Source organism: Equus asinus, chromosome 3 (genome assembly GCF_041296235.1).
Source record: "Equus asinus isolate D_3611 breed Donkey chromosome 3, EquAss-T2T_v2, whole genome shotgun sequence".
Lineage (NCBI taxonomy): Eukaryota > Metazoa > Chordata > Mammalia > Perissodactyla > Equidae > Equus > Equus asinus.
This window is the reverse complement of record NC_091792.1, coordinates 29,062,476-29,175,693: the sequence shown is the minus strand read 5'-3', so window position 1 is coordinate 29,175,693 and position 113,218 is coordinate 29,062,476. Positions and strand designations below refer to the sequence as shown.

Here is a 113,218-nt window from a genome sequence, read left to right as displayed (position 1 = left end):
TTACAATCACTAAGACTTACAATGCTTTCTGAAGCCCTTAAACTTTTATTGTGATTGAAAATCAAGCTGTTATTTTTCAACAAAGCACATACATAAAAAGATTGTGTGTGTGCTGTTTGTAAATGAGAAGTTATGGATCTGGCTGCCTGTCTGTAAACACACTTACTTTATCCCCTGAGCTTGTGAAAACGCTGACAGCTACACTGTCTTCCGATTTTTATTCTGTGTGAGTTGCAATGCCAGACTGTTCCACATGGTAACTGCGTGTATGAGTATGTTGAGCTTCACGTCAAAGATGTTTCCAAAGTGTCATTTAAGATGATTTGACAGGAGGGAGTAAAGAAATTTTCTTTTCTCACTAATTGCATAATCATTTTGGTGATAATTGACCACCATTTCTGATTGATCTTCAAAGGATCACATTACCCTGCTAACATTTTAGTTTGAGGCTTTTCTGATCTCAAACATTTATTCAAATAAACAAGCACTCATATGCACTAGGGAGCCACTATTTATAGGACTGGTTTCCCTTTTAAATTAAAGAATCCTTTTATAATGTAAACAACTACCCTCTGATTTTGTTTGATTTGTATATTCCTAGTTTCGCTTTATTTGCTCAAAGCCCTGTACCTCTGTATATACCCACGAGACACTGACATCCCCAATTTGCTTCTTACAAAGAGTCAGAACTAAACCTTATGATGCAACTGCTTTCTGGAAGATGCAACTGTTTGCAAGATGATTCTGCAGTTGGTGAGATTTTACAGTTTGTCCTTCCTAGAAAGAAATGGGTTCAGAAAAAAGAAATGGGTTCAAAAAAAAAAAAAGAGAGGTGAGGTAGTTGTTTTAAAGACTTGGGAGGCAATAGATTATAATAATTGAGTATAATTTCTAAAATCAGACTACCTCCATTTGAAAACAAGCATTGCCATTGACTAGTTCTGCACCCTTGGGAAAGTCATTTTATCTCCTGTGCCTCATATTACTTATTTGTAAAATGGTGGTAAAGATAGAAACTATGTTTTACAGTTTTTATGAACCCCAAATAGCAAAAACAATCTTGAAAAAGAAGAACAAAGCTGGAGGCATCATACTTCCTGATTTCAAAATATATTACAAAGCTACAATAATTGTTACAGTATGGTACTGGCAAAAAGACAAATATATAGATTAATGCAACAGAATAGAGAACCCTGAAGTAAATCCATGCTTATATGTTCAACTGATCTTCAACAAGGGAGCCAAGAACACACAATGCGGAAAGGATAGTCTCTTCAACAAATGTTTTTGGAAAAACAGGCTATCCACATGCAAAAGAAGGAAATTGGACCCATATCTTACATCCTACATAAAAACCAACTCAAAAGGAATTAAACACTTAAACATAAGACCTAAAATTATAAAACTCCCAGAAGAAAACATAGGAGAAGATCTTCACAACATGGGTCTTGGCAATGATTCCACGGATCTGACACCAAAAGTACAGTCAATAAAAGCAAAGTTAGAAAGTGAGACTACATCATAGTAAAGAGCTTCCGTACAGCAAAGGAAGCCATTAACAGAGTGAAAAGTCAACCTGTGGAATGGGAGAAAATATTTGCAAACCATATATCTGATAAGAGCTTAATTTCCAAAATATATAAGGGACTCCTACAACTCAACAGCAAAACAACTAATAACTTGAATTAAAAATGGGCCAAAGGCTTCAATAGACATTTCCCCAAAGACTACATACAAATGGCAAACAGGTACATGAAACAGTGTTCAACATCACTAATCATCAGGGTAATGCAAATCAAAACCACAATGAGATACCACCTCACATCTATTAGGATGGCTATTTTCTTAAAAAAAAAAAAAAAAAAAAGATGAGTGTTGGCAAGAATGTGGAGAAATTGGAACCTTTGTATACTGTTGGTGGCAATGCAAAATGGTGCAACTGCTGTGGAAGACATAACGGAGGTTCCTCAAAAATTTAAAAATAGAATTACCATATGAGCCAGCAATCCCACTTCTGGCTACTGAGCCAAAAGAATTGAAATCAAGATCTTGAAGAGCTATGTGCACTCCCACATTTATTGCAGCATTATTCATAACAGCCGAGATATGGAAATAACCTAAGCGCCCATCAACAGATGAATCCATAAAGAAGATATGGAATATTATTCAGCCTTAAAAAAGAAAGAATTCCTGCAATGTTCAACAACACAGATTGAGGACATTAGGTTAAGTAGAATATGTCAGTCATGGATGGAAAAATACTGCATGATTCCACTTATATGTGGACTCTAAAATAGTCAAACCTATAGAAGCAGAGAATAGAATGGTGGTTGCCAGTGGCCGGGGTGAGAGGGAAGTGGGGAGCAGCTAATCAATGTATAAAATTTCGGTTACGAAAGAGGAATAAATTCTAGATATCTGAGGTACAACCTCATGCCTATAGATGACAATACTGTACTATTCACTTAAAATTCTGTTAAGAGGATTTCATGCTAAGTGTTCTTACATACATACATTCATACACAAAGTGAGGTTGTTAAGAGAATTAAATGAGTCAATGTTGTGAAGCCCTTAGAACAGCATCTGGCACACAGAAAACATATACAGATATTTCTTTTCTAGTTATTGCTGGACAGCCTTCTCTGGACCTGACTGCCAGCAACAAGGATTGCCGTCTTTGCCCCATTTCGCCCTGCCTGTCTAAGCCAAAAGGGTGATTTCTCCCAGTGAGAGAAATTCAGTGTGAAAGGCCTGTTTAATTCCAGTCTGGCAGACTGTCTGAGTTAATTCTCAGGGTTTATAGAGATTATTTCATGGGATGATGAGTTGACTTGCACCCACTAAAATGGGGGCAAAGCCCCCTAAAAAGATCACGTGGAGATGGATATGTGAGCACTAGACAGGATACTGTGGCTGGGAAAGTGATTTCTCCTGCCTGAAAACCTGTGACGTTCCCTCTGCAGTGGGCCCAGCAAAGCTGTTTGACACCATGGGAAACAGAATTTGCGGGAAATCCTGTGGCAGGTGGTTTCCAATCTCGTGGCTTCACCTGGAGTCAAGTTTCACTGCTTGTCCTAAGCTAGACAGGCAGCGAACATGGTGAGGGGCCAGGATCACTCCAGGGGAGCCCAAGTGGAACAACAGGCGTTACTGGAAAGTAAAGCTTTTCAACTTAAAAGGAAGAAAATTCTGACACATGCTACAACTGGATGAACCTTGAGGATGTAATGCTAAGTGAAATAAGCCAGTCACAAAAACACAAATATTGTATGATTCCACTCACACGAGGCACCTAGAGGAGTCAAAATCATAAGGACACAGAGTAGAACGGTGGTTGTCGGGGGTGGGGGGAGGGGAATGGAGAGTTCTTGATTAATGCATACAGAGTTTCAGTTTTGCAAGATGAACAAAGTTCTGGAGGTGGATGGTGGTGATGGTTGTACCATAACGTGAATGTACTTAACGCCACTGAACTGTACCCTTAAAAATGGTTAAGAGGGTAAGTTGTGTATTTTGCCACAGTTAAATACATTTCTTAAAATGTATTTTAACAGTTAAATGCATTTAACTGTTAAATGCACAGTTAAATACATTTCTCATGCTTTTGATAGCATAGAATTCTCTCCCCCTTCTTAGTCTCCAGAAGATGAGAGGGGACATGAGATAGCAAGGATGGGCCACCTGGTTGCATTTATTCCTGTAGACCAATGCAGTGAGGCTGTCTGATTTTCAATTATTCATTAAACAAATATTTATTGAGCATTTACTCTGTACGAGGCTTTGTTCTAGAAGCTGGAGTTACAGCAGTGAACAAATAAGATCCCCAAAATTCTCTATCCTTAGGGATCTCACCTTCCAGCAGGTGGAGAAAAACAATAAATAAAATAAATAAGACATAATAGTGTTTAGATGGCAATAAGGGCTATGAGAAGGCGGATGGAGTGTGTATAAGGGTTGTAATTTTAAATAGGGTTGTCAGAGAAGACCTACCTGGGAAGATGACATATGAGTAAGACTTGAATGAGACAAGGGAGTTAGTCATGAAGGTATCTGGGAGAAGAGTGTTTCAAACAAAAGAGAAAGTCAATGCAAATGCCCTGAGGCAGAAGAATGACTGTTACATAAAAGGAAGAGCAAACGGGCCATAGTGGCTGGAGCAGAGTAAACAAGGTGGAAGTAGTGTAAGATCAGGTGAGAGACATAAAAGAGGGCAGCCCAGATGGTGAAGGCCATGGCAGCTCATTGTCGGTAAGACTTTGGCTCATACTCTGAGATGGTAGCTAGAGGAATGACGTGATCTGACTTCCATGTTTAAAGGATCACCGAGGAAGGTCAAGGGCAGAACCAGGAGGACTGGTAGGATTCCAATATCCTAGGTAAGAGTTGCTGAGAGCTCAAACCAAGTAGCTAGCAACAGGGTTGTTAAGAAGAGATCAGATTTTGGGTGTATTTTGGAGATAGGGTGTTTCATGTGCCAGTCTCAGCCTATCAATAACCAAGGTGGTTGGACAGGCCCTTGTGGTTCCTATTATGATTGCAAGATGCCCTTCAGCAATAACCATCAGGAAACTTTGAAAAAATAAAGGTTTATTACAGGACCTGGAAATACATAGCACACCTGGGGCTGCACAGCAAGGTCACAGGTGGAAAGAGAGAGTGCAGCCCTGCTTTTACTGGGATTGAGAGGGTTGGGGCGTAGGGTTTCAATGGGCTCACTCTTTATTGGTGAATTTAAAATATAAGAAGGGGAATTTAAAGCCTGGGAAGAGAAGAAAACACTTGGCCGAAATGGTTAGTTATTGAAATCAACAGAGTTCTCTAAAACAAGGGGGCCTCAGCAGGCGAAGAACCCCCTGCTCTTTATCTAGTGTGTGGCTGGCAGCATGTCTATTTGAGATAGCCGTCTTTGAAGTGGATGCCTCTTTGAAGTGGATGTCTCAGCAATCAAAGCTTGTCAGCCACTTGTATTCCAAAAAAAAAGGAAAAAATCAACCGTCAGGGTTTATACTACATAGCAGCCAACAAGATTTGTTGAGAAGCTGGAGGTAAGGCTCTAGAGAAAAAGAAGAGGAAGGTTAAAGATGATCATGCTAGTTTCCTGTGGCTGCTATAACAGAGCACCGCAAGTTTGGCAGCTTAAGCAACAGAAATTTATTCTCTCACAGTTCTGGAGGCCAGAGGTCTGACAGAAAGGTGTTGGCAGGGCTGTCCTTTCTCCGGAAGCTCTAGGGGATAGTCTGTTCCCTGCCTCTTCCAGCTTCTGGGGGACCCAGCCATTCCTTGGCTCGTGGTTGCAGGACTCCAATCTCTGCCTCCATCCTCACATGGCCTTCTCCTCTGTATCTACCTCATCTCCTCTTTTGTGTCTTATAATGATACTTGTCATTGGATTTAGGGCCCCCCCAGATAATTCAGCATGATCTCATCTCAAGATCCTTAACTGAATTACATCTGCAAAGACCATTTTCCCAAATAGGGTCACATTCAAAGGTACTGGGGGTTAGGACATGGACATATCTTTTTGGGAGCCACCATTCAACTCACTGCAATGACTAAGTTACTTTAGCCTGAGCAACGGCGTGGATGAACTCGCCATTAACTGAGATGGGGAAGAATGTGGGATGAATAGGTTTGGGAGAGGAGTCCAGGACCTCAGGGTTGGATGTGTCAGGCTTGAGATGCCTATTTGACATTCAGCAGAGATGTTGAGCAGGCAGTTGGGAGAATAAGCCTGAAGCTCAGAGCAGTGTATGTATTAAGATACAAATACAGTGGTACCAGGATGTGGATAGCACTGAAAGCCACGAGACCCGTGCTGTCAATCGGGAGGGGTACAGCTAGGAGAGGAAAACGGTGCCAGCATGCAGAGACCCAGATAAGAGACTGAGAGGAGAGCTGGGGAGGTAGGAGGAGACGCAGGAGAGTGTGAGGTCCTAGAAACCAAACGGAGAAGCTGCTTCAAGGAAGATGGAGCGATCAACTCCTTATTCTGACCATGGCGTCATAGTTGCAAATTCTCAGACCTGGGTTTTCAGGTAAAAGTTGAAATTTCCTCTGTGGTTTCTTGTAATAAGACTTTGGGATTTTCATGTAACTCCTCTTTTGTGATGTGGGAAAGCTAGTGATATCTACAGGAAGTCACCAGAATGCCCTTAAGTTAGCTTATAATGAAATATATTTTCAGAGTGTTTTGTTATTGTTTTCATCAGCAAAGCCTTTTCATTAGGTCAGTGTTTAGGGCATTTGACCCAGAAGGGAAAGAAAGCCGCCTGACTCAGCCACCTGCAGGGTCAGGAGAAAGCGGCAAGACTGAGGCCTGAGCCATCACTGCTGGAATCACACCGTTTTCCTAATTTTAAGTTCCTGAGGTAAAGGCCTTGCTGTCCTTAACAGCACTGGTGGCTGTGTGAGGAAAATCACTCAGAGAAACTGCTTTAAAAGATTCTAAACTATTGCTAGAGAATAGTGCAGTCACTTCAGGAACCAAGACAACAATTAGACAAGTGAAAAATGCCCTAAATTCCACCCTCTTGACTGAAAGTCTGCTACGCACTGCCAAACATCTGGTCAAATCAATCAACGTCGCTAAATATCCCAACCAAGTCGTTTGCCATTCGGTGGGGGAAAGCATGAGGTGGTTGATTGGATTTTCCAATGAATGGGCATCCAGAAGATACAGCTTAAATCTTGAGCAGTTTTTGTTTTGTTTAGTGACTCATAATGAATGATTAAATTAAAGAATTGAGTGCTAAATCCTGAAGAATACATCTTGTGGAAATTGTTTCTGTGTCTCTGTAGCCAAAACATCTCAGGCTTCACTAGTCTGTGACCACAAATGGGATTTTGTCAGTATTAATATCCAAATCTCCATGACTCACAGCCTCCACCAGCTTAACATCAAAATTCCCCTCACTTGAGTATATTTCGGAATCCCCAGGGTGTGTATTTATAAGTTGCAAGCTTGGCTGAAAGGGGACCTCAACCCTGACCCCAGAGAAGCTCCTCTGAGCTGGTGGTGGCCTGGCCCGCCTGGAGCCACGGCTCCGCCTGGGTGCCCCTGGGGCTGGATGACAGCCTCATCTCTCTGGAGAAGTGAGAACATTCCCTGGTTACACTCAGTTAGAGAGTTGACAACACAAGGGTTCTCAGCCTCAGAATGTCACAAGCCTTAGTCACAAGCCCTTTCAATTCAGGCACAAAGACCTTTTCTCCTGGGGGCATGAAGTCGTGCTGCCTGGGCGGGAGGCCGTTCTGGAAACAGCCCTCTTGCAGGCTCCCATTTTCCCAGGAGGCCACTCACCCCTCCGGACATGAGTAGTTGTGAACAGATTGATGCAAGAAGAGGTTATGGCCTAACTTAACTTACCAGAACCATCCCTGAGTCTCCACTCTGCCTCCAGTCGAGACACTTCTTTAGAAACATTTTTTTCAAGGAATGGAAATGTTCTGTGTTCTAAAATGATAGCCCAGCAGACTTTTTCCAATTTCAGCAAAAGACAGATACTGTAGGGGAAATAGGAGCAGGATTAGAACCCTTTGGAAGAGAGATCCATCCCGGTGCTTCTCTGCAGGCCTGTGTATCCTTATACCTGACAGAAAACCCTGGCTGCTTATGATGCAGCTGGGGACACCAGTGGCATTGTTCTAGCCTCGACCCCGCCTCCCAGAACCCAAGTAAAGAGAGGGACTCCTTAAGTGGAGACCGAAAGTCTGTCTTTCTCCACCCAAAATTCTCTCAGATTCACACTGTTGGGTTATCTTGCAGAGAGAAAAGGATTCAGCAATCTAGAACTTTTCAACAATGGATCAAATTTCTAACAGTAGTGTTAAGAGGAAGAAATTCAACTTCTTTAAGTGTTTCCTATGTCCTAGGCCCTGTGGTAAGCATTTTATACATACATACATATATGTATGTATGATCTTATTTAATCCATACACCAAGCTTATGACATGGATGTAGTATCCCAGTTTTACAGAAAAGTAAACTGAGGCTCAGAAAGTTTCCATTAACAAGGCCACACAGCTAGTAAGTGCTGGATGAATTGAGGAGCTGGCCCACTATAACGCCAACACCTGAGGTTTGAACCACAACACCATATTGGCTCTTAACACTCAGATGTAAAAACATCACCTCAAACCCTCTCTGAAAACAGAAAAGCTCTTCACAAAATACAGTTTCGTTGAAGGGTTCCTTTGGACATCATTGCAGTGAATTTGGTCTGTGTTCCAGAAAGACTAGTGTGCATGAGAGGGAAAAAAACACACCCTGGGGCAGATCCTTCTGAGTTGTGTGATGCTAAGAGGCCTCCAGAGACCTGCTTCCCCTGCAGCCTCTCCATCTCCGAGGACTGGCCCCATGACGCTGCTGGCTGTGTAACTCTGGGAGAGCCACAGGTGGGAAGGCTCCTCCCAGGAGACCCCAGGCCCTGGTTTCAATTGATTCAGGGACTGTGCAGCCTCAGAAAAGCTGTGGCACCTCCCAGGGCTTCCTCAACCTCACCTCCGCAAGGCATAGACAAAGACAGCAGGTGTGGTAATGCTCCCATCACCATCCCCAAGGGAATGTGCAGGGCACCAGGCGAGGCTGCTTAGTGGGAACCGCGAGTTCCCGAGAAAGATTCTAAATCACCAGAGGATGCTACTTTTTATTATTTCAGAAAGCAAAGAATTTTGTCTTCCAGGCCATCACTCTGGTTCTATTCACCTGGTAATTCCACTAAAGATGAGCTCAGAAATGAAAAATAAAGTAGTCATTAAAAGTTTTATTACAGTACATGCCCAGTAGCTATTTTAAAATAAAATCCCTTTGAAATTTTATTCTTTACATTTTTTTTCATCAAATGATTGGGACTGTTTGATGGATTAAGTGAAATTTCACTTTAGAATTATATTGCTTTCTAACTGCCCCAAAAAGTGAGGTATTCATTTTAACTCTTCTTCTCCTCCAAAAGAAACATGAAATTCAAGTCTGGAGAAAAGAAATTGTGACAATTTCCTCCTTTTCTTCAACATAATTGTATAAGATTTAAAAAAAAAAAATCCGTTCAATTATTAACCTCCGAGAAATGAGACGGGTAATGAAAACTGAGATGGCACCTGAAGCTCGAAGCACTCGGACAGCAATCCTTGCAGGAACTGTAAATTGAAGCCTTGTGATAAAATGCACCGACAGAACCAATTCATTTGCATCCCGTTTTATAGGACACTAAATAGAAGAGCTAGTGTCACAATTTCATTATCCCTGTCCCTCATGCATATTGTATTATGAATTAATGTAGTGATGCAAAATCGAAAGCAATCTTAAAGGGGAAAGCATGAGGCTCAGAGCAGCTTACTCTGAAGTGCATAATTCTGTCAACCAAAATTTACCATCACTGCATTATCTAACTCTCTTGCTGTAAACTCATGACATCAGAGGCATTGAATCTGGAAACTGAAGTGACAGGACAGGCCTCTTTGCTGCATGTAATACTTAGGAGAACTAAGCAACTGGAAAGAGGACCCTCCCCTTGGGGAATGGGCAGCCAATGAGAGATTGCTTTGATGATGTAATGCTTTCCCTCCCTGGCGAGTCCTTGGTTAAATAGAAACAAAGATAACAATAATGTGCTCCAGGAGTTTGTGAATTCCTTCTGCCTGAGCAACTCCTGGCGTTTTGCAGACATCTCATTGATCTCAGGAGCTGGGCTTGATCTCTACTTAGGGAATGGCAAAGAATTCAAACGTGGCACTAGGCTAGAGCCCAAGGCAACAGATGGACCATAGCTGCCTCAAAACAGCAACAAGACTCAGTCCCTGGGGTTTGCCAGTCTTCCTGGGTTGGGTGGGCATTGTTCTGGATTGGGTGGTCTGGAATGTTCTCCAACACCACCAAGCAATTCTACAAATCTCAGCAGACACTACTGACAGTCCAACAAATTTAACTCAATTTCGACACTACCTGGAGATAGCCTTGGATGTCATAGGTTAAGGGCTAAATTCCCACAGTCCCCATTTCAGACACCAGTCGCAAGTCCAGGTTATTACTTGTGCTTCTGAGCAACTAGCTCAGAGGTTCCCACAACCCCCTCCTCAGGTTCGATTAATTTGATGGAGCAGCTTACAGAACTCAGAGAAACATTTACTTACATTTGCCAGTTTATTGTAAAGGATATAGACGAACAACCAAATGAAGAGGTATTTAGGACGAGGTCCAGGAGGGTTCCAAGAGTAGGAACTTCTGTCCCCGTGGACTGGGGTGCACCCCCTTCCAGCATATGGATGCCTTCACCAAGCCAGAACTCATCAAATCTCATTCCTCAAGAGTTTTTATAGGACTTATCTGCAGCTCCTTCCTTTTCCCCTTCCTGGAGGTCGGTGCATGGGGCTGAAAGTTCAGAGCTCCTAACCACTTCGTCTTTTTGGTGACCAGCCCCATCCTGAGGCTATGGAGCCGCCCCACACTAGGTCACCTCATTAGCATAAACTCAGGTGTGCTCAAAATGGGCACCTTATGAATACTGACATGCCTATCACTCAGGAAATTCCAAGGGTTTCAGGAGCTCTGTGCCAGCAACTGGGCACAAAGACCAAATGTAGCTCTTATTAGACCCCTCGTGGGCATCACCCGCACTTTTCAGGGATGACAGGGGCCATTCCAGCTAAGAGAGGGTGGTGACCCACCTGCGGCGATGACAGGCTCCTGGGTGCCCCTCAGGATCTGGTCTCCCTGCCTCCGGTCTCTCCCACCTGATCTATGCCAGACTCACTCCAACAAAGCACATCTCTGACCACATCTCTCTCCTGCTCAAAATAAAATCCTGGCATGGCTGCAATCTTGTCTTTCCGGATTTATTTCCAACTACTCCCTCCGCACACTCTGTGCTCCAGCCTCGCCCAAGGCTTCCCTCCCTCACACCTGTGCTCTCCCACTTCCAAGCCTTTTCCACACTGTCCTCTCTACCTGCCATCCTCTTCTCTCACGTGAATGTCAAATCCTATCCAGTTTCTAGGTGAAACCATCCTCAATGCTTGTCCCAGTCCCGTACTCCCTCCACAGGAGAAAATTATTTTTCATTTAAAGATATAAAGAGGCAATGGTCCTCAAACATTTTTGTTTGTGGACACCTCAAATAATTTTTTGTAAGACCATATGTCCCTTCACACGTTTTAAATGGACATAAAAAGATTTTCATTGGGGCCGACCCGTGGCCGAGTGGTTGGGTTCGCGTGGTCTGCGTCCGGGCAGCCCAGGGTTTTGGTTCGGATCCTGGGCGCGGACATGGCACAGCTCATGAGGCCATGCTGAGGCAGCGTCCCACATGCCACAACTGGAGGGACCCACAACTAAAAATATACAACTATGTACCGGGGGGATTTGGGGGAGAAGAAGCAGGAAAAAAAAGAAAAAGATGATTGGCAACAGTTATTAGCTCAGGTGCCAATCTTTAAAAAAAAATTTTTAGAAGATTTTCATTATAAGTTTAAGTAACTACAAAGGCAGCAATTTTGATACAGTGGTTCTCAAACTTGAGCATGCATCCGCTCACCTGGAGGGCAGGTTAAAACACAGATTGCTGGGGCCCGTCCTCAGATCTCCTATTCTGTGGTTGGGGGGGTGGGGCCTGAGAATTTGCCTTTCTGGGAAGTTCCCAGGTGATCCCAGTGCTGAGGGGTCAGGAACCACACCTGAGAGCTGCTGTTCTGGTTTATTGCAAATATTGACATTTTAAAATAAAACCATCGTATCGCTCTTTTAAATGCATCCAGGAGAATCTAAAAGCCACAGCAATTTGAAAGCCACCATCATCCATTTTAAAAAATACAAGAATAGGGGCTGGCCCCGTGGCCGAGTGGTTAAATCCACGCGCTCCGCTGCAGGCAGCCCAGTGTTTCGTTAGTTCGAATCCTGGGCGCGGACATGGCACTGCTCATCAGACCACGCTGAGGCAGCGTCCCACATGCCACAACTAGAAGAACCCACAACGAAGAATACACAACTATGTACCTGGGGGCTTTGGGGAGAAAAAGGAAAAAAAATAAAATCTTAAAAAAAAAATACAAGAATAAGCTCTGCTTGACAATTGGAAATTTTATATTGCTCCTTTTCCTCCATGAGCTTTTATTTCCATTCTATTTCCTCCATTGAATTTTATGCTAAAGTAATATATTTTATTCTTAAATGTATTTTATTGATCACTCTTTCATATATCTCTGCCATAAATATATGAATAGAAGTTGAAATTGAAAATTATTTAAATTTCCTGTAACGATTAGGCTCTGAGTATTTAAAAATTTTACTTTGAATTAAGTCATTATTATAATTATCAGTAGTATACAGTTGAACAAACAACATATATGTATTTGTTAAAGATAAAAAGTAAAATTTTATTAGAAATGTATCTCTTAAGATGGGACTTTTTCTTTTCCACAAGTGCTTGTATTTTTTTTTATTAATATTACTTATTGCTAGAAGGATAGAAACTTCTATATGAATTCTATTCCTATTTTTATTTCTTATAGACACAGCACCAAAGAATATTGTTGACATGAACAAACAGGTGACAATGGAATGAAGTTTGTAGCTGCAATTTTGCTTAATTCTCTGAATGCCTTCCAAGTTATGGGCCAACAATCACATAGTGATCCAGCATCTAAAATTATTTTTTATGATCTACCAGCTAAAAATTTAATTAAATTCTCCTCCAATACAGTTGAAAGCAAAGAATTAGAAACCACTTGGCTTGCAAAAAGATTTGTTACCCAAATATTTGAGTCCTTCTCTTTTTCAGTATTGACACCATTATTTCACATTCTCCCTTTCTTTGCTGCACTGGAGGTTTTGTTTTATTTGTTTGCTTTTTTTTTTTTTTTTTTTTTGCTGAGGAAGATTCACCCTGAGCTAACACCTGTGCCAATCTTCCTCTATTTTGTATGTGGATCACTGCCATGGCATGGCCACCAGCAAGTGGCATAGAGACGTGCTGGGGAACCAAACCCAGGCCACCAAAGCAGAGCACGCTGAACTTAACCACAAGGCCACAGGGCCTGATTTTTGTTTTTTTAACTATCTAGGACAGGGGTTGGCCAACTAAAGCCAGCTGGTGCTGGCCAAATCCTGCCCAGCCTGTTTTTGCACTGTCCTCAAGCCAAAAATGGTTTTTATGTTTTTAAAGGATTGTAAAACACACACAAAGAAGAACCTGCAAAGAAACAGTATGTGGCCCACAGGTTCTGAAATATTTACTATCTAGCCCTTTACAGGTAAAGCGTTCTGACGACAATCTGGGAAAAAGCATCTTGGTAAGGTCAGGAGGGTTGTTATATACCTTAAGTCGTAAAGTTAAAGAATGCCCTTTGTGAAGGGGTCTATCTTGCCCTTAGGTTCTCAAGGTGATCAATTTTAGAAGAGTGCATATGGAAGATTAGAATCTGGAAAATTATTCCCTATCTCCTGTTGCTTAACAAACTACCCCAAACTTGGTAGCTTAAAACAAGAACACTCGTTTCCTTTGCTCACAGATCTGTAACTTGGGCAGGGCTTGGTGGGGGCAAAGCTTGTTTCTGCTCCACCTGGCATCAGCAGGGGTAGCTTGACTAAGGGTGGGGGAATGTGTTTCCAAGATGACTCCCTACACGGAGGTCGAGTTGTGGATGGCTGTCCCTGGGAGCTCAGTCAGGGCAGAGGTCAGGGTCTTTAGGTCCTGTGCAGGAAAGAGCTGACACAGCGGGCCTGACTGCTCTTCTTAGAAGGGCCTACTTGCAGGCTGGTCCTTGATGGTATTTGGGAATTTGGATGTGGGAGGGTTCCTACCATCCTAACTGGTAAGGGTGGCTGCCTGTGCTTACATTGTCTGTACAACGTGGCTTATGCTGAGCACCTGCTTTCCTTCCGGAGGAGTGGAACCTTGGAACATACTAGGCAGAGGGTGCCTAGATGACTAGCCCACTGTAAAAGGCTTGGGCACTGTAGACCATGTTTCTCACGTGTTGTCTCAGCTCGTTGCTGGAGGAGTTAAGTGTGTTCTGTGTGACTCCCCTGGGAGAGGACCACCGAGGCTTGCACCTGTTTCCTCCTGACTTTGCTCCAAGCACCTTTTCTCTTTGCTGATTTTGCACTGAATCCTTTCACTACAGTAAATCTTAGCCATGAGTACAGCCATATGCTGAGTCCTCTGTGACCTCGTAGTAAATCATCAAACCTGGGGGTGGTCTTGGGGCCCCTGACACAACTCCTTTTCATGTGGCCTCTCCATGAGGTCTGGGCATTCTCATAGCTTGGTGGCTGGGTTCCAAAAGTAAGCATCCTGAGAGAGAGGCAGGGGGACCCAGCCTCAGAAGTCGTGGAGCATCACTTCTGCCAACTCTGTTAGTTGAGATATTCACAAAGGTCCACCCAGGTTCAAGGGGAAGATACACACTCTCCTCCTTCTGAGGAGGGTGTGGCAAGGTTCCAGAAGAGCATGTGGATGGGAAATATTGTTTCAGCTATTTTTGGAAAATAAAAATGAACCATATCCTTAAAACCACCTTCACCCACATACCCTTTGAAATATCTGCAAATACCTCCAGGTTAGGTTCCCCACGTTGAGACGACTGGTATGGTGAATAAAGCATTGGCTTTTGAGTCAGAAAGTCTAGATTTGAAGCCTGGCTCTTGTCACTTTTTGCCTGTGTGATCTGGGGAGGGATGTCACTTGCTGTCTCTAGACTTCAGTGATCCCTCTTATAAGATCCATCTCAAAGTTGTTTGGAAAATTGCATGAAGTTATTTTTGTAAAACTGCCAACCACAGGGCTAAGATCAGCGCAGATGAAGTTCCCTTCCTAGTGGCCCTGCTCCCAACAGTCTATCTGTGCCTCCACCGTGGCACCTACGACTTTGAGCACCGTTCTGTAGCTATGGACATACAAGGTAACCTCCCCTACCAGAGCAACCCTCCTTGAGGTCCACCATGTTCAGTCTCACCACCTGCTGCCCCCCAACACACACACACACACACACAACTCCTAGGCCAAAACCTTAAACACAGCAATCATTCGGCAAATCTACGAGGAGGGATAATTTATGAACATTTTCCACTGAGCTTGGTTCAGTGTGATCACAAAGATTGGCCAGTCCATGCTTGTTGACTGGCTCATTGCCACATGTCTACATGCCAGTTAGCACCCTGAATTGCACCCAGGAGAATGCTACAGATGTGTGCTCCACCCGAGTGCATGGGCATGTGCCGCACAAGCACCTCTCCAGGGAGTCATGGTAGAAGGTCCTCACGGTCCACAGTTGCGCCTTTGAGGAAGAGGAGGTGGAGTGAGGCGGTACCCCTTTGGCTTGTGGAAGGCTGTGTACCTGATGGTAAAGCACTGGCTTTGGAGTCAGATGGTACTTCTATGATCACCCACCATTTCTTTTCCTTTTTTAAACTGTGATAAAATAGACATAACATAAAACTTACCGTCTTAACCATTTTTAGGTGTACAGTTCAGTGGCATTAAGTACATCCACCTCGTTGTGTAACCATCACCACTATCCATCTCCAGAACTCTTTTTATCTTGCAACACTCTATGCCCATTTAACAGCAACTCCCCATTCCCCCTCCCCCTAGGCAACTACCATTCTACTTTCTGTCTTTATGAATTTGACCACTCTATGTACGTCGCATAAGTGGAACCATTCAGTATTTGTCTTTTACTGATTGGCTTATTTCACTTAGCATAATGTCCTCAAGCTTCATCCATGTTGTAGTATATGTCACAATTTCCTTCCTTTTTAAGGCTGAATAAGATTCCATTGTGTGTGTGTGTGTGTGTGTATGTATATGTATATATATATATATATATATTCCACATTCATTTGGTTTATCCATTCATCCATTAATGGACACTCAGGTTTCTTCCACCTTTTGGCTATTGTGAATAATGCTGCTATGGGTATGGGTATGCCATTTTTTTTGTGTGCCTACCTCTTTATCTAAATATTCTCTTCTCCCCAATTTCAGTCTACCTCTAATTCTCTTAATTTCCAACATAAAATCCTTCAACTTCTCAAATATAGCAAGAACACAAAGTTATCTCTTGCTAGACCTGATATACAGATAAACTGTAGCTACTTTATTTTGTCTATAATTATTTTGATCTTCTTCCTTAGATCTGAAACTGTGGATGTGTTGGAAGAAAATTAACTTAGGTCCTACCATGTTTAGGTTTGTTTCATTCTGAGCATTTGTGTGGTTCATTTTAGGATTCAATCTTTTGGGATAAAAACACTCATTCCTTCAGGACTGACTGAAATTTTGCAGTGATAAAAATATGTCACATTTGTCAAAATTCAAACCATGTACTAAAAATCTATGATTTTATTATATGTAAATAATATCTCAGTAAAGTTAATTATAAAAACTTTTAAAATCTCTCTGTTTCAGGTAACCTTTCCTTCCTCTTGCTTCTCTCCTAAAATGGCTCCTCAGTATATGAGAGAAGAGAACTTTGTGTCCCTGGCTTGTCCTGGAATGGAGAGTCCAGCCAGTTCTCCAACAGAAGAGGAATGTAGGATATGACAAGACGAGGACATGGTGAGATCGGCCTTTGCCACCCCAAGAAGGGAGAGGTAGGGTTTTCTGGCTTGGTGTAACCCAAATAGCAAAATCTGCTACTTTCCCCCTGGATTGTCCCAAGGTAGCCGCGGTCCAGAGTCTCCCCTTGTCGTCATTCATCCCCTTACTGACAGACATTTTCACCTGCACTACGGCAGGATAACCAGCCAGTTTAGAGACTTGTTTGGCATCTTTCTAAAGTGCTTCATTAGTACATGTGTTTGACTGTCCCCATGGTGCTGGGCGGAGGGTGAGACCCTGGCTGGGTGCTTGTGTCTGGGTGTCTGCTGGCTGCAATCTGCTGATCTCTTCCCTCTGGCGCTACTGGCCTCAAATGCAGAAGTTGGCAACTGCTGGTTCAGCAACTCCAGGGCAGGCAAGGCAGGGACACAGCAGGGGTGGGGTGGCCGACTCCTCCCTTATTAACCCAGCCTCATCTCAGCTCTTGCTGCAGAATCCTGGGCTTCTCACCACTTTCTCCACACGGCTAGCTGGTCTACCCAAGCCCTACCGTGGGGTCGCTCATCCAGTGCTCACAGAGAGCCCCATGGTAAGACCACCAACTCTCAACTCGGCCTCTGCACCAAGTAGGAGCTGAGGGCGGCTCAGGAAAGCTGAACTCAGGGCCTCCCTTTTCCTGATGAGACCACATTACTTTTCTAGGGTTGTGTCAAAGACTGGGTGGGGAAGAGATCATGTCCCACGAGAGCAGTGCCTACTAGTAATTTCCAAGCGTGCATAATTGTTGCAGTTCTGAGCACTTAGGATCAGTTGCTTAAGGCCCAGAGTCCAGTTAGGAAGCTTTGAGAATGTACTAATTTACTCATTCCTCAAATATTTATTGAATGCCTTCTACAAGTTGGCGCTGTGTGAGTGCTAGATGCACGATGGTTAGCAAAACTGACGCAGTCCTCATGGGTCTTACAGAAGAGGAGGAAACTGACAATCAAATGATCACGCAAATGGGTAAGTACAACTGTGTGCAGCCTCAGGAAAGGGGAAGCCAAGGCACTAACTCCACTAGAATAGAAGGCCACGAGGGTTTTGTGTGTTTTGTTCACTGATGTATCCCTCCCACCTAGAATGGAGCCTGGTACACATTAGGTGCTAAATAAATACTTGTTGAATGACTAAGTAAACGAATGAATGAGTGAGTGAGTGAAAGCTATGAGATTACTTCTGAGAGGTTAGGGTGAATTCCCTGAGAAAGCACTAAATTTTGGCTGATGTTAAAAAAAAGAAATTCAATTTTCTTAGCTCAAATTCTACTGAATGAATTTGTATTAAACAAACTCTCAGGAGACTAATTTATACACCAGATACATGGATTATTTTGCAGTGAGAGATATACCTGCTTCAATATTTCCCTAGGAAGCACCCCAAAAAACTCCAAGGGGAACTACCTTTGGTATTGCTAAAATTCTGTCGATTGAGCAGAGGTTAGAGACCTCTCAGGGAGCCAAGTTAATTTTCGGAAAGCTAATACAGAAGAACTTGGAATCAGCCAAATGATAAATACATGGATTTAAAGGACATTAGTATAAGAGGTAACATTCATAAAATTTGCATAAAACTTTCCTACTGGGGACGTTCCAGTGTAGCTCAAAGTGCTCCCCTCTCTTGGTAGTGCTGAGGAATCAAAGGAAATCCCATTATTGGAATTATTCCTTTTCCTAGATTCTAAGCTAGGAACTACATTTATACGAAATTCCAGGGCCCCGTTATTTTGCTTTTGGCTGGCTGTGAACATATTCTCATCAAGGCAGTTATCTTTTTTATCTTGTGCCAATTTTACCTTTTTCTTAGTTTTGGGATCCTTTTAACTCAGGAGCCTATGAAGGCTTTTGTTTGCCTCTTACAGGACGGCCTCCGTGCATCCATCTGCTCTCTCTGGATGCTGTGTCTATTTCTGTATGGATATGTGCGTGTGTTTCTGTGTGCCTCTGTGCCTCAGTATGAACAGGCACGCTGGTGTATGGGTTTATAGTGTGACAGTGAAGCCTTGCGCTTTACTTTACAAGTGCACGTGAACATTCATCTCACTATGCACATCACCCAGCCAGGGACGCATACATATGCACATCTGCGTGTTGAAAGCGTATACATATCACAGGTCCTCCGGGGACACTTTGAGGACTGCTGGCTGCCCTGAAGGCATAATTTGTTTATACCTTGATAAAACTTGAGTCAAGGGAGAATCTAGAAGGCTGGGCCCTACTTGGACCCCAGAGAATCTGTCATTTGCTGAGCCATGGGAAAAAGAAGGGAATGAGTTAATATGAATGCTGGCAGTTCTCAGAAGAGTATTTTGCTCACAAAAACTGAAAATAGCATATGGAAGTAGGACATTTGAGCCTTATGGAAAAGAATTAAGGGATATTTTGTAACAAAATGCTGTTAGAAAGGTAAGGGATTTCTACAGCCCCGTGTGGATCTAAAGCACTATAGATCCAAGGGGTCACTTTCAGCTCATGAAACATAATAAAGTTAATTTCTTAAAAATGAAGATTTTTCCCCCATCTGCTTGTATAAAACAGATGTTCCTAGTCACAGACTTCCATACCAACAATAGGACAACGAATTATTTCCTACAAGCAGCAATGCAGTGGAACTCTCACAGACATTCTAGTTCCCGATAATTTTCCTATGAGATCTGGGAAATAAGTGTCAACAGAGCAGTAAGGAAAGAGTGAGAAGCCCCAGGGACCTTGAATGCTCTGGCCTTGGGACCTGTGAGGTCAATGTATTGGGCTCTCTGAACATCCTCCTCTGTCCTTGTCCCACTGCCTCCTTCCCTCCTGAGACTGGGCTTTCTGTTTTTATGAGTGCCGAATGTGTCTTGAATTAAACATTTCTTTAAAAAAAAAAAAAGAAATACAATTTGTTTTCCAAGATTGGCCCTGAGCTAACATCTGTTGCCAACCTTCCTCTTTTTTGTTTTTTTTCCCCAAAGCACCATATAAGTCATTCTAGTTCTGTTATGTAGGATGCCACCACAACATGGCTTGATGAGCTGCATCCAGGATCCGAACCCACCAACCTGAGGCCGCCAAAGCAGCGTGCGTGAACTTAACCACTCCGCCACAGGGTCGGCCCCAAAGAAATATATTTTCATCACCGTGTGTTAACTGCCTCCTACTAATAGTCCTAATAGTCATATTACCTCAGGGCTGCTGCTTGTCCATACAGTGCTTTTCACAAATTAGAAAAGATGTCCCCTACACTTTACCTTCATCTATTAAAAAATTGTCATAGTAAACTGATTTTGTTTGAATAAGACCCGTTAGCACCATCTGCGGGAAAATTGTCTGTGATGCCTAGGATGTGAATGGGGCTCTGTTAGAGTCAAAAGTATGGGCCCTAAAACCTGACAATTTGACTTCAAACTCCAGCTTTACCTCTTCCAGCAGTATAACCTTGGACAAGTTGCTTCACTTTTCTGAGCACTAGGTTTCCCCCATTTGTAAAATGGGGATAATGTAAGCTTGTTATGGGGATTAAATGAGACGATATAGTAAAGCCCTTAGCATTGTGCTCATCAAATAGCATGGGCTGTGCGAAAAGGACAGGAACACACCACGGAAAGATCCCAGGAGAGGGGCTCTGTACCTTTAGTGCTCTACACGCCTTTGGAGAAAGAAGCATGAGAACTTCTGGATAACTCGAGTGATGGAGCTTCCTGGGCCCTGAAACAGCCTGTTGGAAAGGGAGGCTCCGGGACTCAGCCTCTGGGATCAGCTTCTTCCTCCCTCAGCTAATTCTGACCAACTGAACTGGCTTCTTGCTACAAAAGGGGAGGAAATGGATCTCCAGGGCCATATGATTTTCTCTCCTCTGAGACTGTCACCCAAGAAGACATAAGAGGAAACAGAGAAATTTGCTCGCCTGTGGCAAGGGCTGAAGTCAGCTTTTCCAGTTCCTAAGGCCAGAGATCTTTCTTCTCAGCCATGCTGCCCCAACTAACAAGTCAGCCTAGAAATCATTAAATCAGTTTAGTTGAAACTAACTCCACCTCTCTTGGAGTCATAAATTGAAAAGGATATTAGAGATAATGTAATTCAATCCTACATTTGTGGACAAAAGTGAGACTCCAAGTGGGTAACTGATTTAGTTACCAGTAAGAAGTAGCAAAGTCAGGAACTGAGCCTTCAGCTTCCAAACTCCATTTCCTCCTAAATTGCAGTGATGTGCAACTTAATGTTGTTTAGCACACAAGTCACAGAGATCCTGTTAAAAGGGCTTCATAGCTTTAATCTACAAGGGTCCAAGGGAAAGACAGTAGCTTCCAGAGTAAACCAAGAAAGCAAGGAGACCCAAAGATGATTGACTAATTTTGTTCAAAACTTTGATTTCTGTAAATAAGGAAAATAAAAACCTAGGTAATTTTAGCAAATAATGATCAATACAACACAACTTATTAAAAGCTATGATATGTAGTCAAAGCTTTGTTCAGAGGAAGCGTTATAATCTTAAAACCTTTTTAGTTTAAGAATAAGTGTGAAGGAAGTGATTATTCAACTCAAGACAGAAAAAGAATAATTTTTAAAATCTAAGGAAAGTAGAAGGAAGAAATTAAAAATGAAAGCAGAATATAACAAGGTTGATGGCAGGCCCAGTGGCATAGTGGTTAAGTTCGCATGCTCCACTTCAGTGGCCCAGGGTTCATGGGTTCAGATCCCGGGCACAGACCTAGCACCACTCGGCAAGCCACACTCTGGTAGAATCTCACATAAAATAGAGGAAGACTGGCACAGATGTTAGCTCAGGAATAATCCTCCTCAAGAAAAAGAGGAAGATTGGCAACAGATGTTAGTTCAGGGCCATTCTTCGTCACAAAAAAAAAAGAAAAAGAAGAAGAATATAGTGAGGTTGAAAATGAAATCAGTGGAATTGATTGTTGGGAGACAATTCTCCACACGTCTCTTGCTTTTCTGCACATCCCAGAAGCAGAAGCACTGGCTGCTTTTGTTCTGCACTATTTTTTTTCTTTTTTGAGAAGATTAGCCCTGAGCTAACATCTGCCACCAATACTCTTTCTTGCTGAGGAAGACTGGCCCTGAGCTAACATCCATGCCCATCTTCCTCTACTTTATATGTGGGACGCCTGCCACAGCACGGCCTGATAAGCAGTACGTAGGTCCGCACCCGGGATCTGAACCAGTGAACCCTGGGCTGCCAAAGCAGAACATGTGAACTTAACCACTGTGCCAGCAGGCTGGCCCCTGGACTATCTTTTCAAGGAAGTTTGTGTAGCAAACCAACTTTGCAAGTTAAAGTTCCTCTACCCAGAGCCAAGGGCAGGCATTCTTACTGTCTGCTATAACAGATTCAAGTTCCCTAAGCGTGGGATTCAGATTCCTCTCCTGTGACACAACTCACTGTGTGTGTGAGCAGACATCACCTTGTGGCCTTCGCTGTGTCGACCACTGGGGACCAGGCTTGAGGGAACTGGCACAAATGCTGACCTTCCAGCTCTCTCAGACCTTGGAGGCTCCTGTGTTCTGGCAGCAGACTAACCTGTTAGCATGCAAGTAGGATAAAAATCTCAGACCCTTTGCAAGTCTTCATATTGATAAAGAAATCTAGAGCTGGTTCATTGGAAAAAAAAAAAGAAACACCAACAAGAAATAATCCATTATCTAGCCTAATAGAGAAAAAAAGGAGGAAAGACAAACTTAGGAATCAGAAAGTAGATTAACACACATAGATAGGAAACTATTATTCTTATAAAGGAAACATTTGTACAAATATGTGCTAATACTTTGAAAATCCAAGCAAAATGGATAATTTTTTAGGAAAATGTGAAATATGAAAGGTCATTCAAAAAAAAGCAGAAAACCTAACAGGCCAATCTCATGCGAGAAATTGAGAGACCAAAACCAGGGTCTTGGTCTACTCAGCAGATCAGCCACATTTTTCCAGTGCATGCCAGCGTGCTTGTCCCTGACCCTTGATCAAAGACGGATGCCTCATCAGCCAACAGGGCCCGTGTTTGGTTTGCCTTGGAGATGACAGTGGAGGTCAAATCTGGTAGCCTTGACTCCATACACAATGATGTGATAAAATGACCAGATTAATTGCATTTTTTTCCCTGGAGAAAGGAGAGAGAGAAGAAAAATAAGTTTTACTGAAGAGTCTACATATGCATTTCTTATGATCTCTATCCTTTAAATTTTATGCAATTTTCTTTATTTATAAAATAATACCTTTGCTCTGGAAATGCTGGCTCAGAAGTGACTGATCTTGATTTGACAAGGACAGTCAGATCACCTGAAAGAGTCTTGGGTGCACGTCAGTGCACTCCTTTGGCTCAGTCTGCTGCCATGGATGATGGTCCTGCCCTGTACACTCCACCCATTATAATAGAGAAGTGGTTCTCCAACCAGCAGCAGCAGCATTACCTGAGAACTTGTTAGAAATGCACATTCTTGAGCCCCACCCCAGATCTACCAAATCAGGAACTCTGGGGGTGGCGCCCAGCAATCCGTGCTTTAACAAGCCCCTCTGGGTGATTCTGATGCACACTCGAGTTTGAGAAGTACTGTGATAGACTTCATTCACGTAATAGAATTGAGCATCTATCAGAGCCCACTTGCTGTTGGTTGCATCAAAACTACACGGAAGGAAAAAAATTCCATCCCTTGGCAGGCTCCCTCTCGCTATAAATAGTGAACACTTGCTCACGAGCAGCTGGAGTTCCGGCCCGTCCTTGCTGGAGCTCTCCAGGCTCCCTCAGACAGCTGCTGCAGGATACCAAGAGCTGGAGGAACAAGAACGTTCATGCCTGCTGAAGGGGAAACTTGAGGACCTTTTGCACCTTGGTCAGTAAAGTCAAAAAACAGCTTTGCCAAGGAAGACTAGGAAAGTGGAGGTGACCCCGCTTTTTTTTTTTTAATGATGAAAGTTAAGATGGAACAAATCCACAGCTACGGCCCCTAATCCTAACCTAACGTGAGATGTAAAGAGCCAGCGAGTTCTAGTGCTGTGACAACAAAGCGGCAAGAACCGGAACCTGAATCCCTTACTTGTCTCTGTTACTAATTCATCCTATGACCTTGGGAACATTACTTAAGCTTTTAATTCTTTAATATTCCTGTGTGTGAAATATGAGAGATGATAACCCCTCCTTCCTTCTTCACAGACTGGTGGGTGGATTCACGACATGATCTAGAAAAGAGGTTTTAAAAGAAAAGAGCTGCAGGCAGAGCTGGCCCTAAGGTATCACGGCCCAGCGTCTATCCACCTCCTCCCAAACTCAGGGAGAGATTGGGGAAGGCTAGTATTTTAAAGACACCCGAGTTCATACACATGCATAACAGCTGCTAACCCAGCACAACACCACCATTAAGGCAAATTGGGCCCCTTCAGTCCCCGGCTTGTGCCCCTGACTTTGCAGGGTGAGGAGAGGTCAAGGGTGCTTTTTCATGATTCTCTCTGACCCCATCGCTACCCCAAACAAATGTTTTGAGCCCCAAATAGGGAACATGGAGAAATTAGGCAGGATTTTTTAAATCAAAGGGCATAGGGGCCAGCCCTGGTGGCCTAGTCATTAAGTTTGGCACACCAGTTTGGTGGTCTGGGTTCAGTTCCCAGCTGTGGACCTACACCACTCTGGCCATGCTGTGGTGGTGGCTCACATATAAAAAGAGGAGGGCTGGCAACAGATGTTAGCTCAGGGGCAAATCTTTCTCAGGGAAAAAAAAAAAGGCATGGGTTGCATTCTCTGTCACCTCCTGGACAGTCTCATCTCTGTCCCCACCCCCCATCCCCTCACCTCACCTCACCGCCTCCCACACAAGCCCTTCCAAGAGGTCTGTGGTCTGCCCCCACCTCCCTCCATTGGCAGCTCCTTGAGAACCATGTCTTTTCTTTACTATTCCTTCATGCATTCTGAGTGCTCAAGACATGTTCGTTGAATGAAAGATAAAAGAAAGAGTGAATGGATTAATTCTTCCCCTTTGAGAGAGCGTTTGACACTCATTTTATCCTACTTTCACCTGCTTGTTACAGCTGACAACACTGCTCTGCATTATCTCCACCGTGGACTGCCCGGGGCCAGTGCTTCTTGAGATGTAGGATTTTATCACAACGAGCCTTAGCTGTTGCTCAAACAACGTTCTTTTACACAGCAAACCAAACCTAGGCTCAGAGAGAAGAAAGGACCTGGATCTGTGTTTTGTCTAGAAACTTCATTGTTAATATAGTAAGTGATTGAGTGATAATCACTATATCAAAGGACTTAGAAACCTTCAGAAGCAAAGAATGAATTTGGGCTATAAATAACATCTGGGCGTTGTCTGTGAGGCATGAAGAGTGTAATCACACACAATTCAGCACTTACTCCTATGTTAATACAACTCGACTAATTTAGCAGCAATCACAGAGAGCGAAAGATAAAGCTTTTGAAAATCGGGTGGATGCAGTTGGGCTCCCACAGACCTGCCTGAGTCCTGTCCAGAGCTACAGACTGCCCCTTCCAATGCTTCAGGAGAGAGGGAAGGTGCCCTCCAGGGTCTCTTAATGTACCCCTCGAGGAACGCAGTCAAGACTTTCACAGCTGTTCGTGATCTATTGCTTACTTGTTCTAATCAGTTTATGAATGAGGCCTTTGGTTTTGCCCATCTTAGAGATGAAAAAGCTGAAGCTTGGCAGGAGCATCCTGCCCAGGTGGACCAGTCATAATCAGGAAAGGAATTCAAAGCTTAAAATCAAGTCCACCCAGCAGGGTGGGCCTGGGCGGAATTGTCAGATGTACAGGCTGTCTTCTCTTTGCTGTCTCCCCTCTTCTGCTCCTACTTGCCCTGCTTCCTTTGCAGAGGTTGGCTCCTCAACTGCATGCTGCCCCAACATCCCAGTGTCTGGGCTTACCCTCTCTAGCCTGGAACTAGGTCTTTTCCAGAGCCAACTATGCTTTTCTACCCAAGCCTCCCACTCTATCTCCTCTCCCAAACATAACTTGCTTCTCCTGCATTGACCTCATTTGTGCAAAGTAAAGGGTTGCTATTTCAGATCCACCAGTGGTAGACCAGAATGGGTTGGATGGCCAGAGACACTGCCTCCTCCCTCAGATAGCAAAGTGGGCCCACATTCAAATCATACCACTCACTCTGCTAAAGAGGGGTGCAAGCCCAAGTTCTGCCTTGGAAGGATATGTGCAGAAGACCTCAAGCAAGTGACAGAAAAAGGTCCCCACAAGTCCCCAAACATAATTCTTTCATGATAATAGCACCACCATTTGTATATTGTCGACCATAGGTGGGGCACTCCACAGCTCACCACCACCCTATGAGGTGTCACTCCCCCATTTCACAGATGAGCAAACTGAGGCTCTGAGACATTAGTAACTGGCTCACTGGTGATAGACCTTGAATCTGAACTCGGGTCTGCTTGACTTCAACACCCACGTTCCTGACTTGTACATTCTTCCACGTTCAGCCTAACTCTGAGACAGCTGATCTGCCTCTGGCTGCACTGATAGCCAGACAGCGTCTTAATGTAAGGGACTGGATAATGCTCCAGGGATGGCCTCTTCCTCTTCTTCCACACCCCAAACTCTCACCTCCGTGGGAAGCCGATTTCCTGCAACTTTTCTGTCTGGCCTGCCCCCACTCCCTTCAATCTCTCCCTTTCATGGGTGGTTTCTGATAGAAAGGTGTTGATGGCCCTTTGAAGGATAGTTCAGTTTTAAAAAACTGAAGGGAAAAAACAAGTTTATATTTTAAAATGTGGAAGTATGATTCAGTGAAGTAAAAAATTATGTCAGAACAAAGAACATAGAAGACAAAACTCTTAGAAAGAGATACACCAAACCTGTACAACCCATCGCGAAGCTATTTGGCACAGTGATGAAATCACAAACGCCTCCACCTGCTGGGCCCTTGGAAGGCTCTCTGAACTACCACAGGCAGGAGAGAAGCCTTGTGCTCCCCTTGCAAATATCACCAGGATTAAAGCCCTGGCAGCATCGGAGGAGAAAGCTGGAGCAGTGGAACCAGCCCTTAACTAGGAGTCAGTCAGCTACTTAACCACTGACCAACCATGGGCAGTCAGGCAGCCTCTCCAGGCCTCAGCTCTGCATCTGCCAGTGACTTCCAAAGGCTGATGCCAGGTTGACCCAAACTAAATCACCTGGAGAGTTGTTTAATAATCCGGCTCTACTTTGCAACTCTGACTGAATATCTCTCAGATGAAGCCTAGGAATCGATATGTTTTAAAAGTTCCCTTGTGATCCCTACCCACAGCCAGATTTGGGAACCTTAGAACTAGATGATCTCTAAGACAGCTTCCACCTCTAAGTGGGTAACAATAAATTTTCCCTTACTCCACTAAGGCCAGCCTGATAGTACCTCCCCAATCCCCCAGCCCCATTCCTGTATTGCCAAGTACATCCCAAATGTCGGTAAAATAAGGACATTTGTCTCTATTGCAAACCAGAGACCACGAGGATGGATTTGGAAGACCATTTGAAATTAAGACCCAGTGAGAGGCTTGGCTGCCACCCAAGACAGAAGAAGGTTTGGCTTTTGCCTGTCTGCACGCGAGGCAGTGAATAGTTCACTGGAAACAGACGATTTTGTGACATGTTCTTGACAGAGCCCTGCTGGAAAGAATGCCTCTGTCTTTAAACAAAGCAAATTCCTTGCTTTCAAATTTATTGACAAACAGAATCAACCTAAGAGTTTATGTTTTTGCATCTGAACATTCTGATGAGCAAAATTTCTGTAATCATATCTTGCAGGGAAGAGATTTTAGATAGCAAAATGCAAGACACTAGCTCTCACTTGAACATTTTTGAAAGAACTTCTATGACAGTTATGGGTTCAGTTGTGGCCACCCCCCGACACCCTCCAAAAGGATGTTGGTCTGAATCCCAGTCCCTCAGAATGTGACCTCATTTGGAAACAGGATCTTTGCAGAAGTAATCAAGTTAAAATGAGCGCATTAGTGTGGGCCCTAATCCAATATGACTGGATTCTTATAAAAGGGGGACATTTAGACACAGAGACAGACACGCACACTGGGAAGACCATGTGAAGACGCACATGGAGAAGATGCCATGTGACTGGAGCGAGGCATCTACAATGCCAGAAAGCGAGGAGGAGGTGAGAAGGAGTTCTCTACATGTTTCAGAGGAAGCGTAGGTCCTGCCGACACCTTGATTCGGGACCTCTAGCCTCTAGAAGCGTGAGACAATACATGTCTGTTGTTTTAAGTGGCTCAGTTTGTGGTTCTTTGTTACAGCAACTCTAAGAAACAGATACAGTTACCAACTCAGATTTTAAAATAATAACAACAAAATTAATGGCCACCATCTGTTCCTGGGTTTTACACGCACGATCTCATTTAATCCTCTCGATAACCCAAGGAAGTGGGTTCATCATCCCCACTTTTATTTCACTGCCATCCCCATTTTAGAAAAGAGGCAGGCATGGCTGAGTACAATCAAGAAATTTGCTGAAGGTCGGACATCCAGAAAGGGATGGGACTTGGGTTTGATCTCGGGCTATCTGACCCCAAAGCCTTCCATATTATATTGCTACTGACACCATAGAGCAGGCTCCATGGAAGAACTAAAACTAGAAAAGAAACCTAAGCAGTTCTCAACCACTGGAGCCAATACTTGTGGCCTAGTCTCATTATTCTCATTATTCTGTTTAAAGTAAAATTGCAGGTCAGATACAGCAGGTGGATACCAAAACACATTATTAAGTAAAATGTAAAATGGTTTTAAATTAAGTCATCTGAGATGATCTAAACTCACTTTCTAACTATTAGTATAAATGAATCCATAATTGAGTCTATGTATTTATAATAAAGATGATAAAAACAGTGACGTAAGAAGTGTGACGGTTCCCATTTTACAGCTGATGACACTGAGCTACTGCAGAGAGAGAAGAGACTCGCCCAGTGGACACGGCTGTAACCAGGGCCTGGATGGTCTCACCTTACTGTTAGACCAGTATGCTCTGCCTCCTTTAGAAGCAAACATGTCTGTGATGGATTCCACATATGCCTATCTATAAAGAGATCATATAAATAATGTGATCCTTATTTTTCCACTATTTTTTCCCCTGAATTAGTCCAGTTAAATATATAAACTATTAAGGCTGTAGATGAAAGAGGCAGATGTCTGTAATACTTAACATATTAATTTGGCTTCATAGATCCTTAAATCACACATTGTATAAAATAATGTCTTAAGGAATATTGCTGTTTTCAAGCTCACGTTTCATGAAACAATTTTATCCACACTCTTCACAAACATATTCTTACCTTAGCGTCTTCATCAGCACTAGGGCCCTTTTTGGAATCTTCAAACACAGTTTTCCAGAGCACATTCTCCTCCTGCCTAAGCGCTTAAAATTCCATATAAGACACCGAATTGGAGATGTTACCTCATTTTGTATTTGTCCTCTAAATATAGATTCATCGCTGCTACAAGTACAACCATTTACCGCTATTGCCGTTAAGGGATCTTTCAGAGTTCATTTACAATGATATACGGCACTTAACAACCGTGAGGTCCCCTTTCGAAGAATAGGAACTAAAGTAACAAAGCAACTGTGTGTTAAATTTCTTTGCCTCCTTCTTTACCAATTCTACCAGGAGACCGACTCTACAAGCTTCCAAAATTAGGGTTAATTTGAGTTGTTTCAGGTGAATGGGTCTTTCCCAAATACAATACTTTCTTATTCAAAATAACACAAGAAATTTTAAAAGATCACCCATATAAGGAGATCCCTCTGCTTTGTGAGGCCTCACTTTTAGGCACTAAAAGCTTTAGCCTCAAAGTAGTGGCACAAAGATCAGATACACGGGGGGAAATGCCTGAAAGTACCTAGGGGTAGTTTCCATGATGAAATGGTGGTTTTCAGTGATGAAACCAAAACTGAACCTATTATTTTTCTAGTTGTATTATGTTTATACTTAGACAACTCAAGCAGAAATTTCCTGGGAAAGCTCATGAGACACTAATTACTACATACTCGGATCTTGGTTTCATGGAAGAATGTTCTCATGTTGATTCTAGCCTCTAGAATTCAATGGATGGAAGCATTGGCGTCGGCCCTCATCTGCCCTCTTTTGCTTGTAGATCTGCAGGAATACCCCCTCAGACAGGCTTGGAGCTGCCCGCGCCCGAGCTGTCCTGACAAGGCAGCTCTGCTTCTGTCCACAGCCTCAACTCATCAGATACAGGATTCCGGTGTGGCCGTGACAGCCGGCTTCCACCCTGCTGTCTGAATCTTCCACACCTCTGGCCCTATGGCCTCATCCTCCTTGGTTGGAAGCTGCTTTTCCTCAAGCACTAGTGTTCAAGATCAACATTTAAACTGTATTTCTTATTCATTTTCCCTGTTTTGTTTCCTAGAATTTCATCATCTTTTTTTCCTACTGAGCATGGTGGGTTAAATAGGCTTTTGTGGGCTAGTCTGGGAACATTGTTTCCAGTGAAAAATGCATTCTGTGTTGGAAACAAACAACATACACAAAGAAACGTTGGGAACACGACCTCATTGTAGAGTGGGGCCTCTCTGTCCAGCCTCCTGTATCAGACTTAAAGCCTGCAAGCTTTCTCTTTTCGAATTTGAGCAGCCTATTCCTTTTTTTAAAAAGTCTCAATCTGGGATGGAAAGCTATGAATCTGGTCACATTGGGGGATCCTGAGAAACAGACTGTTTTGATATTTTTTTTATCTTCCCCTTTCTAGTTGGGGGAGTGGCTGTAGAAATAAAGTGGTATAATTGCCTTCTTCTTCTTTAGGAAAACACCGGCCCTCTGAGGAGAAGGTGGTGGGAGGTGATGAAACTGTTCATTCACTTGACAAAGATAATCTACTTAATTAATTAAATCATCCAACAACCATAGATTGAGTACCTACGATATGCTGGACACTGTTCTAGGTGTTCCAGAGAAAACTCTGACACAACAAACAAGGTCTACAGAAAGTGACATTAGGTAATAGAATAAAACAAATAAAGAACGTGTAAAGTCTTGACAAGTGCTGTGACAAAAATTAAGCAGGGGAAATATTAAACAGAAGCATGTCTGGGCAGCTACTTTTGGTTGGATGGCCAGGGAAGGCCTCCCTGAAGAGGGACTTTTACACTGAGACTCAAACCCAGCTATAAGAAGATATAGGGAAAAGAATTCCAGCGACAGGGTACAGTGAGTGCAAAGGCCCTGAGGTAGGACAGAACTTGATTTTATTCCAGGAACAAAAGGGTCAGTGTAGCCGGAGTGTAGCAACTGAGAAGGAGGGAGGGTAATGTGAGAGTTGCTTTCAGAGGTGGCAAGGGACCAGATCCTGCAGCAGGGCCATGCAGCCAGGGTGACCTGTTTAGATCTGTTCCTAGGGCCAAGGACAACATTGGATGGCTTTAAGCCAGGCAATGGCTTATGAGCTCTGACTTGAAAGGCCGCTTGCCTATTCCATGAGAAGTCAAGAACAGAAGCAGAAGCATTAATGAAGACGCTGGCGGTTGGGATGGTAGTGGCCATCAGGCGCTGTGCACTCACCCACATGCGGAACTCTTTAAAGTGCTTTACTGCGTTCCATTGACCAGTCCTCATGACCTAGAAATTACTAGAATTTCCATATTACACATAAAGAAAATAAAGCCTAGAGAAGTAAAGAAACTTACTTCCTGCTGGTAGCTTTTTAAAAAATAACCTCCTTTTGGGGCTGGCTCCGTGGCTGAGTGGTTAAGTTCGCGCTCCGCTGCAGGCAGCCCAGTATTTCGTCGGTTCGATTCCTGGGCGTGGGTGGACGTGGCACTGCTCGCCAAACCACGCTGAGGCAGTGTCCCACATACCACAACTAGAAGGACCCACAACGAAGAATATACAACTATGTACCGGGGGGCTTTGAGGAGAAAAAGGAAAAAAAAAATAAAATCTTTAAAAAAAAACTAACCTCCTTTTATAATTATTTAAGTTAATAATAGTCATTATAAGCAAACCGTTTTAATGGGCAAAAAGAAAAAATTAAATCACCTGAGATCACATGAGCCTCAGATATCCACTCCTAACATTTTGGTTTATATTTTTCCAGATGTTGTGCTATGCAAATATATTATCTACTGTTCTCAAAAGCATATGACTCCTCATTCCTATGCATAATTCCTAGATTACAGGTTTTTTACATCTTTATTATCAATTTTAAGAATACCGTCCACAAATCCATCTTGTATGACAATGTGAGAAAGTCTTGAATTGTAATATAGAATCAAGTATACTATTGGAAAGTTAATTAAAATGAAATATGAAATATTAATTAAGAATGGAGTTAATTGAGGGGCTGGCCCCGTGGCCGAGTGGTTAAGTTCCCGCGCTCCGCTGCAGGCGGCCCAGTGTTTTGTTGGTTCGAATCCTGGGCGCGGACATGGCACTGCTCATCAGACCACGCTGAGGCAGCGTCCCACATGCCACAACTGGAAGAACTCACAACGAAGAATACACAACTATGTACCGGGGGGGCTTTGGGGAGAAAAAGGAAAAAATAAAATCTTTAAAAAAAAAAAAAAAAAAAGAATGGAGTTAATTGAAAAACTACAGAATATTACGTACCCTATAAGCCCATTTTGCCTATGTTTATACATTTTTAGAAAGTGTCTGAAAGCATATATACCACACTGTTTACAGAGGTTACTGTTGTTTGTTAAGATTTCAAGTGAGTTTTACTTTCTTCTTCTTGATATTCTATCTTTCTAATATCTCTACAATGAGTGTTTTTATTCCAAAAGTAATAAAGTAAATGGTGGCTCAAAATTATAGATTAAGATTGGATTTTTTAAAAATTTAATGAAGTTCTCCAAAAAGCATTTTTCTGTCTTCCATGCTTAGAGCCCAAAAGTCATCTGTCAGAGACAAATTGCTTCCAAGATGATCATACTCAGCAACCTGCTCTGGTGAGCTTGTCTGATGGCCCCTCAATGGCAGGGAACATCTCCTGGACACCTACCCATCCAGCACGATGGTGGGCACCATGAGCGTGAACCCAGCACTAGCAAACAAGATTTCTGCCCTCCACCTCAGCCATGATAACCAGAAAAACAAACTGAGCAACGTGGGCTCAAGTAGCACGTCATCTCAAATAAGGGAGGGTCACTGAGGACTCCCCCATAAAAGCGTACCTCCAGAGATAAATTCAGAGCTCTTCTCTGCTATCTGAGGCCAGCCATGTATATGTTCTTGTGGTTCTGTCCCCCATAAGTCTTGGGGTGCTTGTACGGCACCATGAAATTTCATGTAGAGCTTCCTCCAGAAGTTTTCCTTTACTCAGCCACTTCTAGAATTGCTTCTCCACCCTGTCTTCTTATTTCCCTTTCCTCTGTATGTGCTTCTTCATGGTTTGAACAGCTATGGCTAACCACTACCACTTGTTATGTGACCTCAGACAAGTTATTTAAACTCAGAGTCTCAGCTTTCTTCATGCATAAATGGAGCTAATACTCCAGAAGGTCGTTTTCAGGATTAAATAAAATCCCATGGCTCAAGCTCCTGGGATACAGTAGACTGTCTCTAAATGCCATTCTCTTCTTATTTCTCTCCTGCCCTCCTTTCCCCAACTCTGAGGGATTTCATTTCTCTGATGAGATGTGTGGTATGGTTGATGGTCCAATGGGCCTTGATCTGAGCCCTATCCGGCCACCATTGTTGTTGTGGGATCCTGGTGTCTTTAAACCATCCTATGAGATACAAATGAGATCATAGATGCCAAATTACTGTTTTTCAAGACGAAACTCTCCAAATACTAGAAAGAAGTATGTCAGCAAGAGAAATAGTCCTCTGGATGAAAATGAACCTAAAAATAAGATAAATCTGCTGTACAACCCAAAAATTTTCAATAAGCATTTTCAAAGGGACTATTTTGAAATAGGAAAGTTAATTGCAGAATACCCCAATCTTACACAGGATTGGTGGGAGAGAAAACAAAGTTGATTTGCCCCTCTCTCTTATCTCCTATACAACTGAGAATGAACCTAACCTGCTTCAAATCACAGCCTGTTCTTCACCTGCATGAGTAGAGCTTCGCAAGGGAGGCCAGCCCAGAATGGGGTGGGGGGGTGGGAGGGTAGGAAATGTGGACAAGGTGCCCCACCTTCCCAGCTGAGCAATAACTCGATGCCCATTCTGATGGGAAACCCATGCTCAGCCCAGGCTTGAGGCGTTGCCCAAATGCCAGGTTGGGAAGAGTTGCTTAGGGCTTACAGAATACCTGCTCCCACAGCAGGGCTGCTCAACTAGCATCGTTCTCCAAAAAGACAGGGCAAGGCCTGCCACAGGCTGCTTCTTTGTGTTCCTCTGTCTTGAGCACAGGAGCATTTGAGCTCAGCTCTTTAAATTTGGCTGAAAGATATTCCAAAAAGTTGGCCACAGCATCTTTTCCTGAGAATTGATCTATGGACTCAGCAAAAAGGATTAATAGGACCTTAAATGACCTGAAAGGACACCCTACACTCAAAAGGACTGCAAGGCAGTTCTCAGCAAAGCACATCCCAGGAAGGGATGGCTTAGCTTCAAGATCCTCTGGATGTGGGCTGCCTAAGGCTCAAGGGTGTCACTTCAATGCCAGGGGCCCCAGAGACACTTCATCAACCTGTCCTTGTTTGTGACTTGAGTTAACAGGGCCATGTGAATATATATATATATATATTTTTTTTATTCTTCTTCTTCTCCCCAAAGCGCCCCCAGTACATAGTTGTACATTCTAGTTGTAGGTCCTTCTGGTTGTGCTATGTGGGACGCTGCCTCAGCATGGCCTGATGAGTGGTGCCATGTCCGTGCCCAGGATCTGAACCAGCGAAACCCTGGGCCACTGAAGCAGAACACGCAAACTTAACCACTCGGCCATGGGGCCGGACCCAATGTGACTATTCTCACTTCCGGATATTGAGTTCAAAATCAGAGTCCTGTTAGGACAATGAGGAGGCCACTATGCTCTCCATCTATGTTACTGTAGATGGCAGCTATACCCTCAAGGTGAAATTTCACAGCCTAAGTCATCATTGCAAAAGGCTAACCTCTCTACTCCCACAAAGAAGAGGAAAAATATTCTTGAGCTGGGTACCGATGAAAACATGGACAATTCTATCACAGCACAGGACATATGGACCTTAACAAGCCTGATTCCTTTATCCCAAGTTCATGGTAGCCTAAGGAAGATTAGGCCGCTGTTGGTGACCCACGAAGCAAAAATGATGTGCTTCTCCAAGAACTTGGGCACCAGGTTGTCCTCAGACAGTTAGACTAGCAAAACCTGCACACACAATGGGTTTGACTAGAATTCAGCAGGAGTAAACCAAGACAGTGACTGGAGAATTTGGAGATACCCTGAATCTTCCCATCAAAGTGATTCAACTGTAATATCAGGGAGGTAGAAATAGAGTGTGACCATGACTTTAAAAGTATAAATCTGTCTAGTTGGCTGCATAGGATGCTGGGTGGAGAAACCGGTTTGAAGAGACCACCACACGCAAAAAAAAAAGCCCAAAGTCTCAGAAGCTGGCAGGGCCAACTAAGCAGGGAAGGGTGGGGTAGGTGGTAGCCTTACTCTTTCAGGACATTGGTGTCAGGAATATTTCTCTTGTAGACCACACGACTAACTCCATTTATTCTAACTCCAGGCTAACTGAGCAAACATCTGGATGGAATTTGTCTTCTCATGTACATTGATCTACAAAGAGAGACTGTGCTTGCCATAACATGAGTATTCCAGTCTGCCAGTCATCATTCAGGTATGTACATCAGTCTCTGGAGTCTGGTTAATGTGAGTCCACTTGAGGAAGATCAGGATCCGGGCCTTGATGAATATTGTGACATTTGTGGTAAACAAGTCAGCTGGAGATACCCTTCCACTCACTCTGTGCACAGTAATGTCAAAGGGGTACACAACGTGCCCACCCTCTGCACTGTTAGCATTTGTATATGACCAACTGTAGGTCTCAACAGTCTCAATGATAGCCTAGTAAAATAATTTTTTAAAGCAATGAAATAAAGTAATACTTAAGAAAACACATTGGGTTTTGATGAGAATTGTATTTTTGAAATTTCAGCATCCTATTGATTTTTCTGAAGTAATTTCTAAAGCAGGGCCTCTTTGAAAATTGTTTGCAATTTTTCATTTTCTTTTCAAATTATGTCACTCAGCAGCTTCACCGGACCCAAACCTGACAAGGGTTTTCATATCCCATAGTAAGAAGACCAAAAGAACCAGGCACACCGCGAAGGAAGAATGCTTGCCCAGAGTGGACCCAAACAAGGAGATCTAGGCTGCATCTTCCCTTCCTCCAGGCCCCAAAGGATCTAAATTTAGTTTACTGGGTATACTGCAATGACATTAACATGTTGCAAGAACAAGAATGAAGCAAAAGAGAAAAAAAGAAGCTTAATGTGGTGCGAGGTATTTTAATGCCATGGCAACTATGATGTCTTCCCTATTATTTAATTCACTTCCTCAGGTCAGGTTATTCTGCCCTCTCTCTCCTGCACTTCCTGTTGCCGTAATCAAATCAGGTCGCCCTGAATTCGTGAGTCCTCTTCATGGCTGCAGTCATGTCTATTTCCAGCAGAATGAATTTTCTCCGTCTCTTCCTTTGCTCCCAGACCTTTATTTGGTGCCCTTGATGTTCCCGGTTGCTCTTCGCTGTGCTCCACACGCTGTAAATGCTTCCCTTTCATCCATATCTCCTCCCCCACACCCTTCTCCTTCTTGCTGCTCCTCTCTCTGCCCCTCCCTCCAGCTTCTGCAGTTGTCACTAACACAGTTAGCCACTTGATTAGTGACTCAGAGATTCAGAAGCCAAGGACCTTGGTTCTCCCGAAAGGCCCGTGCCTCTCCTCCTAGAGTAAGATAAAGTCCCTCCCTCACCCCAGATCTCAGTGCTATTGGGTAGAGATGACTCTGGGACTTGAATATTCCATCTGCTAGAGTTGCCCCGGCTTCCTCCCCTTTCCTTTTTCTGTGCATATCCTGGGGCTCTTCATGCTCTGTTTAACTTTTCCCAGGAAAGGTGGGCAGAGAAGGTTTGGGCTCAGAATTTTTGTAGCCCTACCTCCTCATTTACAAGTGGGGAGACTAAGGTACAGAGAGCTTAACCGACTAGCTGCATGGCTAGTTCTTGGAGCAACCAAAACAAATAGGGTGAAAACTCAATCACACTGGTGAATTTGGTAGGAAAAAAATCTTGTTAAGGGGTGAGCAGTGCCAAAATAAGACTTGAAGGTTATTGACGAGTTCCTTCACTCCTTCCGTCCTTGTCTCCCTGCTGGCAGTGTAAGGAGACCATCAAAGCAGAGTCTGGACACCAGCCACAGATCCACTGGGACACCTAGAGAGGCGCCTGTCTCCCCTCGGAAAGCCGCCTGGGCTCCTCCAGCCCCTATCAGCAGGGCAGGATGAGGGGTCAGTGACAGCCAGCACTAGTGGATTCCACGAGTGCCACATCCACTAGGTTTTTCGCAACTTGCCAGTGCATATAGTGGTGAGTTGACAGAATTGTTTCCCCTAAATGTAGGAAGGTGCATAAAATACAAGATGCCTATATAAATATATTTATTGCAAAAGTTATATCAGTCTCATAAGTAAGCACCAGCCTTCTCTGGGGAAAGACATGGGTGGTAAAAATGAATAAAATAACTCAGTATTTTGACTGCTTGCTGCAGTGGAAGAGGGACTTATGTTTCCCAAGATAAGTGTGAAGAGAGGGATATATCTTTGGATGCAAAGGAAGCAAGTCAGAGCTTCTTAGAAAAGCCACTTCTGGGTGTGCATGTGGAAGCGAGTCCCACCCCCGGCAGGGCCTGGCTGTTGGATGTCCTGCAGCCTCTTTCCTCCCTGGGAGGGCTTGTTCTGGCGCGCTGGGATCTGCTGAGTTAGGAGCTGAGCTGTGCTGCTGCTGCTGCACAGTGTGATTAAGAGCTTTATTGATTTTTCGAGCCCATGACCACACTGGTGGGGACAGAGTACGACAGAGGAGAATGGCAGGAAGCCAAGTGGAAAGAGGGTTTATGAAATGAGCTCTCAATGAAGAAAACTGTGGGAAAGAATGCGATGGAAGCAGATTTGGGGCCAGTAGATGTGGGAAAGCAGAGCAACTCAAAAACGCTCTTCAGACTTGCGCTGAAACAAAGCACTTTGCCAAAACACAGGAAGAGGATCCCGTCTGTGAGAAAGACTCAGCTCTGTTTATATAAAACAGAACATTCCTCTCTGCAAAAGCATCCTTGACAATGATTACCCTTCATTCGGTACCAGGCACTGTGTTGGGTCCTGGGGCAAGAAATAAGAATCAGTCTAGAGAGGCGGACTGAAAAATACGCACAGTCATTTGTAAAAATGTAAATATATCTGAAGGGAGCCATAAAAACATTTTGCCTAAACTTTGGGCCCAGAGCCAGACGGAATCAATAGAGGCAGAAGGGGGACAGGACTGTGTCCCAGCTGCTGCCTGCCTCATGTGCAAATCTGATGGACGTTCTCAGGGAGCTTTCCTTCCCATCACTGTCCATTCTGGCAGGAAGACCCTGGTCACTTCCCATCCCACCCATTACGGGTCCAGAGGAGGCCTGCTTCAGTGATGGCAGCTGCATGCAGGGATCCAGGTGTTCTCACAGTAGCAGGTGGAAAGGGGGCACTTGACGGTTTCGGTGTGCAGCGCAGGCTGGGAAAACCTCAGAGCACCAAGGGGATGGTTGGACATTCTCCTCTGATCCTAAAGTTAGGGGCAGGACACTTGTGACATGACTCCTCCTCCTGCCCCCACATACCCACTCACCATGAATTTATGTCTCTGTGGTTCCAACTGTGTGTTTTGAGGGGAGAATTCTTCCAACCTACCTTCTCCCTGCCTCAGCTCCCTTTGAATAAAGGAATAAATTCTTTTTTCTTCCTTTAGCTTTCAGCATCTTTTTTCCCCCTGAAAATAAACTGGAAACTGAGGAAGAAGGTGGGTATCTGGTGTGTTTTGGGCATCAGTGTAATATGTAAAGGAAGAGATGATATGTTAAAAAAGGAGCAAATAAGAATATCATGTAACTCAAAACCAGCGAGTGATCAAGCTCAGTACATGACGGCACATTTTGTTTTAATCAGAAATAAAATCCTGTTTCTGTGGTGCACGTTTGAAAATGATGCAACCTGAAGTGGCTCCTTCACCTTCCACTGTGGGAACACCTTGTCCGTGTAGCTTTGGAGGACTGCAGCTGGAGGATTTTAAGGAGGTTAAACTTAAGCCAGAAGGCTTCAGAGGGGTGTAGACTAAGCTGGGCGGGGGGGGGGGGGGGGGGGGGGGGGGGGGGGTGCCTCAGAGTGGTCTCGCCTAAGCTGGAGGGACCTTATCCCAGTATAGCCTAAGCCTCTTATCTCCGAGAGGAGGAATTCAGGCTGGCAGGTGAGCAGTAGGAGAACGCAAGTCTTCTAACTCCTGGTCCAGGGCCCTTCTCTGTCTTTCCAAAACAGTCACAAGGGGTTGAAATTCCCGGCAGGATATGGCACAAATGTCTGTAACATTGTTCTCTTTTTCACAGAGGAAAACTGAATTTAAGAAGAAACTCATAATACTCGATAAAAAAATACCTGGCATTTGAGCGCAGAGCCAAAAGCAGGGCGTGGTCTCTGGGGGGCTAGAAGTACTTTGAAATCCCCAAAGTCCCATTTCAGTTCAGTTCAGAAAACAAAATGGAACAACTTTCTTTTTCTCCCTCCCGTCCCCTCCCCCGTGCAGTAGCTGTTCTTGGCAGATGCCCAGAGCAGCACCGGGTAATTCCACGGTACATTGTGTACATTTGCATCCATTTAACAGGCTATTTACAGTCGCCCTTTACCGCCACCTGTAAGAGGCAACACCATAATGACACTAAGTGGCTAGGCTGGGAACGGGCGCCTCGTGATTTTCTCCACTTGAAGAGCCCGATTCCGTGGAGTGGTTGGCACTTGGAGAAACAGGGAGACAGCTGGGGACATCACACGTACAGGGCGGGAGGCGCGAGGAGGCGCGCCAGACGGAGGGTCCTTCCTCGTTAGCTCCACTCGGTGGCTCCTTTTCCATTACCACCACCGCGAGGAGGAACCTGCCGGGCCTTCCGCGCGGCTTGTTTCCTGCCTGAGAAAGAGCCCGCTGCCATTTGGATTTGCTGAATTTCTGAATCACCCGAGACGCCCGGCGGTCCCGAGGAGGGTGGGACGCGGCGCGCTGGGGTGGGAGCCGCACGCCGGCGGAATCGGGGCTGGAGGACACCCCCTTGAGTCTGGGATACCTGCTCGCGGATGTGATGCGGCGACGCGGGGACACCTGCGCTCCGGTGCGTGCCGCACTCGTGCAGCTCCGGGTGGCAAACGGGGTGAAGTGGAGGCGAGGGCAAGAGGAAGTTGAGGCGCCGGGGCGTCGGAGACGCTTCCTTACATTCCCTTTGCTCTTTGGAGGCTGTCCCGAGGGGGGCCGGCGGGCACTGCACGGCGGGCTTCCAAGTCGCCCCTGGCACAGTTGGAGGTCGGGAGTCCTAGGACCCCGGAGGACGGGTACCCCTTTGTCCCAAGTGCCCGCGGGAAGCCCGCGGCGCCCAGAACCGCGTGGCGCGCTCGGAGCGCACCGAGCGACGAAGAAGCAAAAGATAAAGCCTGATGGGCCGGGGGCTGGTTGGCTGGCGCGCAGAGTCAGCGCGGGCCGGGAGCGCCTTTCGTTTTAAGGAGCCTTACTTCTGGGAAGGGACAGGGAACTGTCAATCAGCGAGGGAGGGAGCGCACCGGCGCTGGGTGATGTCAGCGGATCAGCTGCTCGATAACAAAGAGGGGGTATTACAGAGAAAGTTGCAGCGGCGGCGGCGGCCACGGCGGCACCCCGGAGCCTCGGCGGCGAGGGGCAAGTGGGCGAAAGGAGGGAGGACGCTGCTGCCGCAGCAGCTGAAGGCCAAGGAATTGAAAGGGCTGTAGGGGGAGGCAGTGCGAGCCAGCCCCGACTGCTCCTCCTCTTCCTCCTCCTCCTCCAAACTCGCAGGGTTCAGCCCCAGCGCTCGCTCAGCCGCCGGGAGCACCCAGAGGGACGGGAGGCAGCGGCGCGGCCCCGAGCTGGGCAGGGACCCCAGCCGCCATGGATAGCGACGACGAAATGGTGGAGGAGGCGGTGGAAGGTACAAGCATTTCTCTGGGGCTGGGGAGGAGGCGCCGAGGGCTCGGAAGGCGGAAGGAGTGGCGGGCTGCGACCCGCGCAGCGCCGGGCCCCGCGGCCGCCACTGTTCCCTACGCGGGTGGCCCGTTGCCCGGCTCCGGCAGGGGCCAGTCCGCCGCGGCCACGCCGCCGGGAGCGCGCACTGCGCGGCGAGGCGCAGGCCGGGAACGGGGCTTCTCCGGGCTGGGGGGCCCCGGGAGGGCACGGCTGCTCCATCCCGCCTGGCCACCGCCTCCATCTGCTCTCGGAGTTGCGAAACCTGCCCCGCACTCTGGCCTTCCCCCTTTTGGGCATGGAAGGAGGGGGCTGCGCAGGAGGACATCCTCCTGAGACCCGCGGTCTCCGCGGAGCAACCCCCCCACCTGCTTTTGGCAACCCCGAGCCCCTGTCCGGCAGCCAGCCCTTTCCTTCCGCTCACCGCTGCGACCTGCGGTGACCGCGGCCGCGTCCGGTTCGGTCTCCCGGCGCAGAGCACGGGGCCGAACCTGGCACGTGGCAGCAGCGGCCCGGGTGGCCGCTCCTCCGAAAAGATGAAATCATTGCAAGGCAATGGACGACGCTCCCGACCCGGGGCTTGAACGCGCGCCAACCGAGAGACGGGTGGCCCTCTCCTCTGCTGCCCCCGAGCGAACTCAGTCACACCGCCCCCTCCCCCTTCCTGCTTCCGAGCCGCCACGCGGTGCAGGCGCGCCGCAAGCCCGGGCCGAAATTGCTGGGTGACACTTAACTTTCTGAATTCCGTGCAGTTGGCTGCGGGTGATATCACCGCCTTGGTGTCGTGTTTCTCCGCCCCTTCTCTTCTAGCGCCCCTCCCCCGACTTTTCTCGCCACTTTGTTTTGCTGAGTTTCTCCACCTCTTTTTTTTTTTTGCTAGTTCTAAAAAGCGAGGTGGAGACGTTATACAATCTCGTTGTTTGTATCATGGGATGTTATGATTTTGTAATAGTGAATCCTGGAAGATACTCTTTAGCGTGTTTATTTATTTGATTCTACCTCAGACAGTACGTCGTGATGTTTTGCAATGTTGTGTGGTATTGTTCCAGAATATTTTAAACTAAGCATCTAAGTAAATAATATTTAGCTTTTGGTTGAATCTGGTTTCTGTTTAATTTGTAGAAACAAATTCTCATGAATGGTAAAGAAAAACAAAGTGGCAACACTGTGCAAATGCATAAAGATACATAGTTATTGCTACTGTGGGAGAAGAAATCAATTTTTATATTTTCATAAAACATAATTGACTCCTTTTGTGGTACTCCTGGGGTCTTAGGATGAGATTAAGTGGAGGAATATTTCTGAATTCTCCAAAAGGTATCCTAATGTAAAGGTATATCTAATGTAACTATTAAAACATTTCTTTATCCAGCTTCAAAAAGTGTTTATTGTTCTTCTAATTTCACAGTGTTGTGAACTCATGGAACTATTTATTTATATTTAATAAGTATTTACTATTTACTTACTATTTAACAAGTAAAGCCAATGTTGGGGTTTACTGAGACCCAAGACCATTATTTGAGTTGATCCATTGGAAGCCTTCTTAGTATTTAAGTTATTGACTTCTTGTGTCTTCATGTTATGAAAGATAAATGAAAAATGCTCTTCTCAAACTGTCAGGGCTTGCTTTCATTCTTCAAAGTTTACTTTTGCTTGTGAAAGTGTAATGCAAACCCTTGATCCTGGTCAGCGCTCCCCAGGTTAAACCATCTTCCCCTTTGAAGCTATCTAGAAACACAAGGCCGAGTTGTCCTTGGTCCCCAGGCTCGTTGCAGAATGTGAACAAGCAACTTTAGAAAAATATCAATGTTGTTTTTGAGCTTGTTCAATGGATAGAAACAGAGACACCTTTTATGTAAACAAGGAAGGTTCTGTTGTATAGGGTGACCATATGCATTATTGCCCCAAATCAGAACATGCCAGAGAGTGAGAGGAGTCCCTATTAATACTTATGCTGGGACAACTGGCTTAAGCCTGAATGTTTGGGGCAGTCCGGGACACATGGTCACTCAGTTGTACCTAACAGTCAACAGTTATAGTAACACAGAATCTTTAAGTCCTCAGAGGCAGCTAAGGCTCAGACTTGCACAGTGTCTGGAGTATGCATGAGTGCTCGTAATAAACTGCACCAGTGGGCTTTTCTCCCGCCTTTCTTGGCCTTTTTAGTGCCATCTGTAATAGTCTTTAGTTAACATCCAACACATGCATGGGGACTGGTTTAAAACTAGCCTGAATATCTTGGTGTTTCAGTATCCACTAACCTACCTCTCTCCATAAACAAAGCCTCTGTTCTCAGTGGTTTCGTTGTCTTAGCTATTATTATCATTGCTGTAATTGTTTAGTTCTTATTTTGTACCGACTCTGTGCTAAATGTTTCACACATTTATTAGCCATTCAGTCTTATGAGGTGAGTACTAATATTATCCTGATTTTACAGAGGAGGGAACTGAGGCATAGAGAAGTTAAGAACTAATTTAAGGATACTCAGTGGGGTGGGAGATAGGCTTGGACCTCCAGAACTCCACTCCACCAAACCCAACTGTCTTCCTACATTTTTCTTATTTTTTATTTTTAATGAGTCAGTCAAATATATGAAATACTTGGTACCGGAATTTGAAAGCAACAGTTAAATATTATGTCAGTATCACTCTTTTTCAGTGGCAATTCTTTAGAGAGTTGGTTCTGATAGAGTTCAGTGACTTTCAGAAAAATGTATCTGGGGAAAGAATTTCACTCACAGCCTCTGCCACAGACATTCTTTTTCTTCCTCCTTAGAAATTTACTCTGGGGAAGAAATTGGTCTCTTTAGGACCTGGGTTTGAATGTCTTTTGTCACATCTTGTACGTTTTGGTTCTCTGTCAGGGTGGAACTGTAGCTTGAGTGAAGTTGGAAACTCAGAGTAGATGAATCCCCGAGGGGAGCTGGTGGTGGAGGGAGCGCTGTGTACGTGTGTTGGCTGCGCTCCTTTGGGAAGGCAGCAAGCCCTGGGCCTCAGAGGGCCTGGAAATTCCACCTGAGCTCCTGCTGCAGATTTTTAAAAGCTCTTTGAGGCTCATTGGTTCAGTGGGGAGTGGAGTTGAACTTTCGGAACAGAAATATTTATTACTATATCTATTTCTTTGTCTACCCATAGGTACAAAGATGAATACAATGTGGTTCCTCATATAATTTCAAATAAATATAGCCTATCTAAACAGATGAATTATGGTGGTTGAGAGGAAGTAAAAATTACTTCCAGCTTGGGGCAGGAGACAGGGAAAGATTTCCCAGAAGAGGTGGTTTGGAGCTGAGTTGGGAGGGGAGCTTCGTAAGTAATGAGGTAGAGATATGGAATTATGCTGGCACATTCAGAGACGAATCACTCGGTTCTCCTGTAACAGAGGGCCAGAAGGAAAAAAGGGGAGCGTCAGACAGGGAAAGGAGTGTGTGTCACAGGCCAAGAGTGTGGACTTCGTGCTGGGAGCCACGGGAGGCCATGGGGCTCTTTAGAGCTGGGAATGGCAGCATTCGAGCTCTGCTCTGGGAAGATGAAGGTGGAAGTGAGCAGGTGAGGCCATCACCTAGGAGGCTCTTTGCAATAGTTCAAATGTGTGGTTATGAGAACAGAAAAACCTGGAAAAGCCTGGGAACATACAGGAGACACTCAGGAAGAATACTCAAAAGGGGAAATATCAGAATCCCCAGAACTAAGGAGCCAGGATAAAAACAAGAATTTCAGTGTTTCACTGCCTCAACTCTCTCAGAATATCAAGGATATTTTTAATAGTCCCCCTGACATCTTATCCTGCCCCTCTCTAATAAGACCGCTCATGCTCTGTGCTTAGGAAAAACGCATGCTAAGTGTCCTGGTAGCACCCTCGCTGTGTGGGCCACACGTGAAAATTATGACCCTCACAAGTAATAATTGAGCTCTTGCAAAGAATTACTCTCAAAAGTCAAACTGTGTTTTTAACAACCAGTGTAAACGCATCATCATGAGGACATGTTCTTTGCACTAAACAAAATAAGCTTCCCTTTTATTATTATTTTTTTAAGCAGTTCTGTTCTGCAAAAGCAAGAATGCATGTAAGGATCTCTTGTTCTGAGGGAAACACACACAGACACACACACACACACCCCCCACTCACCCCACTCACCCCATTCTCAGATCTCCTGTGAGAAAGCCTGAGGCAGTAAGCAGCCGGGTGTCTGATCCAGAGGGAATTTCCTTTGCCAAGATGGGCCGTCACTGCCCAGAATACAGGCCTGGCTCTCATCAGGTTAAGGAAAAAGCTCAGAGGTAACTCGAGGGGAAAAATATAACTTTCTATCTATTCAGTAGGTAATGATTTTTAGAACAAAGTGAAAAAGTAGACTTGTGAGACCGTTACATTTTTTTCCTTTCTCTGACTTCTATAAATACTTGAAATCATGCTGCAGACAGATAAACGGCACATGAGCTGGGACAGCATTATCAACACAGAGCAGTCATTCAAGTGACTTGTCCTTTGGGCCTGGTGTCCAACCTCTGTTTAGTGGGAACTGGCCTGGAAGGCTGTTGGCTGACTTGGCACATTTTGCAGATTGGCCCCAGTCAGAGCAAGGAGGACTAGTGTTTCTCTTTGAGTTAGGTAACACTTGGAAAGCATAGGAATTTGCAACCAGGATATGCTGTTGAAAGTCCTGGTGGTTCTATGAGAATTATTTTAACTACGAAGTTTCTTCCACTTCTCTCCCTGGGACCTGGGCACACCTACCTCCTTAGGGGCACCTTCTTCCACCATCAGCAGGGAACAATGGGAGTCCTGCCAGTTCACCCTTATCTAGAGAGAAATGGAATTGGAAGATTTGAGGAAGGAGCTTTCACCATTTGTTAGCACATTCAGAGTGGTTAATGTGTTTCTTGGAGAAGTCGCAAAGTATTGGCTTCCTCTTCTGTAAGATTGCAACTTGGGAGATTGTTGTGATGTTTAATTTAGACAACAGGAGAGCACAGAACCCAGCGCCAGATGCATAGTAGGTGTGCAAACTTTTTTCTTCTCTGTATATCAGTATCAACCTCCATCGAATTGACTGTTACTGACAAGACAAATATTACATAATCTTATTGTCCAAACCGCATTTGATCAAGAGTTGTCCCAGAAGCTCTTCCAGCACTAATGTTGAAAAGAGATGTGAGAGCATGGCAACTCAATCTCTTCTCTTCCCTATAGTTCTTTCTTTGGGAAGTCTCTTTGTTATTGTTATTGTTTTGGTTGTGGCTACTATTTTAGATATAAAGTTCTACTGCTGGGACAGCCTCTCCAGGCTATTAAATATTCAGGGTGGAAATCTTGAATGATCACACCCTTAATATCTAGCTCCAGTTAATTGAGCCTGTTAATTGATCCCATCCTGTTAATTGATCACATAGTCCTCCTTTTGGAAGAAAAGAAAACAAACAAGCCAACAAGGGGGTCCTGCTGTGGTCTGAGAGAAGGAGATTTTAGTGTTTTCTCACCACAAGCAACCTAACACCTTTGAAATGGCTGGGAAATGTCATATGTCAAAGCAGCTCCTGCACACACGATGTCACCAGAGAAACAGCCATCATTCAGCAGCTCCTCTGTTCCTCTGTCTCCCTACAGACTAAGAAAGTGATGGGACCGCTCTTCACCGGCCTGTTGAGAGAGGCATTGAAACAAGAATCCTTCATGGGGTGGGGTTCATATTTTTGCTTTCATCTCAGTTGGGATCAGCACTGTCCCTCAAGTGCTTTTAGTGTGTTAGAGGACACTTCCCACTTTCTCTAATATCTAAATTCCATTGCTGAGGGTGTACTTGCAGTGTTTTATTCAGAAAAAGGAGAGGACTATTGTGACTTAGGGAAGGTGGAAATGAATTGGCATTGGGTTTTTTTCCCTTAGTGTTCATGTTAGTCGTAATATTTCTCTTGATCTAAAATAGAATAACAAGTTTTATCAAACACTAACTTTTTAAAGTCTGAAATATGTGAACTCATTCCTGAGGGAAAGTATTTTCAACACATTAGTAAATACTTCAATATAAGGCTAAAAGGATTATTCTGATATTTATACCTAAATCAAAAGTAGAATGCTAAGTTCATAGGAATGTTAATAGCTAAATGTAATTTGATCCCAACGATATTTCCTAAAAGCTTTTAGCTATACACTGAGTGGTTTTTTTTTTTTTTTATGAAGAGAAAAAAAGTAGGTTTAACTTATTTCATTGAGAGAAATGTCATCAGTAGATATTTGGAAAATAATTGTCCAAATTATTTCATTTGACTCAAGTGTCATTGAATTGTGTCAGGTACAGTTGATTTTTGAGGGAGAAGAAAGCAATTATGGCCTAGTTCTCTCCTAACCATTAATTCCCTGGCCCTTGGTAGAAAAAATTTGTATTAAGAGGAAAGGAATTTTACTGATTGTGATTTATTTAAGTAGCCACAATTTATTGTAATATTTTCTAGGTAACTCATTCTACACAGAGTTAGATGTAGCAATGAAACAGTGTTTTTGTTCATTGTTGTTTTATGTTCATGTAATCCATAATACAAATAGAGAGCTTTTTTGTTCTTTATAGGAGTGCTTACTTGCCATCTCTTCCAGGGAATGGTATTTTATCACTTTAAAAGAAATCATTTTAGGAGACTAAAGCATTCATTGTGGTGATATGGTCTGTGTTTTCTTTTATGTCTGTGAGCCATCTGGAAGCCACATTGAAGTGTTTAATGTCCCTGCATTGCACACAGTGTTTAATGCTTTTATACCTTTTCATCCATGACCCAGGTCGTTAACCCAGGAAAAAGCCAGTAGATTATCTACTGCCTTCCTTTTCACCCACCTGTGCAGAATCAGCTCACCAGATTGATCAGGGAGACACCAGTGAGGTGATTTCTGGGTTTTGTGAAATATGCAGACAGTAATAAAAAGCCTAAACATTGACTGTAAACATAAATATTAGAAGATACCAGTCTGTGACCCAGGAAGAGCCAGCAATTTAAAGATCACAGAATAATACCTGCTGCTGGTGTTCAAAGTCGCTGCTTAAATGGCCATGTGGATACTTCCAGCTACATTTAAAACACCAGCCCTCTGAACACGGTGGTAGAGGGTATATGACAAGGTTATCACTAAACATTCAAAGCTGAAAGATTTTGTAAAATAAAGTTCACGGCTAAGCTCAAGTTCAAGCTTAGAAGGACTCTGAGTCCATATATTAGTACGATGAGGCATATGAATATTAGGGCAATTTTAGAGACCTGCCTACGTCCCTTATTGTTTGAGTGTAACAGATAGCAGTGGGGTTTTCAGAAGTTACCTTGCTGGCAGTCCTCCACATCACACTACAGAGTGATATTGTATCATATTATCTTGTATACTTAGTTCTAGAATTAGGTAAGTTATTGCAAAAACAATGTATCTGGCAATAGACTATAAAACGGTGCTATCTCCACCAGATTTCTGTTAAGCATGAGAGTTTGGGGGCCTTAATTCCAAATATGAGAGGTACCATTTGGGAAAGTACTTGGTAAATTGAAATATGCACTGCAGATGTTATTACTGATAATAACTCTCAGTGCCCAGTTAAATGCAAGCTTATTTTTGGTTCATATTCTGAAATGTCTCTAAGTGCCTCTGTTGTGGACCTGTCCATTCACAAAGTGTGAGTAACAGTGAGGTTGATACTGCTGATGCAGGCAAGGCGAGGTGAGAAACCTTTGCATTCACTCTCTGCTCTGGCAGGGAAGGGTGCGTTGGCTGCTCAGGGGAATTACTGGCAGCATCTGAGCGCTGACGCATCAGTGGGGGAGCGTTGAAGATGTTAAAATTTGCCTTGGGTTCCCTTTCTCCAGGGCACCTGGATGATGATGGATTACCTCACGGGTTCTGCACAGTCACCTACTCCTCCACGGACAGATTCGAGGGGAACTTTGTTCACGGAGAAAAGAACGGACGGGGGAAGTTCTTCTTCTTTGATGGCAGGTAGCACTCACAGTTTTGTTTTGTTTTATTTGGGGGTTGGGGGGAGATTACCAAATTACTTTATTTGAAGAAATGATACAAATGAAAGAATATAAGTGGATGTTTTAGTACAACTTATAGAAAAGGTCAAAGTAACCCCAAAGTGCATGCACTGCTTTGGGGACAAGGGAAGTCACCCCTGTGGTTATGGGGAAGCCAGCCGAAGGCTTAGCTCCATCATGATTGCCTCTTAAGGTGGGCTTGTCAAAGAGCACTCTGCCATGCCAGATTCGGGGCCCCTCGTCTTGTACAATTTGGTTAGGTGGTCGCCCAGCCCTTTGATGGAGTTCACCTGCTCATTCAGGTAATGCATCTCATTGCATTGCAATGTGAATCACACAAGGGGAATTTTTTTTTATCAGGGGCCAGTTTGTGCAGTTCCAGGAGTAAATGATTAACGCTTTTTTTCCACCGTAACGCACACTTCATTGCATTTAGCCCGTTCGCCCAGTCGTCACGGTCTGGCTTCTTGATATCCTGAAGGAAGATTCGGCCACCTCGTTGGTTCTGCAGCTTCATAATTTTCTCAGCATGTTGTTCTTTCCTCATGAGATTGGTTAAGAAAATATTTAGCAAAGTTGTTCAAAGTCACATTATCACAGTCCAAGCGCTAAGACATGGACTGGTAGACGGAAGAGGTGTACAGCTCCAGACTCACGGCGTTCTAAATGCTTGTCTTTGGGATAACTGGTCTGTGTGTGAGATACCTTAATGCTGATGTCAAAACTAGTGTTTTCTATCTTCTATCTCTAGTTAAAATATTTTTCACAGCAGCGTTCTTTTTACTTTGCTTTCACCTCCTGTGTGAGGAGGCTATACAGCAGAAGCTCCTTACTCTCTTGAGATAGCTGGAAATGACTATAGGACCTTTCTCTTTCAAGAAGAGATGGGGTTGCATGGGCCCGGCTTTTCCACAATGACTTTACACCATGCCCACTTCAGGAATGAGAGTGGCCATGTGAATTTTTCAACCATCTACAGGAATTCAGAGCCGTGGAAGGGTCAGCTCTTTTCAGACCACTTCACTGGGTAATACAGAAGTGGATTTAGCTAAAGCAGGTTATAGGATTCTATGGAATGTAGCACCACTTACGAAGCTTGCGACATTGGTAGCAAGCTGAAGCTTCCTAAACCTTGGAATTCCTTTGGGAAGGAAAATGTCTAAGCTGGCAGTTGAAGGGTGATCACAGGGATTGGCTTGTGACACAGAATCCCTTTTCTGTAGGTGGAGTGAGTTGTTTTTAAAGATATTAACTGTTCCCCAGGCCCTCAATGATCTGACATAATGAGGGGCGAGGAAAGCAATAAAAACACATCACAGAACTTTTGTAAAGTTTCCTTTTAGTTATGGATTCCAACCTTCTCTTTCCCATTGCCCCCAGCCCCATACCCCACCTTTTTCAGCAGAGATTTGCTTGCAAAATGTACATTTTAAGTGGTCAGATATTTTACTTCCTTTCTTTTGCTCTGCTGGGAATACCCGGTGAATGCCTGAGTCCCGTGGTGGCCTCTTTCAAGATTTGGTGTCAGTGCTTTCTTCTCTCCTGAACCTTTTAACCTGTCCAGAGGGACACTTCCTGCCTCATTCCCAATGCAGTTCACTCAGAGCTCTTTTCTGGAAGGTGTTACTTTTTACCTTATGCTGCAATTATTCTTTTATTCATTCAACAAATGTAAATGTCTTGTTTCCCCTACAGGACAGAGGTTTCCTTGAGGGCACAGTCTATGCCTATTTCATCTTCTATGCTTCATAGCACTTTCTCTTAATTTGGTACTAAAAAAAGAAAAAGGAAAAAAAACTCTTGCTGAATGAATATGGGAGCTGAAAGAGACAGTAGAATTCACCCAGAATACCCGCGCACCCACACCCCCCACACACTCATGCTTTAAATCTGGTAGTTTGATGATCACACCCAGTAAGTGATTGACTATGGGAAAACAGTCCAACAGGTTTGATTGAACTTAGTGTTGGTTACTTTCTTGCTTCACAGACCTGATACCCAGAGCTTCTGAACCAGTGTGCCAAGAATGAGCTGCATGTTAACTCTGAGACACTGACACCCTCAGCCCTAGGGTGCTGAGTGGGGCCTGACACTTGCTGAGCACCTCCCTCCTTCTGTCAAACTGGTCAATCCTGGCTCCAAGCAGCTTCATCCAGTTACCCCAGTGTGTCATACAAATGCAGTAATTTGCACGTGTTCATGACATGAGAAAGCCGAAGCTCTAGGTCAGGCTGAAGCACTAAGCCAATAGCTATCTATGGGATAGAAATAAATTGATAGACTTTTTAAAAAATCTTTTCGAGGCTCCAATTCACTAGGATTTATACCTACCTTTCAAACACCTATAGAGACTTGGGTCAAATAGTAGACCCAAAAAATGATGGTATTAGTGAGGACCTTGAGAGGTTACCTTTGTTCAACTTCTTCAGATGACCTTGAGGGTAGAAGGTCAGTATCACAGCTTTTATGACATGTGATGAAGCCATGTGGCGACAAGTTCTTGTCACCATCTATCTTAACCCTAATACTGATCATGTTATGAGACATCTGCTAAAAGAATTTGCTGTAAAAATTAGTGAGATAGTCTTAGGACTGAAAAAAAGGCCACGGAATCTCTTAGCTCTTTCTAAGGGGGATGCAAGATTTGGTCATGAAGAAGTCAGTTGTTTCCACATGAAGAATACACCTTAATTTGCATTTAAATTAGTTTAAATTACATTTAAATTAATTTGTATTTAAATTAAGAATGCCTTAATTTGCATTTACCTATTAATTTTTCTCTCTATTACCACTCCCAATTTTTAGGGTCTCATGTGTTAGGTAAAATAAAGTGGGAACTCTATGCCTTTACTGACAGTCAGGAGGCTTCAGTCTGGAAAAATTTCCCCAAAAAAGGGTGAAATCAAGGTTTTGAAATAACAGGTGAGGAAACAAAAAGTTTCTGTTCGAGTTTAAGAAAGTTGTTCAAACCTGTAGTGCTGGCTTGTGCTCCCATCAGAGGGTTTGTTTGCAATTGTGGGAACCTGTGTTTGGAAAATCATAAAGTGTATTGACAGAAAATTTGGCCTGATACCTTCTAATGTTATGTAAAACCTGAACCCAAGTGTGTGTGTGTTTTTTTAAAACTACTTTATTGAGGTATGATTCACACACAAACAGCTGAAGTATTTAGTGTATACAATCTGGTGAGTTTGGAATTAAGGATATGTCCATCACCATAATCTATGCCATTAACTGGGTGTGTGATTTATGGTAAGGTTTCAAACAAATATGAATTTATATCAAGAAAATTCTAGGGGCTGGCCCCGTGGCATAGTGGTTAAGTTCAGCACATTCACCTTTGGTGGCCCAGGTTTGCAGGTTTGGATCCCAAGCATGGACCTACACCACTTGTCAGCCATGCTGTGGTGGTGACCCACATGCAAAGTGGAGGAAGATTGGCATGGATGTTATTAGCTCAGGGCTAATATTCCTCAACAACAACAAAAAGAAGATAATACAAATGGCCAATAAGCATGAGAAAAGATGCTCGACATCACTGATCATTAGGGAAACTCAAATCAAAACTACAATGAGATACCACCTCACACTCATTAGGAAGGCTACTGTAAAAAAAGAAAAATCTAGAATCAATTTTTCCCTTATCACAGAACATGATAAACCTGAATACAAATTTTAAATGTTCAGATCACCAGGAAAAATGGCCCTGTTAAATTTTTTAACCAAGTTCCTGGATAAAAGCAGAATATTTTATTTTATTTTTAAATTTCATATGTGGCAAATGCTTGGTAGAATAAAAAACTTCAAGAAATACAGAAATGTGAAAAGTGAATGTGCTCTATTTTTTTTTACTGTTAACCCCATGTCACGGAGGTAACCACTGTTGACAGAGAATTTAAGCATCTTAATTAAGAATATTCAAGGTAAAATAAGGAAATTGCTATCTATTTCTAAATCTCTGGATTCAGTTTCAACAGCCAATATGTACATTGTTCACCTTTTTACTAGTGTCTCAACTTCAGAATATTTGCTAGTTTTTAGACCTTAACAGTTAGTCTTTCCTTCTTTATACGACAAAATGTAGAATAGAAGAGCTAAGCTACTACAACCAGCTTGTTAAGTCGGAAACCTAAAGTCAGACCACTCACTCTTTACCAGATAGTTTTATCTCACAAATGAAGAATGAATGCAAAAATTGACCTTATTTTGAAAATTGTTGTTTCAAGCAGCTATTGTTTTCCATTTTCCTCCCTTTTTTAAAGGAAAGAAGAAAATTGTCTTAAGATTAGAGAATTGGGACTTCTTAACACCTGCTCTAGTCCTGAGATAAAGGCATTTGTGTATTAAGGAAAAAGGCATCTTGATGCTTTGTTGGTGTGGCTCTGCAGTCGATCGGCATCAGTGGATTCACTGGAATACTGTGGGGTATTATGAAAACTTTTAGTATGCAAAAATACTTTGATACACACGACTCTAATTTTTATACTAATCCCCAATTATGGATATTTATTTTAATGTATCTTTTCCTTAATTGTTCTCATTTCAACCAAGATTTATGGATGTAAAGACAATTTAGCAGGACTTCTTGAAATCCTAGAATGGTAGCAAGAAAGAGGTGTTTCAATGCAGATTTTCTTTGGGCTCTGTAATATTAAGGAATCACGTGGTTTTTAGCCTGATTATGAGATAGAGATGAGTTACTTCATTCAGTTTTCTTTTTTTATACTATTGTTCCTTCTCCTTGACATGCCAATTAGATTGCAAAGTGTTATTTACTACTACGTGACTTCATTCTCCTGTGCCCAAGTCGTTTTCTGAGGTTGATTTGCTATATTAATATGTCCGGCTTAGAGAGCTCCTTGTAAGTTCTCACTGGCCAAATAACCTAAGTGAGGCTGCCCGTGGAGAAGCTCCTGAGAAAGGCTGACATTTCCCAGGTGACAGGTCCATGCAGAATCTCTTGTGTTTGGGTTTTTTTTTCTTTTTTGAGGAAGATTAGCCCTGAGCTAACTGCTGCGAATCCTCCTCTTTTCGCTGAGGAAGCCTGGCCCTGAGCTAACATCCGTGCCCATCTTCCTCTGCTTTACATGTGGGATGCCTACCATAGCATGGCTTTTGCCAAGTGGTGCCATGTCTGCACCCAGGATCCAAACTGGCGAACCCTGGGATCCGAACTGCCAAACCCAGGGCCGCCAAGAAGCAGAACATGCAAGCCTAACTGCTGCACCACAAGGCTGGCCCCTTGTGTTTGGTTTTTAGAAAGTGCTTGGTCACATTTCAGAGAAATTGGAGTTGGAATGGACTTCTGAAGTCATATATTCCAACCTCCCACACAACGCAAAAGTCCCTTCTATGTTCCTGACAGTCATCCAGCTTTCATTGGAACCAGGCTCAACAAATATATTCATCTGTATTCTAATGAACGGTTCTGATTAAGGCAAAAATTTTTGTGGCATATAAGAACAAAGGGAGTGGAAAAGAAATGGATAACTTTGGATACTTATCATTTGTTCAACACTGGACACGTTGCCTTCATAGCAATCTGTGAAGTAGCTTTTATCTTTTTCTTCTTCTTCTCTCTTTCTCTCTTTTTTTTTTTTTTTTTTTTTAAAGCAGAAGCCTGATCAGCTAGGGCCAGAAGGATAAAGTTTTTTGCTTTGTTTTTTTGTTAGGAAAGCCCTGAGCCAGTCTGTTGCCAGTCTTCTTTTTTTTTTTTTTTCCCCTCCCTAAAGCCCCAGTACATAGTTGTATATTCTAGTTGTAGGTCCTTCTAGTTCTTCTATGTGAGCCACCACCACAGCATGGCTACTGACAGATGAGTGGTGTGGTTCCGTGCCCGAGAACCAAACCCTGGCTGCTGAAACAGAGTGCACCAAACTTTAACCACTAAGTCATCAGGGCGGGCTCTGAAGTAGGTTTATAATTCTATTTTACATAGGAAGAAACTAAGGCAAAGAGTGGTTAAATAACTTGCCCAAGGTCACCTAGTTAGTAAGGGTTGGAGCTGACAGTCAAGCCAAGGTGAGTTCAATTAGAGCCACCTCTCTTTTTACCACATCTACTACCCTCCTCTAACTAGAAACAAAGAAATACCTGTGGTCTTGACTGCCTTTCTTCCATGCTTTAATTTTACTTGAAGTCACTCATTGGCTGTAATTGTGAAAAGTTCAAAGAGGTCTTGGGGTGAGTTCAGTTACTTTCTTGTAGGAGCTTGAACAACTTGGTAGGAGCTTGGCAGATTGATGGGAGTTTTTGCTAAGGAATCAACTCAGAGGACCCTGTTCTAGAGAGTTGCCCTCTTCCTCTTTTGTAAAATGGAGATAATTATACCTGCTTCTCTGAGTTGTGAAGACTGAATGAGAAAACCTGTAAAGACCTTGTAGAGTGGAGGGTACCAAGTAGGCGCTCATGGGGAAGCATGGATTTTTTTTCTATTGCTCTGTATATGCGGTTTTTTCCCAGCTTTATTGAGATATTATTGACATAGAACATATGTAAGTTTAAGGTGTACAATGCAATGATTTGATATATGTATATATTGAGAAATGATTACCACAATAAAGTTAGTTAACACCTCCATCCCCTCACATAATTACAATCTTTGTGTATGTGCTGATAACATCTAAGATCTCCTCTCTTAATAATTTTCAAGTATAGAATACAGTATTATCAATTGTAGTCACCATACTGTACATTAGATGCCCAGAACTTACTCATCTTACAGCTGGAAGTTTGTACCCTTTGACTAGTATCTCTCCATTTCCCCCACACCCTAGCCCCTGGAAACCACTCTACCTTCTATTCTACTCTTTCTTTCTCTGAGTTGGGCTTTTTTAAATTCCACATATAAGTGAAGACATACTGTACTTGTCTTCCTCGGTCTGACTTATTTCACTTAGCATAATGCCCTCAGTATCAAGGATGGATGATGATGATGATGATCTTTTATCATTATTATTGTTACTATTATTATTAAATGGCTAGCAGAGTTTTCTTAGGTTTCTTTTTAGAGAGCAAAACTAAATTTCATTAATTGCTCCTCAAATATTTTACTGTTTTGAGCCTTTATAATAATAAGATCCTACAGACTTATAGACCTTCTATCAAAGGGTAAAAAACTTTGAAGATACACAGCACAATATCTTACATGGAAGCATTATAGTGCTCCATCCAGCTTGCCTATCACACCTTGGAAGAAGTAGAAGCTTCTGGTTGGAAATAAATAGCCCTAGCAGACAGTTTGGCTTTGTTGTTAATGTTCTTCTTCTTCTTTTCTTAGTTTTCAATATTTTAAGAGATAATATATATTGTCATATAAAATAATTTCTGAAACAATGTTTTAATGCTGAGTCACAATTTAATTTGGTTAGAAATGGGAATTTAAAGTAGAATTACGACTTATTTTAAATATCCCTCTTGGTTCTTGTTTTACTATACCTGGCGAAAGGAAGGGAACAGAGTTTATGCCTCATGAGGTAGAAAGCTCCAAAGCTTGTAGACCCCAAGGAAAAGCCAAAGCTGGCAATCTCCTAAGAACACGCTTGTGTGTTCAGATATTAAAGAGATTTTTTTAATGAAAATACACTAGTATTTGAATAGAATGCAGATGTATCAGTCTTGGTAAACAATTATAAAAATTCTCTCTTTCTTTGTAAGTTAGATTTCCTCATTTAATTTATTACTGGAAGTTAAAGTATAAGAGCTTTGATAAAACAGATAAAAATGGTCCATGTGTATATGCAGAGAAAGAAATTTAATTAAAATTGATGTTTTAGTTTCCTCTACATTTTCCAGTTATTTGATTCAGATACTGTTGCCAGAAAAATCAAACAATTGAAATACCTTTTTTCATTTTTCATTTCTTAACATACTAAAGAATCTGCCAAGATGTTGAAAAGGACTTTAAAAAAGTATGAGTCCAGAACATTGTGTATAGTGTGATCCTATTTTTGTTAAAACAACAACAAAAGGTGAGAAAATGCATAATATAAATGGAAAAAAGTCTTAAATGATGGGTGCCAAATTGGATAGGAGTACTAGGAATTTCCACTTTCTACATCTTCATAGTGCTTGATTTGGTTTTTGTTTGTTTGTTTGTTTTACAATGAATGCATATTACTTTTTTCATTTAAAGAGGCATTTATTCTATCCTCCCCTCATTTAATAGATCACTTATAAATTATTCCAGACAGAGAGGAATCTTTCTTGCTTGTTTGTTCCAGTAGATTTAAGGCAGTTTTGTAAATTTCTTTAACTGTGTATTGCAGTGTCTCATAGCTGTTTCTCTGATGCTGCTGTTTTGAACCCAGTTTCTCAGTAGAAAGCTCACCATCATATGCGTCAATACACATGCTTAATAATAATGGCAATTATTTATTCAAGCCATCACTATATGCCAGACCATCTTCTAAACATTTGATGTATATTAACCCGTTTAATCCTTGCAGAAACCCTATTGGGAGTCCACTTTACAAATGAAGAAAGAAGGTAGGGAGAGTTTCAGAAACTTTGCTAACGTGCAGACTGTATGCACATTTACCTCAGGGGCAGAGCACTCCCTGCACTGGAGCAACGTTGTTAACACTATTTCCCTCTCCATCTTCTCTTCTCAAAGCAAAATTATCCCAGTTCCCATTTCCATTCTTTCATTTAGGAAATGCCACTTGAAGATATCCTACGTTTGTATGTCAGAGGAGGGATACATTGATGGGTAATGCCTAATTTGTTCCCATAAAGGGCTTATAATCCCATTAGAGAAACAGGACACATAGGTTGACCATCGATAAAGACCTGGAAAGTCCAATAATAGCCCATGACTAGGCTCCTATGAGGGTAGATTTTGTGGGAAGTAGGGCTCCACATGCGGAGGATGCGTAGGCTCTGGTTAGGCCAGTGATGAGCAGATTTGCTCTATGGCACAACTCTCAGTCCAGTTTCAGCAAGAAAGATTGGGCAGCCGCTTCTATGTAGCTACTTCCCAAATATGACCAGATATTAACCCTTTAGTGGCTACAAAATAGTGCCATCTTCTCATAATTTATTTCTTTTTTGAATAGAAAAATGCCAGAGGTTTGAGAATATTCATTACTATCGCAAGGTTATTTTTGTTTTGAATGAAAAAGAAAGAAAATGTGACACACAACTTTTTCCCCTGAATTTGTCCTCAGGGATTTAAAAAGTTTGATTACATATGCTTTAAGGGAAAAAGCAAGGAAAATATAGCATGAAAGCTAAGATAGATGGAGGTGTGCTTGGGGCCAGTGAATAAACTAATGTGAGCAGAGGATTCTAGAGTAGGAGTCAGCGAACTTTTTCTGTATAGAGTGAGATAGTAAATATTTTAGGCTTTTGGGGCCGCATACGGTCTCTGTCGCAAGTATGTCACTCTGCTGTTGTAATTTGAAAGCAGCCATAGAGGATACGGAAAGGAATGTGCGTGGCTATGTTCCAGTAAAACTGTATTTACAGAAACAGGCAGGAGGCCACAGTTTACCAGCCTCCCCTAGAGGAGGAAAAAGAAAGAAGGGTAACACCTTTAACACCAGACCGGAAAGCTTTTATCTTCTTTCCTCAGTGCCAGAGGTTTTCAAAGTCTGTCATTTTTATTGCCCTGGAAAACCCAGTTCGTGTGATAACATGCCCCTTTTGTCAGCAGATTCCAGCGAGGCTACCATAAAAATCTGCCGAGAGAGCTAAGCTGTTTCGTCAGGCAGGTGCTGAAAAATAACGCAGCACGTTTTGCTCCCCAGTGCCTTAAGAATTTGCTTTGATGTATCTTAGATCAGTTGGGCTAAGGGGAAATAGTTTGTTCTTAGTATTATGATACTAACAAGGATGGGCTCCATTGTAAGGGAGAGTGGGACAAGCTACTGGATATGCTTAGCAGGGAATAGGTACAATTCTATATTATTGTTTAACTGGTTCACAAGTCCCGTGTCTTGTAAATTTGATCATAAACCTGAGAAATATTGGCAAATTCAACTGTCAGGGGATAATTCTACCCAAACACACACAGTCACCCTTTGCAAACTCTCGAGAATCCAAAGTCATTATGTTGCCAGGTTCAGCAAATAAAAATTCGGGGCACCCAGTTAAAATGGCATTTCAGATGAACAACGAAAAAATATTTTAGTATAACTGTGTCCCATTCAATATTTGGGACACAGTTATACTAAAAATTTGTTGTTTATCTGAAATTCAAAGTTAACCAAGCATCCTGTATTTTATCTGGCAATCCTAAAAATGAAGATCGAAGATTAAATAGTTTTTTGCACTATATTGCATCATGATCTCAGTTGATTAGTTATCCTTCATCAAGGTTGTTCTTTTTTTTTTTATTGTGCATCTAATGTGAGTCTAATGACAGTTGAATCTCATTAATTCCAACCTCGCAGATTTAGAGTTTTGATTATTTATGCAAGGGCTATGCTAAAGTGCACTTTATTCTCTTCATGAATTTACTAAACCTATTTGTCACTGATAGTACAAACAAAACTGAAAGAGAACTATTTATCTCCTTGGGAGACTACAAATAGTGTAATTACAATGTAATCAAAGGCTATCGTTATTTAGACTGTACTTTTCATTTAATAATTGCAGATCATTCTGTCATTCATTAAAGAAAGACAAGACTTGACCAGGCAGCGTCAGGTGCAGCCGTCTCAGTCCCCATGGTGCCATTTGTGTTCCACCTGTCCCCAGTCTGCAGTGTGAGCTTCCAGTCTCTCCCATTTGATTGTGTTTGTTTTCTTCGTCTTGCTTTCTCAAACCTCGCACAATGCCTGCTCCTTCGAAGGCACCCCATAAATGTTTGTTAGTTAAATTAATGAATGAATGCCATCTGCACACCTTAAAGGAATCAAACTGTCTTTGTTGCTAAACATTTTACCTTTTAAACTTAAAAAATTGAACTGGTCTTCCCCTTATGCCAAATTTCAGTACATAAAGGGAGTTTCTGGTAAATTTAGTTTGATTGCACAATGGCCTTTGTGAGGCTAACACTGAAAACATGTTATGGAAATTCCAAAAGTGTTTTATGAGGAGAGAGAGATAGAGAGGTACTTGTAAAGTCAGCATGAGCACCGCTGTGAGCTTCCTTCTGTTCTAGGACTGTGGCTCACAAACTTTATCAGGCTGCTAATGATATTAGCAAGGTGTCGCCTGCACTCTTCCTTATTTGCCCCTATTTGCCATAATCATGTACACACACACACACACACGCGCGCACACACTTAAATAAATCCCCACATATCTTCCAAAGAGATGGAAGGGGATTCTTTTGATATGATACCAATTATGGCTGTCACCAATAAATGATACATTAATAACTTAAAACCAATCTGTAGACATTTACCCATTCTATACCACATTTGTATTATTAGAAACCACTACACACAAGCCATCTGAAAGACCCTTGAGAACTACCAGTGAATTCTGGACCACTCTTGAGGGAAATGAAGCATAAGTGGTTTATATATGGAAAGGGTAACACGAGCGTTTCTATTGCCCAGTATTGGTCAGCATCTAGCCTTGGAAACATATTCCGATGAGGCTTGTTCTCAGTTTCTGCTGTGGCTTCTTCCTTCTCTCTTTCCTCCAGCAGAGAAAAAGGATTAATAGGTACCAAGAGATGAGGAATTCAGTCTCCATCCCTGTTCCTAATCCTACCCGTGTCTTGGGAGTATTTTTCCTGGCGATCTAGGAGCATTCAGAAGGATGCACGGATGCAGGTCAGCGTTGCAGCAGAGCTGGGCATGCAGTTCCTTGGTGGTCATTTTCTTCAGGAGACTTGAGTCGTGATCTGACTCTGCCCTTTTGTCCCCCTTCTCTCACAGCACTCTGGAGGGATATTACGTGGACGATGCCCTGCAGGGCCAGGGAGTTTACACGTATGAGGACGGGGGCGTTCTCCAGGGCACGTATGTAGACGGAGAGCTGAATGGACCAGCCCAGGAATACGACACAGATGGGAGACTGATCTTCAAGGGGCAATATAAAGACAACATTCGGCATGGCGTGTGCTGGATATATTACCCAGTAAGCCTTGTGACTTCATGGTGCTGGAAAGTAACATGTTTTAAGAAGATGCTTTGACTTTTCACAATAAAGAGTAAAATGTATTCCCTGTGTTAGAAAATGTGAAGCTATGAAACTTGAGGGTCACGGTAGCTAAAGGCAGCAGTTTATGAGGTGTGCTATCTCACTGCTGTTCCTCATTGACTTAGATTGTTGGTCCTTCCATCTACTACGAATTCCTTTTCGGTGTTGTTTTGAAAAGGAATGATTAATCATGAATAAAACAAAGTGGGACAAATTGATTTTATTGTACCACTCATAAAGACAAAAATATATTGCTTTTTAAAAATATTCCTTTGGTATATAGAAAGACACGGTGGAATATTTTGTTGTTGCAATTAATCCTATTCTGCTTCTCATACATAAGAACAAATCCAGCAATTTCCCATCTTTTTGGACTTACTACACCATTGTTACTTCATTTTACAGTACCAGTCCCTACGTTATAAGGTGCTTCGTGGTTTATATCCCTTAAATTAGGGTGATTAAAATTAACTTGCCTTTGAGTATTTGATAGCATTTTATCATATTTCTGTAGTTTATTAGAGCAAAAAGATGTGGCGAAATCCATGGTTGGGAGTTAATGCTCTAATTTTTGTTTGCATTTCAAATATCCCATCTGTTGTTAGTGAATTTCCAGAAAATGTTTCAGAAAATAGACCTGAGAAAATATTTTATCTGATATTTTATGTTGTCCAGAGCTTAAGTCAAAATACATTTTTTCTTGCTCTGAATCTTGTGTTATGATTAAAAAGTATTAATAAAAACAAAGAATCTATTACATGTATAATGAGAAAAGTAGTCCCAGCTAAATCTACTTACATATTATTATTCTTCAAAAATTAGTTAATCTCTAGGAACAGGGCATAAGGAAAAAACATTGTAAAACATTTTTTTAATCATTACTAAAGCATATGTACATCCTCTTGGTAGGCTCTGCAATAGATCAGAAGTCCTTTCGGTTACTGCCCACAAGGCAAGCAGGAAGAGGGGGGTGGTGGAGGTCCCTACCAGTTAGGAAGACAGAAGCTTTCGTTGCTTCATGAGTGGGCATGTTGAGCATCTTGCTGCCCAGTGCTGGGGACCCGCCGATATGACAGTGAATCTTTTTTTTTTTAAAGATTGGCACTTGAGCTAACACCTGTTGCCAATCTTTTTTTTTTTTCCTTCTTATCCCCAAAACCCCCAGTACATAGTTGTATATTCTAGTTGTGAGTGCCTCTGGTTGTGCCACAGTGAATCTTGAAGTCAGGGAAAGTGGAACTCTCTGCGTGAGGGTGAGTGTAGGAAAGAGGCAAAATATGGATTACCAGATTCTCCCGCTACCTATCATTTTACTTTTGACTATAAGCAAAGTCCCTAGAGGAGATCAAAGATGGACTAAGATGAGTGGATCCACCTCACTCAATATAGTTGCATTTTGAAACCTAAATATGCAGCTACATTTTAGTCATTAGCCTTAATTATCTTATTAAATACCAAGAGAAGACTCTGCCTTAGGAAGGAAACACTGGGAAGTTATAAGCTTTCAAAATTAACTTGTTTGATAAGTCTCGCTTTATATAAGGTATCTGTTGGCAGTTGAGGGGGCTCATTTCACCCAGCTGCTCTCTGGATTCAAAATCAACCGAGAAATAGACATAGGTGTCAGGGGTCAAGATGTCGGTTTTATAATGGCAGTATTGGATAGGAGATGTGGTGTGGGCTTCTACTCCTTTCCCTCTGAACTGAACAGATGGACCAGCTGCAGACAGAGCAGCTAGAAAGCTGCAGGTTTCCTCTGGGGGAGTAGGGCCTGCCTGGGGCACTTCCCCAAGGAGAGGACAGGAATGGAGAGGGGATAGGTACAGCCTGTGGCACTGCCAGTTTCCAGGACCCAGGAGAGGGTAAGCAAAAATGCAGCAGGACACATGGGAACAGCAGGCTCTCTTCTGTTAGCTGCCACCCAGTAGAGAGATGAAAGTCGGTGGGTGTCAGACCCTGCCTCTTGCTAATCAGACGAATGGTTCCTCCTCTCACCAAGAGGAGCCACTGAGCAGAGGCGAGAAACCAGCAGCTTCTTCCCCAACACTCCCTGACACAGCAGACAAGGAAGTTTTTGTGACATGGGGTCAAAGCAGGAACAAAGACAGGAAAAAATAATGATTCTCCCTACAGTATTTATTAGCTCACTCTAAGGACAGTTTATTTCTTTCGAAATTTTACCTTGGAACAGTGATGTAAAGTTTTTAACTAAAAATTTATAACTCCTTTTGGAAATGAAGAATCTCTGCTTTATCATTCTAACACATAAATTCACTTGTCCCCAAAACCAGAAGTTTAAAGTATTTAAGGGGAAAATGTGAAACCCTAGAAAGACAGAATAAATATCAGTGTTGATGGTTTGTATTAGTTACGACATGTAAGAAGCACAAATGCTCCCACTGCCGTCAGTTCAATAATTGCTGAAAGCCTGAAGGCAGATCTTGCCGAAAGTATCACCCCTATTTATGCTGGGTTATTAAGAATCAAGTGAGGGTAGAGAAAGAGCAATAATATATCCCTGATGCACTTTCTACCCATGAAAAAGGCTTCCAAGTATTCTTCTTTCTTGGAAGTGCTGTGATTCGTTTTTTAATTTATAACCTTTTTTCTCCAAAGAACCATTAGACTACGATGAACTGGAGAAATCATGTACCTGATGTTATTTTTTCCTGCTGTCTCTCAGCAAGCAGCTTTTGGGATCACTCAGAAGTCATCCTACATCACTGACTTTGAGTAGCTGCTCCTAGAACCTTCGAGCTGGGGAAATAACCAAGCTTTTGGAAGATGTCATGGCATTAGTATTGTAATATCAAACCCACAAAGGTCTTATATTTTCAAGTTATACCATAAGAACCTTCTGGATGGGGAAAAAAAAGAAAACATCTCTTGCACCCTAGATTAGATTATTTTTTGCATATATATTAAATTATTTTTTGGTATCTCAGTTCAATTCAAAACATATTTATGGATCACCTACTGTGTCCTTAGCACTCACCAGGGATTCTGTGTTATTCTATGTTAGCCTCTGCCCTAAAGCATTTAATGACCCTTAGGAATGAAGTAAATGACAGAGCTAAACAGGAAGCACAGCTGGCCCCTCTCCTGGAAGGAGGCAGGAGGGAGCCGTCAATAAAGAAAAGTGAAAAGGAAGAAGTGATGGGAAGGGAGTAGAATTTAGTGGGTCTTTTTTCACTTTTCCTTTTAACTCCAAAAAAAGTGATGGTATCAGATTCTCAGAAAGACAGTGTTGAGAAGTCCTTTGGTTTATCTCTTAGAAAATGCAGACAACTCTCTTTATTCGTGTATACTAAATTAATTCTTAAGTACATTTGAACTAGAGATTTTCTTAATAGACCAGAAATCCAAAATTCAACATTGAGATGTGAGAGCATATGATTAGTAGACTGTCTTGCTACAGATCTTCATCACATTTCATACTGGCCCAAAGTAACACTCAGTTATATTGTCTTTAAATGTAAATTTTTACATTTTTAAATTTGTAACTAATATTTAAATTTGTAACTAATATTACAAATATAACATATTTGTTTCTTAGATAGCAAACCAAAATAGAGTAACTTGTCCGGGATTTTAAAGTGCGCCTCAGCCTCTGACTCTAAATCGGGCTTATATGTCCCCTTACATACAACTTGTAGCAGTTTATCTGTATGGAGCTGGATGCGGAGATGTGCATCGTGTTTTTCTCACCCATGTGAAAAGCTCTGAGTTCTGGGGCCGGCCCTGTGGCCAAGTGGTTAAGTTCACACACTCTGCTTTGGTGGCCCAGGGTTTTGCTGGTTCAGATCCCGGGCGCAGACCTCGCACCACTCATCAAGCCATGCTGAGGTGGTGCCCCACATGCCACAACTAGAAGGACCCACAACTAAAATATAAAATGTACTGGGGGACTTTGGAGAGACGAAGGAAAAATTTAAAAACCTAAAAAAAAAAACCTCTGAGTTCTTAAACTTATGATCCATATCAGTGCTATTAACAATGGGAGTGCACAGGAGAAATTTCTTGAACTCGTGTCATACAGATAAATACTATATATAATATTTTCTGGTTTTTGGCTTCTCCCATCAGGATGGAGGCAGCCTTGTAGGAGAAGTAAACGAAGATGGGGAGATGACTGGAGAGAAGATAGCCTATGTGTACCCTGATGAGAGGACTGCTCTTTATGGAAAATTCATTGATGGAGAGATGATAGAAGGAAAACTGGCTACTCTTATGTCCACTGAAGAAGGAAGGCCTCACTTTGAACTGATGCCTGGAAGTAAGTTGAATCTGCTGCAGATGGGTTGCTGTATTCCCAAACCAGGTTGTTAGGGCTTATTTGAGAGAAGTTAATTTATTTGTCTGGTCTACTTTGATGGTGTATTAATCAGCTTTGCTACATAACAGACATCTCAACACCTCAGTGGTTTACAACAGCAAAAACTGGTCTGCTGACCAGATGTGCTCCAGCTGGTCTAGGCTGGGTTAGGCTGGACTTGAGGCTTCTAGTCAGGTTTGAGTCTGCTCTATCTGTCTTAATTCTGGAGTCCAGTCTGAAGGGACAGTATCAACCTGCGTCAAGATTTCCTCAGGTGGGTCACAGGAGGCTACAGCATGAGCAGACACCTATGATGTCTCTTAAACCCTCAGCTTGAAACTGGCACAGTGTCACTTTCACCCACTTTTTGTTGGTCAAAGCAAGTCACACAGCCAAGCCAAACATCAGTGAGATGGAAATATACACCATGCATTTCAGTGGCAGATGCTGAAAAGCCACATGACAAGGGCATAGCTATGTAATTCTAATACAGGGAAGGAATGAAGCAATGACAGTAGTAATTCAATCAATTTCAAACATTATGTCTCAGAAAAAACTGAACTACAGTTTCATGATATTCAAGAATCAAATTAGGTAGATCTCCAAGTTGGTACCAGTGGTAAAGCTGATTCAGCCTGAGCTCTGATTGGGAAGGATAAATGCATGTTGACATCCCTGCCCTCGTCAGAGCCTAGCATCTTCATGGAGTACACACTCAATACATGAGTGAGCCCATTGGAGTCCATATTAGAAAAAATCCTATTTCCTTTTAGAAGTACAGTATGGCACACTAAATATTTTTTTTATTATAAAATTATTTATTGGAGGAAACCTGGAAAACATACAAGGAAAAAAAAGTCAAGATTTTATATTTTGAGTGGCACAGGATGAGAAAGCTGTTTGAATTGACTGAGTCCTTGAAAACAATATATGCATGTATTTCCAACCCAAGTTAAGTTATAAGGAGAAAAAAGTAGAAAAGATAATAAATCTAGGCATTAATAGACCTAACTAATATCAGGCTATTTGTGATCTGAAGGAGACTTTCCAAAGGGTAGTTGCCCAAAAACAGGAAATCTAGTACTTTACATTTAGGTCCAACTTGAGTTGTTTTAAATGTCTCCGTTTTTGTTTTTTTAAGTTAAAAATTGAGGCAGTCTAAAAGCAATGTGGGATTCGAGATTGGATCCTGGAACAGAAAAAAAAGACATTAGCGGAAAAACTGGTGAAATCTGAATGAAGTCTAGAGTTTGGTTAAAAGCAGTGTAGCTATGTTGGTTTCTTAAATTTGAGAAATGTAGGAAGTTAACGTTAGGAGAAACAGTGAGGGGTACTGGGAACTCTCTGTTCTATCTTTGTAACTTGCCTGTAAACTTAAAATCATTCCAAAATGAAAAGTTTTGTGTGTGTTTTTAAAAGTGGAACAGTAATCTTTGAACTTCAAATTCTAACATCTGTGCTCTTCACGTACGTTCTGAAGGGAGACAGTGTTATAATGTTTAGAAAAGAGGAGACTGGGTCAGGGGAGGCTCCCAATTAGTGATGCAAATTTTAAAACTTCAGAAGTGGCAGCATTTATAGTGGCAACAGCCTTGAACTTCAGAGTCACCTAATTTGAGTCTCACCTCCAACACTAACTGTATTATGGTCTTGGGCAAGTTATTTATCCTTGCAGAACCTGTATCTTCATTATAAAATACGGATATTGGCACCTACTGTAAAACATATAATGAAAGTCATTGTTGCCGTGACATTCTTCTTTGTATAAGTAAGAAACACATTTTGGGAAGTAAAAGTGATCATTCTCAGGGGAATGATTGTTTTCCTTAGAACTCCAGGATGCAACTAACAAACACCTTCTTCAAACTAACTTAAGGCAAAAAAAAAAAAAAAAAGGAGGATTTATTGGCAAGCTTCTGGCAGGCCTGCTATTTTAAGGATGTGTTGAACAACTTGGATCTCAAAAGGGTCAGGAACCGTGGCTGATTTGGGTGACTCGGAAGAGCCCGTGCACAGATCTTTACTGTTCTTTTGTTTCTCTCCTCCGCTCCCTCTTCAGTTACAATTTTTGATCAGGTCCACAGGGTCGTGTGGCCATCCGGTCCTGTGGTTGGGGGAGGAGCAGGGAAAGGAATGCGAATATCTCACGTGCTCCAGCCCTGCCCCTCGCTGACCTCTCCCGCCACACTCTCCATACGCTTTTATAAGCACAAACTGCTTCCAGTTCTCCACTGACTTCACGCTGATTTTCTCATTCGTCTCCGGCTGGAATTTCTTCTCTCCTCATCTCTTCACCTCTCCACAGAGGAATTCCTTTCCCTGGCTAATTCCTATTCCATCTTGAAGGCTTGGCTCACCTCTTAGAATTAATGTTTGTTGAGTGAATGAACAAATTCTAGTCAAAGGTTATAGTATAAACTATAGAGGAAAGGAGGAGAAGTAAAGGATGCCTTCTGTTTGCCTGGAGCATGGGCCTGTTCAGGGAGTGGAGGAAGCGACAGTATGCGCTGAGGAGAGGGGCATCAGCTCCTTGAAAGCAGGAAGAGATGTTACTGCTATATCTGCACAGTCCCTAACAGAGTGCCTTACATGTAGTCGACAGCTAGTACATTTGCGATGAAAGTTTTAGCCTCATGAAAGGAGATGAAAGTTCATAGAATATCTGCACTGGAGAACGTGTATTCCACAGAAAAGTTTGGTTTAAAAGTGTGTTCTTTTTCTTTTTCAAACTAACTTCCTTTAATGGATTGTGTGTTGGTCCGTTACCGGTGTGCTCTCAGATGCGTTCCTCAGCCTCCCCCTGCCCTGCTTTTACTGCAGGGGGCTTCTGCCCCTTGCAGGCTGCACTTTCCAGGCTCTGTGCATCTGGCTTCTGTTGGGTTTGGCCACAGGGAGGCATTGGCCCAGGACACGGAGAAGGAAGGGCACCCTAAGAAGCCGTCCCTCTCTGTGTCCAGCAGTGTCTCTAGCAGCGGCCTGTCTCCTGATGCCATCTCCCGCCAGCAAGGTCCCCCATGGTTCTGCTTCCCTGAGCTACCCCAGCTCTAGAGCTCCAAGAACATCACCTCTGCCTTTGTCCCTCTGGCTTAGGGTTGTGACTTCTTGCTCTCGCCGGCTTCTGGGCTCCTCACTGCCCTGATTGGCTTCTCAGTTCTTCCATTCTCTGTGTAACCAATTCCCTAAATTAAATTCTCTCTCTTTGAAATACTCAAATACTCTGTTTCACGGTTAGACACTGACTGATCTGGATTGTTTTCTCACTTTTCGTTTGAGACATTAATTTGGGTTTTGATTGTATGAAAAAACAGAAAGAGAACCTGGTAACCATTGGTAACCACTAAGGAATTGCTTAATGGAATATTTGTGATGCCTTAGTGCCTAAAATAATTTACTTTGCAGGAGTGAGCCCTCCAGTTCCAAAACTTGTCTCTTCACTTATTAGCTTTCAGAGCATCATATGTCTTCATTGTGCTCTGGAAGGATTCTCTAAGGCTAATCCTTTGCAGAAAGCCAATGTTAATTCTAGGACGGTCGTGTACCTTAGTTTCTGGAATAAATTACTAATTGGCTTCTGAACCGCCTCAATAGAAGTAAGATGACTTTGTTAATGCTTTATCAAAAGCAGTTCTGTTCTCCTTAATTCTGGTGAGGCTGAATATTTATTTTTAGTGAGGGAGACAACTGCCAGGGCTGGGCGGTTGGATTCTACAGGCTGTGTCTAGGATGAAGAAAACCACGAGAAAATTTTAAAACCATTATCCAATCTGATCTGACCAGAGAGATGTCAAAATTTCATGACAAAGCATTTTCTTGATTAAAAATTTTAATTACACAAGCATCTTTTAAACCATTTGAATAAAGAAAATTCAAAAGCAAAAATGGGATTTTAAGAGATGCTTCTGGTGGCTATTCATTAAGATTTGAAAATAAAACTCAAGAGCAAATCTAAAAACTCTCCATTTATATTGAAGAATTTCATTCTAGTTGGTATAACTTGAAGAACATTTTTTGTCTTTTAATTCTTTCTGGTCCCTTAGGTAGAAAGAAATGTTTTAAATGCCCTTCCCTAACTCTGAACGTGGACTGAGGTCTCCATTTGCTTTTCAGGTGCCGTGTACCACTTTGATAAGTCGACTTCATCTTGCATCTCTACCAATGCTCTTCTTCCAGATCCTTATGAATCCGAGAGGTAATTTTTTCCTTGTGGTTTTAAGGGCACTGTTTATGTGACGTTAAATAACCCTAGTGGTGGGAACGAATGCTCTTCTGTGGCTCTCTGCTCAGGCCAAGTTCCTGAGCAGAAAAAAATATTTGTATATTTTGAGGAAGAGTGTTATCATTCTTGTATAGAATCTGGCCCTGTAAGAGAGTTCCTCCATCCATAAAGCACAGAACAGCCCGTGGGTCAGTCCTCAAATGAAAGCTCTACGTAGAGAGCAGTCGGGCCAGGCAGCCAGCCATGCCCTGTCCAGGTGTCCCCTTTCTTCGGGCTCTGGTGCCACCGTCTGTGCTGCAGCCACGTGCTGGCCCCTAGAGGAGCATTTCACACTCTTTGAAGCTCTAGCCTAGGCAGGGACCAGAATGCCCCCTTTTCTACTTAGCTCAGCTGAGGGGGTCTGGAACATAAGATAACTTCTTTATTCACTGAGCGGGGACAGGAATGAAACAAAGAAAATATAAGAAACATAAACACATTCCAGTTTATAAATTACAAGTCTCTGATTCTGTAGGCTCACTCCCAGCGTGTCAAGTCCTGTTCCCTTTCATCTAAACTCTCGCTCTTGATTCTCAGTTTGGCTTTCTCTGGTACCCGGCTTGGGATTCTCATTTCCTAGCAACTGGCTTGTTGATGAGGAAGAGTGCCATATGCAGTTGGTTTTCTCTTTGCCTCACTCTTTGTAAGCATGACTTCCATTCAGTTTCTGTTTTGTTCCTGTCTGAGAATAGGCCTCTTGCCTGGTTAAACTGACAGGGCTGACACCACAACATCACTATGAATGAATGGCCTCTTTCTTGACATGAGGCTGTGGCCCATCTGCAGAGGGAAGGGTTTGGTTTCTTGCCAGCCCCAAAACACAGCAGTACCATAACCATATGTATCCATCTTTTTTTTGTTACTGTCCTTGTCATGATGCTGCATAATGATACCCTTAAACCTGTCAGTGATTTACAAAAGCAAACATTTTATTTTATGCTGATTGGCTGAGGTTCAGCCACTTTTGACTGGGCTCAACTCAGCTCAGCCGGACTAGGCTGGACTCCAGGTTTCAAGTTGAGTTCAGGTCTGTTTCACATGTTTTTATTCCAAGACTCAGGCTAAAGGAGCAACAGCCCCTTGGGGCATCTTCTTCTTGCGGAGATGAATGGAAACCCAAGGAGGCTGGCAGAAACTCGCCATGCTTCTTTACACCTGAGAGTTAGCATGCAGTCACTCCTGCCAATGTTCTAGTAGCAAAGCAGATCATACAGCCAAGCCCAAAGTCAGTCGGGCAGGGATATATCCTCTGCACACTCTGAAGGAAGCACCACGAGGTCACATGGCCAAGTGGCAAGATGTATAATTCTATCACAGGGAGAGAGTAAAGAGTTGGAAGCAATAATTCAGTCTTCCAGTCCATTAAATAAGCATAAGATCTATGTAACAAAAGTTACAGATGATCATTTACACCAGAGTCATTACATCACAGTGTCAGAAGAACTGAAATTGCTGTCGATGGAGCATGTACTCTTGTCTTAAATTCAATTTCATAATCATGACTGCCGTTTTTTTTTATAAACCAGTGGTTGGCAAACTTTTTCTGTAAAGGGTCACATAGTAAATATTTTCGGCTTTGTAGGTCTCTATTGCAACTACTCAACTCTGCCTTTGTAATGCTAATGCAGTAATAGACAATACCAAACAAATAGGTGTGGCAGTGTTCCAATAAAGCTTTATTTACAAAAATGAGCAGCAGCCAGATTTGGCCCTCCAGCTGTAGTTAGCTGACCCATTATAAACTCCTTTGTTGGAAAGTGCTTATGGGATATATTTTATTAACTGTTTGTCACTCTTTCATGTAAGAGATTAATCTTGGGGCTTAATTAAAACCGTCTTTTCCTCCTATTTGGCACTGATAAACTTGGGTATAGCTTTAGCTCTGGAAAGTATTTTACTTGTCCAATAAGACAGTGAAATTGTCATTAACTAAAAACATAACATTTTTTTTAAAAACCTTATCTCAAGCACTGAGTTACTTTGTGAATATAAAATAATAACCCTCTTGTTAGAGAACACTTTTAAACACCACTCTAAAGGAGACATTAAATACCAGTTCTTCAATTTCGAATGCCAAAATCTTGTGGTTTAACTTTATTTTCTTCCTTCCTCGTTGGATTATTATGTACTAACATTTTGGATTCAGTAGCCACAATGATATTTTGGTGGTTGACATAAAGAGTGACATGTCAGACTAAAAAAAATTATTATTTGACCCTTTTTTCTGTTTAGGGTTTATGTTGCTGAATCTCTCATCTCCAGTGCTGGAGAAGGACTGTTTTCAAAGGTAGCAGTGGGACCTAATACTGTTATGTCTTTTTATAATGGAGTCCGAATTACACACCAAGAGGTGAGTAGAGTCAAAGTGGAAAATCAACCGGATTGGTTAAAGGGCTTTGTTTTAAACACTCTTAATTTTCTCATTAGTCCCTTTACTTTAATATTCACTAGAAATATCATGGATCAAACAGCTAGGTTTTTGGTAAAATTGCTTGGACATGTCTTATAACAGGCTTTGGACTGCTGTAGCAAAAGTATTGTAGACAGGGTGGCTTATAAACAACAAAAATTTACTCACAATTCTGCAGGCGGGGAAGACCATGATTAAGGTGTCAGCAGATCTGGTGTCTGGTGAAGCCCACTTCCTGGTTCATAGACAACGCTCTTTTCACTGCAACCTCACATGGCAAGAAGGATGACGGAGCTCTCTGGGGCCTCTGTTATAAGGGCACTAATCCCATTCATGAGGGCTCTGCATGCCCTCATGACCAAGCACCTCCCAGAGGCCCCATTTCCAACTACCATGACACTGGGGATGAGGTTTCAACATGTCAATTTTGGGGAGACACAGACATTCAGTCTATAGCAGATATTTTCCTCCTTATGTGGAGCCTTAATATGATTTTTTTTTTAAGTTCCACAGCTATTTTATAGAAAGTGGGATTGTGCTGTCAATGACACAGTAGTTGCTTTGTAATGGACTACACCTAGTGTCTGAAAAATTGAGATCCAATTGGACTGTCCGTAATTAATTTATGATCTTGGGCAGGGTGCTTTATAGGAAGGCGCCCTAGCTCTGTTTGTGCAAAAGCTGTACAGTAGTCTACATCTTGCCAGGAAATGTTCTATTGCCAAAAAAATTAAAAATAAAAAGTTAGAGTTGAATCACCTCTTGTCTTTAAGACACAATCTTTGATACGTTTCCCAGATTTCATGTGTTTTGTTTTTGTTTCTTCGCTTCACAGTTAACTTCCTTAAGTGTCTGCTTAATGGCAAAAAGTTCGATGCTCTGAGCACAGCGAGAGCTCTCTATCCTGGTCTCACTGCATCAAGAGCGTGGGACTGAAGCTTATCGCTCATATTCCACCTTCATGTCTTCACTTTTTTACTTATTCCTGTAGAATAATAAAGAGGCAAATGCCATGAAATAATCGAGTTATTGCACATTCAGAGCACTTTGCACAGGCAAAGATGTCAGTGCACCCAAACTGAGGTGTGGTCTGGCACACAGTGTCCCCTTGTGATGGCCAGACCTCTGTATCAACAGTCCAGAAAGTCCAAGGAATTCAGCGTATGAAAGGTGGCTCAGGACATTGACATATAGTTTATTTGTTCAAACATTTTACAGATAAGGAAACTGAAGCCCAGAGAGGTTAAGCCATTTGCCCAAGGCCACAAATAACTAGCAGAGTTCAAGCAGGTTCCAAATAGCAGAATCTGGCTCTGTGCTGAAACTCACTATGTTGTACTGTGTAAATGAGTGAGACACCCTCCTTGCCCTCATGAAATTTAGATTCTGTTGGGGAGATAAGACAAATACACAACTAGTGACAACATAAGGTAGATGGTACCTAGGGCTGTTTATCTGTGTCCCATGACAGGTCTGGGATATTAAGATCCATGAGGATTTTTTTCCGCTTACATCACTGCTGTATCCCCTGCACCTAGAACAGTGCCTGGCATGTCGTAGCTTTCAGTGAATATCTGTTGAGTGAATATCAGATGCAAATAAAAGCATAACTGTAATTTAGAAATGAGAGAGATGGTATATCTCTGAGAGTCAATAGTTTTGTATCAATATTTGATCCTGTTTACTCCAAAAGGCTGTTCTGGTATCGACAGATCCTGGGGTGTGTTGGCTGGGAGTGGATTGGAAAGGGGGAAGCCTGTTGGTTGTGCTGCAGATAGGGAGTCCTGTTGTAGATAAGAAAGCATATAGGTAATCAGTGATGTTATCTGCTGGTCACGTTGGTTACCCTCCTGTAGCAAAGGTGTAGGAATTTCCTAGAGCACAGTGTTTTGCATTCCTTTATTTCTTGTTCCATTTGATGTTATTACTTTTGTTTTTCTTTTGCCTCCTCCTTCTCACTACAGGGGTTAAAGGGATTTAGGGGCTGATCAAAGAAAAAGATATGACCACAAGAGGCAGTGGCTCACAACAGGCTTTATGGGTGTTGGGTAGCGCTTGGACAGTGTTGTATGAGAGGGGATGTCCTCCCAGCATTAGACCATTCAGAGGCTTATGGCTCAAGGGCTGCCATCCAGAGAGGAGGAGGGCAGGGAACTCCTGGGAAAGAGAGGGATCAGAGAGGGGGCTTACATGTCTAGGTGATGTGCAGCATGGTGAGGAGTCTGGGACAGAGAGCTCCAAACAACAGCTATAGTCTGGGGTCTTTATGGTCCTGGGTTTATCTTATCTATTGCTAGCAGACGTGGTGTGAGGTTTTGTGAGGTCTGCCATGAAAGCAGACTCTAAATGGCTAAAGCTCTGCCTTGTTTGTTATTTAAAAAGCAATTGGATGTGTAAAAATTTGAGTTTGGTGCTGTGGGCTTTTGAGGTACCAGGTCTCAGTGTGCAGTGAAGAAATAAACAACCTAGGAGCCAATACATAGAAGCCATCTTTGGCTCATTTATATAACACTCACCTACTTTTAATTCAAGGTATCTGGTTATATTTCTGTATGTCTTTGTAAGGGACTTGAAATCCTTTTTTTCATATAAGATGGGGAAAATCAAGAAATAGTATGTTGAGCTGCCTGATGCTGCCCACAGATGCCTTTTGTCCCATCAGTGTGCAGAGGGATGCCTTAGGCTCTTTTCACGTGTGTGGCACTCAAACCATGAAGTTTAGGGATAAAGGAGTTAATATCCCTGATGTCCTTTGGACTCTTGGGAGACGCGTCGTCTCTAAGGTCCACTTTCTTGTTTTCCATAGGTTGACAGCAGGGACTGGGCCCTGAATGGGAACACTCTCTCCCTCGATGAAGAAACGGTCATTGATGTGCCTGAGCCCTTCAACCACGTATCCAAGTACTGTGCCTCCTTGGGACACAAGGCAAATCACTCCTTCACTCCAAACTGCATCTACGATATGTAAGTGTCATACCGAGCCGCTGGGCAGATCTCTGCCTCGGGGCCCTGAGACCGAGGAGAAGTCCCCTCCCTCAGAATGACCCAGGTCCTCTGCGGGGGGCCTCTCGGTTGTGACTTGAAATTCAGAATCTAAACAGCCCCACTCTGGCCCTGGCAGGCTAGGACGTGGAAAAGTGCTTCAAAGAGTAGAAATGCTATAGAAACACTATACTTAGTGGTGGCTGTTTTATTGCAGCTTTTTGTTGTTCAATTGCCTCATTCTGGAAAGTTAAGGATAGTGTTATTTGAAATAATAGTAAAAATTGAACTTACTCTGCACAATGGAGATTAGGGAACCCTCTGATGATATGAAAGGAAGGAGGAAAATAAAATGCTAAGTCTAGAGCATGAGGTCTTAGTGTGGGAGAAGACCTGCAAAATCAACGAGTCCCTGTTATTTGACAATAAAGAGGAATGAAATACTGACATTCCACAACATGGATGAGCCTTGAAAATTGGACTAAGTGCAAGAAGCTAGTCACCAAAGAACACACAATGTATGATTCCGTTTATATGAACTGTCTGCTATAGTTAAATTCATGCAGACAGAATGTAGATCAGTGGTTGCCTAGAGCTAGGGGGAGTGGGGTAAATGGGGGTTGATGGTTAATGAATATGGGGTTTCTTTTGAAGGTGACAGAAGTTTATAAAATCAGATAGTGGTGATGGTTGCACAACTGAAAACCACTGAATTGCACCCTTAAATTGGATGAATTTTATGATATGTGAATTATATCTCAGCAAAGCTGCTATTTTTTAAAAAATCAAATAATCTTGCCACTCTCTTGGGGTTTGGGCCTCTCCTTACAAGTGCTTATTGAATGTCTTTTTGGAAATTTCCATTGAATAGGAGCTTACTGTTATCCACAAAGGTGGCTATCTGGACAGACTGAAATAGATATTATGGAATTAGCTTTTGGACTCTGATGATTAGAAAGTTCTTTCTATTGAGCCCAAATGGGTTTCCTTGTAACATCCAGCCCTTGGCCCTACTTATCTCCCTTTATTTCTTGTGCACTGTGTCAATCTCTCTTCCACGGAGTAGCCTTACAAATATTTTAGTAGTTTTCATGTGACCCCTGAATTTTCTCTTCCCGTAGTCAAGCATCCCCAACTATTCCTTAAAGGATACAGGTGGGATTCTTTGTACTATCGGCATTGCTCTCCTTAGCTCAGCCTGAGAATGCTAGTTCTTCCTGGGAGCCTGAGAGCTGTGTGCAACCTCTTCTGCTCAGCTATAGCTCGCAGTCCCTCAGTCCTCTAGGGTGTTAACATAAGCAGGACCAGATCATGTGCATTTAGTCTGTAGGAAAACTGCCAGGATTTGAATGTCCCTTCTTGCATCCCTGAGATGGCTTAAAAAATTGTTCTGGCAGTGACTTGCTCTCCTTGGCAGCCAGTAGCAAGTACTGAAGCTGCAACTTCTGTTTAAAGGGCGGGTAGAAATGGCAAGGGACATGTGTCATGTGAAATGAAACTGACACTGTTATTAATTCCATGGCTTTCGTGGCCAGTGTGAATGAGGCCAAAGCATAGTTCCAAGCTGCAAACAGCTTAAAAACAACACTTTAAAGCAGCGGTAACTAACAATAATAAATGCTACATAGACTATTCTTTTAAAACAAATGAGTTCTGTGATTTCATTGCAAGGATGTGATTTTTCTCACCAAAAAGAAGAGAGCACAGGAGACAAGAGAAGGAACCAATTGTGCAAAATCAAGTCCTTGTACTCTTCAGGGTTTTTTCCCCAAGCCCAATGTGACCAATTAGTTATTTGGGGTAATGGGAAGACTACCTGAATAATAATCAAATATAAAATTTAGATACCAATTCATGGCATTTGTTTGTTCCTAAAATCATTGGTGTTGTTATGCACACTTTCAAATAAACAAAACAACACTTCTGCAAGCTGTTTTAACTATAGTACAAAATGCCAAATGGACAAATAGACAAGAGTTACTTTCCCAGCTGTAAATATAGGTGACATGTTGACAAGGGGCCCAAACCATTTGGTGCAGAGGTTTGGTTTGACAGCTGATCGTGCGGTTAACATTTGCTGAGCTCTTACTCCAGGTCACTGCTGTGCTTCTCATGCATTATCTTATTCAGTTTTCCCAGTAACTCCGTGAGGCAGCGAGTCTGACTCTCCCAGGTCACAGACAGGAAGCGCAGGTCTCTCAGTCAAAGTGCTCTTCACCGGGTACCTTAGTGCCAGCTTGAAGAATCAGCCCTGAAATGGAGTTCTTTCTTTTCAGGCTGCCCATCTTCTGCTCTCTGAAAATAATGAGAATGAGCAGGAAAATGAAAATACGAGAGGATTATAAGAGAAGTCTTAGGCTTCTCACAGGATTTTTTCAGTGTCCCAGAAAACGAACGAGAGCTCCATTTCAGGAGAATTAATTTTAATGAAATATTTTAATTTAGAGACAAAGAATTGTGATTTTAGTAAGGAATTCCCAAATGCCTGGTCCAGGGATCTCCTCTGTTTTGGAGGACAGTGTGAGAATTCTGTGCACACGCATGCGCACGCACACACACACACGTCATAACTAATATTAGTTGAGTCCTCACTTTGTGCCAGGCACTGTATGAAGTGCTTTATATATGTGATCCTATTTTGTCACCACAAAACTCTTGTAGGATAAAGATTACTAGTACTATGATTTTGCAGATGGGGAAGGTGAGATTCTGACATACGGAGGTGAGTTTTCCAAGAGGAGGCAGTAAGAATGTGTGGACTCAGGACTCACACCAGTCTTCTGACCCCAAGTCAAGTGTACTTTCCAGGAAACATGACACCCAGTAAGGTGGACATGGAGGCCCCCGTGGAGTGAGGGAAAAGTTGTTCCTTTTTCCCCTACATAAAAGATGCCCCTAAACTGCAGAAATACTCCTTTCTCACCACCGGTGGAGGGAACCAGCTACATACTAACCAGCATACCCCACATGCCAATCTGACTTAGGGCCTGGAAACTTCTCCTTTGGTGTCTCGGTGCCCTTTGTTCAAAATGTGACTATAAATGACTGAGATTGACCAGGAGCATATAAAAATAAAGCTAAGTTCTTTCTGGCCATGCCTTGCGTCTTGGGATTCGGCAGCTGTTAGGGGAACCACGTCTATTACTTACTTATTCCCTGAATAGCTTAGCTCCTGCAGGGAGCTGTGCCGGTGAAGTGGGTTGGGAGCCTTTGGCAGAGGAACACAGTCATAGCATTAGCCAGCCTCTTGTTCCGAGAGGAGTTGTTACATGATGAGATGCTGCTCCCTTCACAGAAGGCATCACAGGGAAATATTAAAGAATCAGGTGGGTAGAGAGGTCTGGACTTCTCTCTTAGAAAGAAATCTTCGTCTACTTTTATGCTAGAAAATAATACTTCCTCTATACACATAGAGTGGAATACAGAGTTTTCGCTTTTGAAAATCCACATGGCTATTTCTTAGAACTCCAAAAGTGCTCTGGAAAAGCCTTTCGCCACCTGAGGTCCAGCCAGGTAATCTGATGCTACAGACCAGGTGAGCTGAAATGCTGATAGGCTGCTCAGGATCCTATTTCTCATTAAGGGTAGATTGTTGTTGACCACGATCGTTGGTTTATAAATACAGAGTGCCAGATATGCTCAAAAAGGAAGATAGAACAGTGCTTTTAAAACTTTAATGTGCATATGAACCACCTTGGGGTGTTGTTAAAATGCAGATTCCAATTCAGCAGGTCTGAGTGGGGCTGAGATTCTCCACATCACTAGCACGCTCCCAGGTGAAGTAGATGCTGGCTGATCTGTGGACCACACCGTGAGGACCTCTCAGTGGTGTCCAGGGAGGAGCACATGGGTGATTCCTGCATCAGCACCCCCTAGCCTTTGCTTCTAACCTCCTGGTCTGGCCCGGGATTGACTGTTCGCCTCTTGATGTCTAGGTTTGTCCACCCCCGTTTTGGGCCCATCAAATGCATCCGCACCCTGCGAGCTGTGGAGGCCGATGAGGAGCTCACCGTTGCCTATGGCTATGACCACAGCCCCCCAGGGAAGAGTGGGCCTGAAGCTCCTGAGTGGTACCAGGTGGAGCTGAAGGCCTTCCAGGCCACCCAGCAGAAGTGAAAGGCCTGGCTCTGGGCTTCAGAGACCTGGAATAGAAACTTGGATCTATGCACTACGTTTATCTGACAACGGGACAACCAGGGACTGCTCATGCTGTGACATCACATCCTCTCACTCTGCGTTAGCAACGACTTTCTCGCATACTAACTAGGTTTGACTGTATTACTCATACCAGATTTAAAATTAGCTAGCCTTGCAACAAAGTCCTACTGAGAGGTATTGTCGAGCACTTGACATAAGACAGCGTGATGTTCTTGGGTGGTTCAAGTCTAAATCTGTACCACATCCAGAGATGCCAAATGATTAGACTGAAAAAGGGAAAGGGGTTTTTTTCAGTCATTTTTAGTCAGTGGTTTTCCTTGATTTTTTTCCTACGGCCGATGCAAACTGTGTTCTCACACTTGCATCCATGCCGTGTGGAGGCTGGAGAATTACTACATTTTTATTCTCTAAATGTAGTATAATTTGCCTTTTAACCTTTGATCTGTATCTTGCAATAGAATGGCTTTGTTTTTTCCCTAGCAAACAGAATCCCATTTTTTGAGTCATTTCACCCCTCTGTCCTATTCTCTTAGATATCTTTCACAAGAGAAAACTTCCAAATGGATTTTGTGTCTGTGCCAGTGTGTAGGTCTCTCTGGCTCTTTCTCTCTCATTGTTTCATTATTATGTCCTAATATAAAGATCTGGCTCATAGTGCCGGGGTATTATTATCAAATTATTATTCTCGCATGTAAACAAAGATATCTTTGCTTTAAGATGTGAGAAGAAATGAATTTACTTTGTTTGCATTAAGTTATGGAAGAGTTGTAATATATACTTTAAGAAAGAAGAGAAGGAAATTCGTATTTCTAAGCAGTAACTGTGGCAATTTTGCAATATCTTTAATAGTGCTAGTAATTTTTTCTCCTTGGGTACACATTAAATGTGCATAACATAGAGCAGTCTGGCTTGTGGCCCAGTGCATTGAATTCAAAAGTCAAATAGCAAACTTGAATTCTAACACAGAATTCAAACGTTGATTTGTTTTAATCGCTACTATTAAGAGAGACAAACTGGTCACTAGGTACAAATCAAACCTTAACGCTAAAACTCTTCATCGTAGTAATTTTAAAACACTTACCTGCTTCAAAGCATTGTGAATTAAGAATAACACCTGTATAGTTTAAAAGCAACTATATCAATAGCATTTCAGCCATTTTGCAAGCCATATGTGTAGTCACAACTGCAGAAATAAGGAGAAAAACCCTGTTTTTTAGTTTAGCTAATTAGGTATGTAACATAACTGGGATTGCTCTGAATGAATTCTGAGAGTTTTGGGTTTTTGTAAGTGTCCTCACCACATGCCATAGCTGTGTCTTCTTTTGATGCCTCAACGAAGCAGCTGGGAGGTCTGGAGAGCAGCAGTTGCTCCGACCCGCAACTGTCAATGGTGGCACCTGTTGCCTGAGCCAGTTTGGTCTTGAAAGCTAAAGCCTTCCAAGCTGTAGCCAATAGCGAGCTCTGGCTGAGTAGAGAAGGCTTGCCGGGAGTGGGTGAAGAGTAAAGAAACAGACAGAAGGAAGTCTGCTATTTCTTGTCAGTTACACATTGCTCTTAGGAAGAATTTAACAGAAGTGCTTGGTCCAGGGCTGCTCACAACTTGCGTTTCAGGCAGCCCCTGGGCGTGGGATTCAGCCCTCAAGTCAGTGACAGAAGCAGCCCTTCCCTCTTTACAAGGCGAGGCTTCCAGCAGCTCCCCTCTGTCCAGCGGAGCCGAGCACGCTGCCCGTGCACGCGATGCATGTGGTGCAACTAGGTGGCAGTGGTTTCAGGGCAAAAAGCTGATGGTTCACACATGAGAAGTTGTCAGGGTTGTCAGAAAGATCTCCCACAAAGGGAACTGAATAGAGTTTTAGATTAAAAGGCACCAGGACAGGATTGCTTCTATTCTGTAGAAAGAGACCGTTCTGTAAACTGTGACAGATGGGCAGAGTCCTGGGACTTGTCTTCTGATAGGTGCTTTAATTCAAATGCTCCCAAAGTGAGTGACTGTCTTCAGGAGAAAGATGGCTTTAATTAACCCCAGTCCGTGGGGTGGTGGAACCAGGTCAGGGAGTGAGGTCAGGGAAGGGATGGCGCAGATCGCACTCCGGTACAGCTCCGCTTTGAATGATTTCCATTCTGAGGGCGATATTGCCCTGGTGGAGGCTGCAGTGGGCTATAATTTCTGTCGTAATAGGCTACTCTGATTACCCCATTCAAACGGAATTTTTTAAGAGTCCTAAGTAGTGGTTAACCAACTAATCCATTTTTCAATTAGATGTTGAATGATAACTCTGAGTTTAAAACCCAGCATCGTGTCTGTGACCTTCAGACAAGTCAGAGGAAACAATACACCCAAGTCGAGCATCTCTTTCTCCCTCCTCTGTTCCTATGTCTTCTGGCTCTTCTTTCTCCTGCCCTCTCTCGTTCCTCTTTCTCTCTTGTCTGTGAGAACACCTGGGCGCCTGTATGTAACAATACCCCCAGCTGATCTCTCCAGCTCAGTTACTGTCTCTCCCTCCGTGATGGGAGCCCCTCTCCTCTCTAGCTAGTCCCTCAGGCTGTGTGTGCCCTTCGGACCCTCTGTGTGTACCTCTCTCCACTAATCCTGTGTCCATGTCTGGCTCCGTCGCTCCTGCTTCCCCACCCCTCCAACCCCCACCCCCCCCCCCACGCACACACACTTCCAAATGTAAGGCTTCGTCACAGGGTGGAATCAGAGGGGAGCTTGAGACTCACTGTGTTCCGTAGGTAGGTAAAGAAGTCGAGGGGGTTGAGGTTCTGTAAGGAATTAACTGGTAAGGAAGTAAGGGTTTGTTCCTTCTTTGAGCCAAAGTCTTGGGGGGAAACCTCGGGATGTATTTTTCTACTGAGTCTTTACATCCACTGTGGAAGGAAATATGTCAGGAAGCTGCTGAAGCTGGTAGTCTCATCAGCATCATAATCGTGGCAGAAATCTGGAAGATTCCATGTGGTGGGGAAGAAAGAGAGAACTATGCTCTCCCCCCAAAATGGCGGGCGCCTGTGAGTGGGCATGATGCCATGTTCTGGAGGAGATTCACTCAGAGCTGTCTCAGTCCAACTCCTGCATGACTAGATCTTTCCTTAGCAGCTTTTCTATGACAAATATTATCTTGTGTTAGACTTAGGAATAGGAACTAATCTGTAGGAGTATGTCCCCAAATGGACATTTGATGGACTAGCAAAACAGCTGCAAGGACTGAATTTCTGACACAAAAGAATGATGAGATTAAAAGCAACAGGCGAGGAAGGCTTGAGTTTTGTAGAACCTATTCTTATTTAACCTGCTTCATCCCTGGTCTACCTGAGAAACGAGGAAGGAAATGCGTTTTTCAAGACCTCTTTGAACCTGTCTAGGGCCATAGTTAAAACTTATTTGTCCCCTGCGGGTTCTTCACACTTGAAAAACTATTTCCTTGTCACCAACAACCTGAAGGTGGAGGCCAAGAGTAACCATTTGCAGCATGTAATCGTAACTATTCAAATTGCAGCAACTGTGAACAGTGAATTAAAGGGTGGTCTTCTCAGTGAGACAGTATGTGGCACTTTAGTAACTCTCCTTTCATAAATAAAATCTTAAATCACTCACTGTCAAATACATTTAAGATCTCCCAAGAGGGTAGGGTTTTCTGATTTACTTTGTTTTGAAACGGTTGCCTCAAGTTTCTGTCTTCAGAGTAATGATGTAGAGTCCAGACATCTTTTGTTTTAGCAAAACAAGCAAAACTATGTTGCAAGACCGGTAGTTTGTATGTTTATTTGCCACAGATCAAAGGTTCACAAACTATATTAACTTTATGTCTACTTGAGGTACCTTGATAGATTGTTTTTTCTTTGATCTTTCCCTTCAGGAATTTGGAGGCTCGGGGTCACTTTTTATTTTAAAAATCCTAAATTTTAATAGTTTTATTTTGCCAAATGTGTGCATACCTATTCAAAGCAATGAAACTATTTCAAGCCATACAACCACAGGGGTCTAAACCCTTTTCACAAATTTTAATGTGTTTGTATGTACATAGATGTTTGTATGAAATATTTTCACGGTAGAATGAATATATTTAAATGAAGTTGAATTATTCCAGTGCTATTTAAACAAATTACAAAATTTTTGGTGAGAATTATCTGAGTCTATTGAGATACGATGCCGATCAATTTTGATTTTTTAAAAACCAAAAGCCTACAAATAACTCTGACTCATGGCAACTTCCCTGCGTGGTTGCATCTGACGTGGAGAGAGCTGTAGGTTTCCCCAGTGCCTCAGCCGCTTCTTGGTGTAAGTTAGGTGCTCGTGGAGGCTTGTCCACCTTTCAGTGACATCGCTCCAGGCCTGGGAGGGCCTGGGAGTGAATCAGAGGCATTAGAGGCACCGGTGCAGTTATCCGGAGCACAATTTCTTTGCAGGGCAGCAGAATCAGAAGCCAGACATGGCCGTGGGAACCTCGGAACTGGGTTTTCTGGCCACCATCAACCGCCACCCTTACTGCCTAGTCACACATGTCAGGGAGGCTGCCCTCAGTGGAGTTGGGGTGCAGACCCCAGGGTGGGACTTCACGGTTTTGCCAGCAGTCCCTGCCTCCTGACCTCCACCTCGCAGAGAGGAAGGAGCAGGGAGCAGCTGGCAAGGGGCCCATTTCTCAGCACAGTACATTTCCTGTCTCGGCTCTGGGAGACTATGCACCTAAGCACCAAACTTCCAGCCAGAGAGAGACGTCCTCGGATAACGCAAATCCTTGCTTCCTCTGTCTGTGACTTTACACACCGTGTTAGAAGTTGTTTTAATATCAAGACCAATCACATCCCAGGACATACCTCCCAACTCTCCTGACTCTTACGTTATTAGAACACTCCTTCATAATGATATTCAACTTGAGTGGGGTTTTTTTTTTTTTTCCTGCTTTGGTCCTGGATATAATGAAACGATAAATATCATGACAAATTTTCACTGTGTATACTAGCAATATGTCCACACATGCCAATGTATCTTAACATATCGACTTGGCTAAATTTTGGGTTACTATAATTAATCTCGATTCATGTATTGAGAAACTACAGGGACTACATAATGCCTCCTTATCATAGTAGAAATTAGGTTCATGGTTCTGAGCTCCCTACTTCAAAAGGTTTTCCTCCTGGGTTTTCTATGTTCTTTTTCTATCCTGAAATGCATTCATTAGGTTGTGAGGTATGTTTAAGGATCGGAAGCCAGGGGTACACTTTCAGCATGTATTGCAACCAAAAGTTAACCCCATCACAGTTAACGAGCATCTTTGATTGGTCTTTTGTGGAATTTGAACTAAATCTATGAGCCTTATTCAATATCTATAATTCTATGATTTTTTTAAATTATGGGAAATTAATGAAAGATGTTTACATGAATAATGTTTGCCCTTACTGTGTTATGAATGAGTTTTTTGTAGTGTGTCTGGGTGCATGTGCAAGAGAGTTGGAAAAATGTTTCTGAAACAAAACTTGACAAATATTTGTAATGAAAAGTAAATTTAAAGATTGCTATAATTGCGCTATAGAAACAATGCAAGTATTAAACAAAATATACAATCATCTGTCATTGTCTTCCTTTGGTTGTCAAGGGCAGAAAGGCAGTAACGTTTCTCTTATGGTACGCCTACCTGTATATTTAAATGACAAAGCAAACTTTACATTTTAAGTTGTTTAAAAATGTGATTAACTATTTACCATTTTCAATACATGACAGTAAGACCTGAGGAGGATTAGAAAGATTAGAAGCTTGCTGTATGTTTGATGTGACTCCACATACACCCAAGAATCCAGAAAAATTAGCAACATCAACCAAAAATGTCTGATTGCCTATACCAATATTCAGTGTATTGAATGCAAATAAGATGATCAGGCGAAATATCTGAAGGATGGGAAACTTCAGCTCATGGTTTAGAGGAAGTCTAGGAACTTTGTTAGATGTTAGAGATTTTGGTGAACAGAGGAACCCAGGGTCACCTTATTCTTGCCCAAATCACATCAACATTCCCACACTCTCCCCTGCAACATTCCCAAAGGACGAAAGCCAATGACACGGGGTAAAAATAGCCTCGCTATTAGCTGGGCCTTCTGCCCAGGACCCCAAGGCTCTAGTAAGTTGGGCTGTGCTATGTGAGGAACAGTGAGGCGTCAAACTGAAGCAAGCCATGAGATCTCCTGCTTTACTCAACTTCCCTTGGTTGCTTGATCCCAGATCTTATCACACTTCTTCCACCGAAGGAAGGAAATGGAAACCAGTGAGATGACGAAGTCCAAACTGGTGCTGGATCAGCTTTACCACTTGGATGAAGATACATCCAAACGCTGGATCTTTAAGGCAGAATTTTACCCACTGACATCCAATTTATTTTATTTTATTTTTTTGGTGAGGAAGATTGGCCCTGAGCTAACATCTATGCCAATCTTTCTCTATTTTGTACATGGGATGCTGCCACAGCATGGCTTGATGAGTGGTGTGTGGATACCGCGCCCGGGATCCAAACTCACAAATCCTGGGCTGCCGAAGCAGAGCACGCAAACTTAACCACTATGCCACTGGGCTGGCCCCAACACCCAATATTAATATTCTTCCTCCCTGTGGGGGAGACGGGTGTGAGATTGAAATTTTAATACAAACTGGTGTAAATCTAAGAAGTTAAACTCTCAAAAGTGAAGGATCAGGAAATTTCTCCTGAGTTAAGATTGGTGGACTCAAGGATTGTAGCATAAGTTAATGTGAGGAAGATTGAAACCAAGTTACTTTAGTCTCAGTAATCATCACACATATACTTCTTATAAGATATCTGCCTTTGTATTTTAATGTTTCAGACTGTGCAGCCTTCTAGTTCACAGTGGACTTGAAATTACTTCAGCAGTCAAGTCTAGAATTAGATAACAGTCATTCAGGAGGATTTTATGCTGTTGTAGACGTTTAGTTTCAACTCAGCATCTGACTGATTTGGGGTTGTTCAATAAGAAAGTTCTGCCCCAAAAGTATTCTAGAAAACAACTGTTGCCTTTCACATAAAAAGTTAAAACTAACTTCTCTGCAACATATTGGTTTGTGTTTCTCTTAAAGTTTTGTTTCTTTGTGAAAACTAAAGCCAAAGTTTTGAATTTAGAACTTCGCTTCTTGTAGTGTACTCAGGAAAAATTTAATGAATCTATCTAGATTGCTACCAAATTTTTACTTCTGCAAGTATCAGAATGCTTTCAGCTTCAAGAAACATAAAAATACAACTCAATACAGCTTAAACAATAAAAAAGATTTACTCTCTCACATCATAAGTGTTGAGTGACCCAAGAGTTGGTTAATTCAGCAACTCAACCAGGTTCTTTCTATCTTTCTGTTCTGCAATTCTCAGCTTGTCAGGTTTGCCCTCAGGGGCTGGCTCACCTCACAGTTACGAAACAGCTGCCGCAGTTCCAGACATCACAGCCAGATTTGGCAGCATCCAGTCGGTGAAAAGGAAAGTCTCTTTTATGGTCTCTACCACTGAGGAAACCTAGACCAATCACTTGCAAGGGCCGCGGGGACACCATGATTATCTGAGGGAAGCATATAGCTGTGTGGAGAAGGGTGGATGGCCTGAACAAAGCTGGGGTTCTCTCAGCAAGGAAGAAAGGAGAAATGACAGTTGGACTGACCACCCACAGTGTCTGCCTCAGCTACATCATGAGTTTTGTCTTCTTTTCTTCAGAGAGGAAAGAAAATTAGTCTCTTCAAATAAATAAATGGATTTTTGCAAATTAATTCAAATCAATTTAAAGAATTCTCTAGTGGCAGGTTGGGAGAGGTTCTACAAAGATACAGTCATGTAGAGCTTATAAGGCAGTTTTAAATGTTTTAGATTGTGCATTTATATCTCAACAGCCATGTGATATAGGTACTCTTACCACCCCATTTTACAGAGGAGAAACTGAGGCATAGTGATGTCAAGTAACTTGCAGGTGTGTAACTCCATCACAGAACTAACTAAGAAGCCAGGTGGCTGGGCTCCAGGCTGCTCTCTGAACCACATTTATAGGAGTTCCTTTCTCCTCCTGCCCTTCCCTCCTTCATGTTCTCTACATGTTAAGGCCAACTGCTAATATCCTAAGTCTTCCTTTCCCTTGATCATTCTCTTAGCCAACCAATCAGCTGATCTCCAGAACACGCTCCCTCCTGGGTCCAATCCATGCGATACCCAGCCACTTCCTGTACTTTTCTTCTCATCACTCTCTGCCCCAACTCAGAACTTCCACACCCTCTGCCTGGATTTCAGTTGGAGCCTCTCTGTCCATCTTATTTCTCATTTCTCACCTCCACCACAGGAAGCTTTCTCGGTGATGGGGTTTCACTGTTCCTGCCTCTCTGTGGTGGCACCCGGGGGTTCATGCGGTGGAAAGGACTTGGGTGCTGGAGTCAGACTGTTTTTAATCAGCTTTGCTGCTGTCCAGGTGACACTGGTCTTTAGGTTGCACTCTAGCAAACGTGGGTGAAGACTGCTGCCATGGGTGCGCTGGGGTTGAAGACTCTTCGCACGTCCTGCTCTCTCCCTCTTCCTCCCTCCTTGCCAGCTCACTCCTCCCCTCTCAGACCTCGCATGTCTTTCCCCAGATCCACATGGCTCCCTGCCTCACCTCCTTCAAGTCTTTCCTGAAATGAGGCCTCCTTGGCCACCTCACTTAAATTGCAACCCCCTCCTCTCCCAGCATTCCCAAACCACTCTACCCTCCTCTCTTTTCCTCCATAACATGTACCACCTTCTAACTTGCTATATATTTAGTTATCTATTATGTCTGTCTGTCTCCTCCCTCTAGAGTGTCAGCTCCAGGTGGACATGGATTTTAGTCTATTTCATTCACTGATGGATCCTGAACATCTGGCACATAGTAGGCACTCAATAAATTGAATGAATGAATGGGAGTCAGTAGATTGCAATAGTTAAGAGAACTCTGGTAATCACCTTAGGTTGAAATCCCAGCTCTGCGGTTTCCCAACTGTGTGACAAAACTTCTTTATGCTTCAGTTTTCTTACTTGTAAAATTACACTAATAATGATACCTGAGAATAAACAAAAAAAAAGATCTGATGCATAGAGCAGACTCACTAACTGTTCCTTCTGCTTCGAAATGCCACCTTTCCAGGCTTAGACAAAACCTGCCTCCTTCCGAGAAGTCCGTGATGAACACTCCCTGCCCCGGGAAGCTGGCCTGACTCTTCAGGTCCTGCCCTCACTGGTCCCCTTCCTCTGACCCCGTGGATGTCGACAGGCCCCACCAGGCTGTACACTGCATATTCTCAGCTGCATAATGAGTAGAACATCTAGCTGGCCTCCCCCTTAGATGGCAGGCTTTAGGGGACCAAGAAGTGTGTCTTACTGGATGCATATAAAGCATTCTCTAAATATTTGATGTGAGAAGGACTGAGCTATCGTGTTCTCACTTTCTCAGTTTGTTCATTCATTTGACACATATTTCTTAAGCTTTACCACCTGGCAGTCACTCTTCAAGGACGTTAACAAATCAGCATTGAACAAGAACAAAGCCCCCACCTTGTGGAGCTTACATTTTCATGGGGACAGTGGTCATAAACAAGCAAGGGAATACTTTTTGTGTCAGGTAAGTGCTATGGGACAAGGGAGGGGTGTAAAGAGTGTTGGAGGGGGTACAGGGGAAAGATTGAGGAGACCCCACTAAACAAGGGGGAGCAAAAATCCTGGGGCCCTGGGGGAAGTTTCCAGTCCCAGGAGGGGCTGCAAGGAGCCAAACCCTGAGGTTGGAGTGTGCGTGGAATGTCCGAGAACAGCAGGGAGGCCAGGGCAGCTGTCAAGGAGAGAGGACCGGGTGATGTGCGCAGAAGGACAGCAGAAAATCCAATTCTACAGGGGTCCCTAAAGCCATTTTAAGGACTTTGTGTGTAACTTGAAGTTTGACGGAAAGTCAACCAACGATGCAAAATATTTTTGTTTGGTTTTAAAAACAAACCAGCTTTGTCCAACTTAGTTTACTGCAGGTTCCAAAAACACTTTTGAAATTGTAATTGCTATTACCCCTGTCTTTGGAGGGCTCTGAAGAGAAGAGTGGTAAGACTGCCTTCCTTGTGTAACTGGATCAGTCTAGCTGTTAAGAGGTGGAGAATTGACTGGACTCGGGGTGGGGGACCCAAGTGGAAGCAGAAAGTACAAGATGATGGTGGATGGGACAAAAGGGGCGATGGTGATGAGACATAGTTGAATTTTGGATGTACCATAAAGACAGAGACAATAGAATTTGCTGAGAGGTAGGATTAGATATTTTAAAACATAGGTTTTATTATTATGCAGGTATGGTGAGGCCACCAGATCAATAGACAAGTGCCACTGAAAAGATAGTTCATTACTCACAGTGCCCAAGAGGAAGGGGCACACCACCCATGTGGGGACCACACAGGGAAGCACCAGGGTCAGTAAGTAGGCAGAGGGAGTAGGGGAAAATATGGGCAAGAGCCTTTATTGTGGTTTCTGGGGGGAGGAATGGGCGAGGCAAGGCAGGAAGGTTTAGGATTGGCTAGTTTGAATAATTTCAATAGGCTCTAGGGTGTAGGGGCTGCCTTTGGTTGTCTGATACCTGGCCCTGGGGTGATAATGGCCCAAAGTACAGACGGTCCCCGACTTATGATTTTTTTACTTTACAATGGTGCAAAAGCGATATGCATTCAGTAGAAACCATACGTCGAATTTTGATCTTTTCCTGGGTTAGCGATATGTGGTACAACACTCGTGATGCTGGCAGCAGCAGCGAGCCACATCTCCCAGTCAGCAACATGATCATGAGGGTAAACAACTGATACACTTACAACCATCTGTACCCATAAACCATTCTGTCTTTCACTTTCAGTACCGTATTCAATAAATTACATGAAATAGTCAACACTTTGTTACAAAATGGACTTTGTGTTAGATGGTTTTGCCCACTTTAGGCTAACGTAACTTCTGAGTACATGTAAGGTAGGCTAGGCTAAGCTATATTGTTTGGTAGGTTAGGTGTGTTAAATGCATTTTCAGCTTACGATATTTTCAACCTACAATGGGTTTGTTGGGAGGTAACCCCATCGTAAGACAGGAAGATCTGTATAAGAGCCCGTATAGAGAAACTAGTTGCACTGTGAGTTCTGGATTGGTTGGTTTGCAAATGAAAAACACAAGTTGTTTGCTATCTCTAGGAATTGGTAGCCCAGGGTCAGCAGGGCCTCAGATGTTAAAGCATCAGAATAAAAAGACACGCTTAATACATTAAAAAGAAAGGAGTCAAGGCCAGCTCTAATTTTCGGTCTGAGCAGCTAAAAAAACAGAGTAATTCCTTGTAAAATAATTTCTGTCACCATGGCTAATACTAATGGTCTTACCCTAAATCACTTGCACTCTTCCAGGTTTTATTTCTAGTTCCCAAACAACCCGTTAATTTCTTCATGGTCCAGCTCCCTCTTGTGGTGAGGATTTGTTCTCACACTGTTTCTGACGGAAAGCTAGAAAACGAAAAGTGAAAGGATGATTCAATATGTTTTAAAAACAAACATGAAAACTGGGTGGATGTTTATTCCTATCATCAGGTTGAACTTTGAGTAGCCAAATGAAGATGTCACTTCCAGGGCTTTTTAATTTTTTAAACAAGCCCAAATTTCCAAAGGGCTATAGCACTTTTGGAGCCTGCAGTAAACGAAGTTGAACAAAGCTTGTTTATCTGTTAAAACAAAGAAGAGCATTTTTATGTCATATAGCTCTTTAAAATCTCTATCTGGCTAGAGCACAGTTTTCTGCAAAACATGGGGTATGAGTTCATCAGTCCTAAATTAATCTGATCTTGTACTTCCCTGACCTATCAGGTTTTGTTTGTTTTAATGAGTCAACCATGGTGTGGTGAAAGAATCATGGATCACGAGGAAGTTACCATCTAGTTAACCATACACACAAACTATACAGAGTTAAATGGAAATGTGGAGATATTTTCACCAACGAGCAGCTCCTTAGTTTCTTCTAGACTCTGGAATCTAGCTCTTGGCTGAGGCAGAGCAATACAGTTTCTGCAAAACAAGGAAAGCTTAAGTAGCTTGAAATAAAAAACGGAGTCATGGTCAAGCTTACCATGTGAGTAGGATTTACACTGGGAGAAGTTGTGTCGATCCCATTCCTACTGAGACTGGTCCCTAGAAGGAAAATAATTTATCCCAATAAAATAGAGATATTAGAGAAATCTCTCGAAACTTCGTTACATAGTAGAGCTATTCAAAATAGAGCACTCAGTCTGCATGTGTTCGTGTGCTTGTGTGTGTGTGTGTACAAGACTTATCCAAGTCTTATGCAGGTAAGACTTACAGCACCCATAGCTGTGCCAAAAGCAAATGACTTCAGAGCAGCCAACAGCTATTTCAAAGCTCAGGCACTTCGCTCTATAGAACTACCCTGACACCGTGAAACATCAGATCCCAGCCTCAGAGCCTCAAGGCCAATGAGATGTGAGAGCCAGAAAGAGAGAGGGGAGAGAGAAGAATTAGAAAAATGCAGTTGGTTTTCTAAAAGTCTCTTTTCCAGTTTTTCAGCACCGTCGCTTGAAACCTATAAGCCTTAACAATCTCTGACGTTCTTGGCGGGTGCTTCTCCTTCGGCGGCCAGAATCACCCAGGCATTTGTTAACTATGCAGATTCTTGGACCCGGTTCCCAGAGATCCTGCATGTGGATAACACTCCCCCTGCAGAACACAAAAAACCTGGCATTTCTGCTCTACTGAGCAGTCTAGTGAGTGATCCTCAGAATGATATACCTGAGTAATTAAGAAAAGAGAAAAATAAGTGGAATGTACTCTGCCTAGTGATAACGATAATTGTTGTCAGAACACAGCTTCCCCAAGAACTCAAAACTCGCTCTCTGGGAGTGGCCTTAAGATCAGAGCAGAGATAGCTAGAGTCACCAGAGAAAGGAAAAAATGGTTCTCAAACCAGCAGGACTTGATCTGATAAAACATCTTTAAAAACAATCAAGAGGCTTAGAATTTTCTTCAAATTCCAATACAGGAGGTGGGGGAAGTGGATAGGGATGTAAATAAAAACCAGAGTGGCCGTGTGTGGATAATGATTAAAGCTGGGTGATGGGTACACGGGGGCTCACTATCTTATACTGTATGTTTTTATGGGTTTCAAAATCTCCATAATAAACAGCTCTAAAAAAAAAAGAAAATTTTAAAAAGAAAAAGATATTAACTACAAACATATCAAAAAACAAGTGTCACAGAGGCAAACGTTACTTGTCCTAATTCTGTCCAAGTAATTGCCTTCCTTGAGTTTCCTGGGCCCATTGGTCAACTAATCGCTATTGTGAAATGCCTCTATCAGATAACGTTAAGCCTTATGTGTACATAAGTGAAAATTCCCGTTACTCTGATTCCTTGCCCACTAAGCAATCCTCTGATTGTCAATCTGCCCTGAGGGAGAAAATATTCTGATCATGCTAGCACAGCTCCTGAGTTCACGTGACAGTCGTAGTCTTCATTATTGGTGATCAAACTAGGATTCTGGTTTTTATTCTGTTCTTATGAGCTTAGTTAATGACTGTGTTTTGAAAGGCAGAGCTATTCATAATGCGCTGACAAAACATCCAGGTTCTGAGCCTATAAAGACCAGGAAAAGCACTAAGCAAAGGAAAATTTCCCAAGATAATGAATGTCTACTGATGGAACCTTTAGGAAGAAGCCAGCCAGGTGAATAAGCACCCCATCCAGCTGGCGGCTGCTCTCCTTGACCTACTGAATGTTTACTATAGAGCAGGCATCGTACTAGGTACTTTCCATTAGGCATCTCACTCCATTTTCACAGGAGAAAGCATCATGGTTTGTAATTATACACATATCTACGGACGTAATGTACCTATGTTGAATATTTACTGCATATGATCTATAATGTCATATTCTGGCTACAGTGCCGTGTGAATCTATGTATGTAATGATTATTAAAGATTATTTTTCCAAGTAGAATTTCATTGACATTCTTCATCTCGTTACAAAGAATTGTAAAGAGTTTACTGTTTAAGATAATATTACTGGTAAATCCACCCAACGAGTCACTTGTAAACCCATATTGTCACAATCCACTGAAAGTGATACAATAGCAAGAATGCTGCTGTTAACCTCTCCACAGTGTAGACTAGAATCAGGATACATGAATTCCACACATGTAAGGCATGTGCCTCTCTGACTTCGTGTCAATTCATGTATTATATATCAGCAATGCTGAACTTCTGTGTCCATATCTATCTCATCTATATTCATACAAACACAAAATTCTAATGTCCTTCCCACACTCCAATGGATTGTCTTCCACATCCCCTAGGGTGCCTGCTCTCCACCTTAGCATATTGTTTGGTGGAACAGAAGACACTATTGTTATTTTGTTTTTTATTCTCATTCTTTTTAGAAGGCTTCTTTCCATTCCAAAGTCTGGTCAACAGCCTGGCATCCCCCCAGTGCCCGTTCAGCTGTGATAATTGCTCAGCTACCCTGGACGTTGAACACAGAGTTGAAGAATGAAAGTAGACACACCAGGACACGTGTGAATGGGATCATCCTTTTGCTGGGCCCAAAATAATGAAAGGTAGTGAGAAGAGCACATTCTATTTGAAGTAAAAAAATGGGACTCAAGCTTTATGAGCTTTGTGCTCTTTAGTGCTATTTCCCCTTTATAAATGATCTCAATAGAAATTGTCCCACCTATTTCACAGACTTGTTTTAAGAATAATGCAGATGCTCCCAGGGCAGATACTGGATTGGCTTTCATGAGTCATTTTCCCTTTGCCCTTCCTATGTCATTGCAGCAGCTAAGGCTGACCACCTGACCCCATTCTGGCCAATGAGGTGTCAGGGGGAGGGGAGTCACTGAGTGGAGCCTCCAAGAAAGCTATGTAAAAGAAAGACATTCTGTATTCATCTCTCATTCTCCAATCCACTTTTCACACAGCAACTAAAGTGATTTTTTAAGAGAGTAAAGCGGATCATGCCGTTACCCTGTTGAAACCCTTCAATGGCTTTCCACTGCAGTTAGAATAAGATCCAACTATTTACAATGGCCTGGCTCCCTCTCCCTCTCCAGTATCACTCAATCCATTCTCCCCCACTCACTGTGCTCCAGCCAGACCTTCTGTTCCTCAGACTTGCCAAGCATTTTCCTGGCTCCAGGCCTTTGCACCTGCTGATTCCTCTGCCCAGTGCTCTCCTCCAGCTCTTTGCATGGCTTGCTCTCTCTCCACTGTCAGCTCTTAACTCATACGGCCAGTATTAGAGATGCCTTCCCTGACCATTCCATCTTAGAAGGCCCCCTCCATTTACCCTCAGTCTCATCACCCAATTTGTCTCATTGTCATCCCTTATCCCAATCCACAGTTATTTTGTATATTTGTTTACTTGTTACTTGTTTGTTTTCTATCACTAGAATATAAGCATCACTGGGGTACAACCCTAGTCTGTCTTGTTTATTGCTATATCCGTAGCCCCTTACACGGTGCCTGAAACATACAAGACACCCATTCAATATTTGCTGTATAAATGAATGGGTCTTCCCTATGGATCCCCATCTTCTGTTCATCACTTCTTCATCAAAGGAAATGAGAGGCTAAACAAGAGTTCATAGTGGAAATAACAAGTGCTTAACACAGGACACATATGATGGTTGGATGACTTCCAGGCAGGGGTAATCAGGGGAGCCAACTTGGCAGCAAAAATAAAATAAAATAAAGGAGCAATTGTGATTGGCTGAGAACACAATGCAGTGGCAAATACTGTGTCACCCTCATGGCCCAACAGCTATTTGGATTGCCATGGCTATAGATGCCTCAGGGCATCTTGGGAGAAGACATTTGGAAGGGAAGATGACTCAGCCAGTCAAGGTGAAATGCCTGCTTCCTGCAAACTCGGCATCACATGCCAGGGGTGAGGTGGCTCTCACCGTCCATTTAAATTCCCATTTCTCTTTACTTCCTCTCCTCACAGGCCTCCTTTGTTCAAACTAACTGCTCTGATTCATCTCCTTAGGGTTCCCTATGTTGGATAAATTTCAACCCAAAGATAAGGCAGCAAAGATTTCTGGGAAAAGCAGGGCCTGCCAAGTTAGACAAGCCTTGCTCAAGCCCTCTCTAGCAATATTATTTTAGAAATGTTACTTAACTTCTCTAAGAGAAGCAATAATACCTACCTCAGAAGGGTTTTTGTGAAGATTAAATGAGATGATATATAAAGCACCTGGCCCAGTATGGACCTGAGTAATAAAGTCATAACTTTAAAACAGACAGGGTGGGCTGGGAGGGAATTTAATGAGGAAAAGGTGGGGGAAGGTGTGATATTGTGATTTATAACAAGAAATAAATATTTGGTCTTCATCCATAGTTCTGGCTGATAGCTCCCAAAACCCTTGGAATTTCTTAAGTGATAAGAGCAAAGGGAGCAACTTTTGTTATACTATTTGGTCTTTTGTCCTCAGTTCCTAAAACAGTTTCAGAGCAATAAAGGTGAAATTGGTGTCTTGGTGTTAGTAAGAAGCCCCGTTCAACCATACCTCATTATGTCAGTGAGGTCACTTTTGGAAAGCCCCTAAGTAACCTGAGGATGGCAGCCGGTTGCCAGCAGAACCAACCACGTGATGAGAGGGTTGGAACTTTCAGCCCCCACCCCTGACCTCCAGGGAGGAGAGCAGGGCTGGAGATGGAGTTCAATCACCAACGGCCAATGACTTAGTCAATCACGTCTATGTAATGAAGCCTCCGTAAAAATCCCTGAACTACATGGTTTGGAGAGCTTCAAGTTTGGTGAACCAGAACATATCCAGGTGCCTGGAGGGTGACCCACCCCAAACTCCACAGGGACAGAAGCTCTTGTTTTCTGGACCCTTCCTGACCTTGTCCTATGTATCTCTTCATTTGCATCCTTTAAAATCCTTTGTAATAAATTGGTAATCTAGTGAGTAAACTGATTTTCCTGAGTTCTGTGAGTCACTCTAGCAAAGGAGGGGGTCGTGGGAATCTTTGATTTATAGCCAGTGAGTTAGAAGCACAGGTGACAACCTGGACTTATTGGCATCTGAAGTGAGGGCAGGCTTGTGGGACTGAGTCCTTAACCTGTGGGATCTGACACTATCTCCAGGTAGATAGCGTCAGAATTGAGTTAAAATTGTGGGATAACCCAGTTAGTATCTACTGAGAATTGGAGAATTGCTTGATGGTGTTGGAGAATGCCCATTGGAAAACGTATCTACGAAAAACCTACAGATCTCATATTTAACAGTGAAATGTGAAAAGTATTCTTTTTAAGATCAAGAACAAGATAAGTCTGTCAGCTGTCACCACTCCTATTTAATATTGTGTCGGTCATCTTAGCCAGTGCAATAAAACATGATAAAGGTAAAAAAAATGTATAGAAACTGGAAATAATGAAAAAAGTTCTTCTCATTTTCAGGTGATTGATTATTTATGTAGAATGCAAAAAAAATCTACAGGTAAATAGAGTTAATAAACGTTTCACTTGGTTCCTAGATAAAATTAATATACAAAAATCAATCATATTTCCATACATCTGCAACAAGCAATTAGAAGATGAAAATTTGTAAAGCTACCTTTAAAAATGAACAAAAAAATAAAGTTCTTAGAGATTAATCAAATTAAGACCTTTAAGGAGGAAATTATAAAGTTTTATTGAAAGACATTAAAGAAAACCTAAATAAATGGAAAGATTTAGCATATTCTTGAGCAGAAAGACTCAACATTGTTAAGATAGCAATTCTCCTAAATTTATTGATAAATTCAAAATATACCAGTTAAAATCCCTATGGGGTTTCCATAGAATTCGAGAAGTTGAATCAGGACGTGTACCTGTAGTATCAATCATTGTTAGTACCGTGGAAATGATGCCCACTTCTAGTGACCATATGTACAGCAGAGTGGAACACTGTCCAGCGTTTTCCGCTGCTATTCATAGGGTTTTCATGGCCTAATTTTTTCATAAGTGGCTGGCCACGTCCTTGTCCCCAGTCTGTCTTAGTCTGAAGCTCTGCTGAAACCTATCCACCATGGATGACCCTGCTGGTATTTGAAATACTGGTGGTATAGCTTTCAGCATCACAGTACATGCAGCTGCCACAGTGTGACAACCAACAGATAGATGTCATACTGTTCCCAACCAGGAGACAAACCTGCGCCAAGGTGCTAAGAGTGTCAGATCTTAACCACTAGACCACCAGGGCTGGCTAGTATCAATCTAGGAACAGACAAATAGACCAACAGAATAAAATAGCCCAGAAACAAACCCATGCACATATGGTGCCTTTATTGATAATAGAATGGTCCCTACAGGTCAATGGGGAAAGGGTGGGCTACTTAATAAATTGTGTCGGAACAATTAGATATTCATATGGAAAAAAATACAAACTTGATCCTCATCTCAGATTATATGAAAATCAATTCTAGGTGGATTAAAGACTTCAATATGAAAAACACAACCATAAACCATTTAGAATAACATAGATGGAGCATCTCCTTTTACTTGAAGATATGAAAATTTTCTTAAATGAGACAAAAACACACACCATCAATAAAATGATTGATAATTCGGCTATATTAAAATTAATAACACCTGTTCCTTGAAAAACACCATAAAAAGAGTGAAAAGATAATCCATAGACAGGGAGAAGGTATTTGCCTCGCATATAATGGGCAAAGGAGTCATCTCCAGAACATATTAAGAACTCTTGCAAGTCAATAAGAAAAAGACAACCCAATAGAACAACTGGCAAAAGACTAGACAAGAATTTCACAGAAAATGCACACTTAGCAAATAAATATATAAAAAGTTGCTCATTAGTAAACAGGAAAATTAAAATCATTAAAGTTCATTTTACTCTCGCTAGATTAACAAAAAAAAATTCAGTTGAACAGTATCAAGTGTTGTTAAGTCCTGCCTCAGGGCCTTTGCATATGCCTTCTCCACTGTGTCTCGAATACTCTTTCTTCAAATCTTCCTATATCTTGTTCCTTGACTTCATTCAGATCTGGTTAAGATATAACTATTCCAAGAGGCTTTTCCCAACCATGCTATCTTAATAATGACCCTTCAGCCTCCATCATTCTTTATCTTCTTAACCTGTTTTATTATTGTCTTCATTTCACCACATTTATTCTTTCTCTCTATATATATGTATGTATATGTATTTATAAGTACACACACATATATATGTTACCATTTTGCAGAACCATTTGAAAGCAGGCGGCTGACATGCTGAGTGATTTTCAAAAACACTTAAGGGAAGAGGATGACTTTGTAGGAAACAAATAAGACACTGACCGCAAAGATGTGGAAATGATTATGCATAATCAAGGCTACAATGAGCAGAATAAATGAGGCTAGTTCCTCCTCCTTTCCACCATACAGTTCTTATTATTTTGCAGAACCTTCTGAAAGCAGGTTGCTGACATCCCGACACTGCATCCCTAAATACTTCCATATGTATCTCCCAAGATTCTCCCACTTACCCCAATACCATTAACACAGCCAATCATTCCCCAACACCATCTAGCACGCAGTCTGTATCCAAATTTTCAAGCACTCTTGCTTTTGGAGGTCTCACTCCACATCATATCAAATATCTTAAAATGCACCCACAGTACTGGTTTTCTGAAAATTTTTTTAAATGATTTAGCTACAAGTAAACCATTCCATTTCCAATCAATTTCTCAGCAAGCATGGTCCATGGCCCTCTTAAAGGGAAATAATCTAACCTATCAATTTTTTTCAAATATAATTACTATTTTTATGAATATCAACCTTTTATCAATTAATAACGTCAGCACGATTTTTAGTTCGTAGACATTTAATTAAAGGTTTCTTAATTTTGTTTTATTATCATATCTTGGGGTCAATCCTTATTTTTTTTTCAGGTCTCAAAAATGTTCGAAGGTCTTCAGAAAGCTCCTTGGTCCTACGCTCGGGGCAGAAGCTGCCTAAGGGATAGAGAGAGCTGGCTGGGGCAGGAGATGGAGAGGTGACTCAGTGTGCACCTCCAAAATAGAAACCGTCTTAAGCCCAGAACCTCCCCCTCCCTGAGGCAGCTGCCATTGCTCAAGTTCCAAAAACTGGGCTGGAAGGAGAAGTCCTGAGGCTCAGAGGGGAAGAAAGGGCGAGAGAGAAAACCTTCTTTTAGAAGACATCAGTTTCCTGCCTGTGCAGCTGGCATTAACTGGTCATCTCTGAGGGAAATAGCCCTCAAGACAGTAACAAAATGTAATTTAAGCACTCCTCCGTGCTGGTCACAACTCCAGATTGGGGCACACAGTTTGGAAGAGTTCGGGGGCTTGTTGTTTGTTTCGTTTCTGCTGTGGAGGATACCTGAAATAGAGAGTACCTAATTTGAATTCAATTCATAAAACCAGAAAAGATTCTGCCTGTAGGAAATTTGGGGATGATGGCTCCCATAAGACAAAATATAATAGAAAGCAGAGAAGTTTTTATTAGAAACTACTTTGTCAATTGCAGAAGAAGGAAATCCTACTTACGCTGCAAAGAGGATTTTGTTAGTATTAGTCAATTAATAATAACAATCTGAAGGCATAAAAGGGGGCAAGTATTATTATTGACCCCGTTTAGCAGATGGAGAAACTGAGGGTGAGAGAGTTGTAACATGTCTTGTAGGGGTCTTGCCGAGATTCAGCTAGCAGAACTGGACCTTGTTTGTCATTATGAAACAAGAGAAAATGATGAGGAATTCAGCATTGTAAGTTAATTATCTTTTGAAAGTTAAGAAATGCTGCTTTGTTTTGTTAAGCTTGGCAAAGGAGTTAAAAGCAGAGGGACTTCATTTTACTTTCATGTAACAAAACTCCCAGAAGATACATGTTCTCAGCAAAGTCTTTATGCAGCATTGCTATAGCATCATCGTGCTGGGCATGAATTGCTCATTTTCACGAAGCATGACTCAACCATCATATTAGGAATTTTTTTCCTCTTCAAAGCCCTTGGAGCCAAATTGTTGAGGAATCAAGAAGAATCACTTAAGAATGTGAGTGATTTTCAAATGGTGAACACTTTGGGAAAGAGGGTGATTGTAGAGGAAACAAATGACGTTCAATACAAGATACTGACTGTGAAGATGTGGAGTCTGTTATGCATAATCAAGGCTACTATAAGCAGAATTAATGAAAGTAGTTCCTCCTCCTTCCCATGGTAATATTCTAGGCAGGAATGGAGCGAGGGGATGATGCTTAGCATGAATCCTCAAGCAGTGGCTCCTGCCTCCACCTCTTCCCACACAGGAAAGAGGTACGTAGTCACAAAGCCTCAAAGCTGAAGACACCGGAGCCATCTGCTATGGCTGCTTTATGGACCGCTGACAGAGGCGTTTACGTCAGCAGCCTTCAAACTCTTTAGACCATAGACCCTTATCAGAAAGTGTGTGAGCCAGCACTTCCAATGCACATTCATTTGTTCATCTAAAATTATAATCACAAACCGTACTCATAACATTAAGTAAATTAAGAAACATACGCAAAATGGAAATTTAAAGGATGAGATGAAATAAAGAATATTTTTAAATAATTGTTTTATTTCCTTTCGCTTAGCCCTAGAAAGCCTTTTTATTCTCTCTCTCGCACACACACAGAGGCCTATTTTGCTGATAACATTTTTCGGTGAAAGTGGTGGGATTAAATATGCTTCATCATTTTGAAAATCTTGATTTAACACTTTATGAGAAAGTAAGGTGAGGGTCTATTTCTAAATCTAGTTCCTGTTGATACTTGCATTTAATGACTGTCAAAGACAAAAAAAGAAAGACCTCACCAGGATTCCTGAGTCCAAATAGAAGAAGAACATCATCGACCGGGTTTATTGAACCCTGACGTCGAGTTTTCAGTTCTACCCACCAGCTGTGCAAAGGTTTCTACTGGAATTCATTTGTTATATTTCCATCTCCCCGTTTCATTCTTGCAAACTAACTGCGTGTTGCATTTATATTTTTAACAAATAGATCCATAGTCTAATGTAAGTCTTAGTTTGGAAGATTTTTAAACAGAATGGAAAATTTCAGCTTTTAAAATGTTCAGATAGGAGAATGTTTATAAGTGACACAGACTTTAGAAACAAAAGCACATCAGACTGAAACATTCCTACACATCCCCCAGGAAGAGAGAGATTAAGTGTGCTTGTTTTTCTAGAAATAACTGTTAAGTATGAAATACATTCCAGACACTTGTATTATAGAAACGGTCAACAATTTGAACCACGTCTCTTTGTGAAAGCAAAATGTGCAGCACGTCTTTCAGTGTGATAAGTCTTTTAGGTACTCTGCCATGAGATAACCCGTGACTCATCCGAATGGCACAAAACATTTTCATGGTCACGCTTGTGATGGTTTTTTAAAAAGTCCACGAATTTTTCGACAGGCCTCCATGCACTGTTTGTTGGAGCTTATGTCTCCTCTCCTGAAAGTCGGGCAGGTTTTTGCAATGGCATTATAGATGAATAGAGTGGGACTTCTGAGCTAAGTTAGAAAAAGTCCTGGGCTTCTGAAGGTTTCTCTTGGGCCACTTGCTCTGTGTGTCTTCAGCCGCTATATAAAAAGTCTGTCTACTTCATGGCCACCATGTGGAGATAACAGAGAGAGAGAGAGAGAAGTCAGAGGAGTGCCAGCTGCTCCAGCCCAGCTGTTTGAGAGTTCCCCTCCCAGCTTTAGAGAGACTCAGGCCAGAACTGCCCAGCAGAACCACTCCCACATTCCTGACCCAGCACAACAGTCAGAGGTAATAAATGACTGTTGTTTCATCTAAGTTTTGGGGAAATTCATTACGCAATAGTAGATACTGCACAAATATTAACCCACTTAATTCTCACAATAACTCTTTGACTTATTGTCAGCCCCCTTTTAAAAATGAGGGGACACTGAAGCATTGAGAAGTTTCACTGTTAGAACATCTGGGATTCTATGCCCACGTAGCTGGACCTCAGAGTCTATGTGTGGCACCCATGGCCTCTTGGAAAGAAGAGGACAAGTGCAAGGATCAAAGGCAGTGGAAGCGACAGATCCAGGTGGGAGACTAGATGTGGGAGATGAGGAAAACGGCAGGCTCGAATAGAACCTGGAGGTTTTGAGGAAACTCAGGAAGAAAAATAAGTTTAGGGAGAGGATTATGAGTTTAGATTTGACATGTTTATTTGGGTGTGCCACTGGTACCTCAAAAGGAAGATGGCCCCCAGGAATTCAGGGGCAAAGTCAAAGCTCTGGAAGTGGGTTGGAGAATCAAGTGCCTTCTGAAGAAGAGATCATAAGGGGGAAGGGAGTTCAGCCAGAAGAGAAGAGGAAGAAAGGCAAAGGCTTAGAGAGTGCCTCCTTGTCTAGTTTATGATACATGTGACCTCATGTGATTAAGTTCCCAATGTTTTCAGAATTTAAAAATGTGTGCTATTTTTGGCATCTGTGGATGTGTATTATGGACTCCAAGAAGTAGGTGACATTTACTAATCTCACATTTGCATAAAAAGTTTATGAAAATACAACTTACCAAATCAGTGAGGATCTCTTTAGTTCACACTTCAGAAATGGATGAAAATAGCGATATGCTGTATTTCCCAGTGAAAAGCGTTCACAGGCATAAGCTAGTATCACTTTCTGTGGTAGATGCTATGACTGGCTCACTCCATGCCTCTCCATCCTGCTCTATCATGCTTTCCTGTTGCAAAGCCTGGAATGTTAAAAACAGTAATTCCCAGACTTCTTTGCAGCTTGAGCTCTGGGCGTGGTCTAGATTCTGCCCAGCAGGCTTGCATTTGGGAAGGGAGGAAACGTGCAGTAATAGGGTGACGAGGAAAATGGCCCTTCTTGCCAGCCTGATGTTGGAAGCCTTCAGGTCTCCTAGGCAGCTCTGGGGACGTTTTGGTGTCAGGTCCTGAGTGTCACAGATGCTGAGGAGAGGTCATATGCAGTGGACCTTCTCCCACAATGCCTAGGCATTTCTCCTGGCCAATATTGTTCCTATCTTTGTAGCATCCAAATCTCGGCCCCAGATCTTCTGGGAGATTCTACAAGCTACCTAAAACCTTCTAAAGTATAATGTCCCTTTCATCTTAAACAGACAAGAAGAGACCTCTAATTTATACCAATTCCATATTGGACTTTACACAAATATTCTTTTGTATTCAGTAGTAAAATTTTATACCATTAATTTTATCACAGATTGACAAATTTTAATGATTTGAAGCTAGATATACTTTCCTGGGATAACTTAGACAAGGAAATAGTTAACCCCAAATAACATTGGCTTAAACAAGATACAAGTCTTCCACTTGACTCTCAGTAGTCTCGGCATAAGCAGTCCAGGGATACAAAGGTAGCTACACAGCGTCTGGGACCCACGGTCCTTCTATTTCGCTGCTCTGCCACTCCTAGGATGCTGCCTGGGAATGATGTCTCATGGTTCACACATTTTCCACTAAGTTCCTAAAAAGGTATGTCAGGTTTAGAGGATGATAGAATGGGACTAACTCAAGCTCTCCAAGGAAGTTCCTCCCCACGAAAGGCTAGTGCACCAGGGTAGTATGCGGCTGCCAAGTTGGCTCCCAGCCTACACAGGCACAGTTCCTAGACTGGGCGAGTCTTTGTTCAAAAGGTTTTATCCCAATGTTCTCAAGTCGTCTTCACTCTTTCACTTGAAGTGTTCTTCCGGTTACGATTGAGTTCAGCAACATGTAACCAAGTCCTCCCAAAAGTGGGGATTATTTTTCTCACCAGAAATCATGAAGTAAACAGCCTGAGCTGGTATGGTGGCTATAGGATTCCATTCTCCAGACCATTTGTAATGACAAGACATCCATACCAACTCTAGCCTCCCTCTCACATGCCAGACAGGAACAAAAATGAAGGAAGCAAACAGAGGAAAGGGCAGTCCTCTTTGCAGGAAAGCAAAATTCCCTGGAAATCCCTGGCGGGCATCTGCTTCCATCTCTTTGACCAGACTGTGGCATATGGCCGTACCTGGCTGTAGAGGAGGCTAGGATTATTGAATGGGATACATGGCCATGTCAAACAAAATCAGTGTTCTATTAGTAAGGAGGAGGAAGCGGGGTGTTATGAGTTGAATTGTACCCCCCAAAAAAGATATGTTGGAGTCCTAACCCCAGTACCTCAGGATGTGATAGGGTCTTTACAGAGGTAATCAAGTTAAAATGAGGTCATCAGGGTGGACCTTAATCCATTATGACTGGTGTCCTTATAAAAAGATGAAACTTGGACACTGAGACAGACACACACAGAAGGAGGATGATGTGAAGATGCAGGAAGACAGCCATCTACAAGTCAAGGAACACCTGAGGCCACAAAGCCAGGAAAGAGGCTTGAAACGGATTCTCTGTCGCAGCCCTCAGAGGGAACCAACTCTGCTGACACCTCGATTTCAGACTTCTAACCTCCAGAATGGTGAGACAATAAATTTCTGTTGTTTAAGCCACCCAGTTCATGATATTTTGTTACGGCAGTCCCAGGACACTAACATAGAAGCAAAGACAAAAATTGGATAGGCGACTTGCAGTCTCTGATGCATGGGTTTTTAAAAAATACTTCCTTTTTAGAGCAATTTTATGTTCACAGCAAAATTGAGCAGAAAGTACAGAGAGTTCCCATATATCCCTTGCCCCAACATATGTATAACCTCCTCCATTATCAACATCCTCCGTCAGAGTAGTACATTTGTCACAATTAATGAACCTACATTGACAAATCATTATCATCCAAAGCCCATAGTTTACATTAGGGTTCACTCATGGTGTTGTACATTCTATGGGTTTGAGCAAATGTATACTGACATGTATCCATGGTTATAGTACCAGATCACTATAGTGAAACAGAGTTGTTTCACTGCCCTAAAAGTCCTCCATGCTCCCCCTGTTCATCCCTCCCCCTCAACTCCTGGCAGCCACTGACCTTTTTACTGTCTCCATAGTTTTGCCCTTTCCAGAATGTCAGATAGTTGGAATCTCCAGTATGTACCCTTTTCAGATTGGCTTCTTTCGCTTAGTAATATGCATTTAAGGTCCTCCATGTCTTTTCTGGCTTGATAGCTCATTTCTTTTTAGTGCTGAGAAATTCCATTTGGTTCTCTTTTATATTTCCCATTTCTCTCCTCATCATGTTCATGCTTTTCTTTCTTAAACATACAAATCATATTTAAAACTGCTGTAGCATCCATCTTTCTGAGTTCCATCATCTCTACCATTTCTGAGTCTTTTTTCCATTAGTTATTTTTTCTTCTGGTTATAGGTCACATTTTCCTGCTTCATTAAATGCCTGGTAATTTTTTATTAGATGCTGGACATTTTGAATTTTACATTGTTGAGTGTGGGATTTTTTTTGTATTCCTATAAATAGCATTGAACTTTCGTTCTGGCACAGATAAATTATTTGAAATTAGTTAGATTCTTTCAAGGCTTGCTTTTAAACTTTTTAGGGCAGGTCCTAAATTAGCCCCACTATTAAGATGATAGATACCCTCTGAGGATTCTACCTTATGTCCTCCATATTACAAGGTCTTTTCACTCTGGTTGGTTGGAACACAAACTATTCTCAGTCCTGTGTGAACTCTGAATATTCTTTTTCTTTCCTTTCTAGTGCTTCTTGTCTGGGCCTTAGATAGATTCCTCTCACACATACACAAATCAATACTCAGCAAAAGACCTGGGGTGTTTCTGCAATTCTCTGATGCTCCCTCTCAGTACAGATCCCTCCTCTCCACAACTCTACCCTGCAAAGTCTAGCCACTTTGGCTTCCCTAAGCTCCAACCTTGGTCTTCCCAACTCAGCAACATTTCCAGGGTTCTGTTTAGCCTCTGCCTCCCTGCATGACAGCCTGGAAATTACCTCTCAAGCAATAAGCTTGTGCAATCATAAAACTCATCTTATTTCTTTTATTTTCTTTCTGGGATTGTAAGTCCTGTGTTGCCTTTCATCCAATGTCTAAACACTGTGTTTCATATATTTTGCCCAAAATTATAATTGTTTGAGACTGGAGTGAATCTGGTCTAATTTCTCCATCTTGACAAAATGTGTAGAATAGGTTTTTTTTCTGTCTAGTTTTTTGTGTGCATATATTTTTTTAATTGAGGTTATGATAGTTTACAACATTGTGAAATTTCAGTTGTACATTATTATTTGTCAGTCATCTTATAGATGCACCCCTTTACCTTTGTGCCCACCCCTCATGCCTGTTCCCTCTGGTAACCACTGATCTGTTCTCTTTGTCCGTGTGTTGGTTTATCTTCCATACATGAGTGAAATCATACAGAGTTTGTCTTTATCTATATGGCTTATTTCACTTAACATAATACCCTCAAGGTCCATCCATGTTGTTGTGAATGGGACAATTTTATCATTTTTTATGGCTGAGTAGTATTCCATTGTATATATATACGACATCTTCTTTCTCCAGTCATCAGTCGATGGGCAGTTTGGTTGCTTCCATGTCTTGGCTGTTGTGAATAATGCTGCAATGAACATAGGGGTGCGTACGTCTCTTTGAATTTCTGATTTCAAATTCTTTGGATAGATACCCAGTTGTGGGATGGCTAGGTCATATGGCATTTCTATTTTTAATTTTTTGAGAAATCGCTATACTGTTTTCCACAGTGGCTGCACCAGTTTGCATTCCCACGAGCAGTGTATGAGGGTTCCTTTTTCTCCACAACATCTCCAAAATTTGTTATTTTTTTGTCTTGGTTATTATAGCCATTCTAATGGGTGTAAGGTGATATCGTAGTGTAGTTTTGATTTGCATTTCCCTGAAGATCAGTGATGATGAGCATCTTTTCATCTTTTCATGTGCCTCTTGGCCATATATCTTCTTTGGAGAAATGTCTGTTCCTATCCCCTGCCCATTTTTTCATCAAGTTGTTTTATTTTTTGTTGTTGAGTTGTGTGAGTTCTTTATATATTATGGAGATTAACTCTTTGTCAGATATATGATTTGCAAATATTTTTTCCCAGTTGGTAAGTTGTTTTTTCATTTCAATCCTGTTTTCCCTTGCCTTGCAGAGGTTCTTTAGTCTGATTAAGTCCCATTTGTTTATTCTTTCTATTGTTTGCCTTGTCTGAGAAGACATGGTGTCCAAAAAGATCCTTTTAAGACGATGTCAAAGAGTGTACTGCCTATATTTTCTTTTATAAGTCTCATGGTTTCGGGTTTTACCTTTAAGTCTTTGATCCATTTTGAGTTTATTTTTGTGAATAGCATAAGAGAATGGTCTACTTTCATTCTTTTACATGTGACTGTCCAGTTTTCCCAACACCGTTTGTTGAAGAGACTTCCTTTCTCCATTGTATGTTCTCAGCTCCTTTGTCAAAGATTAGCTGTCCGTAGATGTGTGGTTTTATTTCTGGGCTTTCAATTCTGTTCCATTGATTGGTGTGCCTGTTTTTGTGCCAGTACCATGCTGTTTTGATTACTATAGCCTTGCAGTATATTCTGAAGTCAGGGATTGTGATGCCTCCAGCTTTGCTTTTTTCTCAGGATTGCTTTAGCAATTCAGGATCTTTTGTTGCCCCATATGAATTTTAGGATTCTTTGTTCTATTTCTGTGAAGACTATCATTGGGACTCTGATTGGGATTGCATTGAATCTGTAGATTGCTTTAGGTAGTAAGGACATTTTAAGTATGTTTATTCTTCCAATCCATGTGCATGGAATGTCTTTCCACCTCTTTATGTCATCATCAATTTCTTTCAGGAAAGTCTTATAGTTTTCATTATATAGGTCTTTCACTTCCTTTGGTTAAATTTATTCCAACATATTTTATTCTTTTTGTTGCGATTGTGAAAGGGATTGTGTTCTTGAGTTCCTGTTAGTTTGTTATTAGAGTATAGAAATGCAACTGATTTATGTAAGTTGATTTTACACCCTGCATCTTTGCTGTAATTGTTGATTATTTCTAGTAGCTTTCTGATGGATTTTTTAGGATTTTCTACATATAAAATGTCATCTGCAAACAGCAAGAGTTTCACTTCTTCATTGCCTATTTGGCTTCCTTTTATTTCTTTTTCTTGCCTAATTCCTCTGGCCAAAACCACAGTACAAAAAGTACTATGTTGAATAAGAGTGGTGAGAGTGGGCATCCTTGTTTTGTTCTTGTCCTCAGAGGGATGGTTTTTCCCCACTCAGTATGATGTTGGCTGTGGGTTTGTCATATATGGCCTTTATTATGTTGAGGTACTTTCCTTCTATACTCATTTTATTGAGCTTTTTTATCATAAACAGATGTTAGATCTTGTTGAATGCTTTCTCTGCATCTATTGAGATGATCATGTGGTTTTTGTTCCTCATTTTGTTAATGTGGTGTATCACATTGATTGACTTATGGATGTTGAATCATCCCTGTGTCCCTGGTATAAATTCCACTTAATCATGGTATATGATCTTTTTAATATATTGCTGTATTTGGTTTGCCAATATTTTGTTGAGGATTTTTGCATCTATGTTCATCAGTGATATTGGCCTGTAATTTTCCTTCTTTGTGTTGTCCTTGTCTAGCTTTGGTATCAGGGTGATGTTGGCCTCATACAATGTGTTAGGAAGTGCTCCATCTGCCTCAATTTTCTGGAATAGTTTGAGAAGGATAGATATGAAATCTTCTTTGAGTGTTTGGTAGAATTCTCCAGAGAAGCTGTCTGGTCATGGGCTTTTATTTTGGGGAAGATTTTTGATTACTGTTTCAGTCTCTTTACTTGTGTCTGGTCTATTCAGGTTCTCTATTTATTCTTGGTTCAGTTTCAGGAGGTTGTAAGAGTCGAAGAATTTATCCATTTCTTCTAGGTTGTCCAATTTGTTGGCATATAGTTTTTCATAGTGTTCTCTTATAATCTTTTCTATTTCTGTGGTATCCATTGTAATTTCTCCTCTTTCATTCCTGATTTTATTTATTTGAATCTTCTTTCTTTTTTTCTTAGTGAGCCTGGCTAAGGGTTTGTCAATTTTATTTCTTTTCTTTTTTCTTTTTTTTTTTTGAGGAAGATTAGCCCTGAGCTAACTGCTGCCAATCTTCTTTTTGCTGAGGAAGACTGGCCCTGAGCTAACATCCATGCCCATCTTCCTCTACTTTTTATATGTGGGACGCCTACCATAGCATTGCATGCCAAGCGGTAATTTTGTTTATTTTCTTGAAGAACCAGCTCTTTGTTTCATTGATCCTTTCTACTGTCTTTTTTGTTTCAATTTCATTTGTTTCTGCTCTAATGTTTATTATTTCTCTCCTTCTACTGACTTGGGCTTTGTTTGTTCTTCTTTTTCTAATTCTGTTAGGTGTAGTTTGAGAGTGCTTATGTGAGATTTTTCTTGTTTGTTGAGGTGAGCCTGTATTGCAATGAATTTCCCTCTGAGGACCACTTTTGCTGCATCCAAAATGAGTTGGTATGGTGTGTTTTCATTTTCATTTGTCTCCAGATAATATATGATTTATCCTTTGATTTCTTCAATGATCCATTTGTTGTTCAGTAGCACATTGTTTAATCTCCACACCTTTGCCCCTTTCCCAGCTTTTTTCTTATAATTGATTTCTAGTTTCACAGCTATGGTCAGAAAAGATGATTGATACTATTTCAATACTCTTAAATTTATTGAGGCTTGCTTTGTTTCCCAACATATGGTCTATCCTTGAGAATGTTCCATGCGCACTTGAGAAGAATGTGTAACCTACATTGGAGTTCGTCATTTTACATTGATAAAGTTTGGAGATGTATTGGCTTCTGTCACATGGATTTCCAGCTCCCTCCCCAGGTTTGGGAAGTCCTCAGCTATTATTTCTTTGAACAAGCTTTCTGCTCCATCCTCCTTCTTTTCTCCCTCTTGGATACCTATAATCTTTATGCTGCATTTCCTAATTGGATCGGATATTTCTCGGAGAGTTTCTTCATTTCTTTTTAGTCTTAGTTCTCTCCCCTCCTCTATCTGAAGCATTTCTATATTCCTATCCTCCAGACTGTTAATTATGCCCTCCATATTATCAGCCCCACTGTTCAGGGAGTCCAGATTTTTCTTAATCTCATCCATTGTGTTTTTCATCTCCAACATTTCTGATTGGTTCTTCTTTATAGTTTCAAGCTCTTTTGTGATGTAGCTCCTGAACTTGTTGAGTTGTCTATCTGTACTCTCTTTTAACTCATTGAGTTTTTTAATGATAGCTATTTTGAATTTTTTGTCATTTAGGTTATAGATTTCTGTGTCTTCGGGATTGGTTTCTGGATACTTGTCATTTTCCTTCTGCTCTGGAGATTTAATATATTTTTTCATACTACTTAATGGCATGGATTTGTGCCTCCACATAGAGATAGAGTTTGGTTACCGATTCCACTTGCTGCCACTGGGGGGACGGGGCAGGAGCTGTGTAGTCTGCACCCACCAGGATCCCCATCAGCTGTTCCTGACTGAGCCTGGCACACTCCTTGGGATTGTAGTGGCCCTGTGGGGTCTCCCATCAACTGTTCCCACAGTCACACTGATGCACACACCCACCCTTGGGGCCGTGGCGGTGCTATGAGTGCTTCAGCCAGGAAAGAGTTGCTCACGGGTACTGGGCTGTCTGGGGGCCAGAGAGTTCTCACCTATCTCCAACTCCTCCCCAGGGGTAATCCATCCACCTTACAATGTATAGCAGTGCAGGTCTCTCAGGCATCCTGAGGTGCTGTGTTAGTATCCTCCGTTGATCAATGAATGTCCATTTAGTTGTAGTTCAAAAGGGGAGAGACAAAGAAAACCGCACACTCTCCCATGTTGCTGACATCACTCTGTAGAATAGTTTTGAGATGCATTCTCAAAATACTTAATAATCTCAAAAACACACATTAAAAGGGCAGCAAAAAAGATAAGTATCAAAAATAAACCTCTCAAGCAATGAGGAATATCTATATTAAAAAAATCTTATAGCTCCTGAGGGATACAAAAGAACAGTAGAATAAATGGGAAGACCCATCACAATCTTGAATAGAAAGTCTCAAAAGTATAAAGATACAGATTCTCTTTAAATTAACCTCAAAATTGAACACGGACCTAATAAAAATATTAACAGCATTTTTTTTTTGTACTAAACTTTAGATCTCAAACAAATTTTAAAGTTCCAATGGAAAAATAAGCAAGAACCATGAAAATTTTGGAAAAGGACAGTACAAATAGAGCTAATCCTACCAGATATTAAAAGAATAAACTATAATTACTAGAACAAGTGCACACGAGCAGGTAGATTAATGGAACAGCATAGGAAATCCAGAAACAAGTCCAAACACATAGAGAACTTAGTAAATGATCAAGCCTGGCATGTCAAGTTCAAGGGGATAGGCTAGATTATCCAAAATATGGAGTTAGGCCAAGTAGGTGTCATTTGAAAAGAAAAAGTTGGATTCATATCTCATACCTTTCATTGAAATAAATTTCAGATGGATCAAAGGTTAATATGTAAAAAAAGAAGAGGAAGAAGAAGAAATAATAAAAGTACTACAAGAAACCATGTGAGAATTCCTACATTATCTCAGAAAAAGGAAGATGTTTCTAATTAGGACACAAAACCAAAATCACGAGAAAGACTGCTAACTTTGACTAATTAAAATTATTTTCATGCCAAAAACCATTATAAGCAGTCAATCAGCAAGGAACACACTAGAAAAAACATTTAAAACTCACGTCACAAAAAAGGGTTACCTTTCCAATATATAAAGGATTCTTAGAAATCAGTAAAAGGCAAAAAAAGGATGAAGGATATGGACAGACCATTTAACAGACAAGGAAATACAAATGACTATTAAATATGAAAAGATGCTCAACCCTATTAACAATAAGAGAAATACAAATTAAAACAATGCTGATACAATCTTTCGCCTACTGATGTGCAAAGATCAAAAACTTTGATAATAGGTGCCAGCCCAGTGGCACAGCAGTTAAGTTCGCATGCTCTGCTTCGGCAGCCAGGGGTTCACCAGTTCGGATCCCAGGTGTGGACATACGTACTGCTCATCAAGCCATGCTGTGGCAGTGTCCCGCATATAAAATAGAGGAAGATGGGCACAGATGTTAGCTCAGGGCCAATCTTCCTCAGCAAAAAAAGAGGATTGGCAGTTGATGTTAGCTCAGGGCTAATCTTCCTCAAAAAAAAACAAAAACACTATTTAAAATTAACAAAAAATAAAATAAAACAAAAAAGAAAACTGATAATGGACTGTATTGGGGAGAACACGAGGAAAGAAGCACTCTTGCAATTGCTAGTGCAACTTCTGAGGAGGAGAATTAGAAATCCAACTGCAAATGTACATACCTTTTATCTAGCAATGTCACTTCCAGGAATTTGCCCTTCAGATGTACTCACACATTTGTGAAATGATTTATGTAAAAAGTTATTCATTTAAATATTGCTTATAACAGCAGAAGAGTGGAAACAACCTAGATGTTCACCAATAGAGAGCTGTCTAAATAAATCACGGTCAATTAATGAACTCCCCAAGGCCTAGGAAAGAATGATGAAGCTTGTATATTTTGATATGAATTCATCTCCAGGATATTTTTCCATGTGAAGAAACAACAAATTCATGACACTAGTTGCTTGTGGTGGAAGAATTGGAGAGCTGAGAAGAGTGGGAGAAGAGTTCACCGTTTACTGTCGGGTACATTGTCCAAATATTGAACCATGTGAATGTATTTCCTATACAAAAACCCAATTTAACAAAAAAGGCCTGGGGCCAGCCTGGTGGCACAGCAGTTAAGTTTGCACATTCCACTTTGGCAGCCCGGGGTTCACTGGTTTGGATCCCGGGTGCGGCCATGGCACCACTTGGCAAGCTATGCCGTGGCAGGCATCCTACATACAAAGTAGAGGAAGATGGGAACGGATGTTAGCTCAGGACCAGTCTTCCTCAGCAAAAAGGGGAGGATTGGCAGCAGTTAGCTCAGGGCTAATCTTCCTTAAAAAAAAAAAAAAGAAAGAAAAAGCCCTATTACCTGTCATATTTTATAGATACAGGGAACTCTCAATTTCCCAGAGGATTAATAATGAGGAGCAGAGAGAAGTAATGAAATGTCTTCATGTACTCTATTAATTCTGTGGAATAAAGGACCAAAATTAAAAGTGAACTTTTGTTTTAGTACTTAAAGAATGTTTCAGGACTCCAAGAAAAATATGCAAAATCTTCTGTAATTAAATTATTTAAAAGAATAAATACCTAATAGAATTAGGAGATGAAAGTTAGTAATTTTATTTATTTTTCGC

The 113,218-nt window shown here is 42.2% G+C and overlaps 1 protein-coding gene and 1 long non-coding RNA gene across 2 annotated transcripts; both read left to right on the top strand.

Moving 5' to 3' along the window:
- The first annotated feature begins 17,027 nt into the window (after positions 1-17,027).
- Positions 17,028-29,064, top strand: LOC139044956 (uncharacterized). Its single transcript, XR_011502439.1, has 3 exons — positions 17,028-17,121; positions 17,431-17,537; positions 24,582-29,064. It is a non-coding gene; the product is annotated as an uncharacterized lncRNA (long non-coding RNA).
- Positions 29,065-39,502: 10,438 nt separating this feature from the next.
- On the top strand, positions 39,503-84,519 carry SETD7 (SET domain containing 7, histone lysine methyltransferase). The gene is made up of 9 exons (XM_014852861.3): positions 39,503-39,872; positions 40,565-40,697; positions 48,568-48,697; positions 60,573-60,774; positions 64,924-65,113; positions 69,260-69,341; positions 71,640-71,757; positions 74,624-74,781; positions 78,735-84,519. Exons 1-9 carry the CDS (start codon positions 39,843-39,845, stop codon positions 78,913-78,915), a joined length of 1,224 nt encoding a protein of 407 aa, XP_014708347.1. The 5' UTR covers positions 39,503-39,842; the 3' UTR covers positions 78,916-84,519.
- Positions 84,520-113,218: the final 28,699 nt, after the last annotated feature.

Bases quoted from the DNA above. Each gene is read 5' to 3' on its own strand.
- SETD7 (XM_014852861.3), top strand. From the start codon at position 39,843: ATGCGGCGACGCGGGGACACCTGCGCTCCG. The intron at 69,342-71,639 runs GTAATTTTTTCC...TTTTCTGTTTAG, and splicing joins GATCCTTATGAATCCGAGAG to GGTTTATGTTGCTGAATCTC. The intron at 74,782-78,734 runs GTAAGTGTCATA...CTTGATGTCTAG, and splicing joins CCAAACTGCATCTACGATAT to GTTTGTCCACCCCCGTTTTG.